At 44.7% G+C, this 124155-nt stretch overlaps 1 long non-coding RNA gene across 5 annotated transcripts; it reads right to left on the bottom strand.

Moving 5' to 3' along the window:
* Nucleotides 1-14098: 14098 nt before the first annotated feature.
* Nucleotides 14099-88044, bottom strand: LOC147753803 (uncharacterized). 5 transcript variants are annotated; one of them, XR_015316050.1, is made up of 2 exons: nt 85556-88044; nt 14099-15157 (listed from the first exon to the last, which is right to left on the bottom strand). It is a non-coding gene; the product is annotated as an uncharacterized LOC147753803 (long non-coding RNA). The 5 variants fall into 5 exon arrangements; XR_015316048.1 differs by having other exon boundaries at nt 85651-88044; XR_015316049.1 differs by lacking the exon at nt 85556-88044 and adding an exon at nt 24972-25745.
* Between the last annotated feature and the right edge of the window lie 36111 nt (nt 88045-124155).

Genomic DNA, 124155 nt, shown 5'->3' with positions numbered 1-124155 from the left:
CATAAGTCTGTCATCCGTCCCTTCGATTCCGCTTTTGGAAAGACGCGACGAAGGCTGGACAGAAATGAAACGAGCATTCGGTCGCGTTGCGACTGTGGTTGCTTGTTTATATCAAAGTGAGACAGGCGGATAGCTGGAATGCCCACTCTAGCTTCTCTGCTTCTATTACGAATACTACTAGAAGTAAGTTGTCGTTGAAGTTGTGCAGCGTAGATGGTAAAGCTGAACAAGTGATGCCGATACGCTTATACTGTATTCTCTCGTCGCATAATTCGCCATTTGAATTTGAATGGAGTCATTTTAGCGGTGGCGTCTTTCTTGAAATCACGTTTAGGATTGACTTCTCCGTCTCACTTGTTTTGCACTTTCAGTACCTACCTATTCATCTCTAAACGATGTTGATATCTGAGTCATTTAAACATCTGACGAGTTCGTATTACTTTTTAGCAGACGCCAAATGACGCAACGTAAATTTACCCACACATACAGCGTAGAAAGATGATAATATCGATGTAGACATCGATTCGCTACTAGACATCATTCGCGAGAAGCTTTTACTTTGTAAGATTATTTACTCGTTGCGAGCTTCAGTGCTGCGGCAGGCTACGGCTTGCCTAGCGCATGAGCGTTGCCAAGTATCAATGCGGTACCCGTTCTACCGTAGACGACAACGACGCTTTAGGTCTTTGTTTCGCTCAGCCAGTCAACAGCTTCACGTTAATTCGGAATGAAAGGAAGTAAACATCCGACTTACAGATATCGCCATTATGGTTAGCGACGATTTTCAGCGGCTTCATTAAACTGCTTTACATTTACCTGCTCGTGGTGGTTGCAAATTACCCCGCATCCATTGTGTGGCCACTTTTGGCGGCATTCTGTCAAAATCATCACAATATCTTTATCATGAGACGACCACACTAGCGCCGATTGTATTATTATCGTTATCAGATACCCATCTCTACCCGGCCTATTGATATATCTAGTGTTACTGCTACTTTGTGCTAACTGAGAGTTGTTCATTACGACAGAACGAAATGGCGGCTCAGCTGTCTATTCGCCTGCATCTTACGGATTTGTTTGAGTCGTCGTCTTTTTCTCTATTCATCGTGTCGTGGCGTGTTTGCTCTTTTCCGAAACGAACGATTGCAAACTGTTATTACTATTATTCTTGATGGTGGAACGCGGCAATAGACATACCGGTATCAATGGCGTCCTTCGTATTTGTTGATTCTGCTGATACTGTCGCTGATGATGTTGTTGTTGCAATCATTCTATCGTGATCGTAACGTAAACTTCCTCCGGCTACCGTGCACGATGTGGTAACGCCGTTCCTCCCCACTCCTTCGTTGGTTCGTCCTCCCACGAGCGCGGTTATTAGGTACTTCTACTACTAAAATACGCTGCACTTTTTCCGCTAGCAGCAGCAGCGACATTTGTATTGACACTCGTTGTCATAGCTGGCGATGGCCGGTAGCCGCCGGTGGCATGTTTGTTTACGTAGGTTAGCTCGCCGTAACCGCTCGAACGTTAACGACGGCGACAGCTAGCGCGATGCAGTAAATGGGCACATTTATAATGGCTGTGCAGTACCAGCCTGCCGGCATAACACAACAAACGGCCATTGTGGCTATTGCGACTTCTGTCCAAGCTCTTGTCAATGACAATGAACAGAGTAGCGGTTCCTGGCCAGACCTTACAGTCAGGCCAAAAAAAATAGAAGTCAGACCACGCAAGAAATTTCTTCGCTTCAGCCGATCCCACGCTACAGAACCAAGCACAGACGTAATCGCTATTAGTTATAGCCTTAAAACCATTTATATATACAGAAGTGCTTCTGCAATCGTTCTAGTATAGATAACTACATTGTGCAAAATTAATTATTGCATGGCATTTATTAAACCGCTATATATATCAGCATATTTTAATAGTCAGACAGAGGCCACATCTCCATGTCGCTGGCACTGGACGAGCAAACTATAGAACTTTATAGTAAGTTTAGTTAGTAGAACATTAAAACGTTGTTTGCCATCGGCAAAATGACGCATCGTATACATAAAAAGGATTGGCAGACGTCAGTTTAGCTAAGCTTTGGCTTTCTAGAATTCTTCTCGCGTTTGGCCCGTTTCAGAAAGAATGTTTATCCAGAATACGGCTATATAGATCGGCCCAGATCAGAGAGGTCTGTCGGCGCATGAAACGTTTTAGTGTCTATTTGTGTGTCCGTTAGCTGACTCAAAACTCGTAACTCACAACGATGGTCCGTGCGATCTCCATCTCTATTCTATAACTATGTTTATACCAGCCTGAAATAGCCCCGGCTGAGTTAACTGTACTGCTTCTCTGCATTGGGTGAACCTCTAGAAGATGATTACATTTTCACTCATATTCGTCGTTCCGCCGACACGGAACGCTCACGTCGCCTTAACGTAGACAGAACGAGTGAGATCCCTCTTAGCGAAATATGCCGCCCGCTCATGTCACGATGCCTGATGTCACATAGGTATATATCTAATTAAATTATCAATTGGCAAGCGGTATTCGCAACTCAACTAACGTCAGAATGTGTGCACTAAGCTATAGGTAACATCAGAAATATATCCTTAATATATGTGCAATAGTCCAACGTCAGCAAACGTCAGAAAAGAAGAGAAACGATTTTTTCTGCTAGTTGATCAAACAGTTCGCGTATAGGTTGGTGTGTAACGTGTCGCCTATAATTGCCGAGATGTTCGGTTTCATGTCACCGTAACGTCGATACGTTCGAGATGACGTGCAGCATTTGGGCTGATCTATAGTTCGAGAGTTTATCACACGCTTGTTTAATGCGTCGCCAAGCGTCTCGTCGTAAAGCTTCATAACTAATCAGATGGCCTTATTCCTGCTCGAACGTACTCTTCTGCTTTGCTTTTATATTCTCTTCCGCTTGCGTTTTCCCGTCGCCTCCACCCATTCCCCAACACCTTCTTCTGCCGTCTCTAGATTTTTTTGCCGCTAAAGTCACGCACAAGCCATTATCGATTTGAGGCAACAGCAGCGAGCCATATAGTCAGTCGGCCAGCAGTTGTGTCTCTGCCCAGAGCGGAAATCTTCCTCCGAACGAACAAATCAATGACATTCACAGATCGGAGTCAATTTACTGAACAGCCGGTGCCCGTCGAAGCGACACCACTGCTCCTGTCAGAGCCGTCGTCTCTAAACGAGCGAGTTCTGAATATTGGATTGAGCGCCGGCTGACGGAACGTACGACCACCGAATGCTAAACACAGACAGGCATGCAGGCAGACGTGCTTTTGAAGCGAAAGACTACCAATATTATAACCAGTACTAGAATTGCTATTACGACATACGAGAGGACATCGAATGAAAGCACCGAAAGCATATCAGCACAGGAAACCGACGGCGGTACCCGCCTTGATCCGGACTAGCGCAGGCGCAAAAGAAAGAAAACGTACGTGAAGCAAGTATTGTAAACAGAAAAAATATGATAGAAGAATTTAGCCATGTATATCGTTCAATGCTGGGACGGTCGCACACGCTCTCACGTTAGATCCACTAAGGGGGAGTGGCATAATGAGTTAGGATTGTTTCATTTCATGACATGTCGCTACATACGAAGAAAGCGGGCAAAAGGGGAGGAAAGTAAAAAATGCGAGACCTACACAGTAAAAAAAACGATACGAGTCGACAGAATGGTGCACGGTAGTCATTGATCTATCGGCCGCGTCCAACGCTTGTCCTCACTCGCACCAATAGAAAGTCAAACAAAGACAAGCCTAGGCGGACGTTAGAAAATGTTGATAAATGCTTTTGCAGGTACTCGGAGACACTTTCACAGAGTTATGCTCGTAATGCGTAGAGTAAAAGGCTCAACTCTACTACGTGTCGAGGTTGAAGTTACACTAATGATTTCGGTCTATTTCGTTCAAAACTTTTGCTTTAAGCAGCTGGTACAAACAAACAAATCGACGCTTACCTAAGAATAAAGAGTCGCTATCAGTAGGGACTGATAAATTCAGCAGTTCGCCACAGCAAATCTCCGCCCCGTGGGGGCACAACTATTCTGAGGCTAACAAAAACTACCCTTCGGCAACACAATTCGATGGGCCGATATCCGGACAATTGAAGCCTAAATCGATCTGCTATATAAGCAGCCAACATCCTACTATTTACGCTGCAGTTACAGTTGCAAAGCTGGTGCGCCCAACGTTTTTCTATGCTTCCTCTCTAAGGTTCCTTAAGCTGGCGCATGCCACACACGGACACATACACATATATACAGAGAAGAAGAGATAGATGTATTAATTAAATGTTAACTAATGATTTCCACTCATGTCGACACGAGTGCGTTTCCCCCCCGCGCACTGTTATCCGACGGAAAAGTAGGTGCGACTTCGGTGGCCTTAGGGTCGATGACAGGGATGATGAAGCGACCAGTGTAAATAAAAAAAAGGTAGGCGATTTTTTTGCTTTCCGTGTGGCGTGACGATGGCGCCTTCAGCTATTTTTGTAGCGTTTCACCAAAATCTATTTGGTGTAGGTGGAAATGTCTGAGAAGGCAGCAGCAAGATCTACAAATGGTGACGCAGTGGAGAAAACAACACGCCTTCACTCGCATAGTGTTACGCAACACTATGCGAGTTGAGTCAGCAGACGCTCAACCTTGCGCTGGCGTTAAATGATTGGTTTTGGGATAAGAGTCCGGACGAGTCTCAAAATCCGATCACGAATCAGTGAATGAGCAAGGAATGACATCAATATGTACCATAGGGGAAAAAACGTATTACGAATAATCATACGTATGTATTTCGCGCCTATGATAAGAACGACGGAAACGGGAAAACATAATGAACGCAAGAGTAGAGAGCCAATGTACTGTATTATATTTAAGGTGTCTATGTGTATATAGAGTTTTCGCTGATCGTTATGTTAATCAGAATCTTCTGGGTCGGTTCAGAGAAATATGTTAATAGAAAAATGTAAGATAGCGTCCAAACAGGCTTTGAACTGACTTCCAACCTGAGCCTAGTTGCAAAAGTCTATACTATATGAATGTCACTGCATAAAAAAGGCCTTGTTTCATCTTCGTAGCAGCACATACGGCCTAGTGCATGGATCACGAAAGAACCAAGTAGAAATTGCAATAAAGCATTACAGACTCTACGCAACGAAATACGTCTATTTATAAGCAATAGTATTGATAAACGCATTGGAAGGATACGAGAGCCTTAATGAACCTATCTTATCGTGCCCGGTTGGATAATTGAGAAAGGTACACCTCAACAAGAACTCACATCAATAAGCTCATCCCGTTGGCCATGCGCCGTCCGGTAAACGCCACTGTTTCGGCTATTCAGCTCATAGTTGATCGCTTTGACCAAGCATGATGTTTATCAGCTGGCAAACAGATTATTGTTTCATCATTGTTTCGTAAACATCTTTCATATTTCAACAACAAATCGGCCTGCTTTACCGAATCTTTCTGAGTTCCTGAAACTTCTTCAAGGAAAGTTTGCGCGGTACCTGATCAGCATACGAGTTACTGCTGCAGACAAACGATCCGAGCGAGTCTATGACTATAAAACACATTAAAATATAAGCTATGTTATAACATTATGGGTCAATATTACCAAATTGTCTGTATACCGGTACTAAATATCTACCTTAATTATTGCCATTTCCGATATAAATATGCGCTGCTGGTGCTACTACTGTTATTACTACTACATTGTCGTTACTCACTCATGTCAAAAAGCGATATTTCCTTTAAAAAATCATACATTACATATTAATTAGATACTATTTGACATTTTACCTAGATCTGAACAAATTACTCGTATTATGTATACGTGTGCGCATAAACGTGATGCCTATGCCTATGCCTATGCCTGAATATGATAACTCGACAAATGGCTCATTCGTGTAATACAAATAGAATTCGAATAGGATTTTGCAACTTTGCTGACCCAGTTGAGCTCAGATATCACTTTAAATAATGACAGCGACCTTAACCCAGTAATTTGCCAACCTATAACCCATTACCCATAGCGTAGATATATACGGGTGCTGGTAAATCACTCAAACAATGATAAGCTATATCAGTATGAGCTGAAATGCGCTACCAATAGAACAGTCGCGTCTTATTAATTGCAAAATGAGTGTAGTTAGTGAACCTAATGATTTCTATAGCCATTCTCGATCTGGCTGGCTTCGTTGCTTGCGACAGACCATTATGTTTCAACATTGTTCACGCTTCCTATAGAGTAAAGGTTCCACATGTTCAATTCAAGCTAAACAAACACTCATACATATTGCAATGGCAGATTTTCGAAAACCATAATCGTCAGCTCGTCATACTGTTGCAAATGCATTGGCAAAATGAATAAAAACTATCGCGATTCGATGTTATTCTTGATTATTTCGGTTACTGTCTGTGTTTCTCATGGAAACACCTATCGAAAATTACCCAGTCTATTTCTCGCATCTCTCTCTGCTTTTCATCCCTTCGCCTTTTCCGTGAAGTTCTTTTTGTTGATGTCCAGACTGTTTCAGTTTAGCTCAGTCCTGAGTGGATAACGAGGTGTGTACTGGCTTCAAGAGCCCGTCATTTGTATGGATCGATTCATGGTGACCAAACGGTTGTGCCGTGACGACGGGCCGCAGGCAAAAAGTTAAGCTACAAAGTGGCACACTCATCTCCACTTCGGCACTGACCCCATTGCTTTTTGGCCCCTAAGGGACGTCTATAGGGACAGAAGGCTAGTTACGCTACGTGCCGTCGTTGAATACTTCGAGCTTGGACTTGGGCTGACACTCTCCCGGTGCCTTACGAAAACACGCCGCAGATAAGAGCACGAACGAACGGGATACGTAATACAGAGCGGAAGTTATTGAAGCTCTTTAGCAAAACAGATATCTAGGCAGTAACGGAAGCAGCGCTGCTGGTAAACGAGTTGAGGCTCTGCTGTTAAAGAAAGTGCTTAAGAAGCTACTGGAGATGATGACGCATCGGTGCAAAAGAGGTTTCACTGAGACAAACCAGTTGCTTTCGGTTCGTATACATGCCTAATTCACGAGAACAGCTAAACAAATTGAAACTTGTAAATGTTTAGGAGTTAGCCATGACATGCGGCGGGGGCTTAAGAGTATCAATTACGGTCATAGAGGTGAATGTCACATAAGTTTTTCTACGTAAAAAATAACACTGATCGAAGTTTCCCTTGTTAGAAGGTAGATCGACTAGAAGAATCTGGCCTTAGATTCGGCTCATTGTTACTGGATATTCAACTTTAAGGTCTAGATCCTAAATTCCCTCACATAGACATGCTACAGATAAACCTTTTTTTGGTCGTACATTACATATATAGAGCTCATGATGTCACTATTTGCTTTCAATGCAAGTGTGTATGTTCACAAATCTCTACGATGTACTAACTCACGATATTATACGTACATAAATCATACTGTTTTGGCCAGGTTTATCTCAACGTTCGACGCGGCTAACTGTTTTGAAACGAATAGCTGGATTTTGCTACGCCGTTTCGAAGTAGCATTCGGCGGGTACTGACGGTTGCGCATAGTCGCTGACCCCCCATCAGGGTCAAGTTTTGACAAGCACACGTCGCATGAACGCACAGCAGCGGTTACGATGTTAAATAACAACAACCGCGATGGCGACGGCGAATAGTGGCGGTATTTTCGAAACGATACAAGTGTCTGCCATTACTTCAGCTCACCAATCTTTGAAGCAGGCAAACGAACGAACTAGAAGCGTGCGGTACGACCGACACTGCTGACCCGGAACGCCATCGCACTTGCCATTGGCGTCATCAGTAGAGCGTATGCAATATTACGGAGTGTCGATACAAGAGAAAAGTGAACGAAATCGTAGTCGTCCGCGTAGAACAGAGAACCTAAGCTACGCAGAATGCTTAAACCGTTTGGACATACTTATAGGATTGCAAGCAATGAAAGTCGACATCGATCACCGCTTCTGGTTAGAGAGAATCGTCATTTAGGTGCTTAGGGCAATATTTACGTACCTATGTACAGACACTGATGGTACCTCCGTCATTACCACTACCAAACAACCGTAGCGGACCGAGACACCAAGCATCAATCCAACAATTGTAATAACAGCCATACCAAGTGACTAACCGCATATAAATTACCGATTCCAAATGCTAATACGTGACACAATAATAAAGGATGATGTATAACACGTTTAAAACCAAATCGTTCCTATTATCTGTATATACTTCTTTTTAATGAGACCCTTCCCAAGGGAGATGTCGATATTCCTGCCCGGGGAGAAATCGTTATGAGCGTCTGTACGTACAACCCATTATGTAGCGATCTGCGCATCGCATACATGTGCAAGGTCAGCGTTGGCCAGGCCATCATTGTCGCTCGTGACGTATTTGCGACATAATAACAACGAGAAAAACATAATCCCCACGGGTTAACCCCCCACCAACCTGGCTTCTTCTACATGTAGGTCATAAACGCAGAGAGGCTTACGTTGCGCACTGCATACGATGAACAGATATCAATTAGTTGTCATTGGCGCCAGGGCTACTTCATACATATTCGTATCGATTTATCTATCCATCTATAGACGACTATGCATCTATAAGCACGAACGGCATAATTATACTATTACACCAGACGGTCGGTCGTACGTGTGATACAACGTAACTACTACAGACGGCAGCGCTCACCGAACAAATACGAGCAACGACAGCGAACCGGTCACTGGCCGGCCGCCTGCCACTATCCACGTACTTGGTGCTCATCAACTAGCGTACGCAGATTTTGGCGTCGGATCGATAACGCCATGACACCGACGTGAACGTTTTGGCAGAAGTGGCAAGGTTCGATGAAGCAGCTAACTAACTCCGATAGGCCATCGGTTCCTTTGACGATCGATCTCACGCTGTGCTATAGCTACATGCGATTAGCCACGGTGAGCAAAATCAGGCGGGTGGGCTAACCACACCGGCGGGAGCAGTTGCAATAGCAGCACCGAAGGATGAGTGGAGACCCGTTAGCTGTCCTTATCGGAGGTATTGAGAAAGAAATCGCTTTGTTTTCAGCTGCTTGTGGTTATGATTACATTTACTCGAAGTCAGACTGCAAGCTGATCATAGTTTGTTATGATTATTAATCATAGGGATTGTCTTCTAATATCTGATGGCATGAACAACTATATACCGACCGCGTAAACGTCACCTGTATTTTCTATATTATCTACCACTATAGCTGACACCCTACGTATGTACATAGACAGACCTTTTTTGTTGTCGTCGTCGACAACTTCCAAGTACGCGTATTGGGACTAGACTTTCATAGGTGTATATAGGCCTGAAAGTGAGGCGCATATTTGGGATTCTAAATGCATGCTCTATCACATATGATACGTACGTCACAGCGTACGATTTGGTCATGCGTATCGATGACTAGACGAGTATTGAATTCGGTTCAGCAGTAGACAAACGCGGGCCCAATTATCAGGACGAATTCTATTATTTGAGAGAAATTACACACTTGACAATTACAGGTACTGGAAAGCGTTCGACTGCACCCCCTAGACGGTATACATACCGTAACGACGTGACGCTCTTGCCCAACAATGGGCCAGTGGCAAAAGCATAAGTGGACAACACCCGCTTCGCCGGAAACTTAGTACCAAAACTAAGCACGACTTAACCCCGTTTAAATTACTAGTATTTTCTTTCTCAGTTATGTCTATTTCAGGTAAATTATCATTCAAAAAGACCCTTTCGTATTATTCGCTTTCATAAATAAGCGCGGTCGGTACAATGGTGTCCTGTTATCACCAAGTGCCTCAAAGAAGTCACCTCTCCCCAGTTCATTCAATGGATTCCATGCCCCTTCGGTTTGAACGAATGACGGCGGAGGAAGTCACGGCTATGTGCGAGCGCTGCTCCGTGACGGTCATCTGCCTAGTCCCTTGGAGGGGGAAGGGGGGTCTTTAGGACTTGCAACAATAAACCTTTTCAGCCAGCCTCTCCTTGCTAAGTTACATCAGCGATGCGTCTAGCGAGTCCGGTAGGTCGGCAGAACCGCCGCTTTTTTCCGGTGAGCTAATGGTAGATTTGACCAACGTCACCGACCTGAATTACTTACATAACGACGACAGAGAACGTTCGACTGCTGTTTGTGTGAGCAAATGTATCCTAACTCCGACGCGGGTCACGATGACATTGCCCAACGTTCCGAATATTGTTTATTTCGCTTACTGGTTGTATTCAAGTGTTATTAACAATACAAAAATCGGCGTTACTGAAATTGTAGCCAAATGTTTAACTTACGCAGACAAAACAACAAAATGAATAGAGCTTTAGAAATAACAAAAGTCATCGAAACGTGGACGGGCCACAGCCCGTCAGTGAGACTGTATATAGCCAAAAGAAAAACATCATTTCTAGCCTAATCAGCACGACGGTAGACCCACGTAATGAATACACCCCTTTTCAGTTGTGGGCCATAAACATAGAAGTTATGTTTTCGCACCCAGCTTGTTATGGGTTCTTTGTAATGGGTTTGTTGCTTACGGCTGAGTTTGTGCTCCTCTTATCGGAGTCCCAGTTAGCTATCAGGCAGCGGAACTTACACGAATGCCCTGTTATAGCAATGCGTGGTACCATTTAATAGACAGTCGACCAGAATTTTTGGTTGTATCTTGTCAGTATTGTGAAGTCGTTAATCCTAGAATCGATATCTTCGATCGAAAAGCTTCGCAAAACCAACCGGTGTCGAAAACAAATGAAAGCTAGTTCTTATACATTTCTTCCTCAGAAAATTCTACAGAGTCGTATACATCGAACTTTGTCCACCGGCCGTTACCCCTTTGTTGCAAAATCGCCAGTATTGCTGCCGTCGCTTAGATTTACCTTCTTGTTGCGACTCGAGGAACAGCTCAAATATACTTAAGTGAACGTGGATGGCCAAGCTCAGTCGAATAGCAGTGATACGGCCCCTACACGGTATATAGGGATGGTAGTTTTAGCCCCAGTACGAACGACTTTTGGGGATAGCCCGCGTACCGCCAGCGCAGACGAGCATCGGGAGCCAGGCGACAAACCGCGGTTTGTTATTCCAAACTCCTACTGTTATGTTACACGTCTCGTTACAGCGGATGCTGTTGTCGGTGCCTCGACGGACTCGTCACTGTTCTGTTGGCCGCGTTCGCTTGTCGGCCATTGTGAGCGTCATGTCGTCGTAGTTTGACCACGTTATCTAGTTACCATTCGACCAAGAACTACTACCCTCGCCACATGGTTATCGTTGATGCTGTTCCCATAGCAGCTTCAACACTTGCTGCTGTTGCTGCTATAAAGTAGTCGTTGTTTCGACGCCATGTTTATGACTTATGCCAGCACCGCTGCCACCGCAGCCGAGATGAACCGAGCTGAACTGGGTCGCTCCCGTGGATGCACGAATGACCGGTAAAACGTCGCCGTAGCCGCAGTAACTACAATAACAACATCAGCAGAAGCACAAGTTCAGTATACGGTTACGGTATAGTTGATGGTTGTGAGTCGCCGACTGGCGTCTGGATGAACCTTTAGCCGGCGTCGTTTACGAACAAGACTCCCATTACAGCAGCCGCCTAAACTGGAGCCATGAAACAGCTTCAACGCCTAGGTATTATGTGCCATCAAAGTAAAAGCAAAAATATCGAAGCGATGGCAATGTGCCAAAATCACACCTGCTATAAAGACGATAAGAAATAAATGGAAAGAGAAGATGAAAAAGGGAAATACACAGGTACACATGTACAATCATGCATACACATATCTTCATTCTATATGATTCGAAGATGATACTTTGATGTCCGTGCATCGTTAAAACTGTACGACGGGTGAACGTCAAGACCCATACATCAGGATTAATGTATACACAAAAAAAAGTACGAAGAGGTAGCGTTAACCTAGATAGGACAAAGTCCTACGTACTTCACCAAGGGCCTATCTTATATTTGTGTAGTTCCAATTTTCATACGCAGACGCCTAGTTTACGCTCTCTCGCAGATCACGAAAGAAGGACATTTGGTCTTTTGCTTTTTGTTGACTGTTATCGTTTAAATGCAGCTGAGGCATATCTCTCATGAATGCATTAAAAATTTGATTGCATGTCCTTCGCAGTCGAACTTGAGCCTGTTATAGCGCTATTTTAGCCACAAAACAAGCCTCTCCATAGCCACTAAGTAACAAACAATGCTACGGTCCATAGTAGACAAAATGCGATGAAAGCGACAGTCGTCGCAATGTATCATTCCAAACAATTATCGTTGTTTTCGTTGCCGCTACTCCTCATCTGTTATCTCAATATGGCCATTATTACTAGTACTATAAAGTTAATTATCATTACTTCTCTCTGACTGTTTGTTTGGGACCCCGACAGAATATAATCATAGTGATAAAACAAAGGCTTTCCGAAAGGGGAAACGGGTCCATCGAGTGACTCCTCCTGTTCTCGTAGCTATCTGCACGCGGAGTCCTTGACGTCTCCCGATCAATGATTCAGTGGGACTCGTGATGTTGTCAGATACGACACAATATACTTTTCGCCGCAGAAAAATCTTCGTTGATAGACACCGGCAACCCGATGGGTTCGTGTGCCGTACCAGACTGTTGAAAGGTAAAAATCCTATTTATCTGATTGTTACCCAGACACAACAACGACAAGGCTATGCCGACATGGTCGAGCTAGTAAGCATTTGTCACAACTGCTACTACCGCATCGGCCGCCAAAATACGTCGTCTGCTTTTCGCAAATTGACTCGACTCGTCCATCCTGGCTTCTGATGCCCCTTTCGCTAATACATAGAACGGCCGCCTAGCACCTATCTTCCTAAGACATGAACAATTATCTCTTCGTTTACGTAGAACTTTGCTGCGGCAAAAACTTAAGTTAACAATAACAACAGTGTCGGCGGCCACTGCGCTACTTTTGCACACGGCTAGGGTACAACGGCTGCCACACAACAATTCGTACTGCAGTAGCAAACAAAGTCAACGACACCAACAACTACGACCGTGCAAGAAGCCAAATTGCTTGATGTAACAATAGTTGCTGCAGTTGACGCCATCAGAACTACAATTATTCGTTGCGCCGATACGATATATGACGCTCCATTGTCTCTTCGTCAAACTGCGTTCACACACATCCATGTATAGCAATGTACGAGCATAGGACAGTATACATACATGTACGTACATACATAATACGTACAAGTGCGCCTATAGAGGAAGTCAAGGAAAGAGGACGTGCGAGGATGAATCGCGGCTATTTGTAGCGGCCTTATGACGAACGGCGGTTAGCGGGAGAATGAGGTAACGATGCCTGCCTGCATTGTGCTATACAAACACACACATCCACTTATTAGTATAACAGAAGACCATTTCACGTTTGGTTTACAAGGACAAGGTAGGCGCTGCGGAAGACAGTAGTGTTATGCTGGAAAAGCAGTACGGGGTCGTAAAGTCAATCGCAATAGAATTGTGTGTCGAAGGCTGTTGACAAGCGTGTGAGAGATGGAACAAGAATGCAAACTTGTACGCATCTCAAAGATCCGCAGAGCCGTGCTTGACCATGATTTTCGAAGGTGGTGCACGTTGTCTAGATAGGTCCCATACACAGACAGACAGGTACTATGCCAGTGCATACGGCCTAGGCCGACCAACGGACACACATACAAATATAAGAACACTTGTGAAAATGATCATGTAACGTTACAAAGGGCAATTGTCTGTTTTTGTCCACGTATATCATCAACAGTAGCAATATTGTATTGCTATGGCTATGCAGTGCGGGTTCACATTTGCGATGCATACGAAGCCGATTATGAGACTAAATCGACAGGAATGATTTCTGGGTTATTCAGCGCCACCTGTATTATGATAGTCGAAGCAAAGCATGACCTGGTTTTTCTTAACGAAGGCTATTATAATTTATCGATACTTGAGCATGATTATAATGACCATAGCTACTGCTATAGCTACTGTCATATATATATATATATATATATGACCTTCGATAATTGTTTTATTATTCTTGGCATTTATTGCTATTTTTGTTACTGCTGTCACACAATCTTGAGTCAAAAAGGCTTCCTAATTGCTGCTACTGTTGATATCGGCTTCTTTTGTTTTCTTCCACTATACGAGACAATATAATGTCACAAAGCGTGTCTCTATTTTTCCTTCTAGCTAGTGTCGGACGCTTCTGGCGCGATCGGTCTGCTGTGGTTGATTGAGAGCAAAAGGAATTAACAGGATTTGGGATCCTTTCTGTTCTATTGATTTTGCATTCCTGCTGCATTGGTGGCAGACAAAAAAGAAAGTTACCGAATATTCCCTATAAGTTTCGTAAAGCAAGAGTAAGCGTACACCAACGAAATGCATAGCCACAGAGCGATTATTATCTGGTATGGCATTTTAGGACGATTCTGTCGCTTGGTAAAATCGCCAATTTCCTCCTTGAATTTAGGTCTCTGTAGTAACTTCTTTGCGTAAGAGCCTTTAGAATGATGATTGTCATTTGGTGAAAGCTGCGTTACATATGTGTAGTTTTTCGAAGCTTTGGCTCAAGGAGGTAAACGAACAGCGCGGAAAACCGAGAAAAATAAGACTTGAAGCTACATCACACGATGTACATACAAATTTCGTGGAAGAAAAGCGTGACAGAAAGACGTCGACGCTGCCGTCACCCTATACAGCAAGCGAGTTAATTATGGTCGAAGTGTCTGATGGCAATTATTGAAAGAGAAACGAGGCATGATTCGCCAGTGGAATTATATAGGCACTATAATTTGGTCAGTTGTCCGTACTGAGCCCAAATATACTATGGTATAAATATCCGACAACAATAAGCTTTCCGTTTTCGATGAATGGTGTTTGTCTAAGAGGCAGCGATATAGGGCCCACTAAATCTAGATTAAGCCAACGTTCTTCTGAAAGAATTTTACTATTTATTTCTGGTACAATTACGCCATTAATATAGACATAGGCATTTTTAGTAGAAAATAAGGAAATTACTAACAATATAGGTATTTCACAATTCAATTGGAAAGTATTTTTTTATGAATACTCATGATATGGGTGACAATAGCCTGAAGGTAGCTCGAATTTACCTGAAAGCAAAAAAAAAACAAACAAACAAACAATAATGTCAACTACTGCCAACGCGTTAATTCTCGAATAAATGCTGCCTAAAGAAAACTAAATAGAGTATAGCAAAATCATTAATGATTACCCATTCTAATGGCTTGGTATTCTTTGGCTATTTCGAAGTTAAATACGTTAACTTTCATATCAAAATAATAATCAACTTTTAAAAATCAGCTAATATTACCATATAATAAACAGACTTCATTAGCTGAGTCTTCAGTTGGGTCATCAATCTGTTATTATTATATATTATAGGCCCTATACACAATTACCTGGCAATGTTATGATTGTTAGAATATCAATCAGTTATTATCATTACTATTAAAAATATGCTGATGATTGTCATCGATATTGAATACTCCTGTATTCCTGTAGGAGCGTTCTTCTCTGGAGCAAGGGAAGCGCGGCAGAAATCAACGTATCACGACGACGCCTCGCATCTACATATGTATACATGCGGAAAACGAAAACGCTTTACAACAGGCGATAAGCGTATAGTGTTATTCTTTCATATAACCACGAACAAGCTCCACGGTCAATAAACGACTGGAATAGGAATCAGCTTTATCGAGACGACGACGGAACTTCGACATTTTGTATGTCTCTTCCAACACCGATCTAGCAACTGAGCTAGCGTGTGGCCTCCCCCTTTCAGAAAGGCTTCACGTGCTTATGAATACACTATTCATTCATTTACTCGTTCACTCATCCGTTCCATCTAACGCTTCATGCTGTCTTGATACAGAGAACTTCTGAGGGAAAAGGCGAAGTATACGGTGTTGTCCTATATCGGGAATATCATCTCCGGTGACCGTCAGAGTCGGAGCTTTTCGCTGTCACTCACTACAGGTAGGCTATGAATGTTGGTGAAACGTTCGCTCTTAGCCACACGTACTTTTTCCATCAGCGTAACCAAACGCAGAGCAGCGAAAACGGTGTACGCAGGAAACCTCGATCGCGAGGCTTTCCTACGGTGACTTTCGGCAGAATGAAAACGGTGCACTGCATCTAGCGTTACCACCCATCCATCGATCCATCCATCCTCACCATTAAAGCAATTAGTCTATAAATCGCCGGCCAACTGTGATAGCAGAATGAAATTCAAAGCGGCAGCTGGTCAACGACAACCACGACCAGTGCCACTACATTTGTCAATTCTGATGGCAGAACGAACGACGAAAGTTCAATGGAAATAGACTCGGAGCGCAACTAAAGGCTGAAGGTCGAAACGAAGACTACGAAGGCAAAATGAGATTGAGACAAAGAAATTCGAAGGGCATCATTTCATTATCGGCATTCTAGACCACCCATCGACAAGCGACAAGCCAGAACGACCAACAGGTTTTGTCTATATGATTTTTTTGCCTAAAGTTATCATCGACAACAAACTAGCACCGTAAGTTATCATTGACACCGCTATAGGCACCCGATATGGAACTGTAACATATGAGTCGACCCAAATTAGATGAGCAACTGTCTCCAGTAGCAACTGTAGTCGTCAGCTCCCGTTACCGCCTCGCCGACGCTGCAAACGCTGAGAACATTGTGTTTGTGTATTATCGTTTCCGTTGTTTTCCCATAAACTAGTGGAGTCATGACGAGTCGTGAACTACTAGTAGTTAGTGTCAGCCCCCAAACTTCAGTAAAGGCATCAATACACGCTCAGTGCCACCTCAATGCTATCAGAACCCCGCGATGCGCCCAGTTCATCGTCTCGTAAACGCTCCCGGCATCCTCGGGACGACGCATCATTTAGAGAAGCGATGCTATCGCCGCAGCTCAAATCAAATAGGCCTAACGAGTGAAGCGTATATATTCACTTATGCATACAGCAGAGTGGACATAGTTTCCGTTCAATAAACTCGACGAGATCCATCGAGTTTCGCGCTTATGCGCCCGGACAGCCGGACACAGATAGAAACCTATACACGCACACATACAACCGTACAACTATTCTGCCATTATAGCAGTAGGTAAGCAAGTGTATAGACTTCTGGCCATCAATGAGGAAAGCCGCGACGCGGTGGCGCTGCGGCGGAGCCGGCAAGAGCCGCAGCGGGATCGACCGTGGACTATGGCCTAGCAGCTAAGGCCCATCGGGGAAACGGCGTTCTTCGGCTGGCTGGACAGGCAGTAGGCAAGCAGGCGGAGCCGCTTTGTCTCCCAGTTGGTTCAAATGACAGCCTTTAATCTCGTTAAGGCTTATAGTATGTCGGGCTGCTGGAGGAGATCTATAAAAGATGACAATCCCGCTGAGTCAGCCCGTCGGTATCTAGTATGGGTTACCATCCCTACGGTAGTGGCTCCTACAACAAACATAAGCAGACATACACACAAGACAGTGTCGTCGTAGGAGACATTGTACCGAGCCAGTTGCCATTGTCGTATACATGTAGACGCATGCACGCAAAGACAGCCATCTTTGAATGGCACTTATACGCTCAGCAATAGACAGACGGGGGAAGAAGCTATAGCGAACGAGAGAGAAGCATGGAAAATGCGCCGTTTGTACTGCTACTGCAGCTTCCATCTTTCAAGAAGGTTTTATTTTTGGCTAATGTTGGCGGTATATCGTAGTGCGAGTTGTATGAACTGTCCGCCTCTTGTCACTCGCTGATCTCCACTTGCCAACCGCTCAACGTTTAGCAGTTCTCCTCAGTAATCATTAGAATCGACCCTAATGGAGTACAAGTAGAGGTACAGGCAAGAAAAGGACGAGAGTTACTCTGTAGGAGAGAAACAGGGTGTAGTAGAAAAACGCGCGTCACAATACCCGCAAAGCTCGAACCAGATTGAAGGAAGAAAACGCCAATGACGACAGTAGTAGTGATAGTCCAGTGACCTCGGTATTCATTGTCGTTGTTGGTCAGATTTTATAGAAATTGTTTAATATACAGTTAGCTGATAGTAAAGAGAAAAAAGTTGCACCTTTCTGGATCGTGCTTTAGTGGTACACGTGGGCGCGGCGTCGTAACCTATATCGCAACCCTATCTAATGTTCTGCGCCCAACGCTACCCAACCTAGCCCAATGGCTGGCTGTCACGACTCAACAAAGTAATTACGAGTAAGCAGCGACACCATCAACATTTACCATATAAGTACTGAGGAGGAAATCGAGTGTTCAAGTATATTGCAAGTGGAGCCACACTGACGGCCACATCATTCCGTGCTTGCCTTCTTGTCTGTCTGCCCGCCTCAACAGCCAACGAACAATGGATACAATGAGTTAGATAGAGAGCTCAGTGGGAGTCTTTTTTGCCTGTTGAACTCGTGTTAGGGCGACTTTGAAGTGGAGGACGGAGCTCGGAAGAAGCGATCAGGTCTGACCAGTGAAACTTGGTCAGACGGAGCTACTCTGGGCTGTCTTGAACCGTTTACGTCAGCGTCTAGAAGCATCCGAATAAAAATGGCGGTTCTGAAGCAGTCGTGACTGTCGCTGTCTTATCCTTTACCCACTGTCTGCACACGACTATCATGTCATGACTGAACAGTATATATCACTACATTACACATATGCGTCTCCTATCCTAGTAGCGCATACTTGCGATCTATGAACGGTCCTGACTTCTTCTCAAACTTGTTTCGTTTCGGCTTACTGGCAGAGTCTGTAACGAACTAAAAGCTCACCCGCCAGCTCGCGCTGACGTTTTCCTCGCTAGCTACCATGTCCACAATGGTGTGGAAAAAAGCATCAAGAAGAGAGAGAAGAATAGAACAAGAAAGTGTAGTAGTCGTCGCACTGGTGAGATGAGAAAACCTCACGATAGAGACAAGTAAAGGAATCCTGAAGAGCGGAAGAACCCGTGAAGCCTGGAGAGTGGTCAGCAAATGCAGGCCGGAGGAAGAACAAAGAAAAAGAGTAGGATGAAGGCAGAAGCTGGTCGACCACACCAGCGCCACCACTGCCATTGCAAGGAGGCCAAATCTCATCAAACTTGCAAATGGCACACGCACAGACTCAAACGAGCCCTCGCACACATGGTAGACGTATACACTGTGCAGGAGAGCCGATGAACCAGAGCTGCCGAAGCAGCTACAACACTAGTGAGGATGGCAGTGGTAGAATCGCCGGAGCGTTGGAGATTCATGAGGATAAGGCGAGGTAGAGCTGGAGCATGCCAAAGATCTTCCAGTAGCAGCTCTCATCGTTTGAAGAGAAATTGAGACAACAGAGAATGAAGCGGGGAAAAATGGTGGCGGAAGTCGGGACAGAGGACCAGAGAGAGGCAGAACGAAAGAGAAAAGACCAGGTCTGCTTGATCGTCAGACAAGCTGAGGATGAAATATCTTCCAATTTGTTGCGTCGCCGCTTGAGCCTAGCTATTGGTCCTGCTTTCCTGTACTCTCTTTCTTCATTGGCCTGATTGGCCAGCCTGTGCCCTGCTGCTGCTGCCTGCCTACAAGGAAAGACCGCGAGCGTTGCCTGCTTCAATTTTCTATCGACCCTGCAAACTCGTGGCCAGCTAGGCCCTATCTTCTTAACTTCCCAACAGAAACCGCAGCAACAGTGTCGGCAGGGCGGTGGTGGCAGCAGCAAAGCGGCCAAAATGAACGATGCGCCTTGAAGCTGCTTCAAACTGACACCACACAAGTTGGTTCAGTCGTTCCTTTAGCTGTCCATCGGCATCTTTTTACGGCTGGGAGTTAGGAGAGACGCAGTACAAGGCGAGACAGAACAGGGAACAGGCCAGTACGGTAAATTCTAAAAGGTTTGGGGCTGTTTGTGGTGTCGGAGAGGAATAGGGGCAGTTTGTGTTGCGGTTTGGCGGCTCAATTCTGAATAAATTACTAAGATTATTTAGTCGAGGAGCTGGTTAAGCTTATCGAGTACATTTAGGACATATAGCAAGCTATCGAGTAGCCAAAGCGTTCGCGAAGCAGAGATACGACGGACGGACGAACGGACGAACGAACGACTGACTGAATGAAGCATCTTCTTATCCTTAGTGATATGTTTTGTATGTTTAGCTTTAGCTTCCACCTTGAGCTGGAAGAACTCCACAATGCTGATCGCTTCTGTGAGGGCAGGACGATAGCGACAATAATGACAACGAAACTAAGGTTGCGCCACATTATTATAACTGTGATCTGCTCGGAGATTCACTCCGACTTCGATGTGATTCACTGGTGAAAGTTTCTTAAAGGAGTGTTGCCCTCCGGAGCCTCCTCCACTACCAATCTATAAGGCTTATAGGTTGGTAGATGATTCAAAACTTAGCTATACTGATGATATCCATAGTGCAGATGTATATGGAATCCGTATGGATGGATATCAGTTTAGAATTTGGTTTTGTCCCTCTTAAGCCACTTCTGATAGTGGCAGAATATCGGCTTAGCGGTGTATTCGGGCACTGATCGTAAGAACCTAAAAATTAGGACTCCAATCTCCTACTCCCATTTTTTTTTTTACTTTGCGATTGCATCGTTTCCCTGGGTCCTCTTTGACTGAATCCTTGCACTCTATTAGCATTGCAGAAAACGTCAGTATTATACGCAGGCACGCATACAAACGTACAACTAAGCCAAAAAAACTAACAACGCGATATAGTTACACAAAAAGCACGGCAGACGCTGCCGGTTGTAACGACTATGTCGAACGGACGCATCCCATTATAATGTATGTGTTCTCTCTCTTTCTTTCACTCTCTTCATCGAGACCAAGGAACAAGGCGACATGAACGCTATACGCAAAAGCTGCAGTTACAATGAGAAAGAAGACTGCTTGCTTCAGCTTCTACTGTCAAATGCGACAAATAGTGAATGGGGATGCCTTACAGGCGGAGACGGTTTGGCTCAAGCCAAGTAAACACAAGGCCTGTGCCAATGCAGGCTTGGCGCTGCTGACATGAACGCATTGAGCCGTACGCTGGTCTTTCAAAGTAACCAAGCCTGTGATTCTGACCCGATCACATAGTTCCATCGTTTTACCGGCGGCAGTCGGAGCCGGCCGTGTCGTTGGCGTCGACTTATGTGGGTCGGTTATAGGATCCACATACAGTAGACAAAGCTGCAGGACGAAAATCCCATAGCGGCGGGCTTTGTCGCAGCACGGACTGTGGGCGGTGGCATTGACACAGCTTTCGACTTCCTCCGCCACTACCAACATCGAGACCAGAGCAACCCTCGGGTCACCAGGTCCTGCTTGGCCCGGCAGAGCCAACGGATTTCGATGCTTTATGTCGATGTTTCGGCGTGTGTATGTGTGTGTGTTTGCAAGTATATATTTATATATGTTTGTTGGGATGTTTGTGGAATATGTATGTGAGGGAATATATTTATGTATTGAGCAAAAGCAGTGCGGGGGAGAGGGTCCGGGTGAACCTGTTTTCCCCATTTCATTACCTCTCACTCTATCGCTCTCTCACTTTCGCTGTGTGTGAGCTCGTAGCTTTCGAAGAGCCGGAAATGGGTCCGGAAACGCCGCCATCTTGGACCTCGCCATTTGTCTCTTCCCCGTATTAGATAGATATGTAAGAATGGACACCGCTAGTGGCGGACCAGGGTGTGGTGAAATAAGGAATAGTAGTAAAATCGCGGGTGGGAACAGGTTCTTAGAAAGCAGAACAATACATTGTGAGGATCTATTCCCTTGCTACTAGCATAGAACAGGACTGGTTGGGATTACATGGGTTAAGGCCACGTGGCTGATTATTGGCTCGGTTGATCGGTACTAGTCGCGGCCCTTGTGAGGGGCCAGGCTAAAGCAGACAGGAGCAAATTGTAAGGCAAGTTGTTGAACGAACGTATAGACGCACAATCGAGCCAAAGATCGCTTGTTTAGTTGAAACGCAACCTCAGCATAAAGGTTTGGTGGCGCCATAGTATAGTCGCAAGAAAATAACCCGGTCGGCCGTATTGCTTTTTTTTTTCCTATTATAATAAAAATGAAAGCAGGCTCGTCGATGTTTCGATTCTTAAGCTCTAAGTATAACTAGCCGGGTGGTGTTCAATTAATTTTTTTATTCTTATGTCGCCTTTCCTGGTAACAAAATCTAACTGCTGACGGTGCTTTCACTTCGGTCATATGTTTAAGACTTACTTTATTTTTTCTCACGTTGCTACGAGCAACATAGCAGTGGAAGGCAAGTGGAATCATAAGAAACGCTTTCGTTATGTGTTTATCGATACTTCATGCCATGCACTCTATAATACGAAATCAAATGCCTAATCACGACATCACTTGTTTATAATATCAATAGGTAGAATGGCAGACGATCATTCCCGCAATATTTCGATAGTTATCTGGCAGTCACCGTGCTGCCACCCATCGCTAAGAAATGCAGCTCAACAATACCAATTCGACACAATGTGGTCCAAACACAAGCGATGGTTGATCACAGACCCGCTGACCGCGCGCATGATCTCGTCTTCAACCCACTGGAAGACAAGACGCAGCGGATGTTGGATCAGCAGTGAACTCAACAGTTAAATGCAACGAGCAATAACGTCCTACCGTGGGTACACGGATTAACGAGATATTCAGCCAGCAATACCTTCTAGCCTGGAGACTGAACGAATTTAGCGAACGATGCGTCGAAAATGCCGCACCGAGGGATCGGCATGGACTGCTAATATTTATTGCTAGCGAAAAAAACGACGATAACGAAAGGAAGAACGATATTTAAATAGCTTGTCGTCTTACGCAGTAGCTACGCAGCTAGTCTCATGGAAGAACAACAAAAGATTGCTTTCGAGAAGTCTTTACGGGAGTCCCTCGAAAGACCCAGTAAATGCTGTTACTACAAAAAACAGACACGCAAAAAAAGAAGCAGATTTGTGGAACCCGTGGAAAAGGTCAAATATGGAGATGGTAGCGAAAACTAGACCTCCATAAGAAAGTGAAATAGGCAAACTAACTAAATAGCCTGAGTGTACACGCTACGCGTGTAGGGAATGCTCCAAGATAAAGATAGGTATACATATATAAAGAGGAACCAGCTAGGGAGCTGACGAAAATTGGTGACACGGGAGCAGAAGTACTGGTCAATCGGAGACACAGCGATAGCAGATCACGCTATCTTGCTCATGATCTTTGGCGTAACTGCTGCTTCGATGCCCTTCAAGATGGAGGCAAAACGTTTTATGCCATTTTGGCCAATATGTTTTCCATTTTATTCTGAAATTTTGCCTTATCGTTTGGACAAAATTGAGACGCTGGCTCCGTACAGGATCATGGTCTCTTTTTGAAGGAACAATAACGCTGTATTTGCCGAATAATGTGCAATCTTTTAGAAATATATGCTTAAACCAATGTCCCATTAACAGCAGGAACGATCAGAAAATTGTGAGCTCGGCTTAATTGAAATCATTTAGGCACCTTCTTTTTGTTCACGTTTCCGTTGAAATTGTCGGCTTAACGTGTACATGGTTCACGCGTATATCGATAGCCCATAAGACACGTGTGCATAAATTTACATCTTGCCATGAACAGAACGAATGTTTCAGAAGGCATGGTTTATCCTCTTCACACACTGACACATGAGAGACTACATGCACATATCACATTATATGTTTATGTGTGTAAGACATATGAGCGAATATACGGTTCATACAACTATGGCCGGAGTAGTGGAAATCCTGTGGGCAATATCCGATGGCAGTCCGACGTCATAGACAAACGAGAAAATAACAGAAAACGGAATCCTATTGTCTTACTCAGACGGCCATGGGAAGTCGCATAGAAATACTGACTCACAGGCACGCGCATACACATACATGAAGCGGTAACCCAGTAGGCCAACTATATTACGTCCCTTAGCAACATTGCCCTTATTACAATCTTCGGACAAAACGGAGTACGTTATTACCTTCGGCTATGACTGCAACGAGAACATAGTAGTAATCGAGACTCAGCTATTTCAGTTACATATCTTGTGTGAGAAAGATGCGGGCAGCGTAAGAAATGGGGGCAAAAAGTGGCCGGAAAAAGAAACATGCAATAATTCTCATTTCATCATGTAGCGAGTATTCATGTAAGATTCATGAATCCATGTAACCGAGTCATTGCTATTACAAGATAAATTATACAAAAAGCCTCTCGCCGAAGGTTAAATTAACTTGGTGCAGATTATTATAAAATACTATAATTCGCTTGTGGCATTGCGTGAACATACCGTATTTATAAGTATTGGTTCTTTGGGTCACTTTGAAAAAACTGGTCCGGTTCTGACAGTTTCTTTTTTTTTATCCATTGTTAGACTATTTGCTCGTCCACTACCTTAAACATATCTATATATTCGCGCTATTTTGTCGTAAGATATTATCAATACAACTGCTTCTCAGGCTCGCCAACAGATGATTACTGTTGCTTTTCCCTTGTTTTGCCATTCACGCCTCATTTACACAATGGAACAGTACGTGCTTAATTTGAATATTCGCTATTAGCTGCATTGTGTCTTTGCGTCCTTAAAACTGCCCGCCATCTCCTACAATGGCCGTCTAATCAGAGGAGGTTAGTTAGAGAAAGCCACCCGCATTGACGAGCCAGCTAACGCAAATGATGAGAATGGTCTTAAGAGCTGCCTGTAGTCGAGATTACAATGGGGCGGACTGCCAAAAACGAGCGACAGCCTTCTAACCTATTTTCATAAACACACACCAGAAGCATTGAACACACGCGGTTAGATAGGTTCGCACGTACGATTACGCCAACGATGGCGACGTCCGTAACAGCATAGCTGCCGCCAGCGACCGTTTGATCTGATGACGCAAACGGCAAACTAAATCGTCCGCCTGGCAGCCCTTAAGCAATAGAAGGGAACGAGGCGACGACTCACCGTATTGCCCTTGATCTCCCAGTGGACTAGAACGCGGTCGTTGCCACGTGGCAAACCTATTGGGTGTCCACGTAGCATACGAAACCAGCCGTCGAAATGTTTCGCACAGACGAACGGATACGGCTGGAAACAGACACCCAAACCGATACACATACACACACGCAGACAAACAGTCAGGGCGAACGCAGGCAGTATTCTGTAGCATCGAAGAGGTATACTGCTACCATCACCATCAGTACCAACACGTACAAATGACGTTACGCTACGCAGCGAGAGACTGCCGACCACCGACATTACGACGCGACATAAGGCTTGAGCCGAACTGCGTCGTTTCACTTAGCTTGAGAGCTACACGCACACACGTGCCCACACAACCCAAATAGAGGCAAGGAGGCAGATTGCGGACGTCAGGACACCCTCATGATGACGGTGACAACACGACTTTTCCTCCTTATTATATAGTCTGCATATACTACTCTGAGTAGTGCTCGGCTAGACACCTTCATCAATCTAGGCAGCCGCTGAATGTCTGCTGGCCCCTCGGGCAAAGCAATAGGACGCCGTTAGAACGACGGCATGCTTCCATTAGCGCGTGTGCTAGCATATCTACTAATAGTGAGGTGCCACAGGTGGAGGGGATGGGGGAGGAGTGTAGATCAAAAAATAAGAAAAGTGAATCGAAAATTATTAATCTAGCACATTTGACCCATTCGTCATCCCTCGCTCTGGTAGACCAGCTATCGCTTGTGGGGCTTTTGTTTGCCTATGTTGAATATGCAAGTGTTATGTGGCTCAATGCTCGTGCACACGTTTAACTGCTTAATGTTAATGACCCAGGTAGTGAATAGGTTTTCGCAAGCACTCGCGATTATATAGTATTAATATATTGTACCATTTTTTTCAGGTCGGCTACTTTGTCAACACTGTCCGGTCGTATGAGAACGCAGGTCATCATAACTTGTCCTTGCTTGCTCAAAAAATTATAGTTGATGGGATTTGCACGATCTCTTATCGCACAATGCTATTGTCAATATTCGTCTGATATCCTTAGCAGACGACAGCAGCCAGAGTAAGCTAGCTGACTCCATAATTAGTTCAAATCTGACTATGTCGAGAGTCAACGAGAGCGGAGTATGCTTTCTGCATCAAGATGCGGATACGAACGAATAGAAAAAGGCAAATGTTTTTCTTTTCTAATATTGAACCATATATATTCCACGCCAAGCAATGCTGTAGCGATAATACCGACGTACGCTTCAAATCAAGTGTTATACAAACATAAAGCGAGTCCCCAAAAAACAGATCGTATATTTTTACGCTGTGGACAAGTTTGTCTTTGCCTATATTCCACCGTAGCCCACTTCGTAAACTCTCATCTGCTCGAGCTCTACTCTACTGCTTATCGTTGCGCATTTCCTCACAATCATCGCACTGCTCTGTGGCTTCGTTCGCTTTCACACTACCCCCTCCTGATGGTCTTTCGTTCATCAATGTCTTCGCTTGCGCCACCTTCGCATTGGTGTTTCTGAACAGGGGCGTTCTCAGGGGAACCCATCAGTCGGCAGAGCGGATGGACGGACGTCGCTTTATCCCCTCTGCATTTCTCTCGCTTCTTTTCGTTTCGTTTTGTCGTTGTGACGCACGCATACACTCAGGGTAGACTCGAAACCCTAACGAAATTATATGAGCATCTAGTCTCTATTCGTTCATATGGCGACTATGTGGCTTAGTCGTTTCTCCATTTTGCTGATTGTTTCTCTCTACGCCTGCGTCTCCTAAAGTGTAGCACGCCGCCGTAGCCTCATCAAGCCGGAGCATCGAATACGATACTGACCGTTCCTCTCCAGCGTCCAAAGACTCCTTTTCTGGGTCGAGTGTACCCAAACCGACGAATCGATCCTGCCCCTAAACTACGCTTCAACTTTCCCGCAGCCTCATTTAGTAACGCGATCACACACGAGCTATGCACAATGAAGTACAATCAGCAATCAGCCCCGAAGGGCTTGCAGCTAGTAATAAACTGGATTGACAATAGGACAAAATATTTATAGGCGTAAACGAATCGGCTTAAGATAATCCAATACACTAAGACAGCGCCATTTGCCTTTATTACGATATATTATGCTTACCAAAATGGACAACTAGCTATTATAGCAGTGTCACCGGTTATCTCTGTATTCATTTGTGTGCATAGGTGTGATTAAATAAAGGAAACGTAGTCACACTATCTAATGAAGAAAAAATACTCTGCAATTTCACAAATAGGTCACTGCAAAATGGCGACTTATTATAGCTTACACCGATCGCCCTTATTCCATGACGCTTCGTTCCTGTCCTTTTGTATTCGCCGGCATTAAATCATTGATTTATACGTATGCCAGTGATTTAATGCCCTGTTAGGCCCGTCCGTTTGCATGTGTACCCCGGTTGTGTATAAGAGTATGTATTTCCAACGTCGTTTATTATTATTATTATGTCCAGTAGATATCTTTGAATTGTTGAACTATCAACACACAAATTTCTACAATCGACAGGCGGATAAGCAGCGCTTGTAGGGTCAGTAGGGGCGCAGGGCACTCCCCTATGGGCTCCGTCAGACTTGGCCGTCATGTAATGTATGATGTGACAGAAAAGGCACTACATATTCCTAACGAGAATTGACACGAGGTGACATCGAAGAGCAGCAGGCGGCAACAACGAGCGGAAGAAAGAAAGCGGACGGGTACAAAGCAAAAGCAAGACCTGAGTGAGCAACTTTTAAGATTGGAACAGCGAATGCGATGTCACCCGAGCCACTCGATGCTCTACCAGCAGCCTGATGTCCGCTCAATGACAGGTCTATTCGTTAAGGTCCGCGCTCTTTCATCACTGATTCTAATGGGCAAGAGACTGCGATGGACCTGGGTATCGCTGCCGATTGGCGGCTCAGAAGTAGCCTGCTTAGGCGACCGTGGATGTTAGCCGGCCGGTTAGCCTTTCAGATAGCATCGCAAACAGAGGAGAAACCAAATTAGAATGTAAGAAAAAAAAGTAGAAACTTTCCCTTCGATCGCACTCGTTTCTCAAGCAAAGATCTGTCGGTGCAGGCGTGCTCGCTGCATCCCATGGATACTATATTTCGATCGAAAGTCTCTCAGCTTTCTTTTAGGTAACGCACTCGTCTAAAACAAAGCTCAATCATCTCGTAGACTTGAGTATAGAATATAGCCAGCTGGGTTCGCCTGTGACTTCTACGATTCTGAATAATAATAGGCAGTCAAATTATCTAAATTCTATGATTGCGTTATATCTACATGTTTTGTTGTGTGTTTTTGGGATTAAACTCGGAGATATATAGCTGGTACAGTTTTTCCTTACGCTAAATTAAAAGATGACTTTTGTCAAGCAATACATTTACCCATTTTTTTTTTTTTTTTTTTTCGAAATGACACCCACCGGTACGCTTCGGGTAATAGCAGCATCGGCTCAAATTTGTTATCTCACAGAAGTTATAGCTCAGACGATTTTGGCTTCATGTAACTTAACTCTTGTACATATAGATGTTCAGTCTGTTTTCACGCATGACGCTACCGCTATGAGCCGCCGAGCTATAACAGCATCTAGCTCAGCACTTTATTATCGGGACAATGCAGTTTCTTCTGATAGTATCACGTGTCTATCTCGGACACTCATTTCGATGAGCGACTACCTATCGTCACACAACAGCCATCAACCGCATGTCTGCATGCCGCCATCAATGACGATAACGAAATTTTGTTTTTCGTCCATATCAACTGCTGTTGCCGTCCTCCTTAAAGCTAGCTTTTGTGAAAGCAATGACCGATAGATCGTTCATAATCGTATCGTGCGTCCGTAGCCGAAATTTGAACAACAATTTGTTGATATCGCTGTTATCATCGTCACAGCTACTCCTTGTCATGGAAGACGATACCGATTGAGCCAAAGAGCGAGCGGTGACAGAGGCAGCGACAGTGTCCTAGAAGGCCGAGTGCAGGAGAGTGCCACGAAGCAATAGAAGTACTCGTAGTCGTAGTAGTAGTAGTAGTAGTAGTGGTGAGGGAGATACACTGGGAATCTGATAAGATAGGACAACAGACCTACACATACGGCCGTCTAGCAGGACACAACGCAGAGATGACGGACAAATTTGGCCTGTCCAGAATGCCAGTGTTCGCCTTAATCTCAATTCGCTACAATGCACCGGAAAAATATTTCGATACTTTTTTTTTTTCCTGCTTTTGCCATTCCGCTTCGGGACTCTCATTGCCGTTCGGGCTTCCCTATTGTTTTCTTTTGTAAATGGATAGATAGGATGGGGAAAAGTCAATGGTTCCTTCAGCAATTAAGAAAAATAGGAAGGAACACGCTAACAAACCCAGAAAGGGACTTCGTGGCTCCAACTCTCACCGAGGAGTGAGTCGAGAGAAAAGGAAAAAGGCTGATGTGTAAAATAAGATCGTATAGGAAGATCAACTACCGATTCGACGTGTTCGAGGTTATATTGTGGGCTATTGCGTCTGCGCCCACAATGAACTAGTCACATTACTATTAAAATATTGAAGCGTCGAGAGAGCACTTCGATCTCATGAATCTCCTGCAGGACCATGCGAAATCCGGTCAAATTAGAGAACGTGTGAATTATGCGTACCACAATATCAGGAAGAGGCACTTTCTAATGTGGCATTTAATGACACTTTCTGCCGAATAGTAAAGCTATCCTGAGTCCTTTCTTGTAGACTTATCCACCACTGCAACGACCGAAACAGACCGAAAGCGGCTTACGACCGCCTGTACGCTATAGTTAGTCGCGAGATCAACGCTCGTCCGTTCCACATTTCGCCATCGTCGTGTGCACAGCGGTGAAATACGACAACACGAAATCGTCTGCTTGGGTGAATAGATAACCGCGCGAGGGAGAGAGGAAAAATATGGGAAGGACAGGATCAATGTAAAAAAAAGGATCCGCCGTAGTATCTACATCCAAGGGTCTGCATGGGGACATGGGCCGTGTTTGGATATCGGCGTATGTGCGTGTACCCTTCGCGATGGCTCTGTACGATGTGGATGTACTTACACTTATTTCTATACAAATGTAAAATCAAGACGATGAAAGGAGTCCTTCGCGTACTCGCAGCCCTATGATTATACTGCAGACAGAATTAGTTCCGCTTTTCATTATTTTTTGTGCTTTCCATACACAACTATACGTAAAGAGAAGGAGGAAGTGACCGCTTTATAATATAAAGATAATAATCACGTCTCTACTTCATAGGGGACGGTTCATCATGCATGTCAGAATAATTATAGTTGAATTATATAGCGAGGTATATGATCGCACTGCAGTAATGATAGTGCGGTGTAACGTGTTAGAAATAGACTGAAAACCGCTAGAAGCATGTTGATGGAGTTCCAATGTTGAAATAAATCGTGAGATAGATAAAGGAGCTTCTAACAATTAATTTGGCTAACAGAAATAAGCCTTCATCATACGCTGAACATTGAAGTAACAATGACCGAATTTAAATTTAATCTGATCTATTTACCAACACTACAATTAAAACAGATCTGTTCAATGGAGTTACCCATGCATTAGAGCAAATTCGATATAATATACAAATACATTGGAGCAACTAAGTCCGCACATATCAAAAGCACCTTGATTATTTGTTCGTTGCATATTTTTTTTCAAAAATTCGCGCGCTGCATAACTTCGGGGAGAATTCGCATGTTGAATCCAGGTGAGAGAATGCCAATGAAGTGTTATACATGCGTGTGTCTCTCGTGTTGCCCGTCGTGTTTTTTGTCGTTCGATCAACTTCACTTCGACTTGCCTTTCTGTAAAAGGTAGACTGGAAAAGGGCGAGAGCAGCAGGCGTTAAGGGAAGTGGCTGCCAAAGGCTTTATAACTTTTGTGGCGGAGTCGAGCAGTGCATACTGGAATGTTGTGGGCAAAGATGAACGCAATCACTGACCGACCAGACAATAGCTTTGAGTTTGATCTAAGTCATCGGACTATTGAAGGCCGGCTATTATCTGTGCACCAATACCTTTTCACAACTATGAGTCACAATCATCGGCCAAGTGATTGTTGTTGTAGGTATTAAGCAGGAGGTAGTTGATCGTCGTAACGTATTATCATTGGCTGGACACAGAGCCTCTCGAACCGCTACGATTGGCTGGCTCGATATCTAAGGCGCGGACAGAGTGAGGCAGACAACTGGCAAAGCACTAAAAAAGAAAAGAGCAAAATAGAAACTAATGAAGATGAAATACTCTACTCGAGATGCACTCACGCAGACACGCACACACCAGCCGAAGTTCTCATAAATCTAACACACATATATATATATACAAAAAAGCAAGAAATCGAGCGATACCCGCGCTAGACACGGGTGGCAGCGTCTACGGCAGTGCTGGCGGCCCCCATTTACAACAGCGTGTCGGTTCTTTAGAACAGCTCATTGAACACAAATGGCAATGGCCATGAAATATGTAGCTTAGATTTCACGTTTGAAAATTGACGCGCGCGCTACGCATTTGCTGCATCTACGTGTTATTGCAATCGTCTGAGAGGACAACACTCAAAGGAAGGCCCTGTTAGTGGTAGCGGAAGTGGCTGTGATCGCGGCAATTTATGGTAAGACAGCCCACCTCTACCTAGTCAGTATTTGCCTATTCTCTGTACCGTCATAGCTTGAAAGGAATGCGTAGTCCTTCTTGGCCCTCCACGGACGAATGGAATTTATTAGCAGATTCGTAAAGTTCACATTTTAATAAAACGTAGCTAGATCCGATAGTAGTCTGTTGGTCGGCCACTGTTAGCTCTCATTAAGCCTTATTGATATCTTCAATTAGCAGCAGCAGCAGCAGCAGCAAAAGTCGTGGGTGCCCAACGCTGATGGTGCTGTTTAAAGAAGCTGTTAGTTTTTAATCGAGACGAGACTATGAAAGTATCAAAAGGTAAGCAAGCGTTTCACTAACAAATAATTGTTATATTAAACGATCGTTCTTCGAGTTCGAAGCCATAATGGTATCGATTAACTCAGTTAAACGTTACAGGAATCTTGTTCCCTCTACTAGAAGGTCATCTATTTAACGGTTGTGCCTACGAACAGAACTCTCGTCGGCAATGCGGGCCAGTTTAAGCACTATTTAATAGAGCAATAGTGTGTAAACGACGCGTTCAATAACTTTCTGTTCCGCGTATGATCTGTTACACCGAAAAACATGCCGACAATGGCGATGTGACCATCTCTTGAAGGTGTTTGACGACAATGAAAAAAGGGAAAGGCAAGTTTCACCCCAGCAAATGTAACCCCAACACACTCTTGTAGAATTACCGCAGTTCTCCTTCCTTTCTTATAACGCAGCCTACTATGCAATCACTAAACATTCTCATATATGAGATAAACTAGAGCGCGAAGTGTGCTGAATATCAATGAAAATTAATACAAATAGTATTCTTAGATGTTTCCTGCATCAATCTGCCGCCACTAAGCTGGCTCCTTTAAACATTCACAGCTTAGCGGCGGCCAATTCGTGAATGTTGCCTTATTGTTTAAACATATCAGACGATGCGACAACAGTCTGCATACGTTTAAACGGTACGTGCGAAGAGGGACAGACGATCGAGGTTCGACAAAGCGACTAACATGTCGGAAAGACCGTTTAGTCCCGCCACAGTTGAATGGCAGTTCCGCTGTGATAACGTCAGCGCCGGCGATGATGGACATTTTGTTCAGATAGGTCCAAAGAACCGACGGGAGAGAAAGAGAGTAAGAAATAGTATATTAAAGTGACATTGAGTGCGTCACCTGTTAGGTGTGCCTTATGCGGATAGGTGTTTCTCGTGACCACCGCCGTTTAATAGCCAACAGCGCCTACGATAAGCACAGAAAAAAGTTGACGACATGCTTTATGAAGATTAAACGCGTTGTACACTTTATTGAGGATTGACCTGCCATCAGGTACTCAAGGAGACAAGCTTGATTAATAATTATGAGGAGCTTCTGTCTACAGCTTGGCTGGATGACTTCTCGATTATGTCATGCTACCAAGATATTCTACTTCATTTTATTATTTTTATCCCGTGCTATTACTAATATAAATGCTCTAAGCGCTTATAAATAAATTAGCCGTAGCAGTAGAGGTGACAGTCACAGAATGAAAACACGAAGGCGGTCATCAGTTCGCCGCTCGAGCGAACTGCACTAGGTATATATACGCGCTCCTATGTAGCTGTGACGAGCCTAATGAGATACCTGATAAATGATCGTAGTACACGCGTAAAAGGAGTATATGAGTAGCAGAACTAGCAGTAATACTGCTTGTAGTGCTGGCAGTAGTCAGATTCAGATCGAAGCGGTCCTGGAGGGGCTATAAAGAGAACAGGCTTTTAACGACGATAAGCAGATGACATTAGATGACGTGCCCGCGTGTATTTATGTAAGAGGAAAGGAGGTAATTGTATGTGTGTGTGTGTGTGTTTGTTAGGCTGCTAGGAAGTCCAGTGGACTAGAAGGCAAGCATTATATCACCGGTTTGAAATGAGGGACGAGAGGGAAATGGTGACGAGTGTTAACGCCACTGTAATGCATCATGCATCGGCGTGCTTGTAGCTGTCCTGAAGGCGGCGACAAGAAAGAGCACAGTGTTTTGAAGAGTGGGTGGTTGCCTTTGGAAAAGGCGCCGAAACGTCGTTTCTAATTATTTTGTCAGAGAAGTCAACAACGGACGGGTGAAAGGACAAACGAGGATTCCTGGCCGCCGAGCAGCTACAGGGGGACGATAGGCAACCCAGGTTCTAGCGACGAATCTATCAAGGCGTTGGCAACGTAGAGGATTCTACATTAAGTGAAACAGACGAGGAAACTGCCAAGCTATACAACCTTACGACAGAAAAAGATCTGTCCCAGGGACAGACTTAATACATGGGACTGAATGTCCGTTGTAGGTGAATTTTGGGGAGAAGGAGGCTAGGCGAAATCTTACTATAAGCCTGCAAGCAGGACAGATTGTAGCTCACCCTAAAGCGTGCCTCAGTGGCTGATTCAAAGCAGGCCAACTAAACATTTGGGCCAGACAAATTCAGGACAAAATCATTATGCCAATCTGAGATGGGGCATTTAATTCTAAACTGCTCTGTGGCGATAACAGCGTTTTATCCTTCAATAAAACAATTTGCAATGGAAATAATTTATTTTCGAAAATGACGTACCACTGAATAAGACAGTATTACTTATATCGTCCATGTTATGATGATGCATACGTACTTTTACAGCCACATACAATTCCTATAGGCCACCACAGCTGATCAGCAACTCAAGGTAGCCTTCAAGAGTGGTTTAAGTAATGAAATGACTTTTGAGAAAATTCTGCTGATAGTAAGTATATTAAGCGCAATGCCTTCTTTAAAATGTACATTTTTTTCCCGATTTTCTTGAAGGTTTTGTTATTCCAGTATCTATAGAACGAGATAAAAACAACGTAGAAATCAAAATTGAATTCGTTCTTTGTCAAATTGTGAATTTAATGAAGATCGAGATAACATTATTATCATTACCAAAGCGCTAACGAGCTCTCAGCAAATCTTCCTTCCGCAGGAGTTGAAAAGACACTAACATAAATAAGTACCATGCTAACTGTTATTTTTAATTTAAAAATTATTTTACCTTGCATTTAGGAGCTGTAAAAATCGTAAAACAAACTGCTGCTACTACTCTGTTGCGTTAACCACGGGAATACTTAGCGATAAATTTAAAGTGATTTTGAGCTCGTTCATATGCAGGAAACCTAATCAGGTTATAGTAGATAAACGATTTTCTTAGAGCACAGAGTATTCGTTAGTTTTCTATTGGCTGATAACTACCTTTTACTAATGATGTTGACGTTTTTACCTCGAGACCGGGCTGCCCGCTCTCATCCTGTTGGTGCTGCTGCGTTTGATGATGATGATACTGGCGATGAAGCCCTAGCTGCAGCATGCACTTCCCGGTCGTACGATCTGATTAAGGTTTCGTGTTCCCAGGAAAAAGTCTTGCGCTAGAGTAGGATATATTTATTATGTATATCTATTTTTCTCAATCTCATCTCTTATTTTCTTATGCCTACTTTTTCCACAGTCTGTCAGTTGACCTCCGCCTGTGGACTCGTCAGCCAGCTCCGTTTTAGCCTTCGACTATTGGTACTACTGCTATCTGTACTTTGTGGCTGACGCTCGTTCGCGTGCATCACGCTATTAAGCGTAGGACCACAATACTGTTCAGCGCAGCGGCAGCGGCGCTGCTGCCGCCGCCGCCGTCACTGCCGTTGCCGGAGTCGCTACCACCTGAATTCACTCTACCTACCGCTTCTTTCCTCCATTGCGCTGTACAACACTAGCTTTATTTTGTTTTGTTTTTTTTTTCTTCTTCTTCTGCCATTTGCTCTCTTTATCATCGTCTTTTGCGTTTGATTTGCTTCTTCATTTTCTTTATTTTTCCCAGATCTACATTTTTTCGCGTAAACCTCCAGTGTCGACCGACGGCTGGTTCACATTTTGCTGTCTGTCCATTGTTCCCTCGCCGTTGGCCGATCAGACCCTTGCATTGCTGTTTGGGTAGTGGTCATTCTGTATCGACATGTCGTTCTGCCGATACCCATTTGTGTCCGCCTGGCTTCGCTTAACCCTCAAGCTTTGACTATAAGGCAGGCAAAAATGACTGCCATCGTTCTCTGGCGATCCTGAAGCAGGCATGAACAACAGTCTACTAGAATATCACTAATAATGATAGCTACTGTCACGTGAGGCGTCGATTTCATTTTGGCAACTTTTTTCACTAGAAAGTGCTCGAACTCTTACATTGCCTGACAAAACGCGAAAAGTATATTCATAATGATAATGAAACGCGCTCTAATATTTATGTAAATATATTGTAAATGCCGGTCGCACACATTAAGTGCTAGTAACGACAGGAACTCCAACGCCACACCTCATCAACAGAAGTGAAAAGTTGTGCAAAGAAAAAAAACAGCGAAAAAGCGCCCATTTGAGCAGACGAAATTACCGCGCTCGTTTCTCGGAGCCGCCGCAGCTACTCATGTTGTAAAGCTCAGCTGGTAAACTTCTATTCACTGATCAACTACGGTAATAGAAAAAGAGGCTCGTCAGCGTGTTATAGATCTCATCGTCGTCTTTGCCTCGCCCGAGTGTTGCCAACGTTGTAAGCTGTCCGGGGAGCCCCTCCCTCTCGGAACAGACACGACCTCGTCGTCTGCGTCACGGTGAAACCTATGCACGTGTGGGATCAGTTTACGGAAGCGAGAGAGTATTTGTGTAATAGAGATCAAGCGCACAAACAAGAGAAATGTGTGGCTACTACGACACAGGTGTCCGCTACGATAACAGCAGGCGCCTACGGGGCCCGTCTGCAGAGCTCCACCCGTTAGTAAAATCCAACAGCGGAACGCCAGGCTATAAATTATTCCAGCGCTGCCCACCTGCTTTGCTGCGCGTTCACGACTGCTGCCACCGCAGCCGCCGTCGTCGCCTACGCTTCCCTTCCCTTATCTACTGTTGTGGCAATCTAGCTCGTGGCGGTACTCGTGACGAAAGAAATAATTGGAAGGGGGCAATCTCCACTCAGTGGGGCTTATCTCTCAAGTTCAATATGTATAGATGCTCGCTATACGAGGTAACAAGGACGATCGCTGGCTCTATACCGTTTTCTACCGATTACCCTATGAGACATCCTCTTTCCTCACCTCTCGTGCGGTAAGGACTCTTATAAGTCCTATAGGCTTTAACGGAATGATCACTTCACATTCCGTTTTGTCCTCTAATATGACATTGAAAGTGGCGTATTCAACAATGTAGTTTGTAAGAGAGAAACAGAAAGATAGTTGGGATTTGTGGCTATGGAAAAGGCATAGCAGTTTATATCAGAAGAAATAACTTGTATGTCATCCGTTGGTCAGTATAAAACAATTACTGCCGTTGCTGCTACTATCAGCCGTTGTGGCTTCTTCGTCAGTCTGGTCCTCACCCGATGGCAGGAGCGGCAGGACTCACAAGTCTATAACGTCCAGTCGGCATCATTAAAAAGTAGCGTCACCAACAGCAGCAACGACGACGTAACAAACAATGAATAAACCGAACAAACGCAAGTATAGTAAAATAGAGAGCTGACTCATATAGAAATAATCGAACAGCTTACCGCTGTTCGAGTCAGTCCACACGTTCGGCATGTACTTAGTAAATTATGCAGAAATCGTCACACGCCACCACGATGATAATAGAACAAGCGAAAAGTTATGTATGGTTATTATAAACAGCGTATATTACACTCTGTGTGTGTATATCATGCATTTTTATGCGAGCTGAAACGATTCTCATCTAATTATAACAATTTCTAAAGGATCAATATAAATATCATCTTCAAGGAACAACAGAAATAGATGACTTCCAGACGAAAATGGGCGGTGTTGTCGTTGTTGCTGGGGGCACCGCCACCGTTATAGCAACTAAATACATACAATATGAATTGATCCATACCAAGCTCTCCTGACTTTGAAATCATTCTATGAAAACAACCGCCTTTGATACATTTCATTCGCAACCGGATGTCATAGCATAGTTGAAACGTCTTCGAGCAAAGTACGCATTTCCTCAGCTAACTATATAGCTAACGCGCATATATATATATATATATATATATCACGGAACATGTGCTCGCATATATATATCAATTGCCTGTCGTATCGCGTTACGTGAATGGCAGTGCCCGCACCGTATATCACTGTATCAAAAACTGAATACGACCAAGTGTGTCGTTGATGCTGACCGCAGCGGTATTAGTAGCAATAGCAGATCTGACAACAACAGCCGACCAGCGTAACGATGGCTCACGTAACTCGAGCGAGGGAAATTACCTCACACTGAGGTCATTGATTCTGGAAGTAGCAACGACGACGACGACTTCAGAGAGCCGCAAAAACTGAATAGCCCTAAGCGCCGCTCTGTTTACAGACGATCTGATGATACCAACAATGTAACGTTGTGAAGAATAAGCAATGATCGCTCGGGCTCGGAGCTCTGTGCTCCACAGTTCACATTAACCATCTAATTATTCCTCGAAGATCATCGTTCCGTAACCTTTATTCACTCTGTATATACATCAATATATCAAAAACCTTGATGGAAAAGACTTTTGGCCACGATTAGAGCAGAAACGTTTTCCAATTACAGTACAGTAAAGCTGTATATTTAAGCTGAGTTCGGAGAAGTTCGCCTCTGGCAATAGTATGTAAACCTACGTTTGCTATTTTCTCAAAGGTTCTGAGTGTTTTTCTAATTTAGGTGAAACATCAGATCATTAAGGTGTTGAACGAACAAACATGAAAGGGAAAAACGCTGCATATCTGAACGCCGATAAGTTCGAATCCATAATGCTTGAAGGGACCGAAGTCCTGATCGACGTTATTAATGGCTACGTGCATTGCGTCCTTCGGTCGATAACCATAACATATATTAATATTACTTGTTAATATAAGCACAAACGATAAGATACAACGTTTCGTAGCGTGATCAGGTACGAAGCTTTGCTGCTGAGAGAATAAAAAGTATGTTTTTTCACGTTACGATTATATACAGAGATATATACAGAACAATGATGAATTCATGATAAACATATACCGTATAATCAGAATCTTTGTATATATATATATGTATGTTATTCCTCCTTATATTATTTCCTCTCTGTCATGTTGCGTAGTCATTTTTAGGGTCATATCAGAATGGAGTCATTTCAAATAACAAAAAAAGAGATCTTTCGTTTTATCAGTGCCGCTGTTATACGCTTCGTGATACAAATCCAGATTGGCTCCGGTCGGAAACTATCAGTATGTCGTACTCGTAACTATGTTAAGAAAACCAGACAACTATATAATTGACATTAAAAGTTTTAAGCAGGCTTTCTTAAGCTAACGGACAGATAATCGGCTCGTCCGTCTTCATCGTCCTATTATCTTGTTAGTGAATTCACGCATTCACTAGTGAGGCTCTTCACGGCTATGTATATATATATACACACATATATATGTGTGCAGATACAGACATATAATTTCATGATAAACTATAATACACATAATAATAATAATTATGAGCCCTAACGAGGCACGAAACGAAGCTTTCTGTCGATTTTCGTTTCAAAGTATATTTTCATTATTACAATCGCCAACACAACAACAGGTGGCACCCTCTTGTTGTGATACCGGTTACATAGTGGTGATGCACTGGTATATTTAAGGGAACAGCATGTACCATAATAGAATTTTTTTTGGTTTTATTTGAAATGTCCCTGTTTCCCGCACTCGACTACTCGGCAGTTTGGCTTTTGTACTCTAACGGTATGAGGACACTAGCGCAGATATGATGAATTTGCACGGCAGATAACAGTATTAGCTTCGGCGTTGTGTCAGCGTGTCATCACGAGCCAGAAAAAACAGCAAAACGCCGACGATCTAGACGACTAAAGCAACTGACACCTTTGTTGTTGATACTGTTGCCGTTATTATCGGCCGCGTCGTTTAATAGCAAGCGTCCTCCATTAGAGATAAGAAGCGTTTCGTTCTATCAGATTAAACAAGGGGGCAGGGGGGCCTGATCTGAGATAGTGGGCCCGCGAAGAAAAGTGCGAAGCAAGAAACATCTGAAGAGACACAGGCACACGGCGGCAGCAGCAGCAGCAAAAAACAACAGCTTTCACCGATTGACGGTTCACGACCGCAAAAACACCGGACAGAATCAACCGAACGTTAGATAAAAGGGCGCACTAAACAGACGCTGTATTGAATACCATCGGGAATCGGCAGACTTATGGGCGAGCAGGCAGGTCTACGGTGGGTTTGGCCAATAGCACGCAAATGTTCCGAGCCGAAAAAACCGATGGACACCGCCTTTCACAAATTTCACCCTATCGCCACGCAATCTCGTAGCAACAGGCCGGCCCGTAACGATAACTTAATCAATAATGAATGCACGGCGTATAGAGATAGCATACGTCAGCGCTGCTACTACGACCTGGAGTGTATGAATTTACGAAATCGGTATGGTTAAAATAAGGCTCGTTTCGTGGAACTCCGCCGGTTGCCATGCAGATAGCTTCGATGAACGCGGTGGTAAATGATTTTTTCTTGACGGTGAGAGCTGTTTTATCCGTTGGTGGAGCTGGACAAAAGCCCTCCCTGGTTTACGAGTATTTTAGGTTTGTATGTGTGCGTCCGTACAAAACCAGATCGACTGAACCCAATGCAATCGACGTCGCGGGTTGCCTATAACGTGTACGATAAATCTCAAACATAAACTGAACACTTTCTATTCAGTTGCATGGTCATACGACTACGGTACATAGCATGAAACCGATAACGCATGCCTAATTAACATGCCTAACTATTATTATTATTATTAAGTATTATGTGAAACGGTACTGTGTACTGTCGTCCGCTACTATAATTTATTGGAGCTAGTAAGAGCTAATGCCAGGCGCACGTCACTCTCAATATTTTCTCTGTCGCCATGGCTCATATACTCAGCGAAGCGCTGCAGGAAAAACGGTGTACATTAAACGGTCTAATATAAACATTATGCGAAGAAAAAGTGACAAACATAATGAGTCGTTCGAGCTTGTATCTTTTGCTTTCCAACTTTTCGACTCGTGATACTGCGTCCCATCCTGAAAGAGACTAGGAACAGCTAGTAGCTTTTTATCAACGGCAGTTTGCTTTAGAGAGCTGGCTAGTAGCACGAAACAGCCTTGTCAACTACTCGCATCGGTGTCGAAGTCAGCCGGTAAATGGCGGCTGGCGTTAGGTTAGATACTTTCTTTTCAGCGAAGGACGACGACGCCGCCACCGGCTACGCTCTGTTCGTGTTGCACCATTTAACAATGACATTGGCATTGCGGTGTTGTATTTAGGTTCTTGTTCCTTACTGTGGTTGCTGTATAAATCAGACTGTATGTCGTTGGCGCTGTCTTGTTGATTTAGTATTGTCGTGTTGCTAGGCTGGCGCCTTATTGAACAGCAGCGTCAGCCGTGCACCGTTTGCCGACGTTGGTCTCATTGTCGACTAGGAACAGCACGTCGCAGAGCAGCAACGCGACGCCGAAGACAGTAGTAACAGCAGCAGTAGCAAGAATTACTCTGAAACAACAACAACAACAGCAGCCGAGAAGTTGACTGTAGGGGCAAATATAACAGCGCCGACAACGACGACCCAAAAGCTCTGGACAATACTGGTAAGCACTTTATGCAATACCAGCGCCACCATCAACGTCGCCACGGTATGCCTCTGTGTATCCGTAGATGTAGTATCGTTGTTGCTTTCGCAGTTTTCGGCCCCCCATTCCGGTCCGTCTCAGAATGCAAACAGTATAATATAACTGTTCGAACGTAGGAACAACCATTGCTGTATAAGAACGCTATGCTGTGCGTCTGTTATACCAAGCGCTGCTGCTCTTGGCTCTCGATTCAACATTGACACTGGGCTGACAAGCTCAGCCGTCGCCAGCAGAAAGCCGAGTGCTCGTCAAAGCAGCCGTCACCGTCGTAGCAGCCGCTATTCGTCGCCGCTAGGGAATGTGCGTGCTTCCTTAGCTGTCAGACACCCACCATGCAGTCACAGCTTCCACTGGCATGCTGCCCCAGCAACGCCATCAACATCACTAACAGCAACGTGGTGCAGGAATGGCAGCGTGTCCAATTATATATAACATGGTCACGTAGCTTTCAGCAGCAGCGTCGGCCCGAAGAGCAAGCGCATCAGACAAACCAGACCACAATAACAGCCCTCTCCCCAGCTTTTCCCCCGTCTCATCGCTTTTTACCGTTCGTTCGTTGTCTGCCGTTCGAATATAAACGGGGCTTACCGACCAAGGGCCTTTTTCTTTTTTTTTTTGCATCTTGTTTCTCTCCTTCCTTGGAGGCGTAGTTGTTCGCTTGCTCAAACAGGCACGCGTACAGGGGACCCAGTCTCGTGCAATGGGTGAGACACAGCTTGGTTCAGACAAGAACGAAGGGCAGGATAGGACGCGTCGAGGAAGACCGCCTCACCCCGGTGATAGCGCGATCACTGCACAAGGACGCAGGACAGCATTAAGAAGACCAAGACATTTCTTAGACGGCTCAACGCCGTTACAACGACCGCCACAACGACAGCGACGACTCTCCCTTGCCCCCGTTCTAAGAAGAAGGCCAGTGGCAATTTGCGAAGTGTTCGCGTGTATGTGTGCAGACTGCGAGCCTGCCACGGTATACCTCTTCAAATGGTAACAGCCCGTGCCATACCCCGTCTCACAGTACGGTCCGGACGAGCGTATGTAGCATGCGTAAGTTCTGCGGCTGCGACAGCTCCTGTGTGCGCATTGTAGGTACACTTTCCTACGTCGCCGTTGTATTGGCATTCAGCCCCACCATCACTGACAAACTACCACTGGCAAAGGAACCCCCTGGCGTGTATAACGACGACAACCTATTCGCAACCTCGCATCCAATCCGACTGTACTCTGTGCCCTTACGCCCTTGCACCTCGATGAACAGACCTCTCTCGCGCATATGTAAATCAGAACAGAGAAATAAAAGGCAGGTCGTATTCAGCACATTGTGTCTAGTGGAGGGCCAAGTGGCCAGTGCGACATCGGGGCCAGCCGAAGGTGGAGCCGGTAGTAGCGGGAAGTTGGTGCGCTAAAAAGAATATGGACGAGCAGCAAGTGAGTGTCGAGGTGCACTCGCGCTTCACAACTAAAGACGTTCGTACACGCGGAAGGGGAGAAGTTCGGGTGTAAACCTTCAGGATGACCCGGAGTTATTCATAGCTGTTTTCTCTTTTCTTTTTCGTCTTCTACTTCGTTCAGTTTCGTCTTCCCTGTCGCTTTCATAGGATCTAATCTTCTTCGGCGATAAAATACAGACATTATTGCAGCTAAATCGTTTTCCGTTTCCTCGAAAAACAATACAGCGTTGCGATTGACTACTGCTGAAAAACAAGGACCTTTGTAGAAATAGAAAATATAGAATGTAGAACAGCAGGGAGAAGGCCACATGAACGGCCGCTCAATGATGATTTTCAGTTACACCATCTGCTTCGAGCGTCAATCAAATACGGCAATTTCAAGTGGACTTTTCTCTGCGCGATTCTCATCTCTGTTAGCATATGTTTATGTTCGTGTATATGTTCGATTCAATTCGACGCCTTAATAATCTTTTTTCCTTTGTGTGAGAGAGTGATCAGACTGTTTACCTTTCCTCTTACCGTACAAAAGGCGGTGAAAAGTCGTATTGCCGATCAAAGTGATTAGCAATTCTCCCTTTGAGCACCTATTAATTATCACGTGTGACCATACAGAGTATCATTATCAAGATGCGTCCATGATCAAACGAGATGATTCGACTGAATATCATCGGATGGACCAAGCTAATAATTTAAAAAAAATAGCGAAAAATAGATGGTGTAAGCAGACGAAAAAAATACAACTAGAACCATTTGAACCAAAAACCTATCTCAAAACATAGAAACCTTCGAGCTGAAATATACCCTTGTGCACCTTCGAAGTGCACCGTTTGACCATCCATCATCCAATCTCCGTCTCGCGTTGGCTAAACCAGACGAGACGAACGTCTCATCGACTAGAAGCAAATAGATTCCTGTATCGATCACTGATACGCTGTTCCTTGCCGTCGAACGACGTCAATGCGTAAAAGGACCGTCATTGAAAAAGGACATTAATGATGAATTTGTTTTTATGTTTTAACAGCCTGCGGTACCATTGGCAACTAAGTTATATCGTAGCTACATGGATTAACAAGGAAAAACAGACTATACTTTGTTGCCATTTTTTTGCAGACCCTTTTCATGGACAGAACCGATAACACACCAGGCCATTATGTAGATTATTTTTAAATACTTTGTAATGCATTGATTATTAATAGCTTCATATTACGTAAGTTCATGGAATTATATGAAAGCGCCATATTGGAAATAATCTGAGAATTACTAGCAACCGTAGTTCTTTGCCAGAATATGGGATAGAATACCGATCGAAAATGCGCGCACAAGCTAGACAACTTATGACTGAGTATTATGAGTGTCTGTATACAATGAAACATCACAGGTTCATTGTCGTTACTCTGAAGAGTAGGAGAAAGTGGAATAAGTTCTAATCAGAAGGTTTGTAGACATTACAACCGGGCAGCATATATTTAGCTACCGTTTGGTAATGGTAGAAAAGCAAGCTTTCCCGAAACGAAGATCGACACCGGTAACAAAAGCGTGGGAAGACATTTTTGTTATTAGCTGTCTATTTTTCAATCAAAAATAATTTAATAGATCGAAAACACATATTGATGTGTTTCGCTCGTCATAGTTATGCGAGGACACGAGGTGGCACATTTCACTTACTCCACATATAGGTATATTGTGGTCTTAAATTATCAGGAATATTCTTTTTTTTGAAGCAGTTACCTGGTAAATGTATCTTTCATTACGGGCATTGGCAAAATGTTCGATGACCTAGCAAGACACAGACTGGTTGTCAGCTTATTCAGCTAGCAGTGTTAGTAGCAAAAAAAAAAAGCAAACTTTATGCCTGCAATTATGTGATAACTGGATATGCTTGCCTCGGAAAAATGTCATACACAGAACTTCGTATTTCAATACCTTCTGATCTCCTAAATGGCAACTTTTTATGTCCTTACCAGTTAACGTTATGTAACACACTGAACCTGTATAGGATGTATTTTCGCTATTGGAATACGTCGTATCCCTAATGATTCATGAATCACCACTAAACTCGTACAATTTGCTCGTTAACCTGTTCTGATAGGCCTGTTTATCACGTGTTCATTGCAGGGATCTATTTGTCTGCCTTTCATGTTTGGCCTTTTGACAGCGGTCTGCGACATTGTTACATCGCGCGTATAACGATACGGTAATGAATCGACAGCCGCCTTCTCGTTGTGCTGAAGATGTATACATACTTGTTCATTTTCGATGAATCTATTCTACGTAGCTTTTTTTCTTTCCCTTTTCTATTGCGTTTTAACCACGAGCGAACACTTTGGCCGTCCGCTATTATACGATGTGAGCGGCCATAGATGGCCGTACTACCAGCCGTTATCGTTGTTGTTAGCACCCTGCCAATCATACGACAGCCGACACTTTTCTCGCTTAGAAAATAACGATGATTCCATCGTAAACGCAAGTAAATTTGATGTACGACAAATATATTGTTATGCATATTGCTAAGGCACGAGCGCTGCTTTTATAAATACTGTGATCGCGGACAAGCAGACGACCGCAATAGACCGATGCGTATTTTTACGCAGTGTGTTCCGTGCGGCACGATATGCGAGTGCCAGGCCTTCGTCTTGAATAGTTGTTACCATTGTTCTCTGCTGTCTTTCTTAGTAGCTAGTTCTGTTATGGTACTGTGTCGTTACTTAGCGACCCAGACTAAACAACAATACGCTCACAGAAAATGTGCAATTCAAGTGGGTCATACTGGTCGTATAGATAGACCAAAAAGTAATATATTTGTATACTGTGTGAAATATAAACGTGTTCGTTTCATGTCCCGTTCTGCTGAAGGCAAGAATGAAACGTTTTTGAGCCGACCAAGAAGAGATGTCCATCTAAAACCAGCTACTGGGTCTTCATAAATAAAATCATTATATATATATATATATATATATATATTTTTTTTTTACTCCTAACTTGCCTTATAAGAAACTATATTATACACAAAATTGCTCTATTGTCGTATCTATGATTTTTCGCATTATCGCACAAGATTACAGGTTCAAAAGCTATTAGAGAGATATGTTATGGAATAAAATATACAGCTTTTTTTTTGCAATTCTAATCTTCTTGCCAACTAAAAATCCACAATGTATGTTGGAACCACGCATATAGCCATTAACACTCATGTATCCGCAGTTAAATTACAAATCAGACGCAGAGAACGGTTTTAGCGATCAAGTTTGATCTGGGAAAGAATGATAAGAAACATGCCGTTTTGCCATTGGATCAAGAAATCTGAACTGAAGTTTTCTAACGATCAGCTGCCACGTGGCTGCCGTATCTGTGGCTGGAAGGGCTAGACTGTCTAGTTATACTGTTTGCCAAATTATGACGGGCCCTCCACGGGACTGCTTTGAATCTTGCGTAACATTGTTTCGTTGATAAATTAGGTACACGACCAATTCAGATTAGTTGCTATCCTTGCCAGGTATTTGTCCACTCACGCATGCTGCCACCTCAATTCCTTTGGTTGATTCAGTCAGTTAGAAAGGTGAGCCGAAGGGAAAACGGAAACCGCCATAGTACAACCATAGGCGAAGTATCCGGCGACCGCCAAACGACCTCAGGCGCTTCCGGCTGACGAGTCGGCAATGCATTAAGAAATCGAGGCGACCATGGAGCTGTGCATATGAACGGGTGGATTGCAATTTAAGAGTATGACTAGCAACAGACAGGCAATTAGTTCGCTATCTTTATAAATTTCTATAAAAAAAATTCAGGCTGCAAGCTTTAAGAGTGTACAGTTTCTTTACTGTATATGTTATACGTATATTGTATATGAAACAGAATTTACTGATTTAATGGTCACGCACAGAAACTTGGTCCTATTGACAAGGATTACTTTTATACTGACTCGACTTGTGTGAGTGAGGAGTTGCCGGAGATCAACAATAGCGTTCATATTGACAATTTCATTAATAAATGATTTCCTAGGATATCACACATCATCAGTATCGTATTATTTGTATTAGTAATCAACTGACTACGCGTACGTTGGTTCACAGTCGTACAGATATTCCCGATAATGAAACGTCACGTTCAAATCTATTAGCGGAACTTGGAGAGACAGTTTTAATAAAAAGCAGAAATGAAAATTACGAGCGATAACTTCACAAAATAGCCCTCGTCTTTGTCATACCTTAGTAAAACTTAAATAATTTACGCGTTTTCTAATCAACCCTGTGTTGCTTAGATATGCCTTGCTCTTGTGCGTCTCCTCCATGGGAGAGCTTTTCATTCAGGGGGACGCTATCGGCCGGCAAATCAAAGAGCGCAACGCTGCCCGTGCCTGAGCCGAAGCTCCCTGGAGAGACATGGAGAAGAATCAGGGCTAGTTAGGGGTAAAGCTTGGCACGAAAAGTGGCACACAGAATGGGGTTGGTTTCTGTCGACCCGGACCGTCGTGTAGTACTGCGCGCTTGGGGTAGACGCGAGGTAATCACGACGAGTTTTCCTAGACATAAACGAAGTCGTCATGTGTTCGGTCCGGCGGCATGCACCTTGCATCATGACCTTGTGATTCACTGTTTTTAACGAAACGACAAAAACATGAAGAACCCCTCCGTTCGTTGTCCTAGTTAGAAACAGAGTTGTGTCAATCTCTCTGAAAAAGCTTTTAAACTATTTCTGAGCAGCAAAGTTCAGTGACTGCCTGTTTTCCCTCTACCAGTCGAATACTGCCTGCTAGCGAGTCGATAAGACTGGTGGCTGGTCACTCACTTTGTATGTTTAAGGGTGCTTGAAATCCATGGAGCGACGGTAGTCAGTCAGTCCGTCCACGGATCGATTCGTTGGGGTCCTTTCGATAAAGGCCGGAAGCGTTCGTTAACCCTCTCTCAGCTGCGTCTATGAGTCCTGCGCTTAGGGGCCCCCACATCTGACATCTCCAAACTCATCCGGCCGCCAATCAAACGGTTCTAAAAATTTCTTATCGGAAAAATAAGATGGCCGTCTGTTTTACAACACATACAACGCCGACCACGAACGCTGAGCGGGAATGCCAGCGCTTATCTCAATAGTTACGGGGCACATAGCAACTAAACCTTGCAAGGAATACCTATGTAGGCGGACTAGGCAGCTGGCTCTTTTCCTTTTATAAGGCTAAAGCTCTGCGTCATTACACATCAAGAGCCAAACCAGACTAGAGATTGGACCTCTCCCACGTTATGTCGGATTGCACTGGCGTTCCGCCATTAGCCAGAACAACCTTGTACCCTCCACCGAGCGGCGCATAGGACCTCTCGCTCCGGCGCTAGCAGAAGGAGGACTTTGAACTCTTAGGACACGCCAGACCAAGAGGAACGTTGGCACAAGATGACGGTCGCACGCATCCAGGACATAGCTGCACAGGGTAGAAAGAACTATCGGTAGCGCGAAATGGCAACGGCTGTACCGTACCACAGAGGAGATGGCGTCCCTTGAGAATCGCGCCCAGTGGATAGTACATGTCAAAAAAAGGGCGACGATCGCAGGAAACGAAAGAAAATTGCGAGAGTCTTGCATTGGCGCGCTATGGTTCTCTACAATATGGATTCGAAAAACGAAAACAGAGTAGAATAGAAGCCAGCAAAATGAAAAATGACGTGTGTTCTACATAAAGGACATAGGCGTAAATTTTTAATTTTTTTCTGCCTCCTACATTTTCGTTCTTCACCTCGGGCGCTTTCGACTTCAACGCATTTCTTTTGTTCGATAGACTTCAGTGTAGCTTAACTATCGCTACGGACAGTTTCATGCACAACCTATAATATACAATAGAAGGTCAGTTCGTACGTATTCTAAATCTAATTGCAAAACATAGTTAAGCTTACAATGAAATGTTACCGTAGGAAAATTCTACTTATGACTGTTTCGAAATGTTCATTCAGAGGAAAAGTGAAAAGAAGAGCGAAAGCGGTAAAGGCTGAACTCTGGTGGTGTTTTTAGGTCAGCTTTATACTGCCAAGCTTGAAGCTTGCCGCGAAACACTTTGATCCTTATCATAGATTTGCTGCCTTTTCACCACAGTATAATTTGGATACATCGTTTTATAGCTTCGAATCACCAATTTTTCGTATTAGTCTATCTGCTTTTTTTTTTTTTTCTTTTTTTTTTTATAGATAACATCGACACCTGCCTCTGGCCAAGCTAACGATAGCAATAACGGCTTTGGAATGAAAATGACGAATAGACCCATAGAAGTATCGTTGCTGTATAGTAAGGGCCGTGAAATAGTCGTAATGGAAGGAGTAGTAGGGCTAGACGCGTTTCAACGGCGCGCGTTCACTTGAGCCATGTCTGTCGTTTAGGGGAAGGGGCCGGCAAGCTATATAAAAGAAACATCGATGCGCTTGAACCGGCCGGCCAAGTGGGCCTAGCTCGCCTTGTTGGTGTTTGCCCTATGAGGACGGTACTGTTTTTATGGTGCCACTGATGGACAATGTTTGGCTTGCAGTAGCGGCGCGATGGCCCACGACTATAATAAGGCAACGAGAGGGAGAAAGTGAGATCGTTGCCCAAGTGTGAACAACACATGGCACCCAACACACAAACACACACACACACACAGACACACACACACACGATTGCTGCCTGCGAGAAACAAAGCAGCGCCGAAGTACGCCCGCGTGGGTGGACGAAAGACCCGTTAAACACAGGCAGCAGTGACGACCGCAAGGCGACTCATTCTAGCACTCAGTGGCGCATTCATCTACTTAGTGCTTGCTGCAAGATGCTCACTGGTGCTATCAACACTCCGCTAGCAGCTTAACAGGCACTTTTGTAACGAAGAGCGCCCAAGGAACAGGCGATGATCCAGACCAACAATGTAAAATAGCAAAGTAGTCACGAAATGTTAATCCCTCGCGAGTTTAGTACGTCACGTTAATCGATAAACGACAACAAATTAACATATGTATATATACTGTGTAGATGTGGAAACGGCAATGACTGCATACGCTACAGTATACATTCGACCCTCTGTGTTATCGATTGCAGAAACCTGTAGTGACGAAAATCGTCATGAACAGACTATCGATACTTATCAATAGATATACTGGCCCACATACAGCATGCAATGTGGTACTCGTTCGATGTTACTATATCTTCTGGGCAGGCCATTTAAATTGACATCGAACGCTGAAGCAGAGACCGCACTGAACCTGTATTCTCTTCCGTATAATGTCTCACGGTAGCGTCGAAAAAGCGCATCATTCAAGCGCTAATATATCGGATTACGTTATTCCATCTTACGCTATAAATACCATGTTGACTAGAAAAAAAAAAAAAAAGAGTCTAATCGTTCGCCGTTGGTCAGCACGAAATCATTGTTCGACCGCACGAGACCAGAGACGCCGCGATACGATATGGTGATCAGGCAGGCTAATAGGCAAGCGTCGATGCGCTTGGCAATCCTCTTTCTTCTTGACCTTGTTCGTTTCCCATTTCCCAGAATTTATGCTATCTGTCTAAATCCGCCGCTCTACTGTTGGCGATCCGTAACACGGCACGCCAAATCAACCAGATCTACACACAAACAAGTAAGTGAGCAAACGGATATACTAACGAGTAGGAAACGCATGAAACCGAAACAAACGAATAGACTGGCCAGCGCGAACAAGCCAAATGCAGCATCGACAGGTACGTATTTGACAGCAATAGTTGCCTTAGCTCGCCGCAGAGTCTGCATACTGGGTATCAGCGCTTACCGCGTCCTTCACGTTGGGACGTTCGATTAAGCGTGAGAAAACAAACGCTATTGGTAAAAAGGAAATCGGCATCATCTACGACAGTAGTAGAAAAGTATTCCTGTTACTAATCAGATAGTAATGCAGCCTCGATTATATAAAAACAACGCTAAAAAAAAATCAATGCTAGAAGGAAGCTGACGTACGAGACGGTGCGGCGCACTCAAATTTACATGGGCACACATTTTGTTTTTATAGTCGCTAAAATATTGAATTCTGTGAAATGTAGTAGTTACTAGTAGCATCGCTGTCATCGTTACTTCTTTATTAAACTGATTTAATTTATTAACACAGTTAATTTTCATCGCCACTACTACTGTCAACGTCGTTTCTAATAGAAAAAAAAAAATACTAACAACAATAATACTGCAAGTTTATGTTAAACTCGTAATGGTTTGTGTTTTATGCGATTTTTTTCTTGTTTGTCACTTTTGACGGGATCACTATTCCGTTGTCTTCAGATGTAAAGCAATGGTGCTACTATCGAAGCCGACTACGGGCTACCTGCTCGCGCTCGGCCGTGAGACTGAAGATCGAGATGAGAGTGTTAAGGGTCAACGTAGAGCCTAGAGGAAATACACCGCAACGATAGAAGATTTCAAGCTCGTGCGTCGTTCGCGCTTTGCTTATGATATAGTAAGAAAAAAAAGATAGAAATAAAACGGCCAAAATCCACCGAAGCTGTTGCAATGCTTGGAGCGGCGTAAACGTATCTGGGACTTGTTTCACTCCGTACTGTTCATACCCACGATGAGATGTATCGTCAGCTGAATTCACCGTGATACGCTCATTCATGATTATTGTATTGGTAATCGTATCATCATTTCATTCGTCTCCATTGAACTTTGTAATACGTTTTGTCTTGTTTGCTTTACGTGTACACTTGAGGACTCTATTAAACTTAGGCTTACTTTATCAGATTTTGCCACCGGCATTAGTTAACGGGTAATATCAACAATATTAATATTATACTAGTTAATTCACGGAAGTAATTTCTAGCTAGAGATGCTATGTGTGTACGTATCTACGTCTTTTCTATTTTGTCTTTTACCCAATTTTAGAAAGACGTCAAATTCGTAGAGATAGACGTATTGGTATCATGGCGGATGAAACCACGTCGCTATTTTGGCCTGCTGAAGCGTCGTGCCTTTTTTTACGTTTCGCACTATTAAGCCGGTGTGACTGGCCGTATTTTTGTGCTAATCCTTAGCCGCTCTTTTATTCGTTTCGGCATCTGTCATCGTAAGCGCATTTATCAATGCATCGTAAACATTACCAGCTACAGCCGGCATCTTGCAGCTACAACGTTTCCGACGTTCTGGTCCGTAGTTAGTCATCAATCATGGCGACCGATTCGTTGGCCATTCATTTATACCACTAATAGCGGTAAGCAAATAAGCGTAAAGGTGTGTACCAGCACTAGAATTGTCTTTAGTGGTCACCCAGCTATGTTTGACATTGCTATCTTATAGTTGTAGTATACCCAAAGCGTCTAATGTAGCAACGTAATAAGGTGATTCGTCCTTGCTTACAGTCGTTCAAATTTCAAACAGTCCGATAGTTAGTTCAAATTTATTTATTTAACTTCAATCGATGCAGTTCATCTTGGCGATAGTATTAACCGAAGCTATTTTGGGCGAAGCTTGCGGACATCGAAGTAAACACCTCAGGGCAGCATCACTGAACTCGTCTGTCTGACCGCCATTATAGTAGTACATTAGAATCAGACTGAATAAGATCGATTGTCTCGTCACAGGGTACAACCTAAACGCACAACGGGTAACAAAAAGTTGTAGAGTTACGGTAATTGTTCGGATCTTCACGATTTTAAACCGTCTCAAGAAACTGAACAAAAGTAATCTTCCTGGCAAATATTATTCGCTACCGCTATTTAGTCCGTCAGAGCTACTGCACAGAAACCACCATTACCCAGTATTGTTATTTGACTTAACCGTTACTGTTGAGCGCTTTGAGTGCAGCCTGCTCGAGATATTATCTGTACAGACTGCTTAACTTTCAACACGAACTCCGCAGTCATTGCTCATAGTCACTACGTTAAGTTATAAAACATAGTTTACGGTTCGTATAACTGATTTCCGTGCGTAGAACTTGATGCCATTTGAACTTTTGCATTAATCGATTGCATCGATGAAATGCCGCTCGTGGCTGATGCTGGGAAGTGTACAAAAATCCCTACTTGCTTGCAGCTGATGATTGATTGATTGATTGATCGTAAGAAACTTGATGTTGATGAAAAAGAAAAGAATAATACGCTGTGTCGTTAGATATGTGTCATCATTTTTTCAATAAATTCTAAATAGTTTTTGTGTTGGATAAACGTCTGTGCCTGTTTTTTGGTGCCGATGACGACAGGGGTGTTGTTGTCATTTGTTCGGCTCCAGTTTCGGACAATTAAGAGCTGAAATTTGCTACAAAGGCGTGATTATGCATTCATCAGCAGACCAGCCGACGCTTGTTGCTATGAATTGTTAATTCTCAAAGCGCGAAAATCGCCAGAGAATTTACCGATAGCATTAAAACTAATAGATTGAAGATTTAAAAAAAATGTAGTCTGATCGGAATCTGGCGGGACGAGGAGCACAACCAGCTCAGCTGCCCAGCGACCGTTTCCAGCGCGTCAGTTTACTAGACTAACTTTGTCCATTCATCTTTGACGTCCAATCGAGGAACGATTGTTAATTATTACTCAATAACAACAAACATAAGATACACAGTAACTTGATGTTGAACTTATACGTTGTTGTTACTGCGCCTTCCGACATACATCAAATGCAGCTAACGAGAAAATCTCCAAAGCCATATATTAGTTGAAAAATTACCCATTTCTAAACAAAACTCTATTGTGTTTTTGTTCGTCTGTCTGCTGTGCCGGTCCTACCTGTTGTCATTGGTGTTATTTGTTTCAAATCACGTATTTACATCTACTTATAGTGAGCCATATCCAGTTTTTCCGAACCATTATTTACTTGAAAATCAGCTAAGCAATAAACCGTTTGTCTCTCCGTTTTTTTTACATGGCGGAACTCGCACTTCGCTGACGGCAACAGCGGCATGGGCAACAGTTCAACAAAGCGGAAAAAGGAAAATACGTACGGTGTGATTTTTAAAAATTCCAAACAAATAACAAAGACACACTACTGGGTTTTACGACGATTCTTTTGCTCGATTTCCATTGGTGCTGGTGATACGTGATGGCTCGTCTAATGGTCGTGGCTGTTACCGATGAACGCAATGGCCGGTTGGTTCTGCAAAATTAGCGCTTGCGCCATTTGCTTTCTTTTGAAGGGAATACGAGGGCAAAATACGGTATATATATATATATATATAAAAGCATACATGCATAAGTACGCGACAAAATAAACGATGCGTTCCGACTCGCCCAGAACGTGTCGCATAGAGCAGAGGCAGCGTCGCGTCGCGCCCAGAAACTGGGTGCCACATAATGGGTTCGAGTTAGCGCTATTGTATAGTAATAACTAGCCTATTTTGTCTATTTTTACTATGGACGTTTTTTATACTCAACACACGCGCAACGATACATAGACTTAGAGAGACAAAACGCCGATGTAGCTGCAGGTAGAAGCCGTCACGGTTAATTACTCCTGACGCTTCTGTTTTCTGTGTGCTTCCGAAAAATATGGCTGCCTTTATATAGAAAGAAGAAGTTTGCCCGGCAACCTGATACAGTACAGGTTTATATATACATACATATATATGTATATATATATATATATAAGGAACAAATGTAGTACACGATTTAAATGTGAGCGGGCTTTGTACGTCCGTTGACACCCAACGGTAAATATGTTGCCAATGTCCGTGAGCGTTTCGAGTGGAAGGCACAATGTATTCCCAACAATTTGTACTTGACTTGTAGCATCTGAATTGAATCTAACAATTAATTCTAATAATTACTATTTTGAATTGCATTACAGACGGACACATCGATCTTCTTCGTCTATACAATGGTACTTTTGTAGAGAAAACTTGTGTACGGATAAAACATTACTGAAGCTGTGAAATGGACTAAATAGTGGTCCCCTACGAGAAAACAGGCTATAAGTGTTTACGGAATGACTATAATCGTTACTATTCCTTGAGTTCTATTTGGCCTGCTGAAGCGGTATTGAATGAGTGCTGGGGGGTCGCTGTTCACATATTCCGTTGTATTTGTCTGCCAAGGTTCTTTCGAGAGATAAGGAAATAAAACGAGATAGTCCATAATCATGCTACTTCACACGCGTTGCTAAACTCTGTAGTATTCTATAGAAATGAAAGGTTACGTGCAGATGTACAGCACGATCTCCGAAAAGCTAAGGCGTACTACCATAGGTAAAATCGCACAGTGCTCGCTTGAAAATGTTATATAAAGTAAAAACGCCGGTCGGACCATTTGCGATATTTTTGTCCACTTAAAAAACATATAGAAGTTCAAATTGGGCAGTACTAATCGTATAAGCCATATCATACTGAGAAAGTGGACTTTGGTAGCTTTCACAAGCTGCGCAGAGAAACGACCTGCTAGTCATCGTCGATTGCTCCCAAAATGTAAAGACTTTCCAAGAGTAATTGCGTACTCAATTAGGATCCTGGACGAAATTATTGAACACCAGTTAAAATACCTTTGAAAAAGCGCGCGCCTTAGAATTGACTTATATCTAGCCAAACAAATTCAAAACCAGTTGCTCTATTACTTAGCTGTTGGCTCTGAGAGTACTGTTTTACCCCGTTGCCCACACGTCCTGCTCTCGAGTCCATTGTCTCTAAGCCATAATTATGTACTATTGAAATGTTTATATTGACTGAACAACCGCAAAGCGATTAATGAATCACAACCACTCCAATCGTAGATATTAGAGAATACTGCTAACTATCTTTCTAAGCGCTCGTTCATTGCGACCTTATGGAAGGGCCAAACGCCCATAGACCATCTCATTTATGTTGAGTGTAAAACTTTGCTGCATAAAAATCCTTTTCGCTTTAATACGAAATGGATGTTTCTAACCCATTCCAACAAGTACCTACCAACTTTCCTTCCTTTGCCCTCTATATTCAAAAAAAAAAGGTACTTCTTTGTAGAAGACACGTTTCCCTTTTGGGCCAAGACAGAGACAGTGGAGTCATGGCCTAGCACTTCGTTTTCAGCCGTTTTTTCAAATGTAATTCAATCTATATCGTCTCCACTTCGGGTGTGATGCACTCGCGCTGCTTCATATCCCTTTAAACGAAAGAGAGAACGGACGAAGAAGGGGCAAAACGAAGAAAGGCGAGAGGCAGTTCATGGTGCTTCTACTGCTGCAGACGATGATGATGATAATGTCGATAGCGATGCTCCTGAATATTTTCTGAAAGATCGTTACTGTCTTATTTTTTTTGTCGTCCAAGCAAGACCCAAATCGGTATAGAAGCTCATTCCTACTTGGTCGAGACCCACCGCACGCGTCCACCGCATAATATCCTTCCGTACTTCGAGCAGCGGTAAGAACCTTGCAATACAACCTCTACCGTCGCCACTGCTGTAGCGTGCTAGTCCCATCCAAATGAGACGAAGGCTCTTTTCTGCCTTTGACTTGCGAGCGAAGACGAATCGAAAAAGGACGACACAGAGAGAAAGAAAAGTCGATAGAGACGCAAAGCTATTCTTCGAGACATGGAATTCGTCCCGGGGACTAACCATAGCGAGTAGACGTTTTGAGTGGCGAAAAGACGAGGAAAAAGAAAAAAAGTATGACAATGGCGGTAGCAATGGCGACGATGACGATATCAGCAACAAGAGCCGCTGCAGCGTTGGCGATTCCAAATATCTTTGGTTCCGGCATGGGGCTGCGGCGGTGCCGGAGGCACCAGCGGCAGCGCCGCCAGCGCTTTCAGCAATGAGGACGAACAACGAGGCGCGTTTACGGAACGCGAAAGTAAAAACGAACCAAACTGAGATGAACGAAATCGCTACCGGCCGGCCTGTACTCACACACACAAAGAGACACAAAGAAACACGCTGTGTCTGTGCTGACGAGCGATTCCAAGAGCGTCGAAATCCAGGATTTCAAGAAGATAGAATTGCCTTCAGGCCGCAACCCGCTTAATCCCTTTGGCAGTTTTCCCTTGTTTGCTTGTCTCTCCGTTGCTATGCATTTGACCCCCTTACATACTGTGGGCCTTCCCATGCCCCACAAGTAAGCAAAAAACACAAATAAAATGCAAATACAGAGAAAAATGGCTCCTTATTCGTCGCACACATATAGACGCAAAGCATGTGCCACCTTACGGCCCTCATCTTGTGATAACCCCGCTTTTTAGTCCTCTGAAATCAGCGCTGGGGCACTTGTCAGTGCTGATGCACGGCCGCTTTAGAAGCACCCGAGTAGTTCTCGTGACCAAAAAACGTGACAATGATCTCTGTATTTTTCTCGTTGACCATTTCTCTTATAACTGTAGCGTTCTTTCGAAGCATAGGTTTGTTTTTCGCTTTCTTGGTCAGCCATCGATCGTTTCTTGAGCGCTTGGAGACCAGTTAACACCAATCAGATTCAATGCAGTCGAACTGATTCGAGTGAAGCCGGTCTCGAGGTCGGTTAGCAATCGGCGAGTGAGGAGTCGCTACTAAAGGACCGCACGCAAAAAGTAACGACAAGCACAGAGATAAAGAGATGTGACTGCTCATGACGAAAATGATCCAGGAAAGAAGTAAAGAAAATGTGACGGTTACGAAAGGAAAGAGGACGATAAGCGGCGATGGCAACGGTACGGGGGGAGATATAGGGTATTGCGATTTCAACACAACAGAAGACACAAACCGCTCAGAGGACACGCCGACTGTCTCCCGTTAGTCGACCTACCCGTTCCTTGACAGGCCCCATAGCTGTTGGCAGCTTCACCTTAATCGACCATACACAATACACACTACTAGCGTTTACTACTCGAAAAGAAAGCGACATCCGAGCGGCAAAAGGACCTGGCCCTATTTCGCGCTCCTTCTCCAATATCAGAGTGATACTTCAATAATAGCAATAATTGGATAAAGAAGGAACACACAGGGTCCGATGCAGACAAAAGCACAGAGCCAGCCATCAGCTAGTCACCCAACCAGACAAAAAGTCATCGGAAGGGTGTATAGCATACAGACAGACATGGCGGATAGAGAAACAATAGATAGCCCAGTGCGCAACGCCGGTAGTTCTCCCTGCTTCTTTAATTCAAGGAGTTTACATCAGAGGTCAGCGTCCTAACTCGATACTTGAGTGACGTTTAGGTATCTGTTTTTAGAAGAAGCGTTACATTTATTTTGAAACTGTAGTAGTCAGACAGGTTGAGGGAGTAGTGGAGGTTTAGCTCGCCCTCCTTTCGGCGTTCAGTTCAGTCTTACCTAACCTATCTATTACACGTTTTAGCTAAGTCGAGTATAAATAGACCCGATAAATAAATGCTTCCATCATCGCAACCCGTCCCATTCATGACCTTTCAATTTGCACTCTATCGGTAATACATTGGTACGATTGAACGACAATGGGTTCGCTGCGTCCGTCTAACTACATATCGGCAACCTAACCGATTGTACATATATAGACACACCACATATATGCGTATACTTATATGGCGAGTCTCTCGGTATTCAACTGTATCTATTATGTGACTGGCAAGTGCCTTCTAGGCGCTGGCTCTTTTTCGCTAGCAGTCTCCGGCGACGTAGTTCGGCGCCTCATCCAATCCCGCCTATCTCTCCCCACGCCCGCATGCCTGAGGCCGGAAAGTAGCTTTCGTTTACGCCTCATCGAATCGCACCCAAATACCTCCTTCACATCTCTCTCTCTATCTGCATCTTCGGACATAACAACTTCTCATAGAAATCCATCCCTCGGCAATCGCCCCATCGCCTTACTACCCTACGCTAACATGCGCCATTCTACGTTGCAGTTTAGCGGCAAGAAAGGGCGAGTCCTGTATTGAGCATGGCTATCTGCGTGCGTATGTGCGTGTGCGCGCGTATGTGCGTTTGTAGCCAGCTGGTTCGGCAGCTTTGTTCCAAAGTAGGTCGTTCTTCTATATCTTAGCGTTAGTAGGTTGTACATAGAACCCGTCTCGTTGGCGGCGGCAGCGGCTGCTGCTGCTGCTGCCGCTGCCTTATAGGTCAGCTCATCTCAGACGGTGTTCAGCAGACCGAATGAGAATGCGATAACCTCTTTATGAGTTCGCTTTCTTCCACCGTTCCATCCCTGGTAGGAGCAGCGTTCTCGGCCGCCGCCATCTTCTCCGTGATCGTCTCTTCGAAGCGTGTGGTACCGAACAGCGTATGGTTTAGGTAAGATGCGACAGTACATGGTTGGATGCAAGTGCAACTAACAAACCGGATATCGAAGGCTTGAAAATGAACTTTGTCCCAGTGTGAGTCGCGCTACGGTAGAGTTGAACTCGATATTAAGTTCCGTCAAACGCGTCGACCAGATCTGCTACGAACCTTTGGTGCCACATCACTCTGTCTCGTGCGTCACGCTCCTCATGTCGCCCACTGCATATCGCTGCCATCGCACAAGCAGTCAGCCTTGCCGTCCGGTAGTGCACCGAGCGACCGGCTTATTTAAATCCGTTGCGCCTGTAGCTGCTTCTAGCAGTGACGGACGATCCTCTAGTCGAAAATGGGGACCAGTGTAACCCGTCCTCCTGGCTTAGGTATACACATGTCCAGGTCAAGTGATCCGGTCCCATTGGGCTGCTACTAAACTGAACGAGAGGCCAAGGATCCGCAAGCCTACCCCTGGAATAAGCAGTAGACCGACGGCTGCTGCAACGACGGGTGAACTGTAGTTAACATACTGCTTGTACTTTTGGCGCTCATAGAAACCAGCGGCAGTAGCAGCAACACTCGATTCAGATAGGCGCATATGGACTAGAGAAAAGAGGGACGCTGACAAACTGAATGGCTACCTAGACTCGACCTCGACAAACTCAGCATCCTGTCTTGTCCTAGAGCCTAGTCCGTCCCCTAATGTCTCCTTCACTCTGCAACGGGTAGCTGCTGCATAGAAATCGCTGATGCTGGCCGCTAGATGCTAGCCAGTGGTGAAGTCCGATTAGAAGCACTCCAAAACAAAGTTCTCTCACGCTTCATTGACCTCATTAGCCAAGACCAGGCCACTGCAGGTTGAAGATACAGCCGGAAGAACGAGCAGACAATCAGACAAGCTGAGAAAGTACATGAGAGAAAGAGCTGGCAAGAAGAGATGAAGTTGCTCTCGGTCTTCGCGACGAACCAAAAGCCAAACGAACGGCGACGATTATTGCTGTTCCTGGCTGCCGACCAGTAACGATCAAAGCCGATGCTCATTCGGTGCGTTACTGCCACTCGCTTAGGCCTTCGCCTGCAACCACTTCGTCAGCCCCTGGCATTAGTTGACGATGGTCTGCAGCTTTGCTTAACGATACGAACAGCAGTCCGCTGATGCTGCTGGTTGCAATAAGCTAAGAGGTGTTCGCGCGAACAGAGGGAATCGCGTGGAGTTCGCAGCACCCGCGGACACGCATCAACGCGCAACCTGTCTAAATGGAATGACGCTTACATCTACTACTACCACCATTACTATAGTTAGTGCACTCGGGCGAGAGCGAACGACCCAGCGGGTCAAGGCTGATCAGGCCAAGAGCAATGTCTACCGCACAAAATGGAGTCTGACTGGTCAGACTGGATACTGACAGCAACGACAGCTGCAACAGCGGTGCAGTAGCAGCAGCAGCACAACTAGGAGAGGCTCAACCCAACTGGGAGATCCATCTCACCAGACAGGGCATCAAATATATATATACGTGAGTATGAGCCTTTACCCTTAGTGCAGACATTGCGACACACCATAAACCCTGCTCTTATAGTACGCGTGTGATGACACATAGTTTTTAGCGTCTAATATAACTGTCCAATAGTCTGATTTCGTTCCGAAGGTTCATGTCCACGAGCGTTTTCATACCCACTAACAAGTGTCTACTTTTTTTCGTTAAGTTCTCACACTGTGGCGCACTGAGTACATCTACACGGCCCATATAATGGAAGCTATATGACGCATCGCTTATCAGTGCAGAATAACAGTAATAGCGATGCTAGCGTCAACAATACGATCGTTGCAAATACCGACACAGGGCCGCATTCTGCCTACTACTAACACCATTATCAGTACTACTACTACTGCTAGTGAGAGGTTGGTCTAATTACCCACATTTAGTGGTCTGGTACTTTATCATTCTTAAAAAACACAATTATCTAGAATTATCGCGACTGATCCCTTTCGCTCCCGGATGGTTCGTACGGCTAATGACAGTCGTCTCTAACTGCGCTTATGTTCGTTGCTATAACGATAATGTGTTCAGCTATCGAATGAGCTCGCACCGGAGCTCCAGTGGCCTCCATTAGTTATTGCTGCGGTTGATTGCCTACTGTCGTTCTCTCGTTCTTTCTTCATCTTACGCGCGCTATTCTCCGCTTAGTTGACCCTCGTCCCACTTTTGGCCTATTAATCCTTTACTGATGAATTGGCCGTTCCAGCAGCGCCACCACCGAATTGCGTGCGCCGCCATGTGGGCGTATTATCAATACTCAAGCTACTATTAACATCACCACAAACAGTACGTTATGAAACTGCGTTTCCCATTTCTCTCTCGATTCTCAAATAGATAATAAAGACGTATTATAAACGCATCCTGTTGTTGTTACTGCGGCGGCGGCGGCGGCGGCGGCGGCGGCGGCTGTTGAGATCATCAGCCATTTGTTAATCACTTGGGTGACGTGGGACAGATCGCACGGCTTATTTGACCTGCTGCTGCTGATGATGCCCGTGCTATGTATCTGCATTTGCTCTCCACTGGGCATCCGAGTCCGAACCAATTACATGAACAAAAAACCAACGAGGCGGGCAGAAAGACCCATGTTCAACAGAAGATTGCCATTCATGTATAACTAGCTTAGTTTATGCAACCCTCTAGAGAAGAACTGCAATACCGTACATTCCTAATTTTGCTCTTTCTCTCTCAGACATTTCTCGCGCTGTTCGTACGACTTCGGAGATCTGCCTTTCTTTACGAAATGGCCCCAGCATCCGACGGCGTTGATGTCATCACAGTCGGTCTTGGCGACCGCGGTGGATGTGGTTGCCCCCGCTGATTTTATCGTTATGAACGATAAAAACAAATCACGAAACTAACACCAAGCGTTTATTACCTTTATGATGTAATGGAAGCGGGTAGAAGATATTACATGATGATGTTTTGACAATTACACGCCGGCGGTCGGGCGGACACAAGGAGGGAGGCATATGCCCCGTTTTGCACGCATGAAACTGTAAGAGACAGATGGGTGACAGGATAAAGGCGAGGATTATCTATAATAAGAGCTGTTAAGGGAAGCCTATTGAGGCTAGTGGTTTCGTTGGCTAAAAACACGCGACTTACGAAATGAAATTGAAATGATTTTTCGTTCTTATTCATTTGTCGCACTCAAACACCAACGTGTGTATTAGGGGCATAGCTATCAACACTTAGAAGAAGCGAGCTACGACAACTTTCAGCTTCTGACAGCACTCAGAGCAGTCCTCAGTATGAACACATGTTAAAAGATAAAGGCTAAAATACTCATAAATCTACAACGACAATGAATCACGATCTATACAGGGCTGTAGCTTCGTCTTGTTTTGGGCGACGTCATTTGTTTGGAAGCATGTACGTCCGTGTATGGCGGCAGAAAGATCTCAGTAGCCTACTCGTATCCTTTAGCATCGTTCCGTTTCGGTTTGCGTCATAAACGTCCGACATTTCCGTAGCGGCAACGAGCGCGCTGCGTTAGCACACTGCGAGGTACTGCGTTTCTTCCGAGTGGCACTCCGTATATCTGTTTCAAACTGGCGCCACACAGGATAAGGCCAATTATACGTACACCAGGGAACAGATGGACAAGCAAATTACGTTGAAAGTTGCTATTTGAAACGAGAAACACATCGAAAAAATATACGCTATCCATATTTAAAAAAAACTGAACGAAAATTGCTCACCGCCATACAGATCAGCCTTTGTTCACCCGAATGCGACTCACATTGTTGTTTAAGTTTACGGAAAGGTTGATGTGTTGCCAAAAAGTTATCAGTAAAATAAGTATATATATATATATATATATAATATCAGTAAGTTATCAGAAAAATTTCTGCTGATCAGTCATTCCTGTACTTTAGGTATATTTTGCTATCGCTGTACAATATAGAATAGAAACAGGTTTCTATTCTTCTATATAATGTATATATAAATAGCATGATCAGTAATCTATATTACACTTTGAAGTTGTACAATTCCACCACGATTATTACCTCTATTGGTTATCTTTTCTAATTAACAATACGGGTTCATTGTCAAGGATCCTTTGGAAGTAATTGTGAGTGCGTAACTAATTACTGTTCTCCTATTTACTGAAACAATTGCAAGGCAGGCAACTTTCACTTGTAACTATATCAGTGTAATTTCTATTTATTTTGTGAAAATTTTTCAACATAAAAATCCTAAAGAGATTTTTTAAGGTTGCGCGAATAGCGTTCAGTTAACGTTCTTACTTGAAGCCGCATCGACAGTCCGTGCGTCCCTGACGACTGAACTCACTCTGGCCATCGCGGACTATTACGGAGCGGAGCTACCATACGACCATCGTTTCATCATGAAATGAAGTGCAAATTACCTTGCTTCCTCACTCCAAGCTCAAGTCGGCCTTCAGCTTACGGCTTGAATCCGTTTCCGAAACGTGTGTCAATGGATCATGCCGGCAATCGACCGACTTCTAACACGATGCGGGTGCATGAAAATCGAACAGAACTGTCAGAGGGATGGGCAATACATACATTAAGTGAAATTTCAATTCAACACGAAGCTGTTTTATCTTCTTTTTCTATAAATGAACGTTCTGTGACCGTCTTTGATGACCATGGTGATAATCATGATCACGTTGATGATAATGACGACGACATTGGTAATAGCAACGAGGCCGTAACCGCACACAGCGGCGATGCTGTCGGCGTCCTCGATCGATTCGCTGAGGCGTTACAATGGTAATCCGTCACGATCGCCGATTGTTTTCTGCGCTCGCTTGATGACTTCAGCGCGCGCCAGCTGTGGCGCTGGCAACGGTAGCTATGGCGGCAATGGCCATTTTAACAGAACGAGCTGACTCATTCGGTTAACAGAGTGAGCATCATTCACCGGCTAGTTACTCACCGTTGGCCGCTTAGCATTGCGTTATCGTTCAGCGTCAAGCAATGGCCTCGTCTTATAGCAGCTATCTTTTTAAATGATCGTTGCTTACTTGAAAGTAAACAGATATGCGCATTTCGCAGGAGGATCAGTTAGTAGCCAACTAGATGGTTGACCATCGGTACCGTTAGCTTCTTTGAATGGCCTTTATAGGAATTAGTCACAAAACGATTCGCATAAGAAGATGGGATATCGCTATCGCTTGGTACTGCTATCTGAAATTGAGATTCGGGAAACTATGGACTGCGGCAGGGCCAGATTAAATCAAGGGACCGGCGACCGATGCCCAGAAATGACTGTGATCACCTAATACAAGTGTGCACTATGATGCCCGTCTCACTTCGTTTGCCTTTACGTGTCTCTGACTATTAAAGCTAGATAAACGTCACTATTGGTGTTGTTATTAAAAGAGGGTAGAAAAATGTACGATCACCGTATGTCGGCAAACAACCGGTTGCTAGTATGGAGTACATACGGACATGCGTTTGTAGCACAGGAGCGAGCAATAAAGGACAACAACGGTCTACTGGTTTCAACCATCATCGAAAAAATAATAGGCCGATTATTTGATCTTTGTTGTCACTGTTGTTGCCCCTCTGCAGGGGGGCTCTGCAGGCTGTTTGATCACTGCCCTCTTCGACGACGTCTTCAAATCCCTTTTATTAACACCTGTTGCGCGTCTGTTTTGTTTTACTGTGGGTATTGATACTGACGCTACCGCCAATCGACGGTGAGGTCAGCAGTGGACTGCGGCGGCAGAAGCAGCAGTGCGCGCGCTAGTCAACAAACGCATCATTATTACTGTCCAGTAATTTGAAGGCTCGCTCGTGCGTTCCTGTAGAATAGGAAACGAAGATACAACAACAATAATGACAACAAGATGCCCTCAACGAAAAAGAAGCATAAAAATGACAAGGGGAAAAATTTAACGAGGGACGAAGTTTAGAAAAGCACGACGCGTCCACGCGCGACTTTCCCACTTCAGTGATCTCGTTTTCGTGTGACTCTCTCATTTCGTCCGCTGTGCAGCTTCGAGATGAAAACTTCAAATTAAGCGAAAATGTCTGCCCTTGAAACTTAGACAGCAGTCGTGAAGCTGAACTATGGCAACTTGAAAATAGCGCCAAAGTACTGCTGCACCTGTCCGAGGTCGCTGCGTTCTTCGAGAAGTTCCGTTGCGTTGTACTATAACTACGCTAGTCACAATAACGGTACAGTCATCTTTCTTTAACCTAGTTTTAAGGTCTGCTTTTCGCACGTTCTACCGATAGCTGGAGTAGAGGGCATTATGTTGGGTCGACGGTATTGTACATATATCACTCACGAGTATAGCAACGAGCTTCCAGAATGCCTAAAAGAACGACGACGACGACGACAAGATAATAGGTTTGCTGACTTGTTGTGTGCATTTCCTGTAATGATATTACGTTAATTTATTTTATTTGCATATCGTCGTCGCTATGAAACAAAGCGTCACTTGCTCTTAGAGAATAGTCTGGTCCGAAAGCATAAAACGCTTTGACCGTCAGCCATTACGAATCTCGCATATGTAAACCGAATATGTAAAAGCAAAGGATTTCGTCTGCTTTGGATGTTTTTCTTCACAGATTGCACGGCATCGGCGACGATGGTGATGCTGATGCTGCACGTAACTTCTACTTCTCCCCGAAACTCCCGCGGAGCGATCGGGATACTGCCAGACCGACTGCTGCCGACGGAAGCTACCGGCAATATGTACAAGCACGTCCCATATCGTAGAATGGACAAAACTATATGTTTCAGAAGGTTCCACCTGCCTCAGTCCTGTCGTATCAATATTTTGCCGGATCCCCGCCAAAATGAAAGACATGAATTTCAAAAATAGTACGGTCAAATGGCGCATGAGGATTAACGCATGTCGGCTTGTGAACATAAAATGAAAGAGATAATCTTGCCACATTATTATTTTTGTGACTTTTCTTGCAATGTTGTCACAATCCAATATGTATAATTAAACCGACCAGCCTCCCTAAAATCTAGTAGAAAATTACGAGCCAAAGTCATGTCTAATATCGTGACGTCACACGCATCCTAAACAGATTCATTTACGATTATTAATTAAACACTTATCTGGAAAAAAAGGGCAGTCTTTCTACTGATCAGGGCCAGAGCTGGTTTGTTAACACTGTCAGACCGGTCTACAGAGAGCTCTCCTATCGTTCACAGTTCCAAGTTTTTTAATGGTGGACAATTAAGATTCTATGCAAACCAATGCTATGGTAAATGTAGGCCATAATGTTAGGTTTATGAATTAACGCAAAGGACTGTTGTGACATTTTATAGTCGGCCTAAATTATTGGATAGTTCTATTTGCTAGCATTGGCCCAATTTTACAGTAATATCTCTTCTCTATAGCAGCAAACCTAAAGTGTTATCACATAGACGACTACAACTAACTTGTAAAGATTAGTTTTCCAGTTGCGTTTTAAGCTAACACCTATGAAATAGCCACATTCAAACATATATATATATATATATGTATAAAGAATGGCCGCAAGCCATGGCCAACAACTGACTCAGCGACCCCTGCCCTGTGCAATACAGCCAACTTTACATGTGGCAATAGGGTACTCCGTTGTAGATTACGTCAGTATCCAGCCGCCATATGAAGCCGTAGTAGTTGCGGCCTTATACTGGCTCAGCCGTCCAACTACCTTTCGTTCTCCTTCAGCGTCGCTTTAATTGAGAGGGCCGAGGGCTGACGTAAACAGAAAGGCGGCGACATTATTATTATTTATGCCCAGAGCAATCGCAATGTTATGAGCCCGCTGGCCCATTGACAAAATATAGCCATAGAACTGATAATAGTGGTTCTAATGTTGGAAGCTAGACAGAAATGAGCGATTCGTCACGAAATAGCAGTCTCGTCTTAATTAGTCCCCCATGTTGATCGCTAAGCAGTATCGATTGAACTAACAAATGATGGCTTGTATGTATGGCTCATTCGTACAGGCTTATACGTCCCTGCCGTCGTCAACTGCCAATACAAGCGTAAAGGGCTGTATTTGTATGGCGAGTGCTTATGTGGCTCATTGAGATTCTAAACAACAAATAACATGTGTTTCAGATGCTTTCTATGCGTCTCTCTTTTACAACGGTAATCGATTATGGGACGAAGTGACGGAGACATAATGCTTACGCTACGCCTTATATAAGTGCAGGTTGACGTACCTAAATCATGACCTTTTTCTTTCTTTATAAATTGCTTTCAAGGCTATACCTAAGCAACGACAAATATTTTAACGAAATTTATTGCATGCGTTGAAGGTGTCATTTCTGATACCATGTTACCAAAGCACCACGATTACAGGCGCAATTCACGATCCAAACCACTCACAGGCTTGTTTCAAATGTTATCTTTGTAAATAAGCGAACGCCTCCTTGAAAAAGGCACAAGTGAGCAAGTCATGTCGAGACTTGTTGGATTCTCGTTCAATAGCGTTCCGTACATAGTAACCCAGCGGGTCCAAATTATGGGCTGTTCGGCCGCCATCCCAAAACCTTCTCAGGCAACCGGTCTTGCACTGATTGCCTAGTATCAGCCGATACGCCACTCTGCTAGAAAATCTAATCTTTTTTTCGACACCTCAGTTATCCATGGTCCGCTCAAAACATGCAGCACATGCAGATAAACTGCTTCGGTGATACCGTGAAGCCAGCAGCATGACCTTTCCTCAGAACATGAATCGGAACACTCAGAACATGATCATCGGCATTATTCTTTCCCTTCCGCGAATCTTCCTATGCCGTACTAAAACCTGTTCCTGCGATGTCGTACACTATAGATTTCGCGTAACCTAAAACGTCTATAATCTCGGTGAGTTTTGTCCATTCTATCATAATGGCTGATCTCCGGTCAAGTTACGAAACGGCGTACTGTTTTCCACCATGATGGGTTTGTTATTTTGTTCAAAAAAGAACTGGCTTTGTTCTGACACCGCGAACAGCAGACGAACGTATGCCGGCTATGACGAACAGCCCCCAAAGTTTGCTCGAATGCCTTAAAAGTTCTCTGTATATCTATGAGCAGCAGGTCTTATTCGTTCAGTGTGTATTGTAATACAGGCCAATGCCAGTTGTAAGTAGATGGGTCGAGTTAACCGATGGGTTATGAACATAATTTTATAACATATGGTCGCCTTTCATATCCGCGACAAACGGAGTCCAGCGAGATATACGCATTGTGTAGATACAGCAGTGCTTGACTATCACAACTGGAAACCAATATATATGCTTATTCTTGATAAACCAAAACGAGCATTAGACCCGTGTGCATAAGAGTCTAAATCGCCAACTGAGCGCTTAGCAAGATGTAATCGTTTTAATGCAGATAAACTAATTTAGAATGGCGGAACGTCAACGATTCATTCCCCGAAAGGTAACAAGGGCGGATCTTGGATTCGCGACGTTCTTGCAATCAGGCTTTTGCTATTTTGTTTTTGCTCCTCCTCTTCGCCCGTCGCCCCTTTTCGCGCCCACCTCTATCTCTGTCTTGCTGCGCTGGTGCACTAATGCTGTTGTCTTGATCATTGTCCTGATTGATACTTCTCTATCGGTCCCACTGCCAGCTACAAGCTGCATACCAATCAAGTCGCAATATTACCATTGTTCTGGAGCGCTAACTATACAACCGGCGTTACGCCAGTACAGAGGGCTTTTCAGCTACAGCTGTTATCCGAAAATTTCCATTGTGTTTTCCCCTCGTCCTCCTTCTCTTACAAACGTGCTACCTCTATCCCAACACAGTTTTCAGAAGCCGACTCGTACAAGACGAGAATGATTTGCGGAGTGCTGTGTGGCTGACTAGGCATCTGCGTTCGTCGTTCCATAAACCCCATCTTGCGCAGGAACAGACTTTGGTCTGCCACCGTTGTTGTTGCAATAACGTTTTTGCAGTGGTAGCAGTAGTAGTAGTAGTAAAAAAAAAAGCAGCAGTTGTACCCCGAAACGGTGACAGCTACTTCTTATTTTGCTTAGCGATAACATGTGCTTTGCCCCAGAGCTATGAAAGGCGAACGCAGCCTGGAAGTGGGTGGAGGATCGGTGGAGGGGCAAACCAAAAAGTCAGTGAAAAAAAAATTGAGTAGGAGAACGTCGTGGAAGTCGGCGTAGGTGGTTGAACGGGCGGGTATTGGCGGTGCCAGTGTTTGTAGTGACAAAATGTTGGAAGACGCGAATCCTCTCTTAGGGAAAAACCCGGTAGCACGAAAGACTAGATTGACGACAAGCTCGAAAGCAGCTTGAGTAGAAGTGGCGATGAAGGAAGTTAACCAGCTGCCCCATTGCTTGCTGGTTCACCGTATTTTGCTTTTGTAGCTCCTTACCACTGCTAAAATAGCTTCTAAAACAGGCGAACGCGTCAACTTTTTGAGGGGACAGGGCAACAGAAAAGAGTAATAGAGAATAAATGAAAAACGAGAAGCCTTCAGAAAGATGAAATGCCATACCGTGGATATGACTAGAGCGTGTGACGCGTGGCCGAAGCCCGCGAGAATGTCTTTTTAGACGGCCAAGGGTTAGATCAGTGTCGATTCAAGGGGAAGCGCAAAAAAACAGAAAGAGAGAATATAGACGAACGTGGGCGAACGGGCTATAGTAGAGTATATAAGTAGCGGTGTGGCTATGTTTGTGTGTGTGTAAGTGTGTGCTTATATATGGGAATAGGTGAAGATACATTATCCGAGAGAGGCGAAACGACTCACGTCCGACGACTCAGCAACTCGTGGATCATCATCGACTTAGTCCCCTCAGTCCCTACCCCGCGTTTTCCATGGCTTTTTCCCCTTCCCCATCCCATTGGACTTTTCGGGCTCGTACGCTAGGTTGCCCCCAATCACTTAGCTTGCTTGAGCTGGTACGGCTGGGTGCTGTAGGTCGCAGCCCCTCCCCACTGCCCCATCCAACCAAGACTTTGCGGCGGAGGGCCGATTACCAACGCACAGAACTGCCTCGTAACGTCGTTCACCTCATCTCCTTCTTTCTTTTCGAAACCTTCGTGCAGCAAAAGCTTTCGTACTCGCTCACTTGCATTGAACTTGATAGCCTAGTGTTCATCCTCAGTGAGCAATGATCGAAATGGAGTTGGCAGTAAACGAAATGCCGAGCAGCAGCAGCAGCAGCACAGGCCGATTCTCAATATATCCATGAAGAAGATAACTCGAAGGTGACATGCAGAGCTCGTAGTTGCCGCCAGCAGCGGCAGACTTACTTCGTTGCTGACCATAGACGATGGTAAGGAAAGAGCGAGGAAAAGAGGTTACGAAGTCGAGATCGTCCATCATGGATCAGCGGAGTTCATTGTCGTCAGTCGTGGTCTCCGTGAATTCGCCAATGCTACTTATCGAGGGCAGATGTCTTCTATTCTTTTGTGCCACTGTGAACATCTGTGTGACTTAGTTTGCCCAACACGGACCTTCAATTGCACCAGCATCGTGCAATGGGTCGATTTCATGTAGACGCACACCAACATAGCTTACTGTGTCTGCGGAGTCATGCACCAAGGGCGCTAAAGCTGATGCTGCGCTGCTCCTACATGAGGATTCGGTAAGGGAGATGCCGATACGTATGAGGACAAGGTAGACCATATGCATGTATATGGATGTGAAATCAGCCAGATGATGTGTTCTTAGTTATCTGGAAGAGACATAGACAGGCTTGTACGCACTCAATTGAGACGGTTGCTCTTCCGAAATGGAAACACATCGTTGTGTACAGGTCTATACATTCGCCCACGTCTGAGTAATCCGAGCCCGTTTATTCCCACGACACGAAATATTCCAATCCTGATAGTACTCTCAACAGCTGGAATGGCGCCTTGCAAGGCTTTAATCTGATGTCTAAGACCGAAATGAACCTTAGCCCGAAGGGTGGATAGCAGAAGCGAAGTCGAGAAAAAGGAACTAGCGGCGGCCATTTGATGCTATGTTGTTACTTCGGGTATTGTCTAATCGCCAAACGTTCGTTTCGTTTGTGACTTGAAATTGCTTCAGTGTATACCCGTATAAATGTACGCTACACTTTTAGCCATCTATTTAGCATCTATATTTGGTGCATATGGTCCATTTAGCGACGAGGGTCAAGAAGCCACCCTACCACTGTTGGCGTAATTCATACGGACAACGAATATGATTCCGGCTCGCCAAACGACAGCAGAAGCAACACCTTTCTACTAACGCTCTCGTTCGTAATATCATTGTTTTCTTTTACTTTCCTCGAAGAAAAAACTCTGCTCACTCTACCTGACCAGCGCCACTTGTTCAGCGCAAGCACACTTACTCTTGTTTAGGTTACCAGGGTACACTGGATTCTATTTACTTTTTAGGGGGAGGAAATTTCCGACTGCGTCACGCTATTTCCCCAAATGAATTGCTCTCACTTGCACTGCCTTCTCTCAAAATAAAACTATCCCTTTTGTCTTTTTCTTCTTCGTCTATAACGTAAGGAACCGCTTGGTGAAAATTCAGGAAGCCACATTCACTAGCACTTTAATGACGTTCTTTTCAAAGGCATCAATCCTTCTCACAATGATATATTATGATAGAAAAGATCGTTACGCTTGTCCTCGATCTAAAACGTTCAACTGAGTGCTTGAGATTTTTTTTTTGTTAAAATTTACAGTTTCTAGAGTTAAAGGTTCGGAAAAAAACTCCCGTTTGTCTCGGTATTAGGATTTAATATATTATTCTTCCATGATCAATTTCAACCGATGATATGCTTCACTTAGCAGCCTCCGTTTAGCGTCCACTTGATCCACATATCAAACGTCCTGCTCTTGTAGGAAGTTTTTTTCGTGTTCCTCGTAAGGCCTGGTGCTGACACAACTATAACTATCCGTGTTGACATTTATATTGACAACAAGTGATACACCACGTTTCTATTCTGTAGCCGGTGAAGCATACCTCGGTCGCCGGTACGTCAATTAGTCTTTAGGAAGTGGATGGCACACCATATTCCTGTTATTATCTGACCTTCTGTTCTAAATGCGTGAACTCTCTTTTGGATCGCAGCTGATGGCCAGTAGTCTCACAAGAGTGTTCGTGTGAGTTATCGGCCTCGAGAAAACTGAAGCGTGCAAGCTTAGAAATTACATTCTACCATTCAAATCACCCGTGACATGCAGCATCATGCCGTTACATTGAATACGTTGGCTTCGCTACTGCTAGCGAAATAGCTGTTCCACATCGCTACCAGCAAAATGCGTATGAGAACGTCTGTAAACGGTCTTCGGTTCATCCACGCGCCAGCCGAAAGTCTCGTTTCTCTTTGCTAGGAACAGAAATAATTTCGAGTCCGTTACGGACACCCACCATATGTGTGTGTGTCGGAACGCCCGCCCGGTGCCACTGAGTTTTGCCCTGTGACTGCGCTGTCTTTGTGTACGTGCGTGTGTCACAGGATCTTCCTATGCACGTGCTGTATAAACAGATGTCAATTTACGGCCACTGCCAGTGTAGTCAGGCATCGCTGTATGGCTACCTTGACACTGCTGTTATCGCCGGGCGCCGCAACCATTGCTGGGACCGTCGTTACGCGCGGAAGGTACCCGCAATCAGCGTAGCCTCAAACAACCAACTAACTAACCAACAAATCCTAACCAAAGCGTTCTTCGCTATACCTCCCTGTTACAAACAACCTTATGCAACCCCGTTTTCTCCTTCACCTCCTCAGGAAACTCTCAACAGCCATTCTTCTTAACTTTGCAGCCAATGTGTTCGGCTGTTAGCGTCTACGTCATGGCCGTTACCGGAACAACTAGTTTCACTGCTACTTCCTTCCATTATAAGTTTTAGTGATATAGGGCCGTGAGCTGTTCATTCTTCACTTGCTCCCCTCCTTCGGCTTGTCGTTCGTCGTTATTGTTGTCTACTTTGTCACCGCCGTTAATTTTGTATGATCATGTCCTTTTTCCATTTCCGAATTTGACCTATACGAGCGCGACTATGGTTGTCAGGTTCGTATCTGGCTTGTATTTACCAGTATTTATGCGTATCAACGTTAATTTAGCAAGTTATTCCTTTGCGATACTGGGCAACCTGTGGGTCCACTGGTGGCCCAGAAATGGCGCTGACCCTTCACTATTTTTAAAGATTCATCTGTAAAGGCACAAGATTAGATGCGGACAAAGGCTAAACAATAACAACGATTATAACAATCCTTCGGATGCTGATCTTTGTTACTCTTGTGGAGAATGCACAGTCCGAACAAATGGTCTCCGGATCTGCACGTACACATACATGAATAATTGTAGTTGTAATGCGTTTGCATGCAGGGCTATAGGCGGTTTACAAGTGGGGGAAAAAGAGTACAACATTCAACATCGGCAAGGTTTACGAATTCAAATAGAAGTAGACAAGACTGGGGTTGCCAAAAAGAAACAATCAGTTAACTGGAAATACTGAAAACGAGCTTTGGCCAGCATGTGGGTTGAAACAGAATGGTGAAAGCGAAACCAGTGCAAGCTCTGCTAAGAAGCATCAAAAGCAACAGCATACGGGAGAGGGAATATAATTAGCTGCGCAGCTAAGTAATTGGAAGATATTGAATAATAATATGTGAACAGAATTGACCTTTAATAACGTAAATAAATAATTTTAGGTCGCCAAACCCGATTTGTGAAAGCTTCATGGCTAATTTTAGCGTCACTCATGTGACCTTCACCCCTTCTTTCCTGTTGGCTGGTATAGTCGTTCGAAAAATTAATCGCAGTAGAAAAATTAGCAGGGGCTACATCAACGACTTGCAGCTTTTGCCTCCGGGATCGCTATTATTAATGCTTAGGAGAAAAAAGGTACCAAGTTATCAAGCCAATTTTCTTTCTTTGACTTGTCTGTAGCTTTTCCTTAAGGTTTCTGACTCCTTTTTTTTTTCGTTCTTTACTACGATACCCCGTCTGCCCATTTCGTCTATAGCCCCAATTTACCCTCGACTTATGCCTGTTGGGTGCTGCCCCAGAGTTAGCGGCAATGGAAAACTACGCTACTGCCAGTGGTACGCCTCGTGGTCTCAACATTGTCATCTTATTATCGTTGCCCTTTTAGAAGGGCGTTGCTCTCTTATCTCATCCCGGTCGGTTCTATCACGTTCCACGTTTCCTGCTTTGAATTCTTCACTGCTGGCACTTCCGGTCGTAATCGTCGTCGTCGTTCTCCCCCTTTACGCGGCTGTCTCTCGTCGCGCGTCGCCGCCTCAGTGTGATTTTTGCAAGGCAATGTCGTCGCTGACTTGGGCCGCATGTTCTACACACAATCGCGCTTACGCATACGTCGCTAGGCGCAGGCGCCCGCGGTCCTTTTCACAGGCGTCAAAAGAACTGCGAACGCTGTTTGTCGCGCTTTTTCAGTTCGGAGAAAACAGCTTGCTTCTTATAGCAGTGGCACCATCGGCAGCAGCGAGGGAATCAAGCGGCTGCACTGGTCGCGGCAGGAATGGTTTGCTTACGACTGCTGGTTCTACTGAAGAATGAAAAGTTGGAATACGGTACTCATTTCAGCGGCGGCGGCAGCGGCGGTATGACCAGCAGCGGGCTCAAGAGATAGAGGCACAAGAAGAAGGAGCAAAGGAAGAAGTCCTCAGGCGTTCCACGGGGGCGGTACGCTAAGAGCGGAGGGGTCGTAGGAAAACATGAGGTTTAGTGACGGCATCGACACCGGCCCAGAAGCTGCTGCTGCTGCTGCTGGCAGCGTTTGCGCCAGCCACCGTCTGCAGGAGCATACCAGCTCAATCCATCAAGACATTTTCTTCTCCCTTCCTTGAGCGTTTTCGTCTTCTCGTCTCGATCTGTCCGTTTGCTCGTCATCAGCGTCAGTCGCCATGTTTCCACCACTACAACTAGGCCCGACAAAAACGAGCTTAACAGCACAGCCGGGTCAGGTCGGCCCAATGGCTTCAACTACGCGGCTCAGCTTGCTTGACAGGATGGCTGCAGAGGCAGTGACAGGCACGCCTGCTCGCCTGCCTGAATGAGTGAGTGAAGTGGTTAAGTGCAAGTCGCTTTTCAGCGGCGTTTGCTGCAGCGCTTTCTCGCTGAGTGTTATAGGCGGGCGAATCAACAAGCGACCACCAAACGAACGACCGACCGACCGAGCTCTGGTACCAGCTTTGCCACTGCCAGATCGTAGCCCGCCAGTAATAAGACCCGCACGCGAAGCGCCTACGGAACAACGACGCTAGTAGTGAAGGAGCGGCGGCGCCGACATTTGCCTTTCGAAGCTGCTGCTGCTGTAGCAATGGCTGCTTCAAGTCATCTTTCGTTGGCTGAGCTTGAGTGAGGACTTATGAATATTTATGTTCAGGTCCGTTGGCGTCGTGGACTACGGCGTTAGTGCCGCCGTTGTTGCTGTTGTTACAGCCGGTAATACGGTCTGAAAAGGTCGTGGAAAGAATTACAGCAGCTCCTGTGGGATCGAACAGAGGAAAGGCGAGAGTTGAAGTAGGAACATAAATGAGGAGTCGTTAGGTCTACATTAGACCTTGCCAACGCCTCGGCCCGATCGACGATCTGCAGGCAGACTGCAAAAGTAGCGGTGGGCCAGTCATGACCCAACCAGATGTACGCTCACAACACATGTGGCTGGAGAGTGAACAAATCTGGAGAAAGCTCATATGAGTTGAAGCCAAGGCTCGAAACATCTTTTCATCCCAGTTAGACCTAGCTGCATTTCAAAAAGGATATGCTTTAAGCGTCAACGATGAGCTACATAGTTTCTAGCAGAGGACGGCGCTGTACACAACGGAACGCTGGACTAAGTGGCTGGATGTTGGAATAAGTTTTCAAAATGGACCATTTCGGCTTCTCGCAGAAGCTGCCTTCTTGCCCCAGCGAAAAATTCGAATTGAAGTCTCCGTGCACAATATTTTTGCTAGCTATTATAAGTATTTGATTTGAAAAGCTGAACCGAACCAATTCGCAGTACCAGTATCTCAATTGACGAAGTTAAAATCTGTCTTTTGCGGCCGGGCCATTCGTCAAGATCCGACAAGCTGGCATTCCTCCAGCGGTTCGCTTTGCAAAAAAAATACAACATAATACATATGTACCGACCTTACCAAAATTTCTAGTCGGTATAAGGTCTACACACAAAAGCTACATGATTTGGACAGATGACTAGAGTAATATCAGCTGCTATTTAATTTGCTAAGTTACTGAACCCGATGTATTCGCACTCGTCTGGGAAGCGTTTGCAGCTGTCGTTGACCGCAACAACGTTGAATTGCATACTTTGAACGTGCAGTTAGTTAAACAACGCGTATCCGTGTCAGGCTAGCTGAATTAGAAATGAAAGAGCGGATAACACTTACAACGCTTGGAGCTTGGGTCTGTCTCTGCGTGATCAAGTGCAGACGATCCTGTGCACTCGAAAGTTCGTTTGCATGCGAAATACACGACGGCATGCCGCGTTAACACAGACAACGTATAACCTTCTAGCATACTTATAGGTCGACGATCTTCGCAACGACAAAATGTGCGCGAATACGAGTCCCTGACTTGGCATCCAGCCATAACCCGCCAACTTTTGAGAGACGAAAAAGAGGTGGTCGAAAACTAGAACGAGACTTCGTCTACTTCTCTCCTTTTCTTTGACAAACATTGAAATCACTGTTGTAGCCGCCATAGTGGTTATCGCAGCAGCCGCTATGGCTACCGCCGCCAAGCTGTGCCCTATGTGTTAGTAATCAACCATTCTGTATATATATGTATATACATATATATGTATGTATATGTATAATATATATGTATATATATAATGTGACAACTGGCCGCGAAAGACTGAGGTACTCGCGAAAAACAACAACAGGGTTTAAACAGGAATATGGAAATCAATGTTAACGGGTGGAGTGGAGGAACACGTTTAGCATACTATTGAGATCATATGATATTTTCCAATCTTTTTAAGGTCGCCCTGGCCTACATCAGACTATAAGACGCCAAAAAGCAATATTTGGTTTACTTTTAACTACCTCGTGTGGCACCAATCTGGGTAGCTTTAGGTTACAACAGAAGAGTGCTGCCTTTTTCCTACCTATCAGAAGTCAAAGTTAGAACGTTTCAGCGATAAACAAGAACCTAAATAAACACATACCATATTATACTTTCGGCTTATCTGTATGGTGCAGATGTTTCTTAATGCGATCCTCGTGAGGATGTCTCACCTTTTTTTCAAACAACCTAATTAAAGGGTATATATATCGCAAAAGCCTCTTTCCATTGTAGGAGCGAATCTGTGGCAATGATTCAGGTAAACAGATACACTAAAACACTAGTCTTACGAATGAATATATATTTTTATGTGTATACATGTTTCTATATGCCCCTCCATATGTCTGCGTAAACGATGTGTACGACAAAAGGGCTTAGCCAAGTGACGAGTGTGCTCAGGGCGGAACTACTCTATCCTGTTGTCCTAAATTCGTCTTTCTGTCCCAGGCCAAAGAAATCCAGCTGGCACCCACGAAGTGACAGGGACAGCACCGACCCTGCAACAACTGGCGAAGTCACAGATGACCAACTGACGAAGGCCCTAGAACCCATGTTCACAAAAAGAGACAAATGAAAACAGAGAAAAATAGAATAGGAGCTACCCAACAACTACGACGACGGCTTGCAGGGAAGATACTATTGCTGCTACGTGATAGAAAATCATTATCACGTCACACGAGCTGTTGCTGTTGCAGGCGCCACTAGCTTGTGGGGTCAAAAGAAGATCATACCACATACGTGTAAAGAAGGTTCCATGGCAAACACCGACACACACAGCAGGCACAGCCATCATAGCAATGTAGTCAGTAAGCTGCTAGGTCGGTACGCCTGTAAGAAGCCGACAACGAGAGAATGAGGGGCTTACAGGGTGGCAATAGGATAGTCGAGATGGTGGAGCATAGTGTGAGGCAGCTAAAGGAACTCGACCCAAACGAGGCGACATTGCATGTTGGGGGCCATGGAAGCAAGACGGGGGGGTCATGAGACTGGATGGTCTATGTCCGATTTGCAGACAGGATCCTTTAGCTCATCCCATTTTTTCGTTCGTGCGCTGGGACTTTGAGAGACAGATGCTTTGCCAGGCCTTTCTCAGACCACCATCAGTAGTAGCACAGCGATTACCGTCGTTACTATTTACCCCTCCCTGCAAACAGCCTTACCAGTGAAAGCGGCCAAACTATTCTGTGCAGCTGGGGTATTTCGAGCGTTTTTGTGTACTGCTAGGACGTGACGGGATGCCAGTACGTTGAGCAGGGAAGACGTTGGGCATATATGTAGCTAGCCGTTGCTCGGGTTAGGATTTGGACGCGTGCTCAAACGCGCTCACGCATTGACCCGCAGATGCAGAGAGTCAGTTGGGAATTCAACTTCACTGTCACCTTTTGGGCGCTAGTAAGTCGTTCTTCAGCAGCCAAGTCGATCTTCAGTTGTTGGCCGCGGCCTGTCTGTCTGTTGGTCTTTGGGACTCAGGAAATCACTGATCAAACGAAAGGAAGAAACAAGCAACAGAGAACAAGAGTAGGAGGATATGTTTAGCATTATGCGTTGTTCGGGCGATATATATCGAAAGCAGTCAGGAACTGGCGTGTAGCCGTATTGTCCCCTGCGTGTAATTCGCGCCGCTGTCCGCGTAGGAAAACGAGACGATGAAAAAAATCAGGCTCGCCAAAACCACCTCAAACGGGGCCATACAAGACGCAGGAGAAAGACTCCGAATGAGGGGATTTGTGTTAGTGGCAAAAACATGCATCCGCGCTGTCCACGGTAGTGTTAGGTTCGTCTAGCTAACCTGACATAGACATAGAACGACCCAAAGGAACTCGGCGGTAAACCTTTTTTCAGGAGCTACACAGCTGTCCGGTTCGTCTCTATGCAGGAGCCGAAAGCCACACGGACTCCGCGGCATGCTGTAGGAAAACTACTGCTGAGAAATGAGCTAATCGATTCTGGATCCAAGCCTCAGGCCGCTTTGTCTATTATTGTAGAATAAATGAATGTCTAACCGGTATAATTTTTTAAGCATACGGCATGCCATAGTCTGTAACCGCGTCCTTCTATGAATATTGGATGTATCTGACGGCCTAGCAAGGTAGAGAAGAGCTTGTAATCCGCGCGAACAGCGAGGTCAGCCGAGAAGTATTATTATGTCGCATTATCTATCCACTCTCTCTATCTGTCTTTTTAAATCCTATTTGAATCGAGGAATGAGTTTTTGTTTCTATTCACAACTTTGCAATTCATTGCCATTGCGATAACGTATACGTCTAAGAAGCACCTCCCTCTACTCAGGTAAGGGCAAACGCTTCTTCATTTAAACGAGAAAAAACTCATACTTCCACAATAAAATGTCATTCACTTATTTGCACAAATTGTCCAATTAACAGATCCGCTGGTAATTTTCTTTTTTTCGAACGGATGCTAAACTTCAGTGTTGGATGACGACTGTATCTATTTACGGATAGATTCATATTCAAAACGGTCTTGTTTTATCACAAACGACGCAGCCTTAAACTATGCAGACGGTAAAATGACGCTCTTTTTTTTTGTCAAAATAATTTTCAGGCTACAATGTGCTCTTATAAAAGTATGTTTTTACCTTGCCGGTTTCAAAGTTAACGACGCCAGCGGGCAGTGCAATGGCTTGTGGGAGTTGGATAAAAAACTCGAACAGAACAAGCCGCAAAAGGTAGCAAGAAAGCAATGAAAACATAGTTAATCAGCCCGTCTATCCGCCCGCCCTTGACGCTTCTTTCGGACAACAGGGGCGTTAATTTCACTAGAGTAAACCCTTTCCCATGGGTTAATACTACTGAGGACAAGCCCGAGGTAAGAAGCTGTTATACCTTAATAAACGTCATTTATGCCTGATTACTTAAGAGCTCGAAGCTCTTTTGTCAAATAGTTCTCCGTCTCAGTACTTCAGCACCGATGACACAAAGAAAGTACGTTAGGCGAGAATAAACCAGTAAAAATGTCGACCGAATCCAGTGGTGCGATTGACGCTCCGAAACAGATGCAAGTCATCGATAAGTGACCGAAGGGGCATCCGAATTTCAGAGCGAAAAATGTCTCCGATCTATTAACGTACACAAATATTTCTAAGTAAATGGCATTTCGTTATTATTTTACCTTAATGTTGCTGATGGTTCGTAGATGGTCCAAATATAGAGAAATTTTGAGATAAGAAAAGCTGTTTTTTGTTGTCCTTTATATCAAGTATCAAAAATTATATCATCCCTTTTCCAGTTGATTTCAATTTCAACGGACCAAAATCAGGGCAGGTCTAGTTAACAATCTTCACTGTTTATATATAGAGCTCTGCGCTATGCCAGCTGAACGTGGCGAGAAAAGCCAGCTCACCGGGGAGGGACCGACCTAACATTGTGGTAAGTCGATCTTGCTCAGATATGCCTTCTTTGCCACTTCCCACAAACCACCTTTGCCCACCGTTATGACCAGTACCGCCATTACTACCTCGGATAAAACAGAACCCACCAGCAGTACTCGAAATTGGCTCAGCTGCCGGAAAAGAGAAAGGGGATTATGTATAAAGACGGAGCTAGCGAACGGAACACTCGAGAATTCCGCTACTTTGAAGGTGGGGGGGTTCGCCACGCCTGTCGAAGAGTGAGATAAAGTGATCGTAGAGCTGGTGTGTAACTAAGGGGTATTTGAGGAGCGCTACCGAAAAGACCCAAGAGAGGGGCCAATGCGCATGAACAGAGGCATCTATCACAGAAATGGCAGCAACAGCATAGCCCACACGATGCTGAGTTTGTTGTGAGAAATCAGAAGAAGAAGTGGAGGCAGAATTATAAATGAAGGCGTCACTCTCTTTACGGGGTGCAATTTGCGCGTATCGTATCGAGACATTGGACGTTGTACTCTGAAAGAGAATAGATGAGGAGAAATCCAGGCATATTTAAGTGGCGACGACGACGGGGACGACACAACTGTACTAGTGTTTGAATCAGGCAGCAGATATAGCAGCGCGAAACACCAGCTCTGTGTTCGGCTCCAGTTTGCAGGCTACAACTCCTGCGCCTGAGAGCAGGCACTCCATACGTTACCCATTCGATATATGGCATCTATGAATGTCGCTGTTACTTGCACGGCCACTCGATTTGTCATCAAACAGTGGACTACAAACTTAACTACCCACATACGTCCCATAGGGAAACGCGCCCCCAGGTACATAGTAGTTCAACCTGCTCCGTAGAGCTCGTAGCAACTGAAGTGGTTATAATGATTTCAATACTCTCGCATCTAAATACAGCAGACTTGCCAGATCCTGTCGTAATACCTTACACCAGCTGGAGCAAGAGTCTTTCTTGGTTAGAGTCAGCAATGTACTTGATCGAAAATGTAGATTTGAAAAAAAAAGACAACTACAAAACGGGGACGCTTATGTAGCTAAAATATTATACAATACTTCCATTCGGTCTTAGTACTTTACCAGTTGTCATTACTTCCTTTGAACATGTCCGGCTTTGGGTAGCCATCGTATTAAACGGCGTTCATTGTTTGTTTCATGAGAAAGACATGAAGAAAGAAAACAAATCCTTCAATTATCCAATTTACTAAGTATAATTGCAGTTATCTTATTCATTTATATCTGGTTCTATTCCTCGCATCCGCATTTATTAGATGGACTACAATATTACAAACGTCCTGAGGGTCGACAAAAAGTTCAAGGTCAATAGGTCAGTAGAAGACGCGAGTGTGATGCACGTTGTTCGTGTTAACAAAGCATTTCGGAAATACATATTGTTTCTAAACGTTCGGGATGTTACCTGTGCGTATGCATTCATATTTGCGGTGTAGTTCCTGTATCTCATTACACAGCCGGATTGTTACGGGCGCGTGGCCCTACGAGTGTCCTTCTGATGATCGCGGTCCTCTTCGTAATTGGCGACGTATATAAATCTGTATTTGGAAACCCTGGCCCAGCCTGGCTAGTTCGCGGCATACGATGCCCATACATGTACATCAAACATTAGCAGTTTGATTTGCTTTTCTCTCGCGCTCGGTCTGCTTTTCCCCTTTTGGAAGATCTTTGGCCTTTAAGAAACTGTCGAAATCACCATTAGTCTGTACCAAATGGTAGGGGATATTCATATAGGTCGTCTCTTTTCGAAGCGTTCTCGTCGTAATCATAAGAATAAGCGCACAGCGTTCACTTTTTCTGCCATAATTTCCGCGTCTACTTCTAACCCTTTCGGTATAAATACCTTCCGTCGATCCAATCCGCAAGAAAGGTAATTGCCTCTTTCAAAATAATCAAATGCAGCAAAGCCACGCTTGACTCGGTCGTACAATCGAACGATGATGATGTATCAGATTTTTTCAGCACGAATTAGCCGGCTATATTCCCATAGACGAGAAGAAACTATAATTTTAGGACATTCATCCATAGCGAAATCAATCGACTCATTTAACATCGGTAAGGATCCAAAGATCTGCGAAGTCAGAGGCGAAATTTAGAGTCAAAATTATTGGCACCGAAATGTCTTGACGAAGTTGAACGTTAGACAAAGGTCATTCCTAATCCAGTTGAGCTGTACTAGCTATACCACACTAATGTATTTTTTGGGTAATACTGCTTATCAAAGGTGAGCGACTACAATTTTCTATACCTCTTGCCTCCCGGAGACATCTATGGCTACGTATTTCAGTGTGTGTGTATAATATATATCATAGAAAATACGTGATGCATGAGGTAGCGAAGGCGCTATACCCTTGACCTGCGTTTCAGAGAACGTTGAAACAGTACTGAGAAGCATCAGTGAGAGAGAGAGAGAGAGAGAGAGAGAGAGAGAGAGGGGGGGGAAAGGTTCTCTGGTTTTGCTCAGCAATCAATGGGGCCAAGCAGAAGAAAAGACACCGCACTTAGAAGCAGACGAAACCTCATTGAGAGGTCAAATATGGTGTTTTTGGTCAACTTAGAAAGTCATTGTCTCTTTCTTTCTCTTTTTTAATTAAGTTATCAATCCGGGAAAGTATTAAATGGGCGATAGATTTGACTGTACTGTTAAGCACGCACGTCATAGGGGCGATTGCCACCACTGTCCGTGGGGGGCGAGAAGAGAAAAGGGCAGAGCAAAAGAAGGACGTAAGAGTTCGAACAAACAGAAGCAGCCTAAGCGGGGCATAATAGAAACGTAGTCTCAGTTGTACTGGACCAGAGGGTGGGCATGAAAGAGCAATTACATAAAACGACTATATTATTCGTGAAGAGCAACAACACCTGCGGCAATTCGTCACGATCGAAACGGATCGTCATGGTTGGCGCGTGGCCGGTCGGTTGTCAATAGTCGTCGTTCGCATGGGATGCAGCTGCGTAGCGGTGGTTTTTGGGGTTTATCAAAGCGTTCGACCTGGCCGTCGTAGATGTCTTTATACTAGACGTAGCTGCCATCGTTACATAGGGTAGCGATACGGCCCAGCAGGCGTATGCTTATCTGCTCTATCTTCCTTCAGCCAATAATTAATAAGATCGGGCCTGCGAATGCGACTGCACAGTGTGCCTTTCAATCAATAGTAACCACACATGTCGTTTTCTTCATCACTACCGTCATCACCGTTAGCCTAAACGTGATCGGCGTCATTTCTTCATTATTTCGTTATAAATACCATTCATACGAAGCAGTGAAGACATTGCCAATCGGAAAGTTGTCGTGTGGACGAACAAACGCACACAAGTTAATTCCCTCGCTCTTTGCCTTTCTCCCTGGATCTGTTGCCGCCATTGGTTGCATCCATGTGCATGTGCGCTTTGATGCCCAGTCAAACAGAATACGGCAAGCTGTCACTAAAAACTCGGTGTACAAACTGTCTAACGTTATCTTTTCGAACGAACGAAGAGGGGTCATGAGAAATGTCAAGCCGAGGGCGACAACGACGAATCCCCAAGCAAGAAAGCATTATCCTTCATTTAATGGCATCATAGGGATCCGAGGCTGTGATGTGTCCGTTGTTGTCTTCATCGTTGCGCTGTAAGGAGAACGCGACGATTCGATCGACCATGGTCCGCAGTTCCATCAGTAGTTAAATTCGAGCAGCGAAAGGGTAACTGGAACGGCATTTGTTTGATATTAAGTCAATGTTAATTTCGCTGTGTGGCTTGTGTATGTCTGCCACGAGGGTTTTTATTGATAGGCAGGTTTAGTTTATAGAAACTCAGAGAGGATGAATATATTCAGCACATTCAGCAGCATGCAAGCATGGTTCTATCTATTTTTGGCTAGTTTTATGCAACTTGCGTTCCGCGTTTAATATCCATAATGTTAAAGTTACATCTTCCGTAATAGCTTAGTGGTAAGGTACTTGTCTGCTAATCTTAAGGACACGTTATGGTCTGGGTTCGACCCGGGGCATAGACAGACTTCGTTCAATGCGGGAACCGCCTGACAGAGTGCCCAATGAAGCTACCGGACGTAAAATTCGAGGCACAGATTTTTTAAAGTTACATGTAATCGTTCTTCCGATAACACCGCCTGCGTATTTCTAGATTCAATATTATCTCTTGTCAATTATTTTTCCACCGACTGTTATAATCAATAAAAGAATCCATTGTTTTTCGTTGCATTTTCCCTTTTACTCTTTTGGTTTCCAATCCTGCTTTGCTGAACTGTGCACGAAGCGTCTTATACTATAAAAGCTGTTTAGACCTAAGCAAGGCGATAACATTTTAGCCTTATAGCTAATGAATTCGGATGGATACTAAACAGCAGCATAGGTACGGTGTATATCAGATGGGTTTACCTGCAATCGGCTTACCTGCACAGATCGGTTCTTGGTTTAGGCTTTGCTACTAGGTAAGGAAATGTTTTTAATTCGACAAATAATACTGGTGCGTCTTACATTCGGGATTGTATCTTACGAATCGCGTTCTTTACTTCTGTTTAAAAGCTTATGCATATATAAACAGGGAGCATACTTTGTACATATTAGTTCTGCATGAATATTTGCTAAAAAGTTTACTTTCTTAATAAACTGTTAGAGGCCGTAAGCAAACATTAGCATATCCTCCGCATCTTATTATTTCTTAATAAAAACAAGAATTATTTACGCACACAATACAGGCGTCCGAATAAACGTCATCGGCATCTGCCGTGGCAACTGTTCTATCCGACTGAACCAGCTTTTATTTCTGCGGCCAGATGATGCTTTGTTGGGATCATGAAACCAAAGACACTTTTGTCGTAGGAGACAAACCCTACTATCGCAGCCGGGGGCACTCACGGCACAACTGCCGTGCACGTCTATGTATCTATGAGTGCTTGGGGTAGATGGTGGAAGTTGAGGCCCTAAGTCTCGCACCAGTTCATCCCTCTTTCTAGGAGAAGAGGGATGTAGGACTGCCACTATGGTGCCTGGGAGTGGATGGCAGAAGTGGCTGCAGAGATGCTTGCCGTGAGTGTCGGATTCAGCGCTTTCTACCATCTAAATTCTATAAAGTGCAAATCATAGCGGCCACTCTCTCTGAACGGCCGAACATCATCGCGGCTCGTTCCGTAGGGTTGTATATCAAAAGAGATAACATTCGAGCGAGTCAGAGTGAACGAGCTAAAGACATATATTCACTCATATACACAGATATACGAAGTTATACAGTCAAAAGCTATATAAGTATACGCGCTTGAACCGCATAGAGAACAAAGTTGACACAGAGAACGTTGGTACGGCCGCGTCACTTCTTGGAGTGCCAATGGGTAGGCACACTTACATTGTGTTATCCATATGGCCCTTACAAACATAAAGGTCTACGAAGTCCATGTAGTTCTTATATACTTCCTTTCTCTCTGTGCCTGCCTCTATCACCTGCTTTTTTCGACACGCATGGCAAAAAGGAGGCTTCGAGGAGGGGGCAAGGTTTGCCCATACAGATGCGGGTAGTCTTGGTGTTGCATTCAGACGCGGGCTCGTTGGGATCGGAGCTCGGCGGCTCCGCCGCAGTCGATCGCATGGCCTAAAGAGAAAGAAATCAGGGGAGAATTAGCAGAGAGCCAGCGAGCAATAGGGGTTGAGAAAGAACAAACGGATGGTTGTAAAACATAGCCGGAGGCATCATCCATTGCCTGTTCCTGACTGCCCGCCTGGTGGCCCTTCGCCTGCCCGCCCGCGCCTGCCTGTTAGTATGCCTGCTAGCATCCCCACTTCTGCGTCTTTTTAGCGTTCCTTCACGTTGGCTCACAGCAACAGCAAATACTTGCTGACTGTAATAAGGAACGTAGCAGCGGGGTCCTAGACAGTTTTTGAGTATTCATTCATGTAAGCGTTCGTTTTTTTGTGCACCGTAAGAAAATGAAAAAGGAAAAATAGCAGGAAGAACACCTGAAAGTTTGCTCACCGCCACCACAGCTACGAAGTACGCCGCCCCCATCGTTGTTGTTTCCAGCATTGCCAACACCGCAGGGTAGCGTTTCCGATTACGGCACTGTTACTACGTATTGGAAGATTTCTTCCTTTATTCGCTTTATCTCGGACTCGTTGCTGCTGCTACCTCTGGTGCTGTTACTCAACTTTGTCGTTTTTTTTTTCCTCATTTTTCCTCTGCATAGCCCACCAAAACTAGCATCGCCATTACCACAACCGCGCTATGTGTCTTAATGCGTTTTGCCAAGGGCGGCTGCTCCTAGTACCGCTTTGCGCGAATAGAAACTTATCGAGGTGCGTCCCATATAAATACTGTCGCTGGTAGCGCAACTAATACGGCCACAGAGGATAGTAATGCTGCAGCGATGGCTGCAACGGCAGTATAAGCAGCTTTGGTCTCACCCGGTCCCCCAAACGGACACGCACACGTACGTTGACATGGACATAGAGACCCACGCTTACATGAGCGGACGGACAAGGAATAAATATCTATTTCGAAAATTTCACCCGAGGGATGTTTATAACATCTTCGGGTCGAAAACATAAGTGGCTCATGTGTGAATATGTGTGGTGGTGTTCAATTGGAACGGATAGCGGGAAATAACCTTGCCTTGAAATGAGCAGCAAGTTCGACTGTTCGGCCTACATGATGCGAATGTAGTTAAATACATATTATTTATCATTTTCTTTATCATGGTAGGTGTCTCTACATTATACTGGGAATGGAACAGTGCCACAAATTAGGCTATTTTTTCGAGCCCTGATGCGCAACGAGGCTGATGTGGTGCCACTATGGCGTAAAATGATGAATTTCCGACGGCGTCGTAGGTATTCGATGCCAGAGAGTGAAAAGGTCTGGGAAGAAGACAGGGAAGCCAAAAATTGAGTGGCGGCGAACGGTTCGTCATGACCTTTCTTCGACTTAGCAAGCAAGCTGCCTTTTGTGGTAACAGGTCTCCCAGTATCAGCTTTCTATCTTCGTCACTTCAGTAATGCGATGTAAGCTTCGACATCATCGCCGTATCCAGGGCCCCTTTGGGGCGGCTACACCTTTTCGAGCTTCCCGCTAAACCAGTCAACTTCTTTCTCGTAAGCCTTTTTGAGTGACACTTCTTTTGAGAGTTTTTCAGTGGTGGTCCTTATCTATTTTCAATCTTGCTCGAATGCCTCGAACTCTATGCGAGGATATTTTTTATTCCCTCCCAGCTTATCGCTATTGCGTCGCAAAAAGGCTCTATACGATGTTCTCAACAAGTAGCCTAGGTGTGACTGGCCATACAGGTACGAATTAACGAGCTTAAGCAAGCGGTCCTGCTCGCACCTTCGTTCCGATTTGAATTGAAGAGTGCTAAGTGGCTTTTAAAGGGTAGAGACACATACGTTTCACAACAGACGAAATGAAATGCATATACCTATTATTTCTAATATTATTATTATGTAAATACGACGATTTCCCTATCTTTCTTCTTGGCAAATTAGTTACGGAAGGACGATCATAGTTTAAGTTGGGTGAACCCTGTAGCCCGTGCATTGCTAACAGACCAGACTATGAAATGACCAGAGATTTTGCACGAAATAGGTACTTTCTACTACATAGTATAGAACAATTCATTGCAAAGTATCGCCAAAAAGTTCTTTTATCACCAAGCTGTTTGTGTCGCAGATGTCCTAGGACGCGGCAAGCGACGCCTAACAAAAACATTAATAGAAAGATATGCTTCTTTTAGTCCCACCTTTTCCGCTGCAATCGCAATTGTCATTATCGTTATCGCCATCGTCAGCTCTGCTACGAAGCGGTGTTGTTCTCGTAACGAGTACATGGTTGTTGTAGCAGTAACATCAGCAGCAGAGGTATAGTAAACAGTAACCTAAGATCAACGATATAGCAAGCCTACAGGTGCTGGGGGTGAATGGCCATAGGCGCCATCCGTCTCTAGCAGGTGCCTCTATTCGTGCTTGTCACGGCTGTCCCTCCCCCCACCCCCTTCCCTAGGCAAGCCGTTGTCAAGCAGCGGCAAAGGAAGCCACTGGCAATTGAGCGCGAGAGCTTGAGTGGCTGAGTGAACGAATGGTCGCTAACGCACGGCCGAGACAACGGAACTAATGCTTTCGTCGTCTTCTTCGACTGTGAACGAAAGCAACAGCAGCCGAACAGCTTCAAAGCAACAATGGCAGTCTCAATCTATGCAATAGCAGTAGCAGTAGCGGCGGCGGCAGCAGTCAGAATGTAGTGACAGTGCGCGGTCGGTTGAAGGGTGACTGTAGCTGTGGCTGGAGGCTTCGATCAGCCATCTGCTATAGGGGATTCTGCTGCCTAAAACTGTTCCCTTAGGCATGAACTGCCAGTGCATTTATCCAAAGCAGAGGCTGTACTACCACCTACTGAAACAGAGGTCTTACACTTCTCTAGCTGTTGCTGCTACTGCAGTTGATCGCTGATGGCAATCCCGCCTGTTCTAACGCAGGCTGTAGGGTAGCAGTTTCGTCTCAACTTAGCCACGCCCGTCTGACCTGCAGCTTCGGCGTGCAGCTCGTCTGCCCCGCCTGGCCGGTTGTGAATGCAGCACCAAGACTAATCTGAGACGAGCGAATCGGATGAGAGTAAGAGTGCCCAACCCGAAAACGTAAGCAGGACCAGAGGCAGGATGACTCAAGGTGATGGGAATATTGCAAGAAGAAGAAGGACAAGGCAAAGGGAACACGAATGGGTAAAAAAACGAAAACTCGGCCTGCGGACGGAGGAAGGGTCGAACAACGAACGAAGCTTAGCAGAGCGAACCGGAAGTTCAACTTACAACTAGGACAGTGGGTCCATAGGGCTCGAGGAAACTGGAGGAGGCTGACTGTTTAGCTGTCTGGCTCTTTTGCCAGTTGCCGGCTTCCTACCCAGTGGCAAGCGGGAACACGAGAAAGAGTAACTGAGTGAAGACTTAAAATACAAACGCAAATAACGAAAACGTCCCCTCTTAGTCCACTGGTGCTGCTTCTAAGAAAAAGACGACGCTGGAGAACGACGCCCTGTAAGAAGCCGACCAGGGTAATTATGGGTAGCGAACGAACAAGGGGATAGGGGTCATAAGGGCAAACGAACTAGGACAACGGGACCAGATGAAAGGGGTAGAAAATCACACAGGAAAAGTGCTTAGCTTTAGGACACACATACACACACACAAATTGGACAGATAACGAGTGGATTGCAACTGAAACTGATTAGATGAGGTAAGCCACCCAAAAGAGAGTATCCCTTTTGTTTGAAGGCCTACTTCTAGATGAACTAACCCCTCCACTGAGGCAGATACAGGCTGGTAACCAGTATAACCAACACTTCAATCTATGGGAAACGATGATTTCGGCAGGTAGTAATTAATTTGATAGGTTACAGTAGGGTTGAACAAAGTTGACATCTAATTAGAATGGCCATAGTTAAAGTTGATGTGCATTACTCAATAATGTTTGTGCATTGCAAAACTCTCATGCGCGTTCCTTAGTCATTTTCGAATCGTCGCTTCCTGCCACTGCTGTTCTTTCATGTTTAAGCATTTGTTTCGTGTAGGAAGCGTTCACGTCTAGTTCTACCGCGTCTTTCACTATCGAGTAACGGTAGAGTGTCTGGCGCGGAAGGAACAAAACATTCCTGACTGACGCATTCCTGCTCAAGAATCCCTATTAACTGAGCGCCTACTATTCTTAACAGCCGCTATCCGCCACCTGCCACTTCCTGCACCCTTCAGCTACGCTACGAATCGTTCGCTTTCATTGTTCCGGTACATCTCTACACACACGGTCCCACTATCTATGTCTTGCTGTGTCCGTCTGTTTGAGTCCTCATCGACGAAGCCGACTAAAGCTTTCTAGTTGAGTCCAAGCCTTAGTGGCGCCTCGGAGGCGACGTCCAGGGCCGTTGCAGTCCTCGTTGTAGTCACATCTGCGGTAGTAAGGAGACGTAAACGGCAAAGGCGTTGCCAACAACAGCAGCAGCAGCATCACCAGCGCCCACATAACTTCGTACGAAGTTTTACCAGCACGTTGGCTGCGCGCACAGCGAAATCCAGCTAAGCAAAGGGACGAAGCTTTTCTACGTTATATATATTATAGTATAATCTTCTTGGCCACTCGACCCCACTCTTGTTGTTCACTAGGTTCGGCAGGCAGCATTGACCAGCCAACCAAGCTAACCAATGGCTAGTAGTGAGTGCCTCGCCGACCGCTCGCCAACAGCTCGAGTAGCGGATCCACCAACAGCGATATAGCTTTGGGCTTCTCGTGCATCCTGCTTGTGTAAGAGTATGCGTCACTATTTTCTCGTTCGGCGATGGCAATCCGACGTGCCATGGGGTTGCAAAGTCGGTTGGCTGCAGCAGTTGCGGCATCTAGATGGCTCACGAAGCGACAAGAGCGACGACGAGACCAGGCGTACTAGCAGTAGGCACACATGCGGGCAAATCCTGACCCCCCCCCCGCCCCCCTCAAACAAACGCAGCACTGCAACACTCAGTGCGGCTGAAGGCAAGCCCGTGGTTGCCTCTATGACGGCCACCACGACGACGGCGGCGAAACATTACTACAGCGAGCGCTGTTAGAAGCACTGGTCCCGTTGCAGCCACTTTGAACGAGCGGGGTTTGAAGCGACCTATCGACCGGTGGACGAGACAGAGGGTATGCAAATTTTATTGCAGCTTTCAGCGAACGGAAGGAGAGAGGCACCGTCACACGCCACCGCGACGCCAAATCCCACACGTTATGCGAGCGCCCGTGGACGGAATACTTTAGGAACTTGCTACAGAGACGAGGTTGTAGGTGGCTGGTAGCGCACCTTCGAGGTTTTACCCAGGCACCATTGTGACGGCGGATATGGCGACTGACTGAATCGACCAGGCGTTTGACTACGGAGAAATAAAGGGAAGCAAAGCGAGAAGTCGCTTCGTGTCTCCCGCGGATAACTCGAACCTAGCGCGGGTAGCCAAGCCGCGCTGCCTCGGTCCCGCTGCAGTACGATTCCACGGGTGTTCGACGGACCTCCATAATACGAATAGTCGGTACGCCCGCCATGAGAAGGCCATACGATGCCACACGCAAGAAACAATTCAGCAGAGCAACGTTGGCAACCGACGGCGATTTCAGCGGCAGCTGGATTTTGTGTGCGGACATTAATGTCAGCCCCTTGGCATGAGTGCGGTCGTGTGTGTACGGACTTCTCATTATTTCAGATGAAATCCATGAAAATCTCACCCCAACGAGCCGCTTATCTCGGTGGTTGGATCGAGGCATGCTCTCAACAGCGGGCAGTTAAAGGTCCCTTTCCCAAAACCCCTTCCTGTATGTAGCAGTCGAGTCGCAGGAATGCAGCCCTTGGACCCCTGCACACAACAACAGTACAATCAGGCGCATTACTCTTCACACATTTGTAGTTTTCCGCACACAGCTGACTATTAGCTGATTTGTTTAGTAGAAATAGTTCTATTAAATACAATTTGGTTTTCGTGTTTGTATACAAAGCAGTGAATCTATTCAGTGTCATCTTCATTATTTATTTTACAATGAAGTCTATTATTAACACAAATCCACCTCTTTCGAAGGCAATCCTGAATGAATCAAAAGCGGCAAATAGCGAATCCTATCCCACAACGCTCCCTGACACCTCTATACCCAAATGCGCTTGGTCTCACCATAATGCGTATGTTTTTCTTCGCTTCTCTTTTTCCCTTCAATAAAAAAATCCTGTTGCTCGGTTACCGAATGCGTGGTTCGCCATGTGCCGTTAGGTGGCTCTGTGTTTCGTTCGACGCGATCCACTGGTAATCACCGTAATGACGATAGTTCGTGCTATTGGAGCAATATCAGTTACTACGCTGCCAGTTATACGGTGATGAGGCGACAATAGCAATGGCGGTAAAGAAGCCTGAAACCGGCCTCTGGCCAAGCGCGGTATCTCGCGCTGAACACTCCGCATGACAGCAGCAGCTGCTTACCAGATTTCGAAGCTTCAGCACTAACAGTTCGCGATTTCGCTGTAACCGTCGTAGCGTCAGTAACATCGGTAGCGGTAGCATCAATAGGTCGTTGCCTGTCTCTGTTCTCTGTTGGCGTGCCCTACGACAATGGCTCACTCTTCTGGTCTGGGTTCGGATAGTCGCTAGGGCGGCCGCGGTCGCAGGCTGCCTCCGACCACGACCGCCTTCCGCCAGCCTCTCCAAGGGAATAGAGAAAAGACCGGAGCGAATAGAGGAAGAAGACCGCCATAACAGATGAAAGAAAAGAACGAAAGGGATCGGGTGTCGATTGAAAAAACGGTGACGAAAAAAGGAAAAAAAGAAGGGCAAAACTAAGAAACCGACTGGGCGACCAACGAACGCTAACGCTCTCTTGTCTAAGCCGTTGCCCCTCTCTTGGCCAGGCAAAGTCTGTCTTTTTTCCTGTCCGCCTTCTGCACTGAGCTGGGCGTACCGCAGGCAACTGCTTAGTTCAAGCCAACATTGTCTGCGCAATCTTCTGGCTATCAGCAGCACCGTCCAGCCATTATCAGAAACATCACCGTCAGCAGCATTAACGGCAAATGCTGAAAGTCATTAAGAGCGCGGTAGAGGCATTGCGAACTAACCATGAGATGGGGAGTGGACTGCGCAGACGCCGCCGCCACCGTCGCTGCTTCTGCTATGATCACAGTAACAGGATCGTAATCTGCGGCCGCACACAGTATGAAGTCTTCTAACTTCAAAGTCCTGGTCTATCGCTGGCGGCGATGGCAACAACAACGTCATCCGTGTTTAGCCGCTGTGACGGTTCGCCCGTTCGTTGATCCACGTAACTTTTGGCTGTTTGTCTGTTATGTATTGTGTACTGCCCACCCACATTCGTTCGTTACCTGCTTTCGTGCCGTTGTTGTTATTTTTGCGTTTTTCATATTGAGAGTGTGTCGAATAACTATTGTTGTCTTGTTAGGTAGCGATGCCGCCGCCATCGCTGATACGAGTTGAACGACCCAAAAGCGAGGACGAAGCAAGGCCATTGTCGGTGAGACTAGACTGGTGCCAGTCCTAGTGTTGGCCTTACAATTCTTGTTTTTTTTTTTCGTTCCTTTCTCGGTGGTGCTATCGGTAATGTGTTGTAATCTGAGGTCCGTGCGAGTGCGAACGCGTATGACAAGTACTTGTAGGTTCCATATTGATGGTGTGATCAATAGAACAACGTTGACTACCCTCCTTCTATTTGACGTCAGTCCATCAGCGGCGTTTATTCGTTGCCGCTGTAGCCATACATACCATCACCAATACCATGATTAGTTCTGGCCAGTGATCCTACTCTCTTTCTTTCATTAAGTGCGTCGTGGACTCTGCACACATTGTGCCGTTAGCGGAAATGTAAAACTGGAACTTGTTAGCCTGACTGTCAGAACACGCTGTTGAGCAACGTTCCTCGACACGCTCCTTTTTTTAAAAGAACATCGACGTCCTTTTGCTTAGCTTCACTGGCCCTCGAAGCAAACAAGAGATAAAAAAAGAACAGCTGTTACCATTCCAAAATGTATCCCGGGCCATTATATATTATATCTAAACAGTTACAATGTGATATGCTGACGATCGACCTTCGTGATTTCTGTTTTGATGATTTAGGCCAACAACTCGACAATGTTTGCAGCCAGTAGTTCCTGATCAAGCAGCTCCGCCAATAATTCACAGGAACCTTGTCAGCTTACACGAGTACGAACATGACTTCAGAAAGTTCTCGCGAAACACTTGCATTTCTAGCAACTCTTGAGGCCCGTTACACCTCGCGAGGGACGTCAGTGGTACAAAACGGTGCTATGAATTCAACCATCTATCATATGAAGACGCAAAGGCGGTATATGTCTGCATGTATGACACATCTGTGTACGTTGTAGCGCAATAATCCATTCAATCCGCCCCGTTTTAAGGCATTGATGATCCCAAGGAGGCAGCAGCAGCAACACTGAATTACCTATGTAAGCATTAAGGATGACCGTACAGATGCTGTGTCTGCTTTTCCGACAATGTAGGCTCATCTTCTTTTTCGTTCCTCGACGCACGCGAGCTACTGACGCTGAAGTAGAAAACAGGCGCACTGGAAGACCGCTTCGCGACTAGCGTGTAAGGGCCCAATCCCACTGATTGCCCATACAAGAGCCTGATTGTTGGCTGGCTGACTACTGACTAAGGCCTTTTTGTCGGCCTGTCGGAAGTTTTTTTCGGCTGCCGGCCGCAGAATCGCTAGCTGGGTTAGCGGGAACGCTAGTATCTTCATCATCAGTAGCAGCTGCTGCAGAATTCGCCAGCAGTGAAAGTAGTGCTTGCGGCAGCAGTAGCGATCAGCTATTCGTATTCCATTCGTTTCGGTTCAAGTCTCGCTGTCGTTTTGGCAATTGGAAATCTTGACGCTTCATGTCCAACTATGAACCAGAAAGAAGATGCCTTTGATTCGTCAATATCCTCCCTTTCAATGTAGGAGTAGCGGCTCTCAAAGATATATCACCCACTCGTCACGCATGTATACATACTATATATTTGTATGCCCGTCTGTAGCGCGGACGTCTCTATAGAGTGCTCGATTTAACACTTGCAAAGAGTCCTTTGCAATTTGCGGCGCGTCTACTCTAGTCGGCTATCTGGGTAGTTTTGTTGCTGGCATCTGGTCGTTTGGCTCCGTCGCTCATTTTCGAGTCTGCCAGCCTGTTTTTCTTCCTGCCTACGACAAGTAAGAGTATGTTCTCTATGTCGTAGAATTGTCACTCCACTTCAACAATCCTAAAGGAAACATCTTAATCGTCATCATCTGTATACTGCCATTAAACTATAGTTCTTGGCTATGGTAGCAAGTTATGGTTTTGCAGTTTTTCAACCAGGACGAGTAGCAAATGAGAGCCGACTCTCAGTGAAGCCAACCTTCGCGATGCGATGCGATGCTGTCTAATGTGCCTTACCATTTCATCTTTCTATAGTCTCCTGTTCCGTAACATGGCCGACAAGGTGGGCTATTATATTTCAGGACAGTGTTCGGCATTTGCCATCTGTATTTCGTCCTCTGCCATTGTCGTCAGTTCGTTTTCCTCTAACTTGTTGGCCCACGTAACGTCTTCGCTCTAATCTTGTTTCAAAACAAAAGTCACGATCAAGATTTGGTTGGTAATGGAAAGAGACGAATTGCCATTAGCCTTTCTGACTTCAGCAGGACCTTTCTCTCCTTCCCATGTTGCCCTTACTGTCGCGCTACCCTCGTTCTAACCTAAAATCCCCGGAAGGTCCCCAAGTCCCCGGAAGTGGTTTACTTAGACGACACTACGCGGCTTCGATAAAACCTATAGCTTTGCTAGCCTCGACCGCTGGAGACAAAATCGGCCAAAAGATCGGTCGGCCAACAAGCGAAGCAAGAAACTGGCAACACTGCACAGCGTTAAGCCTTGCATCGAAGGCCAGAAATCGGAAGCAGGCCGACGTGATCGCTGGCGCCGCTGTCGTCGTCGTCGTCATCATCATCACCACCACCATCGCTAGCATCCTTTCGGATACCTCAGACGTTCGAGAACGGAAGCGATGCTGCCAACCGTCGTTTACGGGCCACTGCGGGCACCATCAGTAGAAGAAGAGGAATAAATATGAATCGATTCGTTTCAACTCCTTTCCCTATTTTGGCTTACCCGTTGGCCTGTCGTTCTCAGCCAAACCATTGTTCGCTTAAGAACGTACTCGTGCATTGGAAAACGTTACGGCCAAAAACGTAAAGTCTATCGTTCTGATTGACGTAGTGCATGAGCGAATGTAGTCTGTGCCTGTTTACTTCTCCCTGTCCTTTCTCTTTTTCTCGTGTATTCCCGTGGATTTTACTGGTTAACCAGCCAGCTTGCCAGCCCGAACAGTCTTTCCGTCCTTCTCGACTTTGTGGCTGAAAGTCAATAGCCCGGTAGCCGACGATGGTGACGGTGATGGCAGAGGTTCTCTATTGGTTTTCTCTAAGTAGCACAAAATGTCTCTCAATGGCTTCACATCATGCGTCCAAATGAGCGTCTTCGGTAAAGCGGTTCCTACCCAGGCCAACGTTCTGTTTAAGAGCAGAGAAAGGCAATTCAACGTTTTCCACTCCCTTTTGAACTGGTAGGATGACGACGAAAACCAAACATCGAAAAAGGCCAAGGAAGGGCATGGAAGTGAGATTGTTCATGCAAAGATCTCAAACGCTTTCTTTACGAAAAAATCTGCTACGTATATGTGTAGTATACATGCGCAGACGCGTTTAAGTGTCGTCTATTTCAATTACCATACCCGTTTGGTATAATGATGGGTATTCTACGACGAACACCAATAGAAAAAAGTACGCAGTTGTCCCATATTAGTAACAGTTTTATTCGGACAACCTCTAGACACGTAAATACATTAGAGGTATGAATATACCATCTACGCTGGTAATACCCAGTCGAAGATTTCTGACAGGTATCTGAATCGTAAACAATTCTTTTCTACTTTCGCCTCTACTTGTCATGATATATTGATTCGTACATTACGATCCATCACATAATATTAAGCGCTTGCTCAAAAGTGCTCGAAAATGTAGGGCACTCATCTCTCAAGAAACGAGCAGAATTGCTAGACTGTTTCATTTACCCGAAAGAAGTTAATGAACGATGACAATTAGGAATACATGCTTAAATCAGATATAAATAAAGTATTTAAGGAATGCAATAGAAGTGTTGGATTTCTTTTTCTGTACATGCTTTTTCGATTGTGTGTTTAGTACATAATACCTGCTAGCCGCGTCCTACTGTGGGACAACTTATTAGAAGGCATTGGTTCGCTGGTATGATGTGAACGATATAGAATTACCATGAGAGTTTGATATCAAGGAATAGAAAAAGGTTTCATCCGAAGGCCTGATTAGTTCAGTACCTAATCGTTGACTGTTCGTCCAAGAAGATATCCGTTTAATCGACCCACAACCGCCTCCGTTTTGGGGTAGTGGTGGAGGACACAATAGCAGTCTTGATTTCGAAGAAAGATGTAGAAGTTCGGTTTTGTTTCTAACAGCTACAGAAAAGCAAGTTTAACGACGAGTACAAGCCTTAATTTTGTCATTATCCACAAAAAGGAATGCCGAAAGGAAATTAGGCCTGTGTCAACAGGTCCGCGATCGACTGCGGCTGTAAGACCATGTCCTAGACTTTGGCAGTCTAGTTGTACCAAACTGACTTTCAACCTCTTATCAGAGTGACAAAATGGGCATTCCTAGAGTCTGCGACGAGGAAGAAAAAGTCAAGAAGAACTTATTTGCCCCCCCTCGTTTCTCTGTTTGTGTCATCCTTCTGCTTATTGCGCAAAGGTAGGCAGTATATATCGTATTCATCTCCTTCTACTGTCCTGGGGCAGTGAAGTACAAGTGAAACTGAAAAAGTAGAAAATCCCAGGTTGAAACACGTGCGGAGGGATTGAACGCATGCGCCCAGTTAGTGTCCACAATCCACTAACACATAGACCACTTTTTCTATCAGTAGATAGATAGCAATGGATAAAAGACCAATAATGTCTAGAATAGTCCTCCCCTTCGTCAGGGCGAACGCTTAGAGTGTCAGGCGCCTGCGAAATATGAACTGTGAAACAGAGGCAGAAGCAGCGGTCTAGCTATGTACGACCGTACTGCAGTTTGGTCGGCGCTGTGGCAGCCGAACGAAATGGGCCAGGCTCCTTGTTCCGTTGACTGGATGGACCTCGGGGATAAAAATAGTTTTCGTTAGCCCTTGATATTATCTCACTCACTATTGTTATAATGGTTCGGGTCGACAGCGATCTAGTAGAAAAAGTAACAGCAGAAGTTTTAGTGGCAATTGTGACATAGCTCGATCGCTCCCCGCTGCACCCCCCGCCGCTGCACATAGTTCTAGGACCACAGAGCAAGTGGCAAACGTACCACATACACACACACGTATGCTTAAGTACGGATTTTTCCACGCAAATGGCTTCTATAACAGACGGATTTAGCTAGCCGCTACTGCGGGCTCTCACACAGGCAGCGACAAGGGTGGCAGTGGCAATAGAAGTTGGCGCCCTGTCGGCGTCTGCCAGGATCTCTAAGATTGTCAGTTGCTCGCCCAGTAATGAAACGAATAGCGAGGAGAAACATAATGGAGTTGGAGGATGGTGGAATCAATGATTCGAACGAAAGCACGTAGCCTCGCGCAAATTGCGTCTGCACAAAGGCCAACTCTTCATACAGTCTTCCTTGCTTACAGTCGCATTTCTGAAGTCTGCCGTCCCTACCTCATGAATAGAGGAATCACCGTGAAGGCCGGAAGAATGCTGGAGCTCGGTGTTTTCGGTTGCGCTCGTTGAGCACGTCGTTCTCTGCGAGTGGGTCGAAAGGGAAGAGGAGAGAAAGATAAAAAGCTCCGTCATTGCTCGGTACGTCATTTGCCGTCTCAACGTACAAATTATTCCGCTTCGTTTCATATGACGGCTCGTATACGTTCGTTTGATTTAGTGCAATACAAGGCATGGTCCAATCATACATAGCCAGGGCCTGACCCTAGGTCGCTGCACGTAACCACACATGCCATTTTGACTACCAAAGCGTGTTCTCTCTCTCTCTCTCTCTCTCTCTCTCTCTCTATGTATATGTATATATATATATATATATATATATATATACATATACATCTATATATGTAATATATAGAGGGAGATATGTGTATGATCTACTTCTCGATATATATATATATATATCGAGAAAAGAGGAGGGGATTCTTATACTGTTGTGGCGGTTACTGAGTCTGGAGAGGGAGTTAACGACAAGCATGCTCACTACCGTGAAATAGCCAAAGAATCATTTTGCTGCTTCTGGTCATCTCTCTACGTGAGAACAATTCCGTACCCATGTACGTCATTACTTCGTGCATCTATTTAGCTTTGTCGCAATCCCGCATAAAACCACCCAGCTATCACCAGTCATCATGACAGCGGCACCATTTTCGTTTTACGCTTTAGTATTGTACACACGCTGGATAGTGAAACAGTGATTATTTCTGTGTACGGTCTCGTCTTGAAGTTTTTTAAAATTGTTCTGTTCTCTGAAGGATCGTGTATCACGGTTGATTTTGCTACAATAATTATAACGTACGATCAAGCAGAGACAGGACAGATACAAGAGCCTACCACCATAACTGTTGGAATCAGCGCAAACAATGGCTTCACACGTATAGTGATCTCCCGCAATTTAGCATCGTGTTATCGTCTCGTCAGTCAACTTCACGTATTGATTTGTAGCTTTTAAACGTACGCAGATTATCTGAACTCATATTGATGGAACGCAGTTCCAGCAACTACCTCGATTTCGGGTTGAATGTGTGGCGGCAATGTTCATGAGGGTTTTTACAAAAGCATTTGTCTATGCACTGAGATCAGTTTAGGACCGCTATAATAGATGTGTCACGTATGTGTGTCCGTTTTATGCCACTTGTCAAAAGCTCGTTGAAGTGTTTTTCTTCTATGTCGGGTCAGCATTGCATACAAATTCTTGGCTACGCTTCTTTGAATATAGTTTGTGACGACTACTCTAGAAACTGACAACCATGTACACCACAAGACACATACGAATCCTGGATAACTCCTGGCTTAGATTTATTGATCTCTTTCAGGTTTCACTGGCTATGCCAGACAGCTAACTTTTGATAGCTCAAAAATCTATAAATTACTTAATTCAAAAAGATATGACAGTCGACTAAATTTGGGCTTTTTCAGCATCAGTATAACTTTCTATAGGGGCAAACATGGGAACATGAAGGGTGCATCAATGCGAGCACAGACTAATGCGATTTGACTGCATCTACTTTGACTCTTCTGAAGCTGTTGACCGAACCAGTCATAACATATTAAATTTCGTTAAACTGCGAGGTTTTCGTTGTTATTAGTATACACAAAGAATGAGCAGTTCCGGAAACAGTATATTTTCCAGGATACCAGAATCTACTATTTTTTATTATTCCAGAATACCAAAAGGATTTCCAGGATATTAAAATATTGCCTATGCACTGCTTGCTTCGTCTCCTTCGCTTGCTATTGATATTTGGAAAAAAGCATTTTGCAAGAGAACATCTTCAGCAGAAATCCAAACTTAGAAGCTAGATAAAAAATCTTCATAGAGAATCGTTCGTGAACTTTGTGGTGATTGAAATCAAATTATAGATTCTGTACAATAATCGGACTCGAAATTATAGTTACTATTAACCTACCTCTTTCGCAACAAAGTTGACGTTAACTTCAATGATTTCGGCGATCGTAGCTTCTCATAAACTTACTATGGTGTGCGTATCAGTACCTGAGATGTTCCTAGAAAATACGAAGTTATTTCTTGCATGATGCGAACATTACATTAAATGTTCACAACCTTTACATTCTTTTCCGTCCCTCTTCCTAACCGTTGTTTGCGTTTGGTTTATCTAAACCAAACCAACCCAGACTCGTCATCGGTAATATAATTTGGGCATCCCATCATAATTAGGCTCAGCCCTTTTTTTTTACCTTTCTCTGCTGTCTCGACGATTGACTCGGCTCCAGCAACTTCTGCTAGGATTCGCTATAGTGGTAGTCAGCTTCTTCAGCATAACCGCAACCAAATTTCTCCGTACGAGATCTTTTGACAGCTAAACCAGCAGCTGAAAAGCGAAAAAATGAAGTAATGGAGGACTGGCAAACGAACTCCAAAAGCGCACATGCGCCTCCGTCCGTCATCCACTTGGTTTGAGGCGTACACATCTCAGGCAGATTCGTGCTGGGTCCGCGTATCTCTGCACAAGCCGGATTGTTCGGCTTGGAGAAGTCCGGGAGCGGGGTAAGGGGCTTCAAAAAGATCCGAAAGGGTTATGAAAACGAGCCCTGGCTCCCACAGTCGGTTAGCCCGCTTCTCATATACTCAGACGGTGTTCGCATGATAGCATCTGCTGGACGTCGTTGGTCGGCCACTGTAGCCCCAGCAAAAGCAGCAATCACTAGCACAAACCGATTGGCGCTAGCCTTCACCCAATCTCATCTAGCCTAATGTCCTTTTGGTATCCTGATCCTCGTTCGATTCTAGCTCGTTTCAGCTCACCGGCTTGGTTCGACTTGGCTTGACGAGTTGGCTCGCTTCGTTCATTGAGGCAGCAGACAACAACCGCCGAACCCCAGCAACCATAGGCTAGCCGGGCCTAACTAAGGCGAAAAGGAGTTGCACAGGGAGACTGATCGCGCTGACCGCCGTAGGGGCGATGATGGTAGTAACGGTGTTGGTAGCCGTGGCGAATAGCGATGCTGGTGATGGCTTGAGCAAAGAGAGCCTAGCAGGGAAAAGGGATAGATGCCAGGGTCGGGCCACAAGATCTATTTTTCCTTGCCACCGTCAGCTTCTAAGATTAATGGACCCAATGGCTGCACCCTATAGCTTGACTCTGGTAGCCTGTCGCCGCGGAGATCCGTTAGCCTGCGTTGTAGGCGCCGGTGCCGTTGCTGCCATCCGACAGGCCAGAACCACCTTAGTCAAGTCCAGGCCAGGAAGAAGGACAGCAAACCCCTGCCACAATTCCCAACATACTTCCCTAAAGACCCCGACCTCTCTCTCTCTCTCTCTGCATCTTCGAAAATTTACACTTCTCGGGCCCATTTATACGAAAATAAAGAAAAAGACGAGACGGACAAGAGGGACGGAAAAGAGGAACCGATGACAGCCAGTGCGTGTAAGACAATACTTCTTACTTGCGAAAAATAATAATGTAGATGTGTGTACGTTTATAAGGCTGTTCTGTGCCTTACGTATGCGCGTCCTTAAAGCAACGAGTTTTAAGGATGCTCGCGTTCGAATCACAAACGATTATCGAATGTTATAATTGTATTTCTATGCTGTACATTTTTGGCACACTTATAGAAAAACATATTAATTTGGATCTTATGTGCTTGAAAGTGTGTCGAACGACGCCCACAGAACAGGATTTCAGACGAAGTTTATTGTTTATCTTGTAAAGGACGGATTACATGTAATATGTTAACAGTTGGCCAATGATCATTTCGACCGTAGATTGCTCAAGCTGTGTGAGATTACGTAATGTTGCGTCGTAATAAAAAGAGACAGATACAGACGAGCCATCACCGAATACTAATATTGATTTGTTGTTGATTGTTAATGCTGACCTTAGTTAAGCTTGCAGCCGATATCAACACGCTGGGGTTTAGCCGTTTGCCTAGTACGTACATCAGTCCGTAACGTCAACATAACACCCACTTCATCAGCCATGTGTGCGTACCATTACAGCTATGTAAGAACACATAAAATGTTCCCTGTTATATTGTGGGGCTCATTTGAAAGCCTGCCATATGGGTTGAAAATGGCTAATACTGCCAGGAAGATCGTAGCGTAGAAAAAAGGTAGCGGCAGCAAAGGATCGTAACGAACGCCATCGATTATTATCTTACGTGTTTCTGCGCCATGGCTATATAACTAATATAAATAACTATAAAATGTTAACAAGATATTCTGGCATTTGGGTAGTGCTTGGGTAATTCGACTACATTGCTTCAATCGTAGGCAATGCAGACCCGAATTTTATGAATTATGCACTTTTATGCAATGACAGTGGCTACGTACGCTAAAAATCAGATTCGGCAGAAAATCATATGAAGCTTCTTGGCACGGAACGCATTGAATCCCTACGCGGTTACGAGCCGATCGATTGTATCGGCGGACAACAATATCACAATGTAAACAACCGCCCTACTTCAGCTTAGTTTTTACAACGAAACAACTTACCAAGTTCGATGTCCCCCCCGCGAGGGGTCGAGTTCGAATACATGTATGAGTTACACAATATAGGACGGTCGTACGCTGGATCTTACAAACGATCTCAACCACATTAGCCAGTTCGAGCCTGCTACAACCTGTAGTCGTACTATGATTGCAGCGATCTCTTTTCTCACTTTACCAATGTCATGTGACGGCTGAAAAGACATTTGTTTGTGACGGTCAGTTCGGCCGAGTGTGCGACCCGTAACAGGTCCGTTTTCGGCATTATCCTTATGATGACAGCACGAGGTTGAGGAATAATATCTAGATAAACGTTTCGGACCCATCGCTCGGCAGCACCGTAGACGCACAAGCGTCTTCTCTATCTATTGTTCCATGCAACAAGCAGCAGTATCTCTACTGCCCGTGCTACTGTGACTGGAAACATTCTACAAACAGGACAAGGCAATACTACCCCTCGAACGGCGAGCTGAACAACAACTTCGCGTGTATGAACCTTCGTGCACTACGGTACGTGACAAATGAAATACGGAAGGCAGCTAGCGTTCACGGTCGAGTAACATAAAATGTCAGCATACAACTGCGGATGACATCTAACAGTTCACTATAAAGGACGTACTCAAGGAGTTAACCAAATTTCATCGATCGTACGAAGAGATATAGCTATCGTCGCACCGTTACGCCAGTAGTTACCAGTCAGGTGTCTTAACAACAACAACAGAGATCACTACGGCGAGTATCCAGCGGCTAAGGGCCGAACAAAAAGTCAAACAAGATCAACGAACACGGTTCCGTGGCCTTCAAATTGATGCCGCGATTGCCAGCCGCCTGATCTGAACCACGCGTTATTAACTAAATTAAATTAAAAAACACAAACTAACTGCAGCTTGTTATTATGCTTTGCTGCCTCCATAGCACTCACTAGTGAACATGGTAGTTGCCGATTAACTGTGTATCATGTACGTTCGCAGTAATGATCGCCTCTCGTGAAGATACCTGTACAAGGAAAATACAAACATTGATTCGCAGATGACCATCATGGTGACGATGATTGTAAAATGCCTACCTGTGTTTATACGGTTTCGTCTTTTGTACAATTAAGCCCTTTCTAACAGGACAGAACATAAAATTATAAATACTACTTGTTGCAAACGATTTTGATCATACTTTTATCGAAATGATTGTTTGTGAACGACGGCTTCGTCTGCTGTTGTCGAAAAGATTTGCCATAGGCCACACTAGGCCGTATACGACGGCTATCATGAACCCGAATAATTTCGATTATTTTATATTTCATCCTTAGCCACTTTCCCTCTAGTGTTTTCGTCAACATATTTTTTCAGGCTGAATTTCGTGTAAAAAGTTCCAGTTGCTGATGGCCTCGAGCGTTTACAGCTGTATGTATGCGTACGCGCATTAGTGTCTTGTCGGTTATTTTTTTTTCAATTGACAAACCTATAATCTGGCCGCGCATCTACTGCTTCCACCGCCCTTCCACTCGACACACAAACAGATTGTTACCGTTGCTGTTAACATCGGGCAAAAGAGGGACACTCTTCGCGCCTTCCTGCCCTGCGGCCAGAACTCCTGCTCACGTCTGTGCAATTACTTGCGTGGCTATCATTTTCTAAAATAAAACACCGACGATGATTTGACGAGGCAGCAAAAGCCAAAGCCAGTAACACGCGCTTATGGAGGACGAAATCTCTTTTCGACTTCGGTGTATACTTCGTATGCTCTTTAAGCTCTCTTTGTTTTTGACCTTCTATTGCCTGGTCGTCTTTCCTCTTATTGATATGCGTGTTTTCATTCAGTGCCACAGACGACACAGATCACCAATTGTGTTTATTTTGTCTATGGGTAGAGGCTATGCCTATTGCGAAGATCCGGACATATTAACGTTAATCCTGAACCTACTAAGGCTCCTGATTTTTAGTCTGTCACTTTCTACTAGCTGTACATTGTTTTCGTCTTATGAAAATATGGTAACACAGATGTCCTTTTCTTAGATGTATAAGACGCCTTGCGAGCTAGAGTTCATGATCAGCTCGTTGATCGGTAGTATGCATTATTTTTGCTTGAAATGAAATAGACGATACTCGATTGATAGGTATATAATACATATTGTAGGCGTTCGAGGGTTATAAAAAAAACTCCTGGTTACCAGTCTTGTAAACGCTTTTAAATTTGTATGTGCAAATGTGAACTATATAAAAGGTAAGCAGGCTATAGTTTTACAAGTTTGAGTAGAGTAGAAGTATATTGAATCGCCCTACGGAGCCGGTGAGAGGCACTTACTGACAAAGCCTATAGCAGAAGTTCGCTTTGCCGCTGCGAGTAGATCCCTTGGCCGTTACTTTCTTCTTTGGTTTTTTTTCAAGGCTGATGCCTTCGCAAATGTATTACACTTACAACTAGATTACAACGCAATGCCTTTCGATGGCTGTAGAGCAGAAAATTGCCATTGAAAGTAGGAAGTTAGGTGTGAGAAGGCTCTGAGCAAGTCTACCAGCCAAGGCCAACTAACGGCAGCGTTCTCTTGACGGTTACAAGCGCACGATGAGGCGGCGAACGTCCGATTCCATGAGATGAAGTTCGGCATCGCAACGACGTGGGTTAACATGGCGGAGAGGCAACATCGGTCCAGACCGGGAGAGGCAACGCAAAGCAGAAACCCTGCAGAAGTAGAAAGAAGAAACGGCGAAAATCCCGAACCACGAACGACTCCATTCGCGTGACGTGCAACGATGGAAGGATGGGGCAAGCTGCGTAAAGAACAACGTCTGAAATTCTGAGTGTCTGACTTTCCTCCAAGGCGGCGAAATATCTGAGATCGGTGCAGCTGCCGCATCGGTGTTACTACCATTACAGAAAGGTTTCGATGCTCAAGAAACGACAGAGGGGTTAGTAGTGAACAGTGGCAAAGAAGAAAAAGAAGCGGATTGCCACTCTTGCAGCTTTCCTTCAGTGGAACGTCGATAGCAAAAAAAAAGGCAAGACTCTTCAGCCGCTTCATATCTTGATGTTCCTATAGCTGAAAAACGTATATGTCGAACACCTCGCCGAACAAAATCGGCCGGCCGACTTCACAGCTTATGGATATTCACGGAGACGATTGGCTAAGGCTCAGCATTTGACATTGCTCAGCCCTGGGCAACTCGTTGAACTTAAGTGAGAGCCTGTTTCGTAAGCAAAGGTGTTCAACTTGTCGTGTACAGAACTTCAAAGCGACGAACATCGCTCAATCAGTCTTTTATCGTACACGGCTGAAACGTACAGTTCTCCACTCAGACAAATTCAACAGCTGAACTCGCAATAGTATCTTATTATTAAACTTAGTGAACTTCCCTTGATTCGAAAATAACGTTTCGTTATATTTGTTCATACAACTTAATTGTACAAACACAACATGCCTCTGCCAATACGCACGGCGTAATCTGTTTAAAAAAACAGCGAAACGCCACTGAAATTATCAGCTGTTGTGTATGATATCGTATATTAAAATCAATGATCTTTCCTTTTACAATAATATCCGGCCGTATCTGTAACAGGGTGTTATGCCGAGTGGTGCTTCTATGCTTCCTGTATTTCGACTACTCACTGTATCGGAGTTCACGTAACATGCGATACATAGATAGATAAATGTACCTCAATCGATAGAATTAGTACTTAGCATCGAACCGTCATTTCGCAAAGGGTTATCACTTGTAGATTTTGGTATAGTTTATTGAGATCTAAGCAATCACCGCGTTGGCTCCGTCGTTGCGAAGGTCTAATAACAACAATCGTAATCAGCCGCAACAATAGATGGCGTCTAATAGCAGTTGTATTATGGCGTTAGTTGCTACAATAGCGGCGGCAAAGCCAAGTAGTGGCGCCTTAATCTATTCATAAATTCGTCACGAATTTCGTGAGATGGCAAAATTGCCCTCGCTACTGTTGATGTCAAGTTACAGCGGCTCTCTGGGCTTAACTGTCGTATTCTAGCACTGCAAGGTGAGCTTACAATTTCGACCTCATCGCTATCTTTTCTCCCTATCCGCCTCGTAGTGCTGCTGCAATAGTGGTGAAGGTCTATTTCTGTTGTTGTGGCAATGATGCATGCCCCTGGTTAACCTAATGGCACAGCTCAAACGTTAGCCGCGTCGGGCATCAGAGAAGAAGCACATATCTGCAGCAGCAACGGTAAAAACACTATCCCTGACTACAAAATCAACAAGAAAGGGCCAGCAATTTAGAGGTCATCTCCTACCCCACCGCTTTATTCAGCCTTTGCCTACCGAGACGAAGCTGGTCTCCGGCGCAAGCAGAATAAATCATTCCGCTAAGAGAAAGTAGTGTCTTGAAAACGCATAGAAGGCTAGCATTTGACTGCACCTCTTTGCCTGCAGCGAAATATCTATTTTCAATGAAACCAAAAAAATAAAGATTCCCCCTGGTTCAAGGTGTTTCATATAAAACAGCTACACTCCGGCTACACCGCACAGACGCGCGCGAAACAGATAGTCGAGTGTGGGGCATATAATTGGGGGTAACGGGTGAAATCGGATGGATCGCAAACCCAAACTATGGACACGATAGGGAATAAGAACGATGTATTGATCCGATTTCGCACGAGCAGCAGCGACGGTGGCGGCGGCGGCGGCGGCGGCAGCAGCAGAACCGACCCCTCTAAAAACACGTTTTTGGCAACGGTGACCTGTCTTGGCATTTGCCCTCTCCAAACATCTCGAAGCACAAGGCAAAAGTGTGATGACTTTCCAATGATCTCTTTGCTATTTTGGTTTGTACTTCTTTTATCTCGAGAGCGAGGCAGCCAGCCATCACGTAAACGTTAGAATGAACGGAAAGAGTGTTGGTGTAATCACGAACGCTGTTGTCTGAACTAGCGAATAATAATAATAATAAAACGTTTGGAATGCGCTGATGGGCCGATGGTAAGCAGAGGCAGCGGGGGCCGTCTCAGCACTCAACCTTGTAACACTAAACGGAAAAGCTGTCAAAACAGGAGCGGTAGACTGATATGATACTGAACTATTTTAGTACAGATAATGTCTTAATCAAATTATGGAAATACAACAATACGCAGGCGACGGCAGACACAAGACAGAAAAATAGGACACCGTCCGAAGAAACACGGAATTAATATAGTTCGCAACGATAATCCTCAATTTAACACATGCTATTTTATCGCTTAGCGTGCTTGTTCATTGATTGAACAACCGCGTTTACCGTCAGTATGTAGATTTTAAGAAGAACAGATTATAATCGTCGCTGGGTAATACCTGAACACGTTTTCCCACACAGCAAGCAGATTGATTTTAGTTGACACGTTACCTTTGCAGTCGCTATATCGTGATATGGCCAAAGCATATACAAGCCTACTCGTAAGCAACGACTACTTGTTACAGTAACTTATTTGGGAACCTTACGTTTGGGAATTCCCTCTAGATTAGGACAAATATGTTCTACAAGTTGCATAAGTGGTGACATCATTTTTTCTACATAACACACCACCCTAGCTTTTTGCTTATTTACTGCGCGTATCGTTTTTATGGCGTCATGCATGCCGATGTTTATGTATGAAGTTTAGCATAGAAGCCTTCGGAGACTATTTACAATTGTTGTTCCACATAATATTTCTCTAGCAGTCAACGTCATAGCCCATACACCGGACAGCTTTTCGCACAAGAGAAAAAAACTGAAAGCGAGCCCGCGACCCAGAACGGCAAGCAGACAGAGACTATAATTGTCCAATTCGACGTCGTGCGGACGGTTGATGTATGGCTGAGCCACCGCTCGTATTGTGAATCATCGAGAAGGCAATTGATAAAAGACAGATCACCAATGAAAACGATACGCGTGTTTATATACCATTGCGTTTTTGACGGTGCCAGCAGCAATAACAGTAGGGACAGTTTCATTAATAGTCTTACTTATACGGGCCTTCAATAAAGGTACATGCTCAAATTAAACAGTAGCGACACATCGACATAGCACCAGGCTATCATGGGGTCGTTTGCTACATTACACAGCTTTAAACAGACTTCAAAAAGGCTCGGTGAAAGCCCTAACATTACAGGTCCTATTAACAAGTTTTGCTTATCTTGCTGTAAAATAAGGTACTTCAGTATAACTGCCTTTTTTCTCTTTCAGGAGCAGTAGAACAGATCAATGAATGAAAAAATTATATAGGTTTGCCCGGCTGCGCCTTTTATCATGATGACACCATATTAGCACTATTTATGCTTACCTGAGAGTGCATAGGTGTATGTATAGTAGCCAAAATATAGAAACAAAGTTTTTCCTCCAGACCACAGTTTTTACAGTCTTGAAGAGCTCGCTGTCAAACTAACGACTTTTCACACGTGAGATAAATGTAGCTCAATGAAACGCCAGGAGCGAAACGCCATTGTGGGATCCATTTTCTTTCCCTCTGTCTCACTGTCTTCAGAGGAACCCCAGTCTCGAGGACTTTGAGTTAACTTGATTCAATTCGATGAACAAAGCGATACTACGTCAGCAAACTCGCTTCTCCGAATACTGGTCGCTACGCCGCGTGTTTAAATCTGAGCCGCTCCTATCTCTTTGGACTGGTAACCCTCGCGGTCGGATTCGCCACCGTGTCGTTCCTCTTTCAGCTTTCCGTGTCTGCCCGTTTCTATGTGGTACCGGTCAGCCAACCACCGCTTCATTGTTAGAAAAGTGGCAGTACAGCACTACAAACGATCGAGACGCTGAACCAACAACGGGCTACGAGGTCGGACCCTGCGACACAAGTGGCGCAGAGGCCGAGTGGCCGTCTGAGTGCGTCGGGCAACAAACGCTGAAACAATTGGGCCACTTTATGCATGACTACGCTACTCTTGCCCCTCACCCCTTGTGTCGCGTCTGTCTGCCCCTACTGCTCATGCTACGTCGTCAACGTTACTAGTATGACTGAGCACAGCCTGCCACTCAAAAGGGGCCTTCAGCGGGCCGCCGTACACCAGTCGCGCAGTCTATCTTGTCCATTTTCAAGCGACGAGTAGGCGCAAAAGTCCCAGTGCGTCGCCTCTGCGAGGGAGGAGAGACGAGGAAAACGACGACGGACGAAGGAAGTTGGAAGGGCGAAGATACTGGGGAATGCCGAACAGTGCGACTGCTGCGGAGCCCTGCGTCGTGCAGTCGGCCGACCCGCGAGCCGGATGCCCGTAGCGTTGTGTGATGTGCACTGTTGACGCTGGAGGGCCAACGAAAAGCGGGTATGCAGAAATGGGTAGTGGAAGGGGCAACAAATGCACTTCTTTGATTGACGAGGCCCCACCCTTGAAAAACCCACATATTTATCCGTCGTATTACTGGTAGTAGTTCTTGTGAGACAACTAGTCTTTCTTTCCTGAGCTTCGCTTTGTGAGCCAGGCCAAGTAGGTCGAGCAACGGCCCGACCGTGTAGTCTCCCATTTACTACCAGTAGGCACAAGCGCCTTTGGCTACCCCAGAGCTTCGTTTGCCCCGTCTCTCTTCTTCCTGCTCCCTTCTCCTAAGTTTCGAGATAACCGCAGAAGACAAAAGAAGGCCAACGGCATAGAACAATGCTCTGTCTTGTCGACGCTTTTCCCTGTACCGTTTCTACTATATAAAGGGAGTATAGTCTTTTTCTTCAATGTTCCACTTTGGCCATATATAACGTAGGAGCGTATGAACGAAGCACAGTGGCGGACTAAAACCAAATAGCCACCCGGTAACGGAACTTCGTTCACTGTTAGTTTTCAGCTGTGAGACACTAGTTCCACAACTATAATCCTCAATGCGTAAGTAGAATGTTACAGGTAGCAGGCATCCCCAGCCTTATTCATGATGTCAGCTGCAGCCGTCGCACCGTAAGCAGGAATGGAATGCTCTGCATATTTCGTCGAATGTTGAAAAGCTTCAGAATTTTTTGAACACCGGCGCCGATCCTTCACGTCTATCAAACGTCTATCATCACTTCCAAATCTAGGGACGAGTTTTTCTGGATAAAAATAAGTACCTTCTCCAAGCGGACTAATACTCCTCACCAGATTCTGTTTAACATGTTAACGGTTAAAGCAAAGATGGGCGGCCAAACGCTGTCGTTCACAACACTGGGTGCAAGTACAACTACGTGCCGATTGCCAGCGCCACCTGTCGGTCTGCTTTCGCAACCTGGATGATTACAGAAAGCGCAATGAACTGTGATTTAGTATACGGCAGAGGTGGTCAAGTGTTTGTCAATAGTTTGTGGCATTATGTAGAAGCTTAGTGCAAAAAATAACGCAGCTTGAATATGACGGAACTTGAATGGTTTGAGCGTATGTGCATATGTGGCAAGCAACGAGTCTTTCAAGCTGAACATAGGCTGAACGTATAACGGAACAAGTTTCGATCATGCGGTGGTTACCTAGACGAAACCACCGCGAATTACAAGCATCATAATAATGGTATAGCCATTCATAAAAGTTGTAGCCCAAGAGACACAGTGTTAGTGTCTCAGTGGCTAAGGCCAAGAGAGGTTCAGGATTTAACAAAATAGATAGCGGGCTCAATTAAAGGCGCCTGTTTGATCTGACAAGAGCTCTAACTCAAGCGTTAACGCCGACATACTTTGAAAACATCGAAAGAAAAAGAAAAAGAAAAGATCAGAACTAGACAAAGTTTTGTCAACTGCTTGCAGACATATGGCGTTTTGGGACAAACTTCGTTTCACAGTTCGAAATTGACAAAAACAAAAGAAAATAATGGGGACAAGTCAACCCCTCAAAAGATTTTATGCTAATAATAAGCTGGAATACCTTCAACTAATAGTAATTATTTTCATACGAGTGGAAATATACGATAATGGCTGTAAGAAAAACACTGATTATTTTATCGCTCCACAAAACTGTAGCAGCGGGTCCGCAACAAAAACGGTCAACCTCCTTTCATTACTGCACTATGCATCATACCAAACAAAGAGAAATTCAGAAGCGAAAAAATATAAAATAGAGGCAATATCTATCACAACCGAGTAAGTGGATGCTGGACAAATAAGTATGGTGAGAAACGCGAATCACCACGGCACGAGCACCATGGAAGTCGGATACAATAACACCAATAACGCAACTTGTCATCGTATTTACTAGCTAGCGTGCTTAATGTGTATTTAATTAGCGGCGCATTTGGGGGCGCAATAGACGCTCTTCTCGTTTTAAGAGTTAAGTTTATAAAATGTCTACAAAACACACATCAGCATGTGAAACAATCATTCTTATTTATAATGCCTTTTAGTGTCTGTATGCATGCACTGCACGCCGATGAAAATCAAATGCACGCGCTTGTATTAATTCGATGATGTCTGGAGACCACCGAATTTACGCACTACATGATCCATCGTGTATCTGCCGTATACTAGATAGGAACTCATCCCATTGACCGCCCCTTCGATTAATTGAGCTGTTGAGCACGTTCCCGGATTTATTGGTTTTTAACGCCCTATCGTCATCATTCGTACGTACATACGTACGTACGTACGTACGTACGTACTGCTGTCCGTAAGATAACTTTTACACGATCGCTATCACTGCAGTTGTCGATACTAACAACAAGCGAAAGGCAGCAAAAAGCGCCAGCTGCAATGACAATAAGAACAACGAGAAGATTTTACTACCTCAACTCAGCTGGGGCTTTTATCCGTACATTTATCTGACAGGTAATGGCTTCGTTCGGTGGTTAATTGTTTTAAGCCGTTTTAGTGATGAGGAACAAGATCAAGGTAAAGAGAAGCGATATAACAAGAACTGGGACTAAAACGAATAAGGGATCAAAACGCCATATTAGATATAGCGACTATAATAACAGCTATTAGGGCCGATGTGGTGTGGGTGACCAACGCGCAGCTCGGTCTTGGATCGTTCCGGTTAACAGCTCCTAACATTGACAAAAATTATTACCAAATACTAGTAAATCAGAGAATAAATCAGAGCCATAAGCAACGACGGAAAGTTAAGAGACTTGGGAAGTTCAAGGATTATTACTAACGTTGATGGTTGCTTGTATGGTTACCAGGCCGCTTTTTTAAAGACGCCACAGATAAGACCTACTCTGGTTAGACTTCTGATAGGGGGCGAGCCCTTAATGCTATACCTAAAAACAGGTTGCTTTGGAGCCTTGTTCGCATAGGATAAATAACTAGTACTGCCGAACAAAAAAAAAATACAAACGGCAACTGCCAATGTCACACTTCTGCCATTATTGGCGCTATTCGAATTGCAGTTATTACTACGGGAAGGCGATAATCATGGCTAGCGATCGGAGTTACGGCTACCAACAGCGTACGAGATAAAGTACGGTAACAATTCAAAGTTCTCTGCCCACCCACAGGCATTTTACTATCGTTCCTGTTTACGTAGTAAGCAACGCCATTGTAGTAAAAAAGGCTCAGCAACAGCGGTATAATAGCACAGATAGTCGTGCTTTTACTTAGATCTATAGCTGTCGTCATAGTTAAGGCATGCCAAAATGCGTCTGTAGATTACTCCTCCACAGCGTCGGCTAGAAACGAGCGCCATTTCTTCAGTGAGCTTCTCTCGTAGAACGATGACACCGGCCGTGTGTACGCCTGTAGCAAGTCGAATATAATCAGCTCAATATTGTTGTTATTATAGGTTGTCAATTCTGTTGTTGTTGCTGTTGGGTCGTCTCGACGATTTATACAGTGACAATAGCTCTGTCGCCGTTATCGGTAATGGCGCCCGACCTGTTCCTCAATAATTAAATGTTCCGATAAATAGAACTACTAAACAAATTGGTATTTACGAGTGCTATCTCATAATTTGATGACATCTTCGTAGTACTCTTCTTCTGGGGAACACAAGATATGGCTCTGGACACGTTTTACACGTAAACCGATGCAACTGTACGCGCCAAACGAGTACTATGAACGGGCGCAGGTAGGGGTTTACGGTGAGATGATATGTAGAACTTCATACGATAGAAGTGATTTTAGCAAGTGCGATGACGATAGTGTCTTTGTATAAATATCAAAATGAGTTCAAAGTAAAATAGATTTATTCATTGATACAACATTTACAACAAATAGGGGTACGCCACTTAGAAGTAAACAAAAATCACCAAAAGCTGTGACGACCCCTAAAACGTCTAAATATTAGTCCTGCGACGTTAAATGTTAGTACGCAACTAGTTTACGTAGTACACATGTATGTGTTACGTTTGCCGTATTCTTACTATTATCGACGCTGTACCAATTATCTGGAGTGCCCGTTTCATGCTTATACGTAATCTGACATAAATTATCTACGTATATAGTTATATATAAGGTTTAAGACTGGCTGTGGTTGGCTTTCAGTGCAAAATATGGCAGCGGCTTGGATGAAGGTAACGGTTAATGGGCAGAGGTCGTAGGGATGTGAGAACATCGAATTAGGAATATCACGATTCGCGATTTTTTGAGTTCCCGCTCGTTTTCTATTCGCTATGGTTTTTATTTATAAAGCGTCATCTGCTTGTCTGGCTGCTGACCAATGTAAAGTATTCATTGTTTTTGTCTTGATGGAGTTTAAAATTGAAGATATTACAAGTCTTCAGTCCCACGTCGTTGAAAAGAGTGTGTGGAGGTGATTCGACCGTTTTTTTTTAGAAAGGCAAATTTCCCTTGAAAATTGTTTGTCGAAGCTATGTTATCTTCTTCGTTTTTTTTTTTTTTTTTTTTTTATCTATACAACAACTATTGTACCTATGCAACGAAGAACAACCCTTATACAGTTATGGAAAGTATGCTCACATGTGCCTAGAGCATCTCGTTCTCGTAATTTAACAATACGAAGCGTCTGTGAGGTCACGAGCCATCCTCATATGACTCCGAAATTTAAACGAAGGCTCTTCTAAAAGTGAATGCTGCATTGAACCATATATTACTGATATATACGAAAATGAAGGTACAAGAATAGCGTATTTAGCATTGGTTTTTACTACTTGCTTGGGCAAGTGATTACCGTCCTGCCGCTTACTAAGGCCCACTGTATTATGGGTCTGTCAAGTATTTTGGCGGGTTACCATAACGAATCCAATCATCCCAACTAGTTTTTTTCACGTAATCTATCCCCACTATTTTCTGCTGTTTTAAATGTAAAAATGTTTTTTTTTTCTCTCTTGCACTGTCAATCTCTAACCTTTATTAACCCATTATTTTACTCAACTCAGGTACATTATCCTATGTTTTCAATGCATAAGCCCGTTCTGAACACGATTACTTACGTGGCAATTGGGTGGGAGAGCCCCGCTAAGAGTTTTACCAGCAGCCTTTACGGCGGTAACGTCGAAATCAATAACAGCAGCTGCAATGACAGATTCAGCAGCAGCAGAAACAACACGAGCGGCCTTAATAAGAACGCTCGAGTGCTTCGGAGTTCAGAGGAAGCAATAGGGAGCGAAGATCTCGATAGGCGGGATGACACCGGGCTTATGCACCCACTTTTCAGGGATACGTACGTACTCCAGAGTGAGGGGGTATAACTTGGCGTCAGGACTCTGTTAGTAGCCTGCTTATTCCGATGAACCCAGGCCTATCGACTTTATGGCAGCTATGACGCACGCAGCAGGTCGCTAGTGGCTACGTAAGAAGCCGTTTTACTGAGCTAAGAGGAGATAAGACTCGTAAAGGCCGTTTGTCGCGTTGTCCTTTGTGCTACTGCTTCCATAGCTAGTACTGGTGGCTTGTATCGCCCCTAAGATAAGACCATGAAAAGACGAAAAAAGAGAATGACCGTGCTCGCAGCGCTCTCTCACGATAAACGTCAAGTCCAAGGTCTTGGATCACTTTCACTGTTGCTTCAGTTCCGTAAAGTGCAGCTCATACATCAAGCCAGAGTGGCTCGTCGCAGAGTCCAACAACCAGAAGCGCATTGTCAACGCCGGCCAGTTTAGTGAGGGGGGGGGGGGGGGTGCATTGGCGAACGGTAGAGATGAGACCTGTTTGAAGTCGTCGTATATCTATGTGCATATCATATTTTATGAATTCACGGCTCCGTCTGCTATTTGGTCTTTATTACATAAGAATACGCATTGATTACGTAAGTCCTTTCCGAGTGCATTTTTATAGTCATACAAATTAAATACATGCAGCAAGTGTGGTAGGTAATCAGCATTGTCATTAGAGCCAATTTTGCCTGTTTCTTGTATTTCATGTAATGGGGGTAGTGACAGTAACAATGTCAAACGAAAAATATGCATACCATATATGCAAATTCGAAAGCGAAGGTAGCAATAAGAATAATTGTCCGATGGAAAATTATCAGGCCTAACGAAAATCATTAACGACAACAAAGTGTATCTGGGCGATTCGAACTTGACGGGTGGTCTCCTTGATCCGGCCGACGTGGATCATGCAACGGATAAACGAGCGATTTGATGCTTTTCGTTCTCTTAAACCTCTGGCTCGGCTGCAGCGGGTCAATGTCGGTTTACTCGCCCACTCGTCTGGCTTTGCTGCCAAAACGGTTAACCATGCCAGTCCAAAGCGGATTGATCCAACGAGGCCAAAAGCCGATTTTTCTCTTCCAAGAGCGGATTTGATATGGGAAAGAAAAATCATCAAGTCAACTATAAAGTCATCGAGCGCCTTTTTGTGCAGACCGGCCTAGATCGGATCAGTTTTTTTTTTTTTCTTTCAACTCTGAACCTCTCTTTTGATCATTCTTTTCGTGTGAACAAAGAAACAACGAGACCCAACGGCTTCTATCTAGATGCTAAACACTGTACAGTAAACAGCGGAAGTAGAATTTTATCAAAATACCTATTCTTGTCAGTATCGCGTGCAGATGTGTGCGAGCACAGCGGGACTGTGGCAACGATCTTTTGGTTCTGGAAAGGCCGAGTAGGACCGGCAGCAGTCGTAGCCGCAAACACACAGGCCACTGGAATAACCACGGCGGTTTTAGCCAGAACAGGCGCAACGTCAATGATTTCAGCCTTAGCGGAAGCGGCGACTGTTCCTGCTGCAAAATGAGGTGCCTTACCATCTATGCCCGCGATGACAGTAGGAACAAAGCAACAGGTGCAACGACCGTAGGCATTGTGGCAGTGGCCCTTATGATGTAATAGTAATAGCGTGCATCAACTGCAACGGTACAGCGTCGGGGCGCCAGCGCCACCACATCGCAATTGTACCGGTAGAGGTCGCGACAGATGTAGTATCATTTTGCGCCCCAAAAGCGTCATCAATTACGTAGCGACAGCAAAAATATATCATTGCTAGGTCGATATTAATGACTTCTATGGTAAACCGATACACGACTGCGCGTAGCATCACAATGTCATAGCGGCAGACAGTGTTTGGTAACATCGTTTAGCCGACAATTGAACGCAACAGAGGTTAGAATACCTTTACAGCGCATCGCGAACAGTGGAGATTCGTGTCCAGATTACAAAAATCAACCGCAACAACAACAACAGCGGCGGCAGCAGCAGCAGCAGCAATTAAGACGTTAACGACATAGGCGACATTTTGTACCATTAGTTCCAATTATAGAGCAGTGATTCGCAGAAGCGGTCACAGAAGGATCAGCCAGCGGCCGCGGTACAAACAGAAGCTATCGCAACAACAAGGTCTATGTTATTACAGATGTGTTTTTAGCCCCAATAAATTTGTTTTATGTCCGCCCGAACAGAGAAAACGTTAATCGCGCTAAGTCCAGCAGTCAACAAACTCAATTTGTCGTTGATACGCTTCGGTTTAGGTAGATTGGCTTGTTCGCTTGATTGGCTCTGAAAACCCGTGCATCGATTTCAGTTGCTGTTTCTGTTGCCGTTGTGTGACAGATGCCCAGTTCTATGACTAGGTACTGAGAGATGTGATATCGTTTGGCTGGGTGGCATTTATGTTCGACGATGACAATTCCAAGACATCCCAGCCGCCATAAAATGAATCAGCTTTACACATTTGTTATTTCTAGGCATGTATATGCAAGTCTACCAGGGGACAAGGGCGAGCATAGACGTGGTGGTCGATAGCGAGTCATTATTCTGCCGTGGCCGTGATGATCCGAAGGCATTCAAGCTACAAGGAGCTGGGCGGGTAACGTTTGCCAAAAGCTCACGTTCGTTGGTCCCTTGTTCGTTGTGAATTTATCATGATACGAAAAACAGCATTTGACTGTGTGAGCGTTGTCGAAAATTTTTTTTGGCTATACCCTCCTCAGGGATCCAACGAACTGGCACGGACGCGAGCATGGCGTACGCGCGATCGGCCGCGCCCAAGAAGAAAAACCCAGAAGTATTCTTCATCGATGTACTCGCATTCCACTAACGTAACCGTGTGTGTACACATCATCCATATTATCTACATTGAATTTTACAATATCCATATAGGCAATGGAGGTAATACTAGGTATTGTAATAAAAGGGGCTGACAATGATTTACCATCGCCAGAAGGGCGCGCAAGTATCCGAAAAATGTTACAGTGATCGATGCGCCATCTTCAACGTATGACAGTCTGCCATCATGATACCAGCTCGTACATGACAATTACGCCCGAAAATACTTTGTGGTGGTCAGAGGGGCGCAACCGTAAACGACACTTGGAATTGGTACGAATGTAGACCAGATGATGATTGCATAAAGCATTGCCTCCAAAGAAGCAGATTTGCCGCATCAGCCAAGCTACAGAGAAAGCATCGACAGTGTCTTCTACGTAGTCGCCGAACGCGCTACGCGCTGTCAACGTAATATTATAGAGTATTTTTTGTCAAACGCGTCAACGAGTCAGAATCATGGTTGAAATAAAAACAACCAGGTATAAGGTGCTTATTAGAACCACTTTCGAGTTCACGATGTATGCGCACAGAACGTAAATGTCATAACTTTTTCTATACCAGATAACAGATTGCTAGGACTCGATAGAATCAACAATGCAGTGATTTGAGTGGAAGATCTTGTTTACATAATTATCTACCCAAATAGAGAAATTAAATTTTCGTCTATTTATTATTGGGAACTCGCTATCAACAACTTTTGCTTCGAGGGACACATTGAATGACTTCCCTCTACGCTTCCCCTAGAGAAAAAGCGAAAGAACTCGTCCTTAACTTCCCGCCTTTCTGTGACTAACTTTTCAGACCGGCTGTAAGTCTTATTGCCGCAATCGTTATCGAACGAGTAACTTCGCCACCGAGTGGCATATAATAGCGGTGATAATGATGAAGTCACTGTCTGCTCATGATACTGTTCCGAGAAGTTTCGTTGTGGACAAAGGTGCACACACGTCTATGTGATTTCCCTTCGTTCACAACAGTGTTGCAGGCAAAATAGCAGGACCCACGAACTTGGGCATATACGCGGCAGTCACATCAACAGCGTCTAGCGAAACGATTCAAATGTAAATTCTCTGCTCGAAGTCGCTGATGCTGCGGCAGCCGCAGTAACGCCTGGCTAAAATAATAACATAAAGTAAAAATTATGTCCAACAGGAAATAAACATTGTCCAACGACTGCTAACTATACCGCGAGAGCTCATTACGTCACCCTAACGTCGTGCACAAGGCATGCGGGGCCATCATCGGCAACATCACTTTGGGCAGCAAGTAGTCCGTCGATATAGGCAGATCGTGCCAGCAGCACTAATAGTACTAGCGATGGCAGTATGCATATAGTGTGCTCTAGGGTGGGCGCTCGTGGTTTGGCGCTCCACTGCGGCCACGCTGAACCATCCGTGGTCATAAAGTCATAGGAACAAAGCAGATGTCCTAAACGAACCTGCAAATCAGCACGAAAGAAACAAAGAGCGAGGCCGAGTGAATCGTAGAGGTTAGTGCCCGCTTGCGTCCTCTAACCGGCGACTCGTGAGCGTAGGCAAGATGCAGAGAGGACGAGCTCTGCTCCTGCCGACGTGCCAATGTCGGTTAGATGGAATCGTGTAAGGACGATAGCGAAAGTGTAAGAGGTAAGGCATATCAAGAGAAATAAACTTTATTAAGTTTATTTCTCTTGATATGCCTTACCATACGACAAAGACATTCCAGTACCCAGTTCTCTTGTGGATGGCTGTTTGAGTGTCTCTCCTGTTACTGTGGAAACAAATATGATAAAACGTTGTGGTCACCAATGAGCAGTCCTAGTAAGCCACCGACTTCTCATCGCACGCAAGGTTTCGCACCGAGTTCCCATATACTGTAACCGCGTCGAATCGGAGTACTAGCCACAATTTATATAGAAGCATGGGTGCGCTTCTATATATATATATACATATAAGGGGGAAGAGAGAAGGTGGCGCGATTTTTTTAGGCAGCAAAGAGCAGAAGTGCTCCAGGGCCTCAATGGGCCTATTTTGCAGGGGGCAGGGTTTCGCCTCCTGCCAAGAGATCTAGGTCGGTGTGTGTCTGCGTGTTTATGACGATGTATAACTGAGCAATAGACAGGACGACTCTCCCATATTCATACACGGCCACGGATATCGAACAGACCAGCCGAACAACCGATCTACGCTAATAAAAAGATTAAAAAATAGGTCCTCGCTGCTCCCGCGACCACTTGTTCCCGTGAAAACCTACTCTGCTGCCATCAGCATCACCGATAGTACGAATAACACTAGCTACCGTGCGCCCTATATCGCTCCAATGGGTCCCGTCGTGTTGTCTGTACTGGGCGCACTGTCTGTCTATATCTATGGTTATATTATGGCGAAGTCATTTTGAACATTTGTGGGCCTTGAAGAATATGAAGAGTAAGCATCCGTCGCTAGTTCGTAGTACATCTATATATATGGAAGCTGATAATATTTTTCACTCTTGCAATACGCCATTCTCCGGTTCACAAGTTGGACTGCGCGCATCCAGTCGACGACAGTGGGGTAGAAGTGCGTTGACCCTATGGACCTGACGGTGAACCCCTGCAAAAGTATATGATATGTCCAGGAGACTGGGCAGGCGAAAATGGTGACTTGGGGTTGGGTAGATGAAGCGAACGGGTACAGAGGTACAGAATTGGCGATATAGGACCTGTTTTACAGAGCGACGACATGACAGGATGGGGAGCCAAGGGAAAGCTCGCAAACAGAGCTCGTGAGCACCCACCGGCACCATTATCCACATATGGGTGGTGGAACACCGATGGTGGTAGTGGCTCGATCGTATGACGACCGCGGACTTCCCATTCGTTTCTGTTCCTCGTTGTGGGGCTAAATATCGGGGTAAGTGGCAAGCAATGTACCCCTCAGTGACACCGTACGCGATGTTCGGTTGGCTGGCGTCGATTGGACCCAATTTACGGTCAAGACCTGAGGTGATGACGGCGGGCATGAGAGCAGCAGAGCCGAGCTATGCCTCGGGATATCGTTGTGACAATGTACGACCGCCCTTAAACGGTAGGGTCTGGCGCAGCAAAACAGACCTAAAGGAGGGCTCGGTCCCAACCCAACGGACCGTACAGGAAGACTCCGTGTTGTCACTAGGAAAGCACTGCAGCGATACCATAGAGGAAAGGAGATAAAAACGGGCGCGGTGCTTACGTGCAATAGCTGTCGAAGAAGAACTTACCTGAAATAGAAGAACCATTACAAAGAAGCAAGATATAGGTCATTAGATTCGTACATACCTACATACGCGGGCCTTTGAAAAGGAGGCGACGTCAGCAATGGTCATAACAATTATAAAGATGTTGGTGACTATGCCGATAATAATAATTGGATTTCTACGTGTATGCAGACGTGTGATCGGTTCGGTTGATGCAGAGCGTGAGTACAGGAGCAATTTCGAGATTTTCGATGTAGACTATGCTGAGTATGCAATACGAGTCGTGGACTGCTACTGAGAACGGAATTCGCGTTGACGTATCCGTAGACTGGCAGGATAAAATGTAACGGTGTTCTAAGAACCACTGCAATTATGCTAACATTCTGGTTACCTGTAAATCGCCTGTGGTGCTTTCAAATAGTTCGATCCTAATCAAATCCTCTCGTCACAGATTAAAGAAACACCCGCTAATTTAATCTATTGTAATCAAATCTCATCTGCTGTATTATATACGCGGGCTTTTTCGTTATTACAGAATATTGATCTAGTGTCAGTCAGTTAACGTTAATAACATACGACAATACATTGTTTCGTGGATTATAGTCCCTAAAGTCAACAACGCCGTGAATGAAGGTCCATTCAGCACGATATATCATCGTGGCCAACCGTTGCCACTGACCATCTGACATGTTTGATAAGTTTACCGGACATCAAAAGGTCTATTCAATTCCTATTGGCCACCCATTGACTTGAATGTCGTCCCGCCGGTAATTCGTTCTGCTATCGATGATGTCTCTATTTTTTCGCACTTGCTTACTTTCCCCTTATGTTCGATCAGCCACGTGGTGCAGTCAACGCAGAAAGCGCCTCAATCCGTTTGCTTGTTTGTATGTCCTATCTGTTTGTGGTCCATCATGTCCTTTTCCGTTCACAGCTGGTCGAGAGCATATCATCATAATAGTCATGTTGTAGCGATTTCTAATTTGCTAACCGCTACAGAATTGATGACAACGCTTTCAACGGCAATGGCCTAAAATAGAGCTATGGTCAATCAAAGGCAATACTTAATGCACTGGCATCTGCTGATTTCTTTCCGAGATGTTGAACCGTTTATCTTTTAATCGCCCTACTGTTATTAATCGCCCTACTGTTAATAATGTTTGTTATCTTTCGTGAAACTTATTTATTTATTATCAAATAGATAAGTCGAGATCCAATGCTGCATCTAAACGGCGACAATATATCTTTTGAATGTTTCTCTTTGTTTTTACCAGCTACCACTATGCGGAGTTTGTCGAGTTTTTTTTTGTTAGTGCGGATGTTATAATAATGCTTTAGGCGTTTTTTTAAATCTTCGTTATTTGTACGACCGAATTAAATGTATCGTAGCGTAAACACACGTTCGAATTAACTGTGATTCTTCTCCTACGCCCGATCATTCCGTCAGGAAAAGTTTCAAACAACACTGTAGGATACTGCGTCCAGGAGTTCCTCCTAGGTGCATATCTTTCGAGTGACTGGCAGACCGATCATCGGACGTTACCGTTGCTGCCATCATCAAGGATACGTACAACATTTGGGAGCCACTATTTTCTCATGCTTTTAGCCGATCCGTCTGTTTGCTAGCAAGTCGTCTGCTCCATTTTACCCACAACGGGACCTGTGTTCAGTAGATAGATAAAGAAAAACACCTTTCCTCTATGACAACAAGAGTGAAGCGTTCAAAACACTAATCACCCAGGGCGATCGCAGCTTTGGTTCATCGCGCCTCCCTGTGTCACCGATCAAGCGCTCGATCGGTTTGGGGAATTTACCCCGCTGCCGGCCAGTTGAGATCAGTTCTATGTTCTTGCTTCACATCTCGGTGGGCTGTTGTCTTTACCCGCACGGGCTAGAGGCACGGCGGTATATTAGTGCACTATATACATGCCAGGATACGAGGCCTTTTCTAGATAAGCACAATGCATGTACATAGCATCCTTACGTAGCGTATGAATGCGCCCTAAAGAGAGACTTCAGAGTGAGAAAGGACAAACAAAGCAGTGGTAAGGTAGAAAATGAAAGGGTATGGTAACCTGGCAGATGAAATGGCTTTTACTGTACAGAAGAACAAGTGAATTTTACCCCGGTTGTGTAAGTTCTATGTATAATCATACGATGAGCAAAATGGACGTCCTGAAGAAGCCATGTTTGTTAGTAGGTATTAGCGACATGTACACGCACCTAAAAATGCACAGATGTATGTTTGTGTTCATATACGGCTATATCCTCGATCCATTTAACAGGCTCAGACGATTCGGCCTTCGCCCAGTAAGACGTCTGTCACTAATAATTCATAGGTTGTGATACGCGTGAGTTTTGTCAGCTGAACCCCGTTTTATCAAGAAAAGAAGAGCAAACTGACCCCAACTATTAGAAAAAATTTATATGGAGCGAGTTTTACATGTGTTCAGTAGAGGTATTCGGGCACATTATGATTAATCCAGTTGAATCACAACGTTACTCTATACTGCGTTGTTTTGAATCTGCTCCTTATTTGCACTTATACGGTAAAAACTACGTACCACCATCAGCACAAACTCAAGCACGGTGTACGTTATATAACTGTCAACTTTTTTTTGACGGATTCACATCTCGAATATTACATTGTACACTGCCGCCTGGATAATTGCACCTAGTGACATC

This window comes from Varroa jacobsoni, unplaced genomic scaffold, assembly GCF_002532875.2.
Source record: "Varroa jacobsoni isolate VJ856 unplaced genomic scaffold, vjacob_1.0 scaffold_219, whole genome shotgun sequence".
Taxonomy (NCBI): Eukaryota; Metazoa; Arthropoda; class Arachnida; order Mesostigmata; family Varroidae; genus Varroa; species Varroa jacobsoni.
The sequence above is the reverse complement of the archived record's forward strand: the minus strand, read 5'-3'. Positions and strand labels throughout refer to the sequence as shown.